At 41.1% G+C, this 144179-nt stretch overlaps 1 protein-coding gene and 1 non-coding gene across 2 annotated transcripts; both read right to left on the bottom strand.

The window, feature by feature from the left end:
• Positions 1–53086: 53086 nt before the first annotated feature.
• Positions 53087–143623, bottom strand: HSD17B4 (hydroxysteroid 17-beta dehydrogenase 4). The gene is made up of 24 exons (XM_044263463.1): positions 143449–143623; positions 139276–139329; positions 129785–129895; positions 127789–127848; positions 127234–127255; positions 127082–127128; positions 124740–124824; positions 123457–123644; positions 109994–110085; positions 106795–106819; positions 104827–104955; positions 102526–102629; positions 100537–100773; positions 97764–97815; positions 95364–95435; positions 92554–92657; positions 89144–89209; positions 81137–81206; positions 80525–80631; positions 79361–79447; positions 76652–76738; positions 74502–74640; positions 65428–65555; positions 53087–54537 (listed from the first exon to the last, which is right to left on the bottom strand). The coding sequence occupies exons 1-24, from the start codon at positions 143504–143506 to the stop codon at positions 54448–54450; spliced, it is 2214 nt and encodes a 737-aa protein (XP_044119398.1). The 5' UTR covers positions 143507–143623; the 3' UTR covers positions 53087–54447.
• On the bottom strand, positions 140167–140239 carry TRNAT-UGU. Its single transcript has one exon. It is a non-coding gene; the product is annotated as a tRNA-Thr (tRNA).
• Positions 143624–144179: the final 556 nt, after the last annotated feature.

Below are 144179 nucleotides of genomic sequence, written 5' to 3'. Positions count from 1 at the left end.
GCTTCTCCCAACCCGCCCATCTTCTGGCCTGGTGCATGCTCTCTCTCACTATCTCTTTCTCTCTCAAATAAATAAATAAAATCCTAAAACAAACAAACAAACAGAAGGAGGAGTATTTGTTTAAAAACAGAGGTGGGTAGCTATGGGATTCAGATAAAGAATTAGCTTGCTTCTCCAAGCAAGTTTTTCTTACCACCTGTGCATGTCTCCCTGGTGGGCACATTATGGAAATCCTCTTGCTAGGCACAGGAGAGCGAGGAAGTTTACACTGGAGAAAACACTTCATAAACCCTACTTGCTGCACAAATGTGAGCCACAACAGTTACCCTTAGGAGCTACAAATCTGAATGCTTTTAAGCGACAATGGACCGTGAAGTTCTCTAATTCAATCTAAGATTCTGGTACCGGTTCTCCCCATAGGAGGCAGTGGTTCCACCAAGCAAATCTCCAACACCAGCTGCGTGTCCTTTAACCCAACTCAGGGCAGACACTATCTACCCAAAGACAGCATCAGATTTCACAGGTTAACGAGTGAGCCCTACAAGACTTCCCTAGCCCACCTACCCCCTCTCCACATGCGCACACACCTCAGACACCAGTTGTCACCTGTCCTTACCAGTTGGCTGTAGATGGGAGGTTCTAATGATCTACCACCTTAGGGTTCGGTCATTTTGCTAGAGTGGCTCACAGAACTCAGAGAAACATTTTGCCTATGAGATTATTGGCTTCTTTGAGAGGACAGAACACAGAAACAGCCAGATGGAAGAGAGGCATGGCACAAGGTATAGGGAAAGGCAGGGAGTTTCCACACCAATCTCCCCAAATCTCCATGTATTTCACCAGCCAGGAAGCTCTCTGGACCCTGTCCTTTTTGGTTTTTATAGAGGCATCATTACATAGGCATGATTCATTAAAACACTGGACCGTGACAACTGATTCAACCTTCAGCCCCTCCCCCATCTCCAGAGGAGGGGGATGGGACAGAAAGTTCCAACCCTCTAATCATGTGCTTGTTCCCCTGGCAACCAGCCCCCACCCATAGGTGCTTCCAAAGTCACCTCATTAACCTAAGACACCCTTATGGCTCTTACTACTTAGGAAATTCCAAGAGCTTTAGGGAGCTCTGTACCAGGAATGAATATCTTTTTCTTACTATATCCTTCAATTTTTTTACCTTCAATTTCTACAGTAATGCCTTCAAGAGGTTGCCTTGTCTATATCTTACTCTTTCCAATGACAGAAAATTTACTTCCCCTCAGAGTAGCTGGACATTTATCTGTGGAAAACTTTGTAAAACTTAATTTAAGGAAAGGAAACATCTCCTACATCCCTGAGTTTTCCCACAAACCATCACAGTTAAATTCTTTGGATACCATATCAATCAAGAAGCCTCATTATTTTTTTGGAACAAATAACCCCCCAAATAAAAGCAGTTTAAAACCACAAAGTTTCATTTCCTACTCCTCGTCGATGCCCACTGTGGGCTGGCTAAAAAAGTTCCCTCCTTGATGTCCTCCTCTCCAGATTCAGGTTGGTAAAGCCACCGGTGTTGGCCATAACTGCCAAGAGAATTCTGGAGTCTCACCCCGGCGTTGAATGTCATGTCCGCAAAGTAACCTATGACTTCTACCCAAAATTGTTGACCACAATCTTATCATATGTCTCTCCATTTTCCAGACTCCTTAGGCAAACATAATTGTGAACAGTTCTAATAAATAGCACAGGGACCCTGTAGAAAGATTCTAATCCCTCCCCACTAGGTAGGACACCTGACAAAACCATCAAGACACATATTTACAAAACCACACCAAGTACTCGGGTCTCTTGGATCACAATTCAGAACATTTTCCTACCAAGCTAAGTTAGGATTTTTATACCAGGACAATGCAGTTGTATTATATGGCATGGGTTTTCATGATATGGCTTGGGTTTTTTCTGTTTCTTTCTTCAAAACCGATTCAGGAGAGAGAGGGCTCAGGAGTTCCTAAAACACTTGCCTTATCGCTTCTCGGCCTTTTGGCTAAGATCAAGTGAAGCTGGAAAAAAATTTCACCGCCTTTTGAAATGTGTGACCTAGTAAAGATTACATGTCTGGGCGGTTCTTATACCCTGAATTTAGGGAATACAAAGGAAGCAATCTTCCAAAGACTCGAACCAACAGGCAGAAAAACTCTTGACTCTCACATCGCTATTTCGATGATTCCGCTGACCCTCTGGGTCTCTGAGTGATCACGGTGGCAAGAGCCAGAGTTTGGCTTGAATGGAAGTATATATAATAGCATGGCAGGCCTTGAAGAACCAAATACTACAGTAAATGCTTTAGCTCCATCCTATTTGCTCATAGGTCCGTGCAAAGTAACAAATGGTTCTAAAATATGTATTCCAAATCGATTTTGTTCTTATTATTCTAAAGTTAACCTGGCTGCCAGATATGTGCTCCGTGATGACAAAGAATGCATAGACAGGAGGAGGATGTATGCACCGAGGTATGCTGCTCATTTCGCTCCTGCAGATAACAGCGCACATCTGATGAATTAGCGACCATCTTCCAGTCTTCCCCAAACTGGGAACACTCGAGGATGTCCTTCCCAGCTTTTAACCCGGCCAGGTCATAGTTATTTTCTTAAGGAATACTAGTTTCCTGCTCAAATGGTCAATGGCTTCTGCATTAAAATCTAAAATGTCCCACCTCGTATTCAAAGCTCTGCAGGGTTAAGAACCCCACTGAGTTTTCCAGGCAACGCACAGCACCCAGCTTCTTGCCTCCACTCACTGGACCTGACTTCCCCGCCTCAGAGCGCAGTCCTTGCTCAAGTCATTTCTTTCAAAGGTACAGATTTTCAGGGGCACCTGGCTGGCTTAGTCGGTTAAGCATCTACCTTTGGCTCCGAGTCCCGCACGGGGCTCCTTGCTAAGCAGGAAACTTGCTCCTCCCTCTCCCACTGCCTGTATCTGCCCCTGCTTGTGCTCGCTCACTCTCTGTCAAAAAAGTAAATAAAATCTTCCAAAAAAACAAAAAGTACAGATAGTCAAAGTACACGATGCATTTTGTTTTTATATACAATGCTAGTACTTACCACTGACTACACTCCCTGTGCTGTCCCTTTTATCCGTATGATATTCATTCCATAATATTATGGTTCTTCACAGAGAAGCCCGTTTCTCCCTCTCCCCTTCATCCATCCTCCCCATCCTTTCCCCTTCTCTCCCCACCCCTCCCCCTCCAGCAACCATCAGGATGTCCTTTGTATCTATGCATCTGCCAATGTACAATGGGGTTTTAAGTAGAACCAAAATCCTACTTCATAAAGAATCCTTTCCAGATATCCTGAGAATGGGGCCCTCTTAGCTAAATGTCTATGATAGCTCTCGTCATAGTGTGCTTTTGGGCCACTCTATGAATGAATGTGTCTAGTTTCCCCCACAACAGGGTATGAATCCTTGGAAAGGAGAGACTGTGATTCCTGATCTCTGGAGTCAGCTCCTTGCACTTAGTGGGAGCTCTCCCACCTGCTTCCCCAGCCCCCCAAAACAAAAACTTAAATAAGTAAAGTGCCCCAGTACAAGCTCTTCTTTTCCCCTAGACCAAACAATGTCCTGACCAGATAGCTCTTTTATTTTTTTTATTTTTCCCCCACACAAGTGTCACCTCTGCTTTATCCCAGGCTTGTCGCCATATCCACGTATCTGAACTAAAATGAGTACCCTATTTATCCTGTGTCATCAACCCAACTCCCTTCTTCTCCATCTAAAACTATTTTTTTTTCCACTGCCTAAAATTCAGCCATAGAGATTCAGTATTTCAAATACTGAGACCTCCCGAGAGGTGCTACCATAATTGAAACATTACCAGCCACTGTTTTAAGAAGTACTAGGGAAAAAGAGGCTGAGAATCGGGCCTTTTTTTTCCTGTGGGAAGGAGATGTGGAGATTGGGAAAAGAAGGAACAGTATCTGGGAAGGAGGCAGATGTTGGATGCGGTGGTGAGAAAGAACCAAAAATAAATATTGGACTTCCTCTTAAATTTGCAACAGACCAGGTCTTCCTGAGACATGTAAAGACATGTATGAAGAACACAAAAGATATATGTCCACTGCAAATTAGTCATGTTAACAAAGTGACATGAGACTTGGGGAGTTCAAAGAGCGACAGAGTAATCAAAGCCTAACTGTAAAAGAACCCAGGAATTGGGGTAGGATCCACAACTAGAAAAGAAACATTGCCATCAGGACTCAGCAGTTCTATATATACCGTGAGCAAGTTAAGAAGCTTGATGAAGCAGAGGAAGATGATTACCGGTGTGCAGGAAACACCCCAGCCCAAAGGATTCCTCTGAGTCGAGCCCTGTCTCCTTCAAAACGCAGTTAGTAGGGCTTGGAAAATCTCCATGAACCTAATACCTTTGACATCACGTCATGGAATTAAATGAGATTCATGGGTCCCTTCTGAAAGATGGGTGGGAGATCCTCAATGAGGAGGAGAGCATGGAGTATCCACAAAGCCCATGCTTAGAACACCTCTTGATCTCTAAGTCATGCTTCTCTGCTGTTTATAGGTCTGTAATGGATGAGGAGAAACCCGCTTCTAGGTGCAAGGAGGGAGGTCACTGATGATGACATGTGGCCATGAGCCCATGGTGTCTGCCTTGAGGAGAGCAATAAAATGTGCAATGCCTACTTTTTTTTTTTCTGCAATATTTACTGGTTCATTCTTTAACAGTCTGGCTGTCAGCTGTGAGCAAAAACCTTCTGCCAATCTCATTCAGTCCTTAAATGGGTAACAAGCCGGTAGAGGCTCGAAACAGTTGAACGTTCTTACCTAACACAGACCTGGCAGCCCTGTACTAGCTTATGAGTAATTTTTAAAGCTCCTTTGATGTGTGTAACGAAACCCTTTGACTGGTTCTCTGTCTCTTGGATGACCCCCAATTTCCATCTCCTTGAAATCTAGGAAAGAATTCAAGTACTGTCTTTCCCAGAGAGAGTAGGCATCCATAAGTTTCAAAAACCTAGAATTTGTACCAGCAGTCAAGTCAGACGGTCTGAGGCCTGGAGCATGACAAAACTGGATCTCTGATTTGATACTTGATAAAAATCATTTCAAATAACATTTAAAGAACCCAGTGGCAGGAGCTGGTGGGCTAAGTTGAGGGTCACGATTTACACAGCTATACCCACAGGTTTCCTGTGTACCTACAGTCGTCTAAAGTGAGCCTGTGCCTATTGCGGAAAGGGAAAGTAAAAATGGTAGACAAATAAGGATGGTCCAAAAAACTGCTCAGCCATTGTGGGTCCTTCCCATTTCCTGCCATCCACCCCCCAAAAAGTATATCCTAACTATGACCAAAGTGGAGGCAAAGCCTAGAAAAACAGTCCAGTGCTGCTGAGATGTTCACGGTTGGCAACAAGTTTGATGCTTTTGAAATCCAATTCCCCTGGTAATTTTGAATTTCCTATGCAGTGTCTCTACCAAGTAATTACTCGGCTCAGATTCCTACACTGTCAAGGCCTAAGAATCCACTACTTCCCAAAAACCAAAAGAACAAAAACAGCAATTCTCTATTTGTGGGTGAGTATAACGAAAAATTCTTCCTTGTAAGGACACATCTTCCCCAGAGGCTGTTGTTTCTAGTTGTTATCTCTTGGGGGCGGAGGGGAGACACAAGTAACAAATCAACATTCCTCTTCTGTAAGATAGTACATTAACTTCTCTTTTTTCTTTTCTTTTTTTTTTTTTTTTTTTTTTAGGTAGGCTCCATGCCCAGTATGGAGCCCAGTGTGGGGCTTGAACACATGACCTGAGACAACACCTGAGCTGAGGTCAAGAGTTGGAAGCTCAACCAATTAAGGCACCAGGGGCCCCATCCTCCCAGTTTTGAAGACTGGCATCTCAGCCCCTCGGATCTTTCTTTCAGCTACAGACCCCTGTTCCTCCAAACATCCACACTTCATTTCCTCTTCGCCATTCGTCCTTCTCCTGAATGTGTCCTAGTTGCTTTTTGCCATAACATGCATTCCCCAAAACTGAACATGGTACTCCAGTGGAGGTCTGACCAAAGCCAAGTGGAATGGGGCTCTTGCCTCCCCCATTACAGATATTTCTCCTAAGACTGGACCCTGGGATCATGACCTGATTATGTGAAATAATCACATCTAACTGTGAAGTCCAGTGGGGCTGACTCAGCCAATCTAAAATAACCATGGCACAATTCAAAACCATTATTTCTTACCAAGTAATATAGCCAAGTGGTATCCAGACCCTTTCTATCCCCACCCAAAGGCCATCCACAAGCCCTCACTCCACAAACACAACAGCACAATAAATGGATGAAGTGTTCTGTTTTGCACATGACTTTTTTAAAAATCTGGCAATTATCTGAGTTGCCCAAGATTCTTCAAAACATCCCCAAGTCAAAAAATGGTCATCTCTAGGGGTGCCTGGGTGGCTCAGTGGGTTGAGCCTCTGACTTTGGCTCAGGTATGATCTCAGGGTCCTAGGATCGAGCCCATATCAGCTGGGAAGTCTGTTTCTCCCTTTCCCTCTGCCCCTCCACCCCCCCACTTCTGGGAGCGCTCTCTCTTTCAAATAAATAAAATCTTAAAAAAAAAATGGTTGTCTCTAAGTGTTACACAGCTAGATAAGCTAACTGCATAAGCCTTTAAATCCCCTGACGGCATACCCAGTAAGGTAAACCATTAAATGACAATTGGCATCCCACCTGATTAATAGCAGATTAATAGCTGAACGGAGAGGAAAGAGCACAGGTCTGTCTTTCCAACTACGGGAGTCTGAATCAAAGCCGCATTAATAAATTGGCTCACGCCACTGAATCTAAACCTTAGTTTCTTCCCACAGAAATGGGGATAACCCTCTTCTTCTGCCAAGTCCTTACTGGAAGTGCTGGATACATTGCTTGGTCTATGTAGATACACAATAAAAGAAATGTTACCCCTCAAAGCACAGATTATTCCTGGGTACATATTATTTCTCCTAGTAGATGACTAGCCCTGAGGGAAAGGGATGGAGACTTGTCTGTCCTCACAGCCTCGACACCTAGCATGAGGAGACACACACTTCCTTCTGGAATACAACTGTGGGTATCTGCCTTCAAATTCACTTGAGTATCACACAGAAATAATCACACTTCTATTCGGACTACTTAGTTCCCCCAGGGATATTTGACAATTCCCAGGAAGTATCTAAAGTTATCCGTTATTTAAATTAAAAAAAAAAACAAAAAAAACACTCCCTTCAAGTCTGAGGCAGTCATGTTCAAAGGTTGCTCTAGGTTAGCAGTGACATTTCTAAAATTTTTTTAAAGATTTTATTTATTTATTTATTTATTTGAGAGAGAGCACATACACATACAAGCAGGGGCAGAGGAGCAGAGGGAGAAGGAGAAGCAGACTCCCCGCTGGGCAAGGAGCTGGATGTGGGACTCGATCCCAGGACCCTGGGATCATGACCTGAGCTGAAGGCAGATGCTTATTTAACCAACTGAGCCACCCAGGCACCCTGACTTTTCTAACATTTTTAATTTTGACCCAGTTTTTAGCTCTATTTGTCTCCTCCAGTAATGGTGTTCCAAGATGCGGCAAAAACAGGAAGGGCAAGCAGAGGCCATTGACAAAAGCTAGCATCTGATACATCCAGTTTCTGACCTATGGCTCCAGAAACCAGAGGAAAGTTTTGCTGGTCTCCGGTGTCTACCCTGAGCAATAAAATTCAGAGTTCACTCCCACACAGTCGCAACAGGATTGAGGTAATTGTTGCTGTTACAGCTTTCGCAGTTTGAGTGGGAGAAGATGAGAATTCTGAAAGAGATTTATTTACCGCAAAGCATCCCAAATATCTCATTAATCTGCTTTTCATTTGGCAAACTTTTCCTTCATTAAAAGTGCCACGGTCTGCAGTTTATGACAAGTCAGAATTGCCTCTGGGAAGGCACAGCAGCAAAATGAAGAGGATCTGGGCTGTGGAGAGAGGGAGATGGGAATTTGACTTGCAGGTGTGTGATGCCCTTGCTCTGTGACCTTGAGCGGTTTTCCTTAGGCTACTAGCACCCCAGCATCCTCGTCTGTAAAGAGAGGATCATTGTCCTGGCCTGATGTACGGCTGAGATTGGCTGTAGGACTTTGGGGACATTTGTTTGTGTGCATTACTTCCTGAAGGCTCAGGCGGTCATCTGTGAAATGATCAGGATAGTACCAACTTCACAGAGATGAGGAGGAGGATTTAAATGAGAGAATCTATGTAAACAGATGAGAACAGGGTCTGGCACAGAGGAGAGCTACGTGTCTCTTCTCATCATCATGATTAAGGATTAATGACTCAGGTCAAGGGTGTCTTGCACAGTGATCTGCACCTTGTACATAGAAGGTGCTCAATAAATGCATGAGAGAACCTCTCCCCGCAACAATGACAGAGTTCGCACTGGGGACTGAAGAAACTCCTTGGATGGGAGAACATTTTCCACAGTTAAATGCTCAGGGCTTTAGAGAAGGAGACATCATGTAGATGAGCCTGTCTACAAATCAGCAGCAGAGAGAGTTGAAGGGGGAGACCTGTGGCAGGGAGAGCTGTGAGGGGAGGTAGAGAAGGTAGGTACACTGATAACATGACAGGGTTAATAGAAAAGAAAAATTCGAGGTCTAGTGACAACCAAACTACTGCATTATTTTCCCCCATGTCATGCTGCCTTTTATTTTTTTTTAATATTTTTTTATTTATTTATTTAACAGAGAGAGATCACAAGTAGGCAGAGAGGCAGGCAGAGAGAGAGAGAGGAGGAAGCAGGCTCCCTGCTGAGCAGAGAGCCCGATGCGGGACTCGATCCCAGGACCCCGAGATCATGACCTGAGCTGAAGGCAGCGGCTTAACCCACTGAGCCACCCAGGCGCCCTCACGCGGCCTTTTAAATGCGACCTAGTTGCAAGATGCCTGGCTGGCTCAGTCAGGAGACCATGTGACTCTTGATCCCGGGGTTATGAGTTCAAACCCCATGTTTGGTGTAGAGAGGACTGAAAAATAAAATCTTTCAAAAAATAATAAATAAGTGGTACCTGGTTGAGGTAACACCTTTCAACAAAAATAATAAATAAATAGGTTTGAAGTGGCGGGGGGGTGGGAGGTTGGGGTACCAGGTGGTGGGTATTATAGAGGGCACAGCTTGCATGGAGCACTGGGTGTGGTGAAATAATAATGAATAATGTTTTTCTGAAAAGAAATAAATTGGAATAAATAAATAAATAAATAAATAAATAAATAATAAATGTTACCTGGTTGAGAAACACCTTTCAACAAACAGAGTCCAAACTGTCAGGTTGCATCTGATCCTATCCGTGGTTTTTCAGGAAGAATAGGAAAAAAGGCACTGTTGTGCACCGCTGGTGGGAATGCAAGCTTGGTGTAGCCACTGTGGGAACCAGTATAGAGGCTTCTAAAAATATATTAAAAACAGAATTACCATATGATCCAGTAATTCCACTGTTGGGTATTTACCCAAAGAATAAGAACACACTGATTTGAAAAGATATAAACACACATATGTTTATCTCAGCATTACTGACAATAGCCAAGATACAGAAGCAACTTAAGTGTCTACCAACTCAAGAATAGACATTCGGTAATGTCTATGGTATGTCCATGACGTGATAGATATATATGATATGGAATGCAATGGAACATTACTCAGTCATTAAAAAATAAAGTAAGAATAAATCCTTGCCATTTGCAACAACATGGAGGAAGCTAGAGGGAATTCAAGAAGTGAAATAAGTCAAACACCACATGATTTCACTCACATGTGGAATTTAAGAAACTGAAAAAATGAACAAAGGAGGAAAGAGACAAGACTCTTAACTACAGAGAACAAGCAGAAAGTTACAAGAGAAGAGGTGAGTGGGGGAATGGGGGAAAGAGAGGAAGGTGATTAAGAGTACACCTACCATCATGAGCACTGAGAAAGGTATAGAATTGCTGAATCATTATGTGGTACGCCTGGAACTAATGTAACACTGTATGTTCATTATTCTTGAATGAGAAAAATATTTTTTGAAGAGACAGATAAGAAAAGACATGGACTCAGGGTGGTTTGGGTAGATGTTGGGAATGTAAAGGGGGAAAATGGCTTCCTGATAATATTCCTGGGAGTCTCAGTTCAGAGCAGGGAATCTTCACCTCACTCTGGATGGAGAAACAGGGGCAGGACAACCATAAACCCAGCCGGCCAGCTCTGCCTCCCTTGGGTCATTCTAAACACGGCTTTTATAGCCCAATTCAGACTTGTTTTGTACATAAAATATCTCTGAGTTCCAGATCCCTTACCGTTCAGCCCATTCCTGCTGTTTCCATGTCACTCACCACCCCCCGGGGGGAGGAGGATGTTCCTCTTCTCAAGGGGAACACATCACTTTGCTTCTGTGGGTTTCCCCCATTTCTTTTCGTTCAGTCAGGGAGATAGATTTGGCCTAAGGACTTTTGTCTTTTAAAGCATCTCTCACTTGATGAGCACAGACTTAAAAAAGAAGAAAAAAATCAATTAACCAAAGAAACAAAAGTCAAGGATGAAAGAGAGAACAGAAAATAGAAGCGGGGATGTGAAGTGGGAATCAACTTGGGTTGTGCACCAAATATTGATATTTTGGGTGCCCAAGCTTGAACCTTGTCTCTGGCCTACCCAACCTCAATGACTCACATCTCCGGTAAATTCTATTCTAAAAAGAAAAGGGACCATGTGCTCACAACTGCACTCTGCCTTGAGATCCACGCTTATCCCCAAAGGGAGAAGACCGCATCATCTGCTTACATTAAGAACGGTGGGTATTATAGAGGGCACGGATTGCATGGAGCACTGGGTGTGGTGAAAAAATAATGAATACTGTTTTTCTGAAAATAAATAAATTGAAAAAAAAAAAAAAAAAGAACGCTGAGAACGAAATCCGAGGCAGAGGCAAGAACGTTAATGGGGGAGGCCGCCAACACAGTAAATTCTGTGTCCCCTCTGAGGACACCCAGCCTGACCTGCATGGGGCTGAGGCAGGGGAGGAAGAAAACCCATCGCAAAGCACACGGGTGGTGGACAGAACAAGAGAGGGCATAGAGGGTGAGCTCCAGGGATTCCCTCAGGGGTGGGCAGGAAAGCCAGGGGTTTATAACCATCAAAGGGATCAAAAGCTAAAAATATGGGTTATAACCATTCATGTGACCCCTTTGAAAACTCCAGGCTAGTGTGGCCTGAGAAAATGGGCTGACACCAATAATATCACTTCCTTCTGTTCTCCTTCTACAATTTAAACTGTACACAGAGTTAAAATGAGGCTCCCCAGTGGGCTGTGTTCATTCAAACTCACTCTTTCTGGTGGCAGGTGTTCCCAGTAAGAGAAATAGGATTCTGGATTCCTAGAATTTAATTAGGTTCTGCTCTTCAAATACCAAAGTAATCCAAACTATTAGACCAGTGGGGTATATGATCTGTCTTACTTTTCTGTGTGGAATGGGCTGGTGACTGAATTCTCCATTTTTCTCATTCAGATTCCCTTGCAACTACGCACACATATTTGAGAAATGGCAGGTCAGGATTAGGGGTACAGACTGTGTCCATGAGAGGATTTCTCTTCAAAGAAGCCGTATAATGTAAAGAGCCATGAAGTCAATTAAACAAGGAAGCTATTAGACTGGGGGGTGTTTCTAATGCCTTAGCAGCCTATAGAAGCAAACCAGAACCTAAGCCTGTGAATGCCTCAAGGTTAAGGAATCAAGATCTTAGGACAACCCATTATAGACAGCCAACAAACCTACTCCAGATAAGGCAAATGCTGACTTACAGCCAATCATATCTTTCCCTCGCTTTGCTTCCGAATCCTATCTATAATATAAAATCCCTCTGGAGCCTCTGTGTGTAGGCCACTCCTAACCACTTCCGGATTTAATCAGTTTTTGCTCAGATTAACTTAAAATCTGTAATACGCCTCAGTCTATTTTAACAGAACTAAGCAACACTAGACCAGAGGGTAACAAAAATATTATTATTAGGCAGAGCCTTCTGCTCATGCTGTCTGGGCTTCCGTTTCTTCGTGGATTAAAAAATAATAATAATAATAAAAATCTTGCAGACAATATCTCCTATGCACCTCCTTGGGATTCTTATGAGGGCCATAAGAGATCTTGTGAAACTTTTTTTAACTATAAAGGATCATAAATAATAAGGGGTGACCTTGTCCATTGGAGTAATAGGACTTTGCTTTCAGCTAAGTTAAAATACCTGCTTCCCTAAATGTGGTATTATAATTTTAAAAATTGTAAAATGTACCTCCCCAGCTCATCATTACCTAAAGTACAGAGCAAAGAAAATGAAGATCAAATGCCTTCCCATCAGTTGTGGGCAGTTTAATTCATATTAGAAATCTGGGAGTGATGTTTCCTTCTAATACCCAGTAATAATTAATATTATTCTTTCCCTCAAAGAACAAAGAAAATCTGTCCCAGTACCAAGTTGCTTTTGTCCCTGGCATCTTAAGGACACATGGGTATTTTCTGAAGGCTCTCTGCCAATCAATATCCCACCAACCTAAAGAAATATGGCCACACACACGGAGAGTATGACTGAAGAGAATCACTCTTCCCACAAAAACTAATGGATTCCAGTGAAGAGAATAAGAAAAAGATTACACTGGAATCCGTGAGTGGTAACAGAAGAAGTAGGTCATTCTTTTAAATGCCATTTCCTCCCCAATTTCATGTTAGTTGCCCAACCTCCAAAAAACAAGCTCCACATTGCCCAGGAGAAACAACATCAAAGTACCTTGAATATTTCTCAAATAACTTTCCTCAACACTCTGTACAACTGAGAAATCCCACAGGCCTGTGAATGTTGTTAACAAAGCCATTGTTCCCAGCTCTCAACTCCATCTTTGGGTTTGGCTTTCTCTCTTCTTTTTATGGATGAATAACATTTTCAATCACGTTGTTTTTCTGGTTACTCTGGGAACCACGTTCCTTTTGAATAAGCGTCATCTTTTGTCCCACATTCACTGGCCTTTACTTCTCTCTCATCTCTGCTAGAACATGAGGTGAACATTTCAGGGATTGTGTGGGGAGCAGGGAGATAGTGTGGGATGGGACAAAAGGCTTCTGAAATCTTAAGAGCAGGATCACCTGGGAGACAATGCTTCACCCCTCTGAGTCAGGTTCCAGCTAGATGATTGTGACCCTACTGAGGATCCCATAAGAGATTGTTCACTGACCCCTCCCCTATGAAAGCTCTCCTGTTCACTACCTCCTCCCTTAGTCAGAACCACCTGTCCTTGCCGTGTGTCCCTATTGTGGGGTTTACAACTTCAATCACAGCATTTGAGCACACTTCTTGCTATTTCCTTCTCCCCTCTATGGATTAAAAACTTGCCTTAATTTATTTTTGGAATCCCCAAATCATGCTGACCAATGTGCGTCATGTAACAGGTTCTAATACAAGACTGACCTGTTAATCGACTAGTTGATTGACCAAATGGATGTCTACAGATGAAATCAACCTTTAAAGCTCCAATCACTAGAAAAAGGTAAGTTGTTATTATGTGGGAGCCCACAAATCTGCTTTGAATTTAAGGTAATGAGGCCACTGCTCAAAGTCAATGGTAATGGATTTTACAAGTGTTATTTCAGAGCATCATTAGTTTTTGTTTGCTTGTTTATTTAATCTGGACAGCCACAAAGAATACACATACTCTACCATAATAACACACTAAAAAAAAAAAAAACAGTCTATGCAACAGAAATACTGAAAAGTACTCTACTGGTTAGGTTAGCATCACCTCTAAAAGACACAGTGATGAAACAACACACTTGAAGACATTCCTTGGGTACAAACTGGTATCCTGGTGAGACCATTACCACAGAAAGCCAGTTATCAAACCATTATGAACACCAACAAACTCAACAGGAGATCGAAAGGAGAAGAGCAGCAGTTCTAGGAAGAGAAGAGCAACCGCTTTCTGGAAGGTAGGGTTTGCAGAGAAGTGAATCTGAAGTGATGGGAAGATACACCGCAGGGGGAGGGGTTGGCACCAAGCAAGCAGTGGAGCAGCGGAGCACAAAATCCGAACTTTTAGAAATCTGCTCCACTGAGGGATGTGGCTCCAGAGGCTAAGTGAGGGTGGAGTCCTCATGGAGACAGTGTGGTCTCAGGTCCCTTGGGGTCACAGAAAGACCGGGGGTGTATGACTGTGTCAGAGCTCCCAGGTATCAGAGCAGGGAAGCCAACTGCAGAAGTGGAGCCAAGGAGTGAGCTCTCAGCTCAGGGTTACCTTAAACCATGATCCGAGGCACAGTAGGGCCACTGCTCTTCGAGCAGGGACCCCACAAGCAGCAGATCCGGAAGACTTGTCTTCCTCTCTGGGAGGAGCGGCGCGAGCACATGGCAGGAATCTGCTGGGTTTGGAGACTCCAAACAGGGCTGTGTGTCAAAGACAATAATGCTCCATCACAGGCCAGGTGAGCTCAGAGCGTGGCCAGAGACAAGGGAGACAGGAGGGATTGACTGCTTTTCTCCAAGGGTGCACTGAGGAGTGGAGCCCTGAGTTCTCAGCTCCTCTGGGCTGAGATTGGGAGACCACCATCTTCATTCCCATCCTCCAGAGCTCTACAGAAGGCTTTCAGGGAACAAAAGCTCCTGAGAGAGAACCTGAGCAGATTACTTAGCCCGGCCCCTGGCAAGGGTGGCTCAATTCCACCTGGGGCAAAAACGTTTGAGAATCATGACAACACACCCCTCCTGCAGAAGATCAGCAATAACATACAGTCAAGACCAAGTTCACCCATTAATGAGAACTGGGAACTTGAGAGCTAAGGGAAAGCAACGCATAGAATTCATGGCTTTTTTCCCATGATCCTTTAGTCTCACAAAGCTAAATTTTTTCAATATTATTTTTTTCTTGTTCTATTTTTTAAATTTTTCCTCTTTCCTATTTTAATATTTTTTAACTATGTTACCTTATCAATACATTTTAAAAAATCGTTTTTAGTGTTCATTGTTACAGTAATATTCTATCCCTTCATTGTATTTAACCTTTATTTTTTGTATACATATAGGTTTTTCTTTCTTGAAAATTTTGGGATACAAGTTTCTTCTAACAGATCAAAATATACTGTAAATCTACCACATGGCTTTGTTCTAGACTCCAGACTGTTCACATTCTTTTCTTTTTTTTTTTTTCAACCAACTTACCAATTCCTTTTTTAGAATATTTTTAAATTTTCATCTTTACAGTCATTCTATCCCTTCATTGTGTTTACCCTTATTTTTGTATATATATTAGTTTTTTCTTTCTTTAAAGTTTTGGGAGGCAGTTTCTTCTAACAGACCAAAATACACCCAAAATCAAGTATGTGGCTCTGTTCTATTCACCAGTCTAATACATATACATATATACATATATATGGAAAAAATACATATATGTGTGTGTGTGTGTGTGTGTGTGTGTGTATTCCCCTCCTCCCCCAGGTTCAGGTCTCTTCTGATTTGCTTAGAGTATATTTTTCTGGGGTTATTGCCACTCTTTTAGTATTTTGCTCTCCTGTTCAGCTATGCTTATCTGGATAAAATGACAAGGCAGAAAACCTCACCTCAAAACAAAAGAACAAGAGGCAGTACCAACAGCTAGGGACCTAATCAACATAGACATTAGTAAGATGTCAGAACTAGAATTCAGAATGACAATTATCAAGATGCCATCTGGGCTTAAAAAAGCATAGAAGATACTAGAAAATCCCTTTCTGGAGAAAGAAAAGAACTAAAATCTAACTAAGTTGAAATTTTAAATAAGCTATTAGTGAGGTACAATCAAAAATGGAGGCTCTTACTGATAGGATAAATGAGGTAGAAGAGAGAATTTAGTGATATAGAAGAATTAATGATATAGAAGACCAAATGACAGAGAATAAAGAAGCTCAGCAAAAGAGAGAAAAAAAACTACTGGACCACAAGGGGAGGATTCAAGATATAAGTGATACCATAAGAAAAAACAATATTAGAATAATTGGGATCCCAGAAGAAGAAATAAGAGAGAGGGGGGAAGAAGGTATATTGGAACAAAAAAAAGCAGAGAATTTCCCTAATTTGGCAAAGGGAACAAGCATCAAAATCCAAGAGGTACAGAGAACCCCCCTCAAAATCCATAAAAATACGTCAATACCCTGTCATCTAATAGTAAAACTTAAAAGTCTCATGACAAAGAGAAAATCCTGAAATCAGCTCAAGACAAGAGGTCTGTAACACACAATCTTAGACTGTAAGCACACCTATCCACAGAGACCTGGCAGGCCAGAAAGATGATATATATTGATATATATCAATATATCATGATATATTCAGAACACTAAATGAGAAAAATATGCAGCCAAGAACACTATATCCAGCTAGGCTGACAATGAAAATAGGAGAGATAAAAATCTTCCAGGACAAACAAAAACTAAAAGAATTTGCAAACACCAAACCAGCTCTACAGGAAATATGTAAAGGGGTCCTCTAAGCAAAGAGAGAGCCTAAAAGTAACAGACCAGAAAGGAACAGAGACAATATACAGTAACAGTCACCTTACAGGCAATACAATGGCACTAAATTAATATCTTTCAATAGTGACCCTTAATGTAAATGGGCTAAATGCCCCAATCAAAAGATACAGGGTATTGGAATGAATAAAAAAAACAAGGCCCATCAATGTGCTGTTTGCAAGAGATTCATTTTATACTGAAAGACACCTCCAGACTTAAAGTGTGGGGGTAGAAAACAATTTACCATGCTAACAGACATCAAAAGAAAGCTAGGATGGCAATCCTTATATCAGATCAATAAGATTTTAATCCAAAAACTATAATAGGAGATGAGGAAGGACACTCTATCAGACATATAGGGTCTGTCCAGCAAGATCTAACAATTTTAAATATCTATGCCCTTAACATAGGAGTAGTCAATTATATAAACCAATTAATAACAAATTAACAAATAACAAATATAAATCAAAGAAACACATCAACAATAATATAATAATAGTAGAGGACTTTAATATCACCCCCACTGAAATGGACAGATCATCTAATCAAAAGATCAACAAGGAAATAAAGACCTTAAATGACACACTGGACCAGATGGACATCACAGATACATTCAGAACATTCCATCCCAAAGCAACAGAATACACATTCTCCTCTAGTGCACATGGAACATTCTCCAGAAAGATCACATCCTCGGTCACAAATCAGGTCTCAACCATTACCAAACAATTGGGATCATTCCCTGCATATTTTCAGACCACAATGCTCTGAAGCTAGAACTCAATCACAAGAAGAAAGAACTCAAATACATGGAGGCTAAAGAGCATCCTACTAAAGAATGAATGGGTCAACCAGGAAATTAAAGAATTGAAAAAAATCATGGAAACAAATGAAAATAAAACACAACTGTTCAAAATCTTTGGAACACAGCAAAGGCAGTCCTGAGAGGAACATATATAGTAATACAAGCCTTTCTCACAACTTAACCCTACACCAAAAAGAGCTGGAGAAAGAATAGCAAAGAAAGCCTAAACCCATCAGGAGAAGAGATATAATAAAGATCAGAGCAGAAATCAATAAAATAGAAACCAAAAGAATAGTAGAACAAATCAACAAAGCTAGGAGCTGGTTCTTAGAAAGAATAAGATTGATAAACCCCTGGCCAGACGTATCAAAAAGAAAAGAGAAAGGACCCAAATTAATATAATCATGAATGAAAGAGAAAAGATCACAACAAACACCCAAAGAAATACAAACAATTGTAAGAACATATTATGAGCAACTAACGCCAGCAAATTTGACAATCTGGAAGAAAAGGATGCATTCCTAGAGACATATAAACTACCAAAACTGAACTAGGAAGACACAGAAAACATGAACAGACCCATAATCAGTAAGAAGATTGAAGCAGTCATCAAAAATCTCCCAACAAACAAGAGCCCAGAAGCAGACAGCTTCCCAGGGAAATTCTACCAAATTTAAAGAGAGAATGAATACCTATTGTCCTGAAACTGTTCCAAAAAATAGAAATGGAAGGAAAACTTCCAAACTCGTTTTATGAGGCCAGTATGCCTTGATCCCAAAACCAGACAAAGACCTCATCAAAAAGGAGAATTACAGACCAATAACCTTGATGAACACGGATGCAAAAATTCTCACCAAAATGCTAACCAATAGGCTCCAACAGGACATTATAAGGATTATTCACCACCACCAAGTGAGATTTATTCCTGGGCTGCAAGATTGGTTCCTCATCCACAAATCAATCAATGCGATGCAGTACATTAATAAAAGAAAGAGCAAGAACCATATGATACTCTCAATAGATGCTGAAAAAGCATTTGACAAAGTACAGCATCCTTTCTTGATCAAAACTCTTCACAGTGTAGGGATAGAAGTTATATACCTCAATAGCATCAAAGCCATCTTTGAAAAACCCACAGAAAATATCATTCTCAATGGGAAAAAAACTGAGAGCTTTTCCCCTAAGGTCAGGAACATGACAGGGCTGTCCAATATCACAACTGCTATTCAACATAGTACTAGAAGTCCTAGCCTCAGCAATCAGACAACAAAAAGAAATAAAAGGCAACCCATTCAGCAAAGAAGAAATCAAACTCTCACTCTTTGCAGATGATATGATACTTTATGTGGAAAACCCAAAAGACTCCGCTCCAAAACTGCTAGAACTCATACAGAAATTCATACAGTGTCAGGATATAAAATCAATGCATAGAAATCGGTTGCATTTCTATACACTAACAGCAAGACAGAGGAAAGAGAAATTAAGGTGTCGATCCCATTCACAATTGCACCCAAAACCATAAGATACCTAGGAATAAAACAGTGGAAAAATAAAATATTTTTTTGAAAACCTAATCAAAGAGGAAAAGAATCTATACTCAGAAAACTATAAAGTAGTTATGAAAGAAATTGAGGAAGACATTTAAAAATGGAAAAACGTTCCATGCTCATGGGTTAGAAGAAGAAATACAGTGAAAATGTCTATGTTATCTAAAGCAATCTACACATTTAATGCAATCCATATCAAAATACCATCCATTTTTTTCAAAGAAATGGAACAAATAATCCTAAAATTTACATGCAACCAGAAAAGACCCCAAATAGCCAGAGGAATGTTGAAAAAGAAAACCAAAGTTGGCAGTATCACAATTCCAGACTTCGAGCTCTATTACAAAGCTGTCATCATCAAGAGAGTATGGTACTGGCACAAAAACAGACACACAGATCAATGGAACAGAATAGAGAATGCGGAAATGAACCCTCGACTCTCTGGTCAACTAATCTTCAATGAAGCAGGAAGGAATGTCCAACGGGGGGAAAAATATAGTCTCTTCAATGAGTGGTGTTGGGAAAATTGGACAGCCACATGCAGAAGAAAGAAACTGAACCATTTCCTTATACCACACACAAAAATGGGCTCAAAACGGATGGAAAACCTCAGTGTGAGACAGGAATCCATCAAATCCTTGAGAACACAGGCAGCAACTTCTTCAACCCCAGCCACAGCAACTTCTTCCTAGAAACATCACCAAAGGCAAGGGAAGTAAGAGCAAAAAGGAACTATTGGGACTTCATCAAGATCAAAAGTTTTTGCACAGCAAAGGAAACAGTCAACAAAACCAAAAGACAACTGACAGAATGGGAGAGGATATTTGCAAATTACATATCAGATAAAGGGTTAGTATCAAAAATCTATGAAGAACTTTTGAAACTCAACACCCAAAGAACAAATAATCCAATCAAAAAATGGGCAGAAGACATGAACAGACCTTTTGTCAAGGAAGACATCCAAGTGGCTAACAGACACATGAAGAAGTGCTCAACATCACTCAGCATCAGGGAAATACAAATCAAAAACCACAGTGAGATACCACCTCACACCTGTCAGGATGGCTAAAAGTAACAAGTCCATATACACTATGGAGTATTATGCCTCCATCAGAAAGGACGAATACCCAACTTTTGTAGCAACATGGACGGGACTGGAAGAGATTATGCTGAGTGAAATCAGTCAAGCAGAGAGAGTCAATTATCATATGGTTTCCCTTATTTGTGGAGCATAACAAATAACATGGAGGACCTAGGGAGATGGAGAGGAGAAGGGAGTTGAGGGAAATTGGAAGGGGAGATGAACCATGAGAGACTATGGACTCTGAAAAACAATCTGAGGGGTTTGAAGGGGTGGGGGGAGGTTGGGGGAGCCAGGTGGTGGGTATTATGGAGGGCACGTATTGAATGGAGCACTTGGTGTGGTGCATAAACAACAAATTCTGTTACACTGAAAAGAAATTTAAAAAAAAATAGAAAAGTAACAAGTCAGGAGAAGACAGATGGTGGAGAGGATGCAGAGAAAGGGGAACACTCCTACACTGCTGGTGGGAATGCAAGCTGGAAAACGGAATGGGGGTTCCTCAAAAAGTTGAAAATAGCTACCCTACAACCCAGCAATCACACCACTGGGTATTTATCCTAATGATACAAATGTAATAATCCAAAGGGGCAAGGGTACCCCAAAGTTTATAGCAGCAATGTCCACAATAACCAAACTATGTCAAGAACCTACATGTCCATCAACAGAGGAATGGATAAAGAAGAGGTGGTATATATATATATATATATATATATATATATATATATATATACAATGGAATACTATGCAACCATCAAAACCCCCCAAATCCTGCCATTTGCAATGACATGGATGGAACTAGAGGGTATTATGCTAAGTGAAATAAGTCAGTCAGCTAAAGATAATTATTATATGATCTCTCTGATAGGAGGAATTTGAGAGATGGGGTAGGGGCCATGGGGGGTAGGGAGGGAAAAAAATGAAAAAAGATGGGATCAGGAGGGAGACAAACCATATGAGACTCTTAATCTCAGGAAACAAACTGAGGGTTGCTGGGGGGTGAAGGGGTAGGGATAGGGTTGCTGGGTTATGGACATTGGGGAGGGTAAGTGCTATGAATTGTGTGAGACCGATGATTCATAGACCTGTACCCATGAAGCAAATAATACATCATATGTTAATTTAAAACACACACACACACACAGAAGGCCAACAATAAATACTAAGGTGACTGTCCTCAGATTCTCACTTTGTTTTTTACCAATTATTCTCAGTACGAGAATACTTAAAAGAAGTAATTGGGATTGGAAGGTTGTTGGGGTTTTTTTGTTTGTTTTTGGTTTTTTGGTCACTTTTCAGTTCATAAGGATTGGACACCAGCTGTGTGTTGGCCAAATCAAGAAATGCAAACACGGGTTTTAAGACAAGGTGTGGGTTGCATGAGAAGGTGTTGAAAAGAACGCAAGGATCATAACCAAGGCACGTAAACTGTGAAACACACATGTAACTCCCCAATGTAATGGATGTAGAGACAGAAATTAACAGGCACTTGAAGATCAGAACAGACTTCATGAAGAAGGTAGTATTTCTCATAGAAGTTAAGCTCTGAACATGTCAAAGCCCGTAGATAGGGAGGATAGTACAGTAGGGTCGGGGGGCAGTGGACATTCTTGGCAGGGGAGGGGGTATGATGTTATACAAAAGCCCAGAATGGAGGATCAACTCCCATGGTTCTTTTTCATCTTCATTCCCAGAAACTTCCATTCCATCTGCTCCCCGTATAATGATCTGACTCTGCTAATCACCAATTCAAGCCTAGCTGTGTGTAATGTAAAATAACACTGATGTTATTACTGTGAAGATCTCTCCCTTTCCGCAACAGCAATGAATATTATTTTGAAGTAATGCATTGGCTATTACATTTATATAATATCCCTAGAGAAATTATTCATAATTGCAATATATTTGGGGTATGCTGTAATTATTTTCTTTAAGCTTTATTAGAATTCAAAACAAAGGCTTCTCAGCCTTTTCTGCAAATGATCTGTGCGTCACATGGAAAAACTTTTTAATTATTAGAGTATATGTTTTCGCCCACTTCTACATCATTTTGTTCTTGCCAAATTCTGAGGTCTAGCGTTAGAACAAGTTGCTTTAGAATATTCTTAAGAGCTGAGATTCCTTAACTCCAAATTTCAGAGCAGTCTCGTTAATCTGTGATAGAAATAAAGAACTGATTTAATAGAATGTCTCCCAGACTGGTGTTCTCCCAGATATGAATAGGCATTTCATACTAACTTCATTAGTGGAATGAAGTTAAAGTTTTTGTTTTCTCTACAAGACTTCTCAGTCATTAGTACGTTCCTTTTTTTAAAAAAAAATTTATTTATGAGAGACAGAGAGAGGGGAAGAGACAGAAGGAGAACCAGACTCCCCACAGAGCAGGAAGCCCAACCTGGGGCTCGATCCCAGGACCCCGAGATCATGACCTGAACCAAAAGCAGATGCTTAACCCACTGAGCCACCCAGGTACTCCCTGAGTATGTTCTTACAAATGGTGAATCTGTATAAAGAAGGGACACATGTCTCCATGCTCACTTTACAATGAAACATTTTTTTTAGCTGCATTCCTAGAATGTTGTTTCAGGAAATGCTAGTCTGAGAAATAACTTATTTAACAAATTACTCTAAAGCTAATTTACAAGTCAGCTTTGGGAGGTCAGTGGATGTCCAGGGAAATGTTCCCCATCATCCAACAAAGACCATGCTTACAAAACAAACAAACAAAACACCACAAAAACAAAAACAAAAACAGAGTATAAATCCAAAAACAGAACAAAAGTTATATAACTACGTGGTAAATGCCACTTAGGTAATGCTTTTCAGATGCCAAAACAAAAACTTCAGTTGTGACTTGCACAGAGATACTGAGGTTTTCCTGTAGTATAAAATGTACTTGGTATGCTAATAAATTGGCAGTCAGTTACCATTTATGGGATAAGTAGATACACAAGGCACTTTCTAGAAGGTTCCTCACTTGCATCAGAGTATCTGCTTTTAACAGCTTTGCAAAATTCACTAACCCAATCAAAAAAATCACTTCAATGTGTCTGCACATGCCTGCCAGAAAAAACATTTTGGTCACCCATAACCCACCCGCCCCAAAGAGTCACCTCTGGGCTTCTCCAGACAGGCTCCCACCCTCTTTGATCCAAAGTACTGTGGGTTATCACCATCCCCTGCCTCGTGTTATGAAGGGAAAGTTCTACCAAAAGAAGAGAAAGCTAGAAAGGCCTGTCAGAAAAGCAGCCATGTTTAAAAGGGATGGAAAAGCCCAAAAAGTAGAAGAGAAAAGACGTACGCGTGGTCACACCCATGTCCCCATCAGCCAAGGCTATGACTTTTATTTTTTTTCTATGTGTGAAAACTTGGGAAGATATTTGAAGTTGTAGTTGGTTCCAGATAACTTCGCTGTGTTGTGTAAATATGTGAGAATGATTTCGTGATTTGGGAGGAAACTGTTCTGTGTTTTTGAGTGGGCTGGAAATGCTTTCCAATTTCTCCCATTTAAAATCATAGGATAAGGCACCTGGGTGGCTCAGAGGGTTGGGGCTCTGCCTTCGGCTCGGGTCATGGTCCCAGGGTCCTGGGATCGAGTCCCACATCGGGCTCTCTGCTCAACAGGAGCCTGCTTCTTTCTCTCCCTCTGCCTGTCATTTCCTCTGTTTGTGCTCTCTCTCTCTCTCTGGCAAATAAATAAATAAATAAATAAATAAATTTTAAAAATAATAAAATAAAATAAAATCATAGGATATAGGTTACCACTATTCAAAATGTTAACATCTAAAATCTTTGCTCAGATTTGGAGAAGGAAAGATTCCTGAACATGGATTTCAACTATTTGCAGAGTAGGGGGTTTGTACCTGCGGAAATAAAGAATTAGTTAGCCTTTTTTCCCAATAGGCACCTTGGGAGTCTAGGAGTTTCATCTGACAATACTGCCATGACTTAAAATATTTTTGAACTCCTCTTGTAAAATTGCCTTTAGTTTGTGCTATAGACTCTTAAATGTCCTCAATGGTGGGAAATTTTCAGCGATTATTTTTTCAGCAGTTGATTTGGAGACTAGACAAAGCCATTCAGAGCCAGATTCTGGAAAATAAGGTAAAAAATGGTTCCTCCAAGAAATGGTATTTTGCTCAACAGGAGTGTCCGTATGCGGTAATGACGTCACATTTCTGGTGTGACTTATGAGGTGGTTTTACAGTCAGGGGGATAAGAGGAATTCCAAAGAGTTTTATGAATGGCAACATCGTTAGAAAAGATACCTTTCCCAAAATGAATGTGAAGAATAAAACTCCTTGTTATAGGGGTGCCTGGGTGGCCCAGTGGGTTAAGCCTCTGCCTTCGGCTCAGGTCAGGGTCCCAGAGTCCTGGGATCGAGCCCCATATTCGGCTCTCTGCTAGGCAGAGAGCCTGCTTACTTCCCCCCTCTCTGCCTGCCTCTCTGCCTACTTGTGATCTCTGTCTGTAAAAAAACAAAAGCAACAACAACAACAAAACCTCCTTGTTATAAACACTTGGATACGGTTCAAAACAGTTCCCATTACTTTTTTTTCCGTCATTTTGCTCAAAACAACTTGTCCACTTAAGGCAAGTCCCTAAAGAACTGCATACTTACCTATTTTCATCCAAATAGGTGATTTCCCTTTCAAGTATTTTCTGGAAGGAGACTTATGCTGTCTTCTCTGAATCCCTCCCATTTATAGGACAGAAAAAATAACCTGACAAGAGATGAAAAAAAAAAAAGCCACAGTTGGCAGATGGTGGATGGAAGTGGAAGGAAGATAGACAACAGGTATTATCAAGCTGTCTTTTTTTTTTTTTAAGATTTTATTTATTTATTTGACAGAGAGAGATCACAAGCAGGCAGAGAGGCAGGCAGAGAGAGAGAGGAGGAAGCAGGCTCCCTGCTGAGCAGAGAGCCTGATGTGGGGCTCGATCCCAGGACCCAGATATCATGACCTGAGCCAAAGGCAGAGGCTTTACAAGACCAATGCTCTAACCCCTGAGCTATGGAGCCAAGGCAGAGGCTTTAAACCACTGAGCCACCCAGGCGCCCCTATCAAACGGTCTTTTGACCTGGAGGTCCATCAGATCTGTACGACAGAGAAGGTTTCAGACTCTGCAAGACCTCTCGAAGCAACCACACAAACCAATGATGGTTTTCCATCACAGCGTTTTGTTTTTCACTTGAATTTCAAGGAACCTTAAAGCTCCAGTCCTTTCAGCCTGGAGCAATAGAGCAATGGTTATGTAAGACACAAGCCTTCTGGTCTCCTTCCAGGGCCTGCAGGAAGGAATGTGGCCCCGAGACGGAAAACTCTGTTCTGTTCACTAATGAGTCCCAAGAGCTTGTAATAGACCCTTGTAGATACTCAATAAATGCTTGCAGTAAACGGGGTTCATCTCTCTAGGCCTCAGTTTCCTCATTTGTTAAAAGAGGATGCTGGCTTAGACCAAGAGTTTCCAGTAGTTACTAATAAGGCCTTACCTTTGTTCTCCCCTTTCCTTTCCAGAGCTAGAAAGCTCTCCCCAGGCTAGACCAAAAGGGCAGAAAATCAGTTGTGTCCTCCTTGTGCCGGATTACCATCTCTATCATCAACGGGCACTTCACTTTCATAAAGGCAACGTTTTCCAGAAATGAAAATAAAGTGGGACAGAAACTACTGGCCGCCCATAGAACATCTGTGTTTTTCTTTTTTTCTCAGGAGCAGAACTCAATTTTGCTGGAACTCTCTTACGTTTGCTAACCCCAAGAGTTGCTGTAGTTAGAGGACATGACTCTGGGCTAAGAAGGAAGCAATAACCTTTCCTAAAAGAGGAACAGAATCTCCCGACAGTGCCACATTCGGCTGGAAGCATGGTGGGTACAAGGCTGAGATGCTGGAGGTGCTGGTTTTGTCACACGGGTCACGCCAACATGGTCAATAACCCCCAGGCCATGGGGCATTGACTCCTGATTCCTAAGGGAGCCCAGAACTGCTAAGGAGAACTTTCTGATCCATCTCTAGCCCTTTTGGGGACCAGACTTCCAAAACAAAACCTTTGGGTATCAACTAGAGCAAGACCAAAACTAACATTCCTCACCCACCCCACCAAGGCGACTGTGTTTGGTTTTCTAGAAGCTTCTGGGTACAACTGGTCACCCAACAGTATGGAGGAGCGCACAGCTGAAGCCTAGCTCATTTTGTTCGCTGTGAGCCTCATTTTTATGTCCCTCCCCCAAATATTATGAATTGAAGACAATACTTATATTTTTTTAAGATTTTATTTTATTTATTTGACAGACAGAGATTACAAGTAGGCAAGAGAGGCAGGCAGGGAGAGAGAGGAGGAAGCAGGCTCTCTGCAGAGCCGAGAGCCCAATGTGGGGCTTGATCCCAGGACCCTGGGATCATGACCTGAGCTGAAGGCAGAGGCTTTAACCCACTGAGCCACCCAGGAGCCCCTGAAGACAATATTTATTAACACAAATATGGTGTGTTGCTCTCTTAGAAAGACAGGGTTTGATTCTGTGAGTAGGTAACAACTGGTTTGCCTCCCTCGGCTTCTCCCCCTCTCATCCAAAGTTCCAGCCACACATGACACAGTCACAAGGGCTCCAGGAGGCCCATGTGGTGGCTGAGAAGAGGCGGGTCACTTTTCGGCTGTACCTCAATAGAGCCAAGCCAGCAAAAACAGGAGAGCTCATCAGTGAGGCCACAGGATTTTCTTCATGCCTTAGAAATTTTACTCCCATGTACCCACGACACTCAACACAAGAATGTAGGAAGAGATAAGGCCAGTTGTCAGGTTCAGGAGAAAGATTCACGGAAGTAGCTGGGAAATTTTACCCGAGAATGCGTTTTTTAAAGGAAAGCATTTATTTAAGGCAATGGAACTGTCTGTCTTGTTTATATTTAACATTTTAATGGTTGGAAGGTTAAGGTCTTAGAGCAAGAATTGTTGCGACTCACCTACAAGCTACAGATTATATTTTAGTGAACTTGACCCTCTCCCGGGTATTTAAGGAAGCCTGTTATAATGTCAAGCCCTGGTCTTTTTCCCCGAAAAGGGGAAGGAGATAGAAGAATTAAGTCTACAAAATGGCACCGAATCACAGCAAAGCCAGCCTACTCAGCTGCCCTCAGGGAAGCTAAAAACAAGGAACAGGCAGCAAGTCTGAAAGGACAGAGGGGAAGGAGCCCCTGAGAAGTGAGGTTTCATGCTAAGTTCACTGCAGATAAAAAGGAGGCAGACTCTCACGAGGGGACTTGCGGAAGTTACTCCCATTATGAGCTGGGGTTCGGCGGCTGATCTCTCTCTCTCTCTCTCTCTCGCTCTCTCGCTCTCGCTCTGCCCCTGCCCCCTTCGGCTCACAAAGGAGGACACAAGTAATTAACAAGCACCTCAAGATGCACGACCTTGTCAGTAGGTCTCAATGTCTTTCCGATGGTCCAAGCTAACATAAATTTGTGATTTTTTTTAAGATTTATTTATTTATTTATTTGACAGACAGAGATCACAGGTAGGCAGAGAGGCAGGCACAGAGAGGGGAGGGGGAAGCAAGCTCCCTGCTGAGCAGAGAGCCTGTTGTGGGGCTCCATCCCAGCACCCTGGGATCATAACCCGACCTGAAGGCAGAGGTTTTAACCCACTGAGCCACCCAGGTACCCCGGGATTTTCTAAACCAGTTACACACATGGACCCCAAAAAAGACAACGTACACTTAAATCTACTATCGATGGCCTTTTCCACATGAAACATGTTTTCTTCCATCTCTTGCTGCTATTTAAATAGCCAGTTGCACAGAAAATTGTTCCTCCAGAGACACTGCCATTATGTCCATTGCCCAGAGTCCAAGCGGACTCAGGAGCAGCAGCCTCCCTCCTGCCACAAAGCTGACTCCAGGAGCACCTGGGTGGCTCAGTGGGTTAAGCCTCTGTCTTCAGCTCAGGTCATGATCCCAGGGTCCTGGGTTCGAGCCCCACATCATCAGAGAGCCTGCTTCCCCCCTCTCTCTCTGCCTGTCTCTCTGCCTACTTGTGATCTCTGTCAAATAAATAAATAAATCTTAAAACAAAACAAAACAAAAAAACCAGCTCCAGGTGGACATGGGACACAAACTTGATGAAGGAAAACAGGTGAGGGAGAGCAGGTCGGCAGCAGCAAGCACCTGATCACCATCTTTAGACCATACAGGAAATGAAAATAAGCATGTCAGAGATGAAAGGAAGAACCTTCTATTGTCAGTCCACAATTCCCTAATAAGAGCTTTCTTTTTTTTTTTCTTTTTCCACCTACAAAAGATGGTCTCAGCTATGGAGCTAAGTTGGAATCATCCAGGGAGCTTTAAGGGAAAAACCTGATGTCTGCTCCCATGCCAAACCAATTAATTAAGACTCTCTGGGTGAAAGAGGAAAGCCCTGATGGGGGTCAGGGGGAGGGGCAAACAACCCCCAGAAGAGACCAGTGTGACAGGCAAGTCCACTGTCCCTCAACTCCAGCATCCCCACCTTGATCAAGCAGCCACATTCAACACCATCTCCAAAGGCGAAGAATTCACAGACCTTTTACAGAATTCCTTTCCACGTTGACACCATTCTGAAGTTTAAAGGTTTTCCTTATGTGGAGGGAGGGTCCACCTACCTTTCTGCAACGGCCCCCAGTTTGTCCTCGCTCTGCCCACAAGGGCCACGGAAATCCACATAACACATCCATTGAATCTGGGAAAGGTGCAAACCCAGAGGAATTCTTTGATAGCACAATTGACAAGCTGAGGGCAAATGTGAGGGCAAATTAAAGAGAATGAATGAAATCCAACAGGTGTCTGCATCCTGTCTTTTATTTTATGTAGGGCTAAGAAACACAGACCAAGAGAGAGGATGGGGGAAAGCGGGCTTTGGCAGCAGGAGTGCCGTGAGGGACCTCCAGCGTGGGGATGAAGGGTTGGGGGACGGTACCTTGAGCTGAGTCACCAGGCGTGATATGGCTGTCCATACTGCCCATGCCCTCCCAGCTGCACTCACAGAGGGCAAAGGGGGGAGGGCCCTCGTGAGATACGCCTGTGGCTGAGGACTACAGGGACCACTCTTCAAAAGAGATCCAGAAAACCGGAGAATGTGAACCCTAGGGTGATAGATTTTTCAATGTCTTCAATAAAGAACTACTGGCAGAAAAGCTACTGAAAAGGACATTAAAACGGCAAGAGGAAACTCACGTTTGAGTTGAGGCTCTGGGCCGGGTGTTCTAAATTTGTCCCTTCTGGGAAGGATCAAGCCAGCCTCTGAGGTCCCCAGTGATCTAAAGGGAAGGTGTTTTGGGTGCCTGGGTGGCTCAGTGGGTTAAAGACTCTGCCTTCGGCTCAGGTCATGATCTCAGGAGAGCCTGCTTCCTCCTCTCTCTCTGCCTGCCTCTCTGCCTGCTTGTGATCTCTCTGTGTCAAATAAATAAATAGTCTTAAAGGGAAGGTGTTTACATGGTTTCAAGGGCTAAAACCAGGCAGGGGGAGTGGACTTGAAGCTTAAAGGAGACAGGTATCTTCTTCAGCGGCTTTTTCTTTTGTTTTTGGGTCTCCTCTGGAGAAGACTCAGGTCATCCTACTTCTCAGTTGGTGAGACTCGGTTCACTGTTCTGGAAAGACCCCTTGCTTACTTATTTGCTCATTAACTCCTTTATTGGTTTATTCGCATGTATATATTTTTAAATCCCGCTAGTATTTCTCTCCCTCTCCAAAGGCAATGATATATATTCTTTTCTTTGCCTGTATTCTGTGTATTTCCTTTCGTCTACTTTGCCATTTTCCACTCTAGTTTTTGCCTTTTGTTTGTTAATTTGCAGGAGTTTTCTGTATGTTCTGGATACCAGTGCCTTGTTGGCCTTTGCCACTTCATTTACAGTTTGTTAACATTCTAATCTTTGTAATAACGTTTACCGGATGTCATGAAAAGCTCCTTTTCTTTTTTTGGTATGGTTTTTACATCCAAAGTTTTACTTAATAAATCCTTCCTTTTTTATAGTCACAACAAATTCTCCTCCATTTTCTTCCTATCACTGTATCATTTCAGCTTTCCTATTTAAATTTTAATTCATCAGGAACCTACCCCGGTGTGTGATGTTATGTTAAGGTCAGTGTTCTTTTTCTCCTTCTAATGAGCCTGTTTTTCCAGGAGCATCTACAAGATGGTCCTTCCTTTCCCCCACTGACTTGTGATGTCACCTCCATATTACATCAGTTTCAGGTCTGTGTAGGAGTCTGTTTTAAGCTCTTTATCCTGTTGCATTAGTCTACTGGTCTGTCCTTGCAGTGGTACCACACTGGTCTTATTACTATGACTTCGTAGTGTGTCTTAACATCATATGTCTTAACATCTTCCCAGGAACGGTATCCCCACCCTTACGCTTCTCTTTCAGGATTGGCTTTCATGACTGGCTTACTATGAAACACTTCTGGAGATCTGAAGGACAACGTTGTGCATGTAGCTCACAATATTCTACAGTACACTTAAAAATTGTTACAAGGGTAGATCTCTTGTGATGTGTTTTCCAGAACTGGTTGGGACACCTGGTTACCTCTGCACCCCAGATCTGAGGTCTCCATCTCTCCCCCGCTGGTTGCTGTTCGCCTTCTCAGTTTAGCACCTCAAGCAGATCAGGTTCTCAGGGAAGCCCTCAGAGAAGCAGATTTCAGCTCAGTCCCTGGAAGGACTTGTGTCCCAGCTGTCCCAGGAGGGAGTGGCTGATAGGCAGTTACCACCTCACCTCAGGGAAGGGGACTTTCCTCCAGCCTGGTCAGAGATGTGCGATGGTGCCTTGTCCTGGAAACCGTGGGCTCTGTGGTCAATGCCAGTTCTGATATTTGGGGGTTCCCAGCGTCCGGGTGCCTCTTTCCATCACCCAGGCTCATCTTCCCAGGTGTGCTTCCCAGTGATCCAGGGGTCCCCACTTGCCCTTCAGGGTCTCCAGTCCGGAGCACACAGAGGTCTGGTCTGCTGGGGACATCGTGGAAAAGAAGGAACAAAGGAAGGACCTAGATCCTCTGTGGGACATCTTCGGGCGCAGTGGGCATCACGCAGGCTCCCAAAGTCCAGCCGGTATATTGAGGAAACCACCCACCCCTGAGAGGGATGCACCCAGGGGGCCTCCTCATTAGCCTAGATCCATAAAATGAGCTGGGCAGTTTTCACTCCCTTCCATCGTCTGCAACGTCTAATGTGAGTGAAGAAGCAACTGTGGTTTTTTTTTTTTGAAAGTTTGGTAGTATGTACCTGTCAAAACAATCTGAGCCTGGGGTTCCAGGGAGCAGAGGCTGTTAAATGTCATGTCGACTGATGTAACCTTCATGGTTTTTATTCACGTTTCCTATAGGTGTGCTGGTTTCGCCGTTTTCCATTTTCAAGGAGCATATCCATTTCATCCGCTTTAACTTTGTTTGCATAGAGGAGAGCAAATCCCGTAATTGGATAAGTGGAGTGCACACAAACAAAAGAAATCAGTTGTGTCAATGAAGAGCTGTTGAATTGCGCGGCGGAAAAAAACATCCAGGGTAAACCTGAGCCGCCAGGGAGGGGCCAAAGGTTCCCAGTCACAAAAGTTCCTATTTATCCAGCTTGCTGCAATGTGATGCCATCTAGTGGCCCTTGCCTGCTCTGGCTAAAGTACGTATCAGAATAAATCTGGGACCCGAGGCTGGCCAAAGCTTCCAGATCACGGGCAGGCGTTCCAGAAGTTTCCCTGGTTGTCCAGTGCTACAGATTTGGGCTAAAGAGTCTCCTGCTCCCTTTGAAGCCCCTTCAGTGGTGGCCTACAGAGGCTCCCTCCCTGGTCTCACTCCCCAACAGTGGCCCTCCCAGGAAAGATAAACACTTGAGGCCACAGGCATTTGAGAAGGGCGGGATATATCATCAAGCCCAGTATTACCAAGTTCACGCTATTGTGAGATGAGAAGGTAATGTTTTAATTATTTTTTTTTTTTATATTCCTGTTGTATCTTATTGGGCCATTCTCATTCTGTAGGATATTTGATTTCATCTTTTTCCTCATCACTTTGGAGAAAAGTTTTTCGATCTTATTTATCTGGTCAAAGAGAGGGCTTTTGACTTTGTTCATCATTCTATTTTTTTATTGAGATGTAAATGGGTTTTTATGGCTAGATAATTCATACGCTGTCAAACGTACCCTTTAAAGTGTGCAATTCACAGGTTTTTTAGTATAGTCACGAGAATGTGTGGCTGTTCCCATTATTTCCGGAACGTTTTCATGGCCCCAAAAAGAGCACCTACACCGATTGGTCACCACTTCCCATCCCTCCTTTCCCTGCCCCTGGAAAACCACCAGTCTGCTTTCTGTCTCTCCCTGAACAGTTCACATAAATCACGCAGGATGTGGCCTTTGAGGTCTTGCTTCTTTCATTTGGCTTTCTGTTTTCAAGTTTCACCCCACGGTAACGTGTATCAGTTGCCTCTTCCTTTTTATGGTGGGATAATAGTCCACTGCATGGATATACCCTATTCTGTTTGTCCATTCATCTGTTGATGAACATCTGAGCTTCTCCTTCGGACTACTATAAATAACGCTGCTAGAAATATTCGTGCACAAGTTTCTGTGTGAACGTAGGTTTTTGGATCTTCTGCGTATATACCTAGGAGTCAAAGGGTGGGGTTCATGTGATAAGCTGCCGTTTAACTCGTTGGGGAACTGACACATTTTTCCACAGGGGCTACACCACCTTATGTTTCCACCAGTGAAATGAGTAAGGGTTTCAGTTTCTCCACATCCTCGTGGGTGTGAAAAGGTATCTCATTGTGCTTTTGATTTGTATTTCCCTCCTGACTAATGGTGCTCACTATCCCTTCACGTTTATTGGCATTTCATATCTTCTCTGGAGAAATGTTCTATTCAAGTTCTTTGCTTATTTTTATTTTTATTTTTTGGATTTTTATATGTTGTATTTGAGTAGAGCTGACATACAACTTAACCCTAGTTTCAGGTGCACAACACAGTGATTCAGCATTTTTTTAAAAGGTTTTAAAGATTTCTTTATTTTTCAGAGAGAGAGAGAACACAAGCAGGGGGAGCTACAGGCCCAGGGAGAAGCAGATTCCCCACGGAGCAGGGAGACCAGTGCTGGACTCCATTCCAGGACCCTGAGATCAGGACCTGAGCTGAAGGCAGACACTTAACCGAATGAGCCACGACGGTGTTCCTCTTTGCCTCCCCCTTCCCCTTTGCCCGTTTTTAAGTTGGGTATTTGTCTGTTGTTGGGTTCTAAGAGCCACATATACGCTTGTAACGAACTGGCTAAGATTTTACCGCTGCTCAAAGAGAAGCAGCACGGAGAGGAGGAGTTTTCCTGAGACTGTAATCCGTGAGCCCCTGGCATATGGAGGGGCAGGTAGCAGCAATAAATTAAGAAGGGCATAGGTCAGCTTGCATGTGTTTTTATCACCTGTTTACCCCTTGGAGCTCTGGCATTGCCTGGATTTTACCATCCCAACACCAAATATTTGAGCCTTTGCTAAGATTTCAGAAATAAATCACAATTTTAGTCCACGATCTTGAATTTATTACTGATCCTTCTGCTCTCCATGTGTAAAGATGAAGAGGACCTCCTTGCAGCACTGCCTTGCAGCTTATATGATGTAATGTATAGGAACACTGGGCTTCTAGCTAAAATATTAGATCCTCCTCCCCTATTTCAATGCTTATTCTCACATTCTGCTTGCCAACATCTTAATCTCTTACCCAGATGCTCATTGTTTAAATATAATGAAGCTGTTCTTCCACTACTGTAAATTATAGAGACCTGGGCTGGCCTGTTATGGGGAAGAGGTACTTTGGTCTAGTTAGATAAACTACATATAGACATGGGTCTCCAGATTTCTGGGATCAGTTTATGTCCTATGAGGTTAAAAACAAGCTCTAAGTTAGAAGAAATTCTGTTTCCTGATCGCATTTCTGATTATGGTTTGTCGCTTATCATTTATTTCCCACAGGTGTTGCTGAACGGACTTTCACCCCAAAGCTTTATTTGTTAAAAAGAACATTATAAACATAAAAGAATCCTCACCAGAGCTCAACAGGGAAGATACATTGCTTTGGTTTTTCTCTAGACATCTAGTAGCAGCAAGCACGTATTTCATTAAAAAGATTTAAAAGTCCTTTTGTTTACAAAAATGACACAGGGAAAGCTAAGTCACTATTTCTAAAAAAATATAATGAGAAGAATAAGTCATACATACAGTAGACATATGAGGAGCTGAGAAACTTTTTTTTTTTTTTTTTAGTCAGTGTCTGAGATTATATCATCCTTCTAAAAAATAATTTCACCGTTTCGGGACAGTCTGAGACGGAAGCCAATCAGCCAAAAAGAATTCTCTAATTTTCTTCAGCATATAATAGCCATTCAAGGGACATGGTAACTTTAGAAAATTAAGAGCTTCATATCCCAAAGGGAAGGCATCCCCCCAAGGTGACAGTTTTAGTTTTGTATATGGTTTCTCCTTCACGCATATAAAAGTTCTCATGTTCAAAAAGCCCTGAGGCACAGTTTGCATCCTGTATCATTTGCATTTTGGTGTAACTCTGTGGTCAAAAGCTTTCTCCCCCTTTGTATGAATGTGGCCAATGCTTCCTCAAGTGATTTCCCTAAAGAGAACATAGTCTTAGGCCTACCCAGGAGCCACCTAATCCATTCTGGTTACATTTACGAAGAATAGTCCTAAAATGCTGTATTTCCACTGCAATTCCTTGCATTACCAAATGAATTAACCTTAACCTGATGAATTTTACAAATACAATGATTTGCAAGAGGGGCTTCACATTTCCTCTCTATACCATGTCCTATTCACCTCGGACCTGTTACATAACGGATCAGAGCACTAAACGAGAAAAACATGCAGCCAAGAATACTATATCCAGCCAGGCTATCATTGAAAATAGAAGGAGATATTAAAAGCTTCCAGGACAAACAAAAACTGAAAAAATTTGCGAACACCAAACCAGCTCTACAGGAAATATTTAAAGGGGTCCTCTAAGCAAAGAGAGAGCCTAAAAGTAGTTGATCAGAAAGGAACAGAGACAATATACAGTAACAGTCACCTTACAGGCAATACAAGGGCACTAGATTCATATCTCTCAATAGTTACCCTGAATGTTAATGGGCTAAATGTCAAAAGACACAGGGTATCAGAATGGATAAAAAAAAACAAAACCCATCTATATGTTGCCTACAAGAAACTCATTTTAAACCCGAAGACACCTCCAGATTTAAAGTGAGGGGGTGGAAAAGAATTTACCATGCTAATGGACATCAGAAGAAAGCAGGAGTGGCAATCCTTATATCAGATCAATTAGACTTTAAGCCAAAGACTATAATAAGAGACGAGGAAGGACACTATACCATACTCAAAGGATCTGTTCAACAAGAAGATCTAACAGTTTTAAATATCTACACCCCCAACATGGGAGCAGCCAACTATATAAACCAATTAATAACAAAATCAAAGAAACACATCAACAATAATACAATAATAGTAGGGGACTTTAACACTCCCCTCACTGAAATGGACAGATCATCCAAGCAAAAGATCAACAAGGAAATAAAGGCCTTAAATGACACACTGGACCAGATGGACATCACAGATATATTCAGAACATTTCATCCCAAAGCTACAGAATACACATCCTTCTCTAGTGCACATGGAACATTCTCCAGAATAGATCACATCCTTGGTCCTAAATCAGGACTCAACCGATATCAAAAGATTGGGATCGGGACGCCTGGGTGGCTCAGTTGGTTGGACAACTGCCTTCAGCTCAGGTCATGATCCTGGATTCCTGGGATCGAGTCCCGCATCGGGCTCCCAGCTCCATGGGAAGTCTGCTTCTCTCTCTGACCTTCTCCTCACTCATGCTCTCTCTCACTGTCTCTCTCTCAAATAAATAAATAAAAAAAAAAAAAGATTGGGATCATTGCCTGCATATTTTCAGACCACAATGCTCTGAAGCTAGAACTCAATCACAAGAGGAAATTTGGAAAGAACCCAAATACATGGAGACTAAACGGCATCCTTTTAAAGAAGGAATGGGTCAACCAGGAAATTAAAGAAGAATTGAAAAAATTCATGGAAACAAATGATAATGCAAACACAACGGTTCAAAATCTGTGGGACACAGCAAAGGCAGTCCTGAGAGGAAAATATATAGCAGTACAAGCCTTTCTCAAGAAAAAGAAAGATCTCAGGTACACAACCTAACCCTACACTTAAAGGAGCTGGAGAAAGAACAAGAAAGAAACCCTGAACCCAGCAGGAGAAGAGAAATCATAATGATCAGAGCAGAAATCAATGAAATAGAAACCAAAAAAACAATAGAACAAATCAACGAAACTAGGAGCTGGTTCTTTGAAAGAATTAATAAGATTGATAAACCCCTCGCCAGATTTATCAAAAAGAAAAGAGAAAGGACCCAAATAAATAAAATCATGAATGAAAGAGGAGAGATAACAACTAACACCAAAGAAACACTAACAATTATAAGAACATACTATGAGCAACTTTACACCAACAAATTTGACAATCTGGAAGAAATGGATGCATTCCTAGAGACATATAAACTACCACAACTGAACCAGGAAGAAATAGCCTGAACAGACCCATAACGAATAAGGAGATTGAAACAGTCATCAAAAATCTCCAAACAGGTTGCTGGGGGGAGGGGGGTTGGGAGAAGGGGGGTAGGGTTATGGACATTGGGGAGGGTATGTGCTTTTGGGTAAATTGGAAGGGGAGATGAACCATGAGAGACTATGGACTCTGAAAAACAATCTGAGGGGTTTGAAGTGGCGGGGGGGTGGGAGGTTGGGGTACCAGGTGGTGGGTATTATAGAGGGCACAGCTTGCATGGAGCACTGGGTGTGGTGAAAAAATAATGAATACTGTTTTTCTGAAAATAAATAAATTGGAAAAAAAAAAAAATCTCCAAACAAACAAAAGCCCAGGACCAGACGGCTTCCCGGGGGAAGGGCGGAAATGTTCTACCAAACATTTAAAGAAGAAATAATTCCTATTCTCCTGAAACTGTTCCAAAACATAGAAATGGAAGGAAAACTTCCAAACACATTTGATGAGGCCAGCATCACCTTGATCCCAAAACCAGACAAGGATCCCATCAAAAAAGAGAACTACAGACCAATATCCTTGATGAACACAGATGCGAAAATTCTCACCAAAATACTAGCCAATAGGATTCAACAGTACATTAAAAGGATTATTCACCAGGACCAAGTGGGATTTATTCCAGGGCTGCAAGGTTGGTTCAACATCCGCAAATCAATCAGTGTGATACAACACATCAATAAAAGAAAGAACAAGAATCATATGATACTCTCAATAGATGCTGAAAAAGCATTTGACAAAGTACAGCATCCCTTCCTGATCAAAACTCTTCAAAGTGTAGGGATAGAGGGCACATACCTCAATATTATCAAAGCCATCTATGAAAAACCCACCGCAAGTATCATTCTCAATGGAGAAAAACTGAAAGCTTTTCCGCTAAGGTCAGGAACACGGCAGGGATGTCCATTATCACCACTGCTGCTCAAACATAGTACTAGAAGTCCTAGTCTCAGCAATCAGACAACAAAAGGAAATTAAAGGCATCCAAATCGGCAAAGAAGTCAAACTATCACTCTTCGCAGATGATATGATACTATATATGGAAAACCCAAAAGACTCCACTCCAAAACTACTAGAACTTGTACAGGAATTCAGTAAAGTATCAGGATATAAAATCAATGCACAGATCAGTTGCATTTCTCTAAACCAACAAGACAGAAGAAAGAGAAATTAAGGAGTCAATCCCATTTACAATTGCACCCAAAACCATAAGATACCTAGGAATAAACCTAGCCAAAGAGGCTAAGAATCTATACTCAGAAAACTATAAAGTACTCATAAAAGAAATTGAGGAAGACACAAAGAAATGGAAAAATGTTCCATTTCATGCTCCTGGATTGGAAGAATAAATATTGTGAAAATGTCTATGCTACCTAAAGCAATCTACACATTTAATGCAATTCCTATCAAAGTACCATTCATCTTTTTCAAAGAAATGGAACAAATAATCCTAAAATTTATATGGAACCAGAAAAGACCTCGAATAGTCAAAGGAATATTGAAAAAGAAAGCCAAAGTTGGTGGCATCACAATTCCGGACTTCAAGCTCTATTACAAAGCTGTCATCATCAAGACAGGAAGGTACTGGCACAAAAACAGACACATAGATCAATGGAACAGAATAGAGAGCCCAAAAATAGACCCTCAACTCTATGGTCAACTAATCTTTGACAAAGCAGGAAAGAATGTCCAATGGAAAAAAGACAGCCTCTTCAATAAATGGTGTTGGGAAAATTGGACGGCCACATGCAGAAAAATGAAATTGGACTATTTCCTTACACCACACACAAAAATAGACTCAAAATGGATGAAGGACCTCAATGTAGAAAGGAATCCATCAAAATCTTTGAGGAGAATACAGGCAGCAACCTCTTCGACCTCAGTCGCAGCAACATCTTCCCAGGAACATCGCCAAAAGCAAGGGAAGCAATGGCAAAAATGAACTAGGGATTTCATCAAGATCAAAAGCTTTTGCACAGCAAAGGAAACAGTTAACAAAACCAAAAGACAACTGACAGAATGGGAGAAGATATTTGCAAACGACATATCAGATAAAGGGCTAGTGTCCAAAATTTATAAGACCTTAGCAAACTCAACACCCAAAGAACAAATAATCCAATCAAGAAATGGGCAGAGGACATGAACAGACATTTCTGCAAAGAAGACATCCAGTTGGCCTACAGACACATGAATAAGTGCTCCATATCACTCGGCATCAGGGAAATACAAATCAAAACCACAATAAGATACCACCTCACACCAGTCAGAATGGCTAAAATTAACAAGTCAGGAAATGACAGATGTTGGCGAGGATGCGGAGAAATGGGAACCCTCCTACACTGTTGGTGGGAATGCAAGCTGATGCAACCACTCTGGAAAACAGCGTGGAGGTTCCTCAAAATGTTGAAAATAGAACCACCCTATGACCCAGCAATTGCACTACTGGGTATTTACCCTCAAGATACAAATGTAGTGATCCTAAGGGGCATGTGCACCCGAATGTTTATAGCAGCAATGTCCACAATAGTCAAACTATGGAAAGAACCTAGATGTCCATCAACAGATGAATGGATAAAGAAGAGGTGGTATATATACACAATGGAATACTATGCAGCCATCAAAGGAAATGAAATCTTGCCATTTGCGACGACATGGATGGAAGAGAGGGTATCATGCTTAGCGAAATAAGTCAAGTGGAGAAAGACAACTATCATATGATCTCCCTGATATGAGGAAGTGGTGGTACAACATGGGGGGTTAAGGGGTTAGGAGAAGAATAAATGAAACAAGATGGGATTGGGAGGGAGACAAACCATAAGTGACTCTTAATCTCACAAAACAAACTGAGGGTTGCTGGGGGGAGGGGGGTTTAGAGAAGGGGGGTGGGGTTATGGACATTGGGGAGGGTATGTGCTATGGTGAGTGCTGTGAAGTGTGTAAACCTGGCAATTCACATACCTGTACCCCAGGGGTTAAAAATACATGTTTATAAAAAATAAAAAATCAAAAAAAATATTAAAATACACAAACTTGTGATACAGCAAAAAAAAAAGAAGAAGAAGAAGAAGAATTTGTGTTTCTGACCAAGTACCTGGATGACGCAGGTGACTGAGTGCAGTGACCATAATTTGGAAACCACTGCATATATCCCAGGGCATCAATCTCCCACCTGGAAAGCCCTAACTTGTCTCAACACATACCAACGTCAGAGACTGAGAAGACGGGAAGAACAGCTAAAACCGTCAAGAACTCATTTCAGCTGACACCAGCTCTAGAGATGGGGGATTTTGTAAATGACTAGCTAAACCTGGCAGATTCCCCGGCAGATTCCCTGGCAGATTCTGGACCGTGCTCCCTTACCTAGGTGTTCAGAATTTTCCAGACTCCCTTCCCTTCACTCCTGGGCTGCTGTTACCCTGCCTCGTCTCAGTATCATAGCCTCATTGTTACATATCTTCTGATTCTGATAAAAGCCTGATGAAGAAAAACTTCAGTCCATTTTTGGAAAGCAGATGAAAACTGCTCATCAGGTCAGGATTCCTCTAAAGGCACAAGCTTCTTTCAAGAGTATAACATTCAGGGGCACCTGGGTGGCTCAGTGGATTAAGCCCCTGCCTTCGGCTCAGGTCATGATCTCAGGGTCCTGGGATCGAGGCCCGCATCGGGCTCTCTGCTTGGCAGGGAGCTGCCTGACTCTCTGCCTACTTGTGATCTCTCTCTCTGTCAAATAAATAAATAAAATCTTAAAAAAAAAAAAAAAAAGAGTGTAACATTTATTAGCAATTCAGTAAGTCCCTGTACATTCTCAACTGTCTCCAAACTCATGGGGAGGGGAAGTACCTGATATGAGCTTCCACTGCGGCCAATACCTTAAGAGCTCGTGAACAATTCCACAAAGCAAAACCATGCCCTCAGTGAGCTCATGGCTGTAATAAAAGGCTGTGTAAGGCCAGGAGGAGGGTATAATGGGGCTGGGATTCACATCCCCCCAACAGCCCTCTTAATTCATTTCTCCTCATTCCGGGTGATTCACAGACACCCGCACAATACAGCTTAGACTCTTGAGTCCCCGGTACAGAAGAGGTTGCCACAGGACCCTGCAATTTTCATCACGGAGCAAAATCAACTACTGATTACCTTATGGCTTACATTGTAAATGAGATAGTTTGGGAAGAACACAAAGACAATCTTTATGAAAAACAAACACCCCTCCCCCAACAAAAACAACACCCCTTCTGAATTATCTTCCCACAACTAAGACAATGATTTAAGACTCTGCCAAATCATTTTAGCAACTACAGCTGACTTCTGGCAAGGAGCACGGATGAGGCCCAAGTCAGAAGGCCTCATGTCGGGACCCAGAGCTGGCCCGGGTCACCTGTGCTGCCGTCGTCTCTGCGTGACAGACTCAGAGAGGAGGAAGACCCAACTGTTAAAATACCCAGCATGAGCCCCCCACCCTGGTTCCTGAGTCCATGCAGGACACCGTGATGGCCGTACGCCCCACCCTCTCCTGGTAGCTGCCTCCTTGACTCTTGTCTTCTCCGAAGCTCTGACAGCTGCCCTGTCACGCTTGGAGAAAGACCACCTAACAGTGTGGAACCATGAAATTCATCTGCGTCGGCCAAATGTAACAGGGAGCCCCTTAGCTGCAAAAGCAACTGTCGGGGTTCCCGTGGGGGGTCTTGGGTGCTGGAGGCGGGAGAGGCCAGAGAGGGGAGCACAGAGGCCCTATCGGTCCAGCACAGACAGGAGGGAGTCGGGATCCGCCCCTTCTGCTTCCCGGGGCCACCTCTGCCATCTTCTTCCCCCTCATGAGAAAACCTCTCCCATCAACACTTAACTTCTGTTGACTCAGCCGGGTATTTACTTTTATACATTTTATCGCCGGGTACAGATTGAAGCAGCAGATACCTGCAGGGCAGTTTGTAGGGAATACTTAAGAACTGTTTCCTGGAAATAGAAAGGAGATGGTAGGTGGGAGGCCTGCGCCAGAGGAAAGTGGTCCCCAATAAACACGGCCAGAGGGGCTGGAGGCTCCCGGTCTCCAGCAGAAATGTCCCAGCTGTCATGCAGTGTCAGCCGGAAGGCAGAGAGCACGGCCTGTCCTTTCCCACCGACCCCCCTGCCTCCCAGCCAGATGCCAGGATCCCGGGCCCGCCTGGACACATGGCAGTGTCTCTGGTTATGACAGAAACCCAGGAGGAGGCCTAGCATTTCCCAGGATTCCTTACTCATCTTTTCAAACCAGACGGAGGGCAGGAGGTCACTCTGTCAACAGCTTTCATCGGGTCACACAAATGTCCAGTGATGCACCTCAACAAGCAGCTTCCGATAAACAGATCCGGAAAACACAGCTTAGGCCCGAGGTCACAATATAGGCTTTTCCCTGAACCTACTGTGTCCAGGAAGTCAGTGTAATGGCCAAGGATATAACCTAAAATTAAGTGCAGCAAGAATGGGGCACCTGAGTGGCTCAGTGGGTTGAGCCTCTGCCTTTGGCTCAGGTCATGATCTCAGGGTCCCGGGATCGAGCCCTGCGTCGGGCTCTCTGCTCAGCAGGCTGCCTGCTTCCTCCCCCCTCTCTCTGCCTGCTGCTCTGCTTACTTGTGATCTGTCTCTGTCAAATAAATAAATAAATATCTTAAAAAAAAAAAAAAAAAGTACAGCAAGAATTCTGAGCAGGCCTGTTTCCTGAGAAGAAAGTATGAGTGAATCAGCAGTGATGGCCACCATTGGTACAAGGACCATGACCGGAATCAGATATTCGGGTGGATGATGACAGAGTGGCTTTGCATTTCATTTACATGTCTGACAGGCTACCTCTTTAGTACGAAAAGTTTCAAACACACACAAGAAGGAGAACAGTGTCAACGCTTGTCACACCAACCCTACAACCAACCCTACAGTGTGTCGTTTCTGTAACATGACAATATTTTCTTACAGAATCAGGACACCGCTGCTGCCCTTAACAAAATTCCTTGATCGTATCTGGCATCCCCAGGCCATATTCAATCACCCAGTCCAATTCAAGCTAATGGAGAGACCTATTTTTATTGTGTATGGAGCATGGGAAAATTGATAATATTGGAAAACTGATACAGTAATGCTGACTACAGATACTGAACAACCCTCAGAGAGGAGCAAAACTTACAAACATTTGGTAATTAACACGATCACAACAATTTATCCAACTGCTCGACGCGGACCCCCAGTAACCACAGATCATAATAACGATTAACGCCGTGTCATTAGATGTTCACCGGATCAGAGTTGGAATCCAATAAAATATGCATGAAGAACTAAGGCATCGGCTTGCAACTTTAAAAGAAAATTGTTCACTTCCAACAAACTCGAACTGACCTCGATGATCTGTATTCAGACCCAGGGAAGTGGAGCTGATATCAGGAGCACCAGAAGACTTGGGGCTTCGTCAAATTCATATTCTCTGTGCTTACCTTTGCAGCGATACATTAGGCCCTTAGCGAGGTGGGGGAAATGCTGATCCCAGACCAACACGATAACAGAAGACATACTTGTTCTGGCGTCTGTGACAAGGAACTCTTTGTATGAACGTGCTGGAGCCAGAAGGCAGGTTTTGCTCTAAACAGTGGCTGTTTAAGGGCTCCTCGTCCTCCTCCTTCCCCTCCCAGCACACACACTGGTTTGCAGGGCTGAACTCGGGCGAAGGGGCGGAAAAGAGACCTTGAGCACGTTCCTTCTGTGACTCAGTGCGTCATCTGGGAGACACTGATGGTTCCATCAAAGGGCTTTCTGCTACGCTACCGCACGACCTATACGACACATTTGCATGGTCCTTTCTAAGTCCCTGTGTCAAAGGACGCACTTAGTCCAAAGGAAAAGGGTCTAACAGAAGTCAAGGGGGAGCTCCGGGCTGTAAAGTCTTCCATCGGCAGCTAGCATTTGCCATGAAGCCTGACCCAGACCTTTGTTCTCATCCTCCCTGAGCCTTGTGGCCACTTGGTTCTTTGGACGCAGACACTAGTGAACTCAAGGATGCTGACCTGCCCCAAGGATCAACAGACTGGCTCCGAATTCTGGCAGGATAACCTCTGGAATGTTGGCCCTAACTTCTTAGTGAGGTTGTAAGTATAACTGGGCGGGTTTTGTTAAGTCACATTAGCCTTCTGCAAAAGGGGAGGGAGGAAGAGAGGAAGGCAGGGAGAGAAGGGAGGGAGGGAGGGAAGAAGGAAGGTGGGAAGGCAGGCAGGCCAGCTGTGCTTGGAAACGACCCTCTGAAACCCAAACACTGGTGAGCCTGTTGAAGACTTTAAGTCTGACAGCCCAGCATTCTCAAACCATGGCCGCTCTGAAGGGAATATAATTATGCTTAACAGAAGCCACCTGCATTTTGAAGTTGCCCTAAATTTAAAGCTTCTGGGAGACTTAATTAAATTTAATGAAAACCATAGCTGCTCAACAAAGATATATTGTAGCACCCACTTAGTTATTCCTGAGGAAATTAAGCAACAGCACGAAGACCTACCTCAGCTTTCCACATTGAAACCTCTCCATAGTAAAGTCCCTGAGTCTATAAAGAAGGTAATGCTCTTTTCTTTTCGTAAGCTAATAACGTCAAACTACTCACGCGTTCCTGTTGCAAGAAAAGAAAACAGCACTAGAAGGAGAAAGATGAGGAGAAAGGCAGGATGTGTGGGGAAACTATCCTGAGTGTGAAACTGCGTGATATCCTAGCTGACTTCCTATCCCTAAAGCCCCTCAGTCCTCCGCTTCCCACCCCCAAGTGGCATCTCTTTGGGTCCTAATAGGCCTGTGTGTTATCTGCCACTTCAAGGCAAGTGCCCACTTCATGCAGATCAGGATGGGTACCTGTAAATCCCGGCACCAGGGTGCATGGCTTGCTGTGCGCTCGCGGGAATCTTACTTAACCAAGACTACTTCTCTGCAGAAACAATGGTGATTCCATTGAAGGATTTTAGCAGTAGGTTGGTAGAGACACAGTAGAAGGTGACACCAGGCAGAAACTTTTCTCCAGGACAAGGACAGCGGGAAGAGGAGGGGAAACTGCCAAACCTGCTTTCACAGAGGTCAACCAGACAGCCGAGGACACGACTGTGCATCAGATTCCCCTGGAGAGCTTGTTAACAGACTGCAGGAGACTGCTCCCAGAGTTTCCTCCTCAGGAGGCTGGGAGTGGGCCCCCAAACTTGCCTAACAAATGGCCAGATGCTGATACTACGGGTCCACAGACCGTATTTTGAGAACCACTGATCAAAGACACAGTGTCTCCAAACCCTAGAAAACTGAGGCATTTAGGAAATGCTTTGGGATTAGGTCAGTCTGATCCAAAAAGCAGACCATAGCGTTGAGAAAACGAAGCCACCAGTGATAGGAAGTAGCTGGCTAATGGCTGAGTCACAGACATCTGCCCCAAACGGCAGGTCCATCCCCAAGAAGGGAGGAATAAAGCCTCACCTTTGAAAGGTGATAGGGGTGGGTGGGGTCCCACAGCCACCATCCAGCTGCTGGAATCAGGAAAAGGCTATGGAAGGTCCAGGGGCTGAGGAATGAAGTTTGGAGAGACTGCTTCAGGGTAAGGAACATCTGCCTATGAGGAAGACCTGACTGGTCTGCGGGTGAGCTGGAAACTGTGTTCCCCATCCTGGCAACAGAACCTAGCCCCCCACCCCAACACACACACCCAGACAGACCCATGCCCACAAGTGCCCCAGGTCTTTACCATTTCTGTATCATTACGCAAAAACCCTGAATCACTGAAGTCTACACTCATCTGCTTCCACTCAGAGCACTGTCTACACCAACTTAATGAACGACAACACACAGAACCCTGAGGCGAAGTTACTGAAACACTTTCATATTTACTGTCACGTAACTCTTACAACATCCTCATGAGATACACCGAGGGAACAAGCAAGAGAAAGGATTTTCATGCGTCACACAACTAGCCCTCAGACCCCCAACTGTGTGAAATTGAGGCCAGCCTCCCGGTTCCAAGACTGGCCTCTTGATGCTACATTCAATATTTTTTCTCATTAGACTACGTTCCCTCCCATTTAAAAGGGGTGCGAACCAACTCTACAGAACCGGAGAAACTTAACCTCCCCTGCTTCATTCAATGAGAACCCAAATCAACAGATTATCCAGATTATCATTACATTGAACTCAAGACACCTGGTACCATCCATCGCCCTAAGGAGCGCCCTCCCCTGCCTTCAGAAAGACAGAGCTCTCCATCATTCAAGGTAACCAAATAAAGGTTCCACAACCACACACACCAGGTACTTTAAAAGGGGGATTCAGGCATCCAGTGGGATGGATATTGACAGATGCTATTGATTCTATTGATTCTAAGCTCTCTTAATTTCTCCGTTAGGTTACTCATGAAGAGCACATTCATTATCCCTATCACTCTCTCTGTCACTTTCACGTGTAAAATGTTTCTGTGGGCACACTAATTTCAACGGACAAGAAATCTTGGTATCATCATAGCCACAGTGAACATAAAGGACAATGGATTTTTTTTTTCATGTTTGCCGGTTCATTTTTGACAAGTGGACATAGACAGGACAATGTTTCTTACCAGAATGCACGGGTTTGGAATTCCAAAATTAGAACAATACGAGTACCTCACAGTCCCAAGTGGGTGTATTTCTTGTCCAATGGCGTCTTTCCTATTTGAAAGTGTTTTCTTTAATCTTCTCTAATGTACTCTTTCCCCTTTTCTTCCCGTTGTTCACACTGTAAAGTTCTAAAATGAAAGTCCATATGCATCGACTCTGTGATGTTTGTTCTAAAAGCCTGCAAATTTTTAATGGAATCATTATAAAAAATTCTGCTTGTTAAACCCAAGTACAAGTAGAGATGCATTAATATTTTAAGTGGAAAGCTCATCAAGGCAACATGCCACAAAGACTTAGGAGTTGAGCGAGCTGAGTTTGACTTCCGGCACCAATACCTCCTAACTCTGGGACTTTGGCGAAGTTTCTTCTTTGGGGGCAAAATAAAATGTAAGTCACAGGAATAAAATGGAATCACATGTGTGGGCACCAGCGTAAGGGATAAGGCAGCACTTTACAGCGATTAGGCACAGAGACTACCTGTGTCCATATCACAGATCCACCATTTGACAGCGACAGGATGGTGAACAACTGATTTAACCCCCCCAAATCTGTCTCCTCATCATGGCAATGAGGGTAATGGTATTATCTGCCTCACAGGCTTTTGATGACTGGCTCAGAGGAGGCTTGGGAAACCCTTGGCATGGAGCACTACAGATGGAACGGAACTTGGACCCGGGTCCCTTTCCTGGCAACCTCTTTGCAAGGGCCCTCGGGTCTTCCTACACCCGTCTCTCCCTACCTTGGCATCCTAGGTGGCCCAGAAGGAGAAAAGACATGTAAGCTAGACACCGAATCTTCACAGGGAGAGAAGTGTCTTTGTTGAGGCGTAGATATCCAGTAAAACCCTGGTCAGCTGTGAAAATAACACTGCAATGGCCTGGCTGAGAAATGAGTGTTTCTGTATGATAAAGTGGAACAGAGTGAAGCTCCGGGGGCTTGGGGGGTAAGCAGGGCCAGTGTGAGAGGAGCCAGCCCATCTGGAACTTTCCAATGGTAGGAGGAGCCAAGGCAGTTCTGAGAACCAGAGTGTCTAGTATAGGCCATGAGGCGCCCACCGGGCTAAGTTGTAAGGAAAGTCCTCTGTGTCAATCCAGGTGCTTCCACGTTGGCCTGCTGCACATAATGACCTTGAGCATGTGTGGTTTGGGGAAAACATTGACAAAAGTGAATACTGCCCCCCATTTAGTTTCAGGGCAGTGACATCAGAAGGGAATGGCTGAGTGAGGGGGAGATGAGAGATGATAAGCCAATGGAATCAGAAAATCCTATCAAAAGGTGATGAGAAAAGCCATCAAACCCCCCCAAGAATACTTGGGCACATTGGTAGGCGCCCCAGATTCTCACTGTAAGCAGGGACTCTGGGTTTAATTATCAAATGAGAGGTGACCAAGAGAGTTGGAAAACTTGGGCCCAGCCACCTTGATTGACCAAGACTGCTAACAGCTTGACTGTGCCATTTGCACCACTGGCTTTTAACTGGGTTTTAACTGAGTCTTACCTGAGAAAGTGAAATACTTGACTTCAGAGCAAGTCTGGAAAGTTAATACTCGGAGTCTTTAAGTCTTGAAGCTAGAAGGCCTTCCCACGACCCCTTAACAGCTCAGAAACCAGCCTGGAGAATGGTGGGCCCAGTTCTCGGAGCAAGCTCTAGCAGCCCGTGGATTGGAGTCCTCAACCAAGGGCAGCCATTCCCTTCCTTATCATTGGGCTGGTGGTTTCATGTCAGAAATGGTATAAAAAGGAGCCCCAGTGTATGTATCTGATAGTTCAAGAAACCAGGGGGTTTGGACGAGCTGCCCACAGATGTTCTAGAGCGGAAATGCTATTAATCCATTTCAGCACCAGAGGATCTTTCTTTCAACTACACCAATCAACTCTATCAATACATTATTATATAAGGCAACTCCGAATGACAAATTAATGCTCTTTTGAGGATAAAACCCATTTTGAGGATGAAACCCATTCTTGGACACAGAAAAGTGGAACTAAGTATGAAAAAAGGCCCATTTGATTATCAGAACTTCTAAAGTTTTCATTTGCTTTCCTGTGTCTTGAACTGATTTTCTGGTGCGTTGAAACAAAGTGAACACAAATTTAGAAAATCCCATGCCTTTACAAAGAATATGAAACTTTTGAGAAATTTTTATCACTGTGGTCTAATTATTGAACATGTGTTTAAATTGCCAATGAATTTATGAAATGAAAATCAACTAAACATTTTAATCAACTTAATTTGGAGATTTTAAACCCGTGATTTTTACAAAATGGCTGTGATATAAAGCCATACTCCCTCAGCAATGCAACATGTTTATAACAGTAATAATTCCACTTTCAAGACATACAAAGACCACCAAGATGAGCTACTGTATAGAACTTGAAATTAATAGACCGTGTCTTATGCCTCTGTTTGTCTTTATAATAGTTAGAGCTATAAACCTAATTAAATTCAAGAGAAAATGCGCCAGTCAGACATAAGATTTTATCAGGAAAAGACAAATGATAGTTGTTTGGATACTGGAGGAGAGGGGTGAAAAGGCACTTAGGGGATAGAACTTTGATACATAAAGGAGCTACAGGATATAAGCTAGGGGCACATTTTCAACTGTGCAAGGAAAGTGAGAAATAAAAAGTCAAAGGGACACCTGGGTGGCTAAGTCCGTTAAGCGTCTGCCTTTGGCTCAGGTCCTGATCCCAGGGTCCTGGGATCCAGCCCCAGGTCAGGCTCCCTGCTCAGCGGGGGTCTGCTTCTCCCTCTCTTCCTCTGCCTCTGCCCCACTGCTGTGTGTGCACTCTCTCTTTCTGACAAATAAATAAAATTTTCATATTAAAAAAAAAGAATTCTCATCACAATAACAAAATATTACATACAAAAAAAAAAAAAGAAGTTAAAAAATGTCAGAGATAAAGGGGCTTCTCCGGTCCAAGTAATTCTGCAGTGCCCAGTCTTTTCCTGTTTCCACTTTAGAAAATTGTCTATACAGCCTAAGTTAAGAGTTCAAGTATTGCCAGCATTATAGAAAGAGCACTCCTCGGGGCCCCAGTACCCTGGTTAAGGAGTCTAAGACAAATCAGATGATCTGCAGAAGGTAGGGATGGAGGGGTATGTTTTGAGGCATTGCTTCAAGTGCATCGTAGAATAAAGATGAAGTAGGAGTAGGTGACCTTGTTTCTTCATCTGGTGCTCAGACTTTCCCAGTAGGACCGGGCACAACTCATTGTCTTGTCAGAGGTTCAAGGCCAACTGCCAGGGCTGGCGTTTGTTTTGTTTTTAGGTAGGCTCCACGCCCAACCTGGGGCTTCTGCTCTCCACCCTGAGACCAAGCGTTGTGTGCTCTACCACTGATCCAGCCAGGTGCCCCCAAATGCGTTTTTTTTATTGTCAACTCCAAAGAGTTAGAAACTGACAGTTTACAAGTGGGGAAATACAGATTTTTTTTTAATATTTTATTTATTTATTTGACAGACAGAAATCACAAGTAGGCAGAGAAGCAGGCAGAGAGACAGAGGAGGAAGCAGCCTCCCTGCTGAGCAGAGAGCCCGATGCGGGGCTCGATCCCAGGACCCTGAGATCATGACCTGAACTGAAGGCAGAGGCTTAACCCACTGAGCCACCCAGGTGCCCTATCTGGTCCTTTAAAGACCATGTTTACTGGGCCCCTATTTCACACATCATTATCCTTGACTGATTGACCTGTAACGTCAAGACAGGAAGGAAAACAGGGGGCTTCAACCTTCCTTCAAACGACACTCAGGTGACATGGTACTTTTTAGTCGGTTTTTCTGCTTCAATTTTACATCCTCATCCCGGTTACCTCCAAAAACTTCTCCCCAGCCAATGCTGCCCCCCACAGCTCTTTCTACTTGTGTATTTTGTTATTCTCGCCAGCTATCAAATGAGTTAAGTAGCCAAGCTCCACAAAGGACAGGTTCTGGACCAGGCTCTACGCAGCTATTCTGTGGGTAAATTTTGAACTTTCGTGCCTGAACATTTTACCCCTTAGGTATCTTTTTTTTTTTCATTTTTTAAGCTCTGTGAACCCTGATACCTCAATGTCACTTACCAGGCAACTTCAAGCCAACATTCTGCCTATATGTGTAATGTAAATCTAATTCCACTTTTACTCTTGTGCCCATTTGTGGGTTATTAAAATGGCTTTTTGTATTTTTTCTTTTTTTCCTCTTCCATCTTAAATAGCTTAGTCCACACTGACCTAAAATGCTCCGCTCTTCAGAAAATCACTCTGTAACTTTCAGGTTTTGACGTCTCTCGACGTCAGAATTTCTCAGTGGAGCTGGGTTACTATTTAATTTTGCTGCATTATGTGGTGCCTGAAAGGGTAGACTTCTTGTTGGGGTGCTATTACTAAATATACTATCCCTTAAATCTATTTCTGTCCAATGTAAAGATCTGCTTTCTCAGGTTGTTTGCTTTAAAATAACTAAGCCAGGGGTGCCTGGGTGGCTCAGTGGTTTAGGCCTCTGCCTTCGGCTCAGGTCATGATCTCAGGGTCCTGGGATCGAGGCCCACATCGGGCTCTCTGCTCAGCGGGGAGCCTGCTTCCCCCTCTCTCTCTGCCTGCCTCTCTGCCTACTTGTGATCTCTATCAAATAAATAAAAATCTTTTAAAAAATAATAATAAAATAAAATAACTAAGCCAGGTTCTATGAGAAGTTGGGAGACTGTTCTTGCTGTGTCCAGGAACAGCTTCACGCAGGCACCCATGTGGGAGGCTTCAGGATAGAGAAGAGTTTACCAGGTGATAAGGTTAAAAAAGCAAGTTGGGGGAGAGGAGAGCTAAGGAGCCTTCACAGTGGACCATTGTAATTTGGGTCCCCTGTATTCTCGATGTCTTTGGATATCACACCTGATTAGCTCTCGGGCCATGTCATCTGGATGCTAACAGGACATCCCTGAGATTCCTATCCTTAGAAAGGTTTGCTTGTAAGGTTGACCCCTGGCTGGCATCTGGGAACTCAGATTTTGGGAGGATTCCCCCCCATTCTGTCCCTGAGGAGAGCGGCTCCGTTCCCAAACAGCACCAGTTAGGGTTTATGCTAAAGACTTGCTTTCCTTCATGAGTCTGGACTTCTGGTGTGTGCTCTGACAAGAAAAGCCTGGCCTATGTAACCAGCATCTCAGTTAAAACCTTGGACGCTGAGTCTTGGTCGGTTTTACATGTGTTTTGTGTGACACTGGGGGAATTAGGCATGTCCTGTGTGACTCTGGAAAAAGTTTTGAGAGCTTGGACTGATTTCCTCCGGAACTTGTTCCATGCGACTGTATCCTTTTTCTGATTTTGCTTGGTATCATTTTGATAGGATAAATCACAGCCACGAATATGACTATATCCTGAGTCTCGTGAGTCCTCCCAGCAAATCGCCAAAACTAGGAGAGTCTGAGGAAGCCCCAACACACTATGCTTAGCTACACTTTTGGGCCATGATACACACAGGCCAATCAGCATATCCAGCGTCTCTAGAGCGACGATGATTCAAGGGTTGGCTTCTGACTCAGGCGCAACTAGACGGACTAGATGAGGCCTTCAATGGGGCTTTTGTGAGAACCCAGTGCTCTTTATCCTGCTGGTAGACTCGGAATGGGGCTTCTGAGGCTGCACCTGTTGGTTGCCTTCATGTGACCAAACAGGAAAGAGCTGGAGTTGTTGGGCAGGGCACCACATGGGAGCTTGCAGATAAAGCAGCCAGAGAGATGGCAAGGAACTGGGCCGGGATCCCAGGGAATTGCTTGACGAAACCCCTTCAAAAACAAACCGACCCTTCTAGAGGTTTCTTCAGTTATTCGAGAAGGTTGTGTTACACCAGTCTGAACTGGTTTTACTATTGGCCACTGCAACAAAAATCCCAGCTGATGGACCACAGAACCATGCCAGAGCCTGGACAGAAAGGTGACAAGTAGGAACTCTCACGGGTTCCTGAGCTGGGAGGTGTGTGTACTAGGAAGACTCCTCTGATGGGTGGCACGGTGGACCAGCTGGGAAGCCACTAAAATGAGCTATCCACCACGAGGGCACACTTGGGTAATGGCGGCCAGAAAACCCTGGAATATTCAGGAAGTGGAAGTGAAGGAGGGGATGCAGGGGGGTGGGGACAGTGAGGACAAGAAAAGTCAAAGGTGACTGGTTTCTTAGTTGGCCTCAAGACACATTCAGGAATGGAGGGGAGGACCAGGCATTTACCTTGGGCATGCGTGCGCAGTGACCAGGGGACAACAGTCCAGTAACAATCTGGAGCTGTGCGTGGGACTGGGGGATTATGGAGGGATCGGGGCTAAAATACAGACTCCAAGCAACCAGCACTAGGGCGATGGCTGAAGACAGGACAGTGGATGAAACCAACCGGGAAGAAAATATCTAGCAAAAAGGGAGGAGGGCTGAAACTTTGACTGATAATCCTGAAAAGTTAGGGAGACAGAGGAAATTATAAAGGGGACAAGTAGAAGACAGGGAGATTAATCCACAGGTTCACTATGAAGTTTACACCTTTCTCACTGGAGGATGAAAGGATAGAAAAGAACGAAAGAGGACGGTACAATCGACAGTATTGAAATTATAGAAAAGATTAAGGAGCACGAGGATTAAGAAGCTGCTAAGTCTGGATACCAGTAGCTCTCTGACCTTTAAGACCGACGGAGATGGGTTAGTAAGACAATTAGAACATCTTTCTAAGAATCTTTTAAGCATCTAGGGTATATAGTCAACACTTCATTAGTGGGGGGCATTTGATTAATTTTAATATGCGATTTCTATTTGGAAGGACACAAAGCTCTTCCAAGCTCAATAGGAATAACTTCTATTTTAAACGACCAGTGTTAAAAGACTGCTACTTTATAAACAAATTCAACTGGTAGAACAATAAATCACTTTACATTACAGTTAATTTTATAACAGCATTCAGAGATCATGAAGCTAGCGCATGACTGCCGAGTATGTAACTTTTCTTCAACACCTTCTACGTACCCAGCTCATCCATTAGGTCGACTGTAACCTATTAAGGAGCTCCTCTGTGCTCCACCGCTGCATAAGTATTCCATTTCCACATTTCTGGGAGCATTTCCTTTGATCCCTGAGCTGTAGATCCCCCCGTCTTGCTCCCTGAAGCGAAATGCCAGACCACCCTCCCAGAAGCCTTCTTCGGACCGAAGACAGTCCACCCAGCAGCTCAGGAAATCATCAACGGCTCAGCCCAGTCACCAGTGACAAGTTCGCTCGGGCCATGCTGAAGGGCCATCCCAAAGGACCAGCTGAGGCCTTGTGGTAAGTGCACCCACCACAGCCAAATGTCTCCCTGGGCTTCCTTTGTTTACCAACCCCCCGCTCCAGGCGTCAGTCTCAAGAACACCTCCAAATACAGCTCCTACCCGCAGATCTCCATCTCGAAGTCTGTCTCCCAGGAAACTGAGCCCGGAACAGCCCCCCACTCCCCACATGTCCCCTTCAGCTGTGCTCTAGGAGCGGCATTCAGGCCTTCCTCGACTTCAGCACCCCACCTGCTGGTCACCTCTGCAGCCAACCCATCGAAAGGGGATTTCCATCAGCACACCTCACCTGCTATGTGTGGGGAGAACATTAGCATGACAGGACCTGTCAGTCACAGCTTTATGATTGCCAATGACCGATTAAGCAAGAAAACCCTGTTTGGTATTTACAGGCATTGTGTGAAAATAAAGGATTTCCAGCAAAACAGAGTGGAATAGAAAGAAAACTATTTGGGAACATAAAGACCCTTCTCCTGCCTTGAAGCAGGACACTTGAAAAACAAGTGAATATGTGTGATAATTCATGTTAAAACTGGGATATCAGTAAGTTAGAGATCAGAAAATAACAAAACAAAGTGTAAAAGACTTCAAAGTGGCCTTTCCTCATCTAATTTTCCTTTCCACTTATAAATGCTATTATGATTCTAAAGACCTGGGTGAAAGTTTTTTTATTATGAAGATAGAGCTCTGAGAACAGAAAGATATTACGTGCTGGCTTACATTTCTTGTAAAAAGAACAATAATGTGAAAAATTAGTAAAAAATTAAAATCTCCAAACTTATCTAAAACCTGAAAATGGTAAGCAGCTTTCCCTGTATCTTAGTTTTGATCACTTGTGCTTAATCAGATTTGCATATCTGGGCGAAGAGAGTATGTAGTTTTTCTAGTCTTGTTCACACTGCGGTGTGTCCTTCAGAGCTTGGCGTAGTCTTTAAGAATCGTTTGAAGCTTCTGGCTCAGCAAGATGTTCCCTCTGGCCTTCAGTCTGCCACTAAAGAATGCCTGGAAAGGAGAGAGGAAAAAAAGAGCGCCAGACTTAACCACTTTACATTTCCTCTTTTTTAAAAAAGATCATTGGTCACACTGAATACAACTGAGATAACAACTCTGGAAAACAAAGGCAACTTTTATCCAGCAACAACACTTGAATGATTATGGGGAGCACCCATATTCTAGATATGTAAGGGGGGGAGCATCTTTTGGAAAATCACAGAATAATCTGAATTGACAAACTTGTGAGTTTCTGCTTCAACTCACCCTTGGAGGCCAGTGTATGTTCTTAAATGTGATTTTGAGACTCTATGAATAAAAGTCTTTGCTGTGTTCCTAATGCTAAAAATATTTATGACACCATGAGACAAAGAGCCGAGTACTGACAGAAGGTCGCGTCACAAAGTCAGGCATCGACCCTGTGCTGGCGTCTCCGAGGGTCTGGGTGAAGAGCCAGGCTCTGCTGCTTCCAAGCGAGGGGAGCAGGGTGCAAACCCCTTCACCTCCCGCAGCTCCAGCCTCCTCATCTCCAAGAGGCCTGAAGAGAGGACTTAAATAAGGCAGGCCTGCCGCTGCGCTGAGGGCATTAGTGCGGCAAGCGCTGAGCTTGGCCTGCCCCAGGCAGCAGGAGCACATTAAACTTGCGCTTGTCACACCAGGCCTTGCATGGCCTGACGCCATGGGCTCTAGGAGCACCTCTGGACCCTACCCGACGCAGACTCAGGCAAAATGCTGAAGATCCCCCTCGGTGTCAACTTCCCTCTCGACAGAGGGAAGACAACCCACACCAACCCAAAAGAAAAAAAAACATCACAGTTTACATAGCTGAAAAAACAGTATATGGAACATGAAGTGAAAAAGTGAAAAAAAAAAACCCACAGATTTTTAGCCACAACTACTACTTACCGCTGCAAAGCAGCCCAACAAACACGATGTCACCCGGGAAGCACAGCCATGAGCCCACAGTGGGCACACTGAATACCTATTTACTGCCAGCGGACAGCAGGGCCATCTTCAGGTCCCAGAGCTTCCCCGACCCAGCAGGAAGGGGGGGCCAGGCTGCATGAACTCGACACTGCCTCCCGATTAGCAACCAGCGGCAACTTAATCTTAGAAGCAAATCCTCATCAATCGGGGGACAAGCAAAAGCCTTTTTAAACTTCTGAGCCCGGCAAAAATCAACGAGAACTCATTCAGTCGGGATCAAGTGTTCCGTGTTCAAATGGGAGACAGCAATTTCAAAACTAAGACCGCTTTCGCCGCGCAATTATGGACACTACGCTCACAACCCTGCAGGGGGCCAGTATGGACACCTGCCTGCACGCTTCCAGCTCCCAGAGGGACATGCAACCTTGGATAAGGTCCTTGAACTAAGTCCACCAAAACCAGCATGCGACGGTTGTCACAGAGTGCCAAGGCAATGTACATAGATCTGTACACCTATTTCTTCAGGGCAGATGCCTAACAAGAAACTGCTGAATCGTGACCTATTTTTTCCCTTTAAGATTTTATTTACTTATTTGACAGAGAGAGAAAGCACAAGCAGGGGGAACGGCAGGCAGAGGGAGAGGAAGAAGCAGGCTGAGCAGGGAGCCTGAAGCAGGGCTCGATTCCAGGACCCTGAGATCATGACCTCAGCTGAAGGCAGAGGCTTACCCCACTGAGCCACCCTGGTGCCTCCAAATCATGACTATTCTTAAGTAAGCTTAAGAAATGCTTCTCTAACACCAGCTTCCAAACCACACTGTAGCTCTGCAGCAAATTCACAGGCACAGGAAGGAATGCCCGAGGCAAGTATGAGGACAGCGGTCACACACAACTTTTGTTTGGACCCAACTACTTAACCAACTGGACCGCTGGGTATTTCTTTTGGCCTAGGAGTACCAGGCGAAAAATATGGAGACCGTAAGTTGCCATGAAGGAAGAAAGTCAGAACCTCTTCCACAGTGCTTTCCAGAAAGACTCTTCCAAATGTACAGTCCCCCAAACTACACGTGAATGCTCTTACACAAACTTTAACATAATCTTTGCAAATGTGAGGCAAGATGACATCCTTTAATTTGCATTTTGTGGATACTGGGAAAAATTAGTAGTTTTTCTAAGGCAAGTGAGTCTTTTCTACTTCTTTACTAATACTGGTTCATATGTTTTGCCCCCTTTTTTGTATTTAGTGCTTTCCAGAATTTTGCAAAGGTTATCAATACCACTAGACCATGATTCATCGTTCCCTTTATTAATTCCTTTTTACACTTGCTTTAATCTACTCCAGTATTACTGAGTGTCCACAGATATATACTAGGTAATATCCTAGGCAGGAAATAGCTATTGCCCTCTGTTCTCATGAAGCTAACATTATAGTAGGGGAGTCAAAAAATAAAATGTAAACAAGTACTTAAGACCGGCTATCAATGCTATGAAAGAGAAAACAAGATACTCTCAGAGACTATAACAAAAAGGAACTACTTGGGATGAACTAAAGCCAGGTATGGAAAAAACTGGGGGACAAATTCCAGAAAAGGCAAAGGCACTGACAACAAAGGAGTAAACGCTGACAAGAAACTGCAAGCAACAAGAATGAAAATAGCATTCTAAGAGGGGAGGCAAGTGGTATTGGCTGGAGCTAGAAACACCGGAAAGAATCTCTATCACGTCCTGCTCAGCCCCCACTGTTCACGTGGCCTCCTCGCTATTCCAGTGGCAGTAAACCCCGATCCTCCTGCCTCCACATGCGGTCTCCTTGGCCTCATGGCTCATCCCTCACAGTGGTCAGCGTAATCTCGGGCCTCTGAGGACAAGCCCATCTGAAACCCTTCCTCTGGTCCCTCAAACTCTGACCCAGGGGCTGGCAAGCTGCTGCCCTCGGGCCAAACTGGTCTGCTGCCTGTTTCTGTGAACACACCTGTACAAAGACACAGCCCCACTCCTCTGCCTCCCTATTATCTGTGGCTGCTTTGACTCTACAATGGCCAGACTGCGAACTTGCAACATAGACCATCGGGCCACACAGCGGAGAATGTTTACTACGCGACCCTTCATGGATCAAGGGTGCCAAGCAGGGTTCTAACCCATTGCTCTGCCCAATTCTTCTTCATGCTTGCAGTCAGATTTCCTTCCCACTCCTCTCTAGAACTAAGCTCAGACAGTACTGGCACCATCTTGCTCTGCCATGCCAAGCACCCGAATCAGATTAAGTGCTGAATGCATTTCTTTTTTGTTTGTTTTTGTTTGTTTGTTTTTTTAATTTCTTTTTTTTCCCTTTCTATCCTCTTAGATTTTTTTTTAATTCTTTATTTTTTATAAACACATATTTTTATCCCCAGGGGTACAGGTCTGTGAATCGCCAGGTTTACATACTTCATAGCGCTCACCATAGCACATACCCTCCCCAGTGTCCATAACCCCACACCCCTCTCCCAACCCCCCTCCACCCAGCAACCCTCACTTTGTTTTGTGAGATTAAGAGTCACTTATGGTTTGTTTCCCTCCCAATCCCATCCTGTTTCATTTATTCTTCTCCTACCCCTTAACCCCCCATGTTGCATCTCCACTTCCTCTTATCAGGGAGATCATATGGTAGTTGTCTTTCTCCGATTGACTTATTTCACTAAGCATGATACCCTCTAGTTCCATCCACGTCGTCGCAAACGGCAATATTTCATTTCTTTTGATGGCTGCATAGTATTCCATCGCGTATATATACTACATCTTCTTTATCCATTCATCTGTTGATGGACATCTAGGTTCTTTCCATAGTTTGCCTATTGTAGACATTGCTGCTATAAACATTCAGGTGCACGTGCCCCTTCGGATCACTACGTTTGTATCTTGAGGGTAAATACCATTAGTGCAATTGCTGGGTCATAGGGTGGTTCCATTTTCAACATTTTGAGGAACCTCCACAGTGTTTTTCAGAGTGGTTGCACCAGCTTGCATTCCCAACAAAAGTGTAGGAGGATCCCCCTTTCTCCACATCCTCGCCAGCATCCATCATTTCCTGACTTTTTAATTTTAGCCATTCTGACTTGTGTGAGGTGCTATCTTATTGTGGTTTTGATTTGTATTTCCCTGATGCCGAGTGACGTGGAACACTTTTTCATGTGTCTGTTGGCCAACCGGATGTCTTCTTTGCAGAAATGTCTGTTCATGTCCTCTGCCCATTTCTTGATTGGATTATTTGTTCTTTGGGGGTTGAGTTTAATGAGTTTTTTATGGATTTTGGACACTCGTCCTTTATCTGATATGTCGTTTGCAAATATCTTCTCCCATTCTGTCAGTTGTCTTTTGGTTAACTGTTTCCTTTGCTGTGCAAAAGCTCTTGATCTTGATGAAATCCCAATAGTTCATTTTTTGCCCTTGCTTCCCTTGCCTTTGGCGATGTTCCTAGGAAGATGCTGCTGAGGCTGAGGTTGAAGAGGTTGCTACCTGTGTTCTCCTCAAGGATTTTGATGGATTCCTTTCTCACATTGAGATCCTTCATCGATTTTGAGTCTATTTTCGTGTGTGGTGTAAGGAAATGGTCCAACTTCATTTTTCTGCATGTGGCTGTCCAATTTTCCCAACACCATTTATTGAAGAGATGTCCTTTTTCCATTGGACATTCTTTCCTGCTTTGTCAAGGATTAGTTGACCATAGAGTTGAGGGTCTATTTCTGGGCTCTCTGTTCTGTTCCACTGATCTATGTGTCTGTTTTTGTGCCAGTACCATGCTGTCTTGATGATGACCGCTTTGTAATAGAGCCTGAAGTCCAGAATTGTGATGCCACCAACTTTGGCTTTCTTTTTCAGTATTCCTTTGGCTATTCGAGGTCTTTTCTGGTTCCATATAAATTTTAGAATTATTTGTTCCATTTCTTTGAAAAAAAATGGATGGCATTTTGATAGGAATTGCATTAAAGATGTAGATTGCTATAGGTAGCATAGACATTTTCACAATGTTTGTTCTTCCAATTCAGGAGCATGGAACATTTTTCCATTTCTTTGTGTCTTCCTCAATTTCTTTCATGAGTACTTTATAGTTTTCTGAGTATAGATTCTGTGCCTCTTTGGTTAGGTTTATTCCTAGATATCTTATAGTTTTGGTTGCGATTGTAAATGGGATTGACTCCTTAATTTCTCTTTCCTCTGTCCTGTTGTTGGTGTAGAGAAATGCAAGTGATTTCTGTGCATTGATTTTATATCCTGAAACTTTACTGAATTCCTGTACAAGTTCTAGCAGTTTTGGAGTGGAATCTTTTGGGTTTTCCACATAGAGTATCATATCATCTGCGAAGATGATAGTTTGACTTCTTTTTTGCTGATTTGGATGCCTTTAATTTCCTTTTGTTGTCTGATTGCTGAGGCTAGGACTTCTAGTACTATGTTGAATAGCAGTGCCGATAATGGACATCCCTGCCGTGTTCCTGACCTTAGCGGAAAAGCTTTCAGTTTTTCTCCATTGAGAATGATATTTGCGGTGGATTTTTCATAGATGGCTTAGATAATATTGAGGTAGGTGCCCTCTATCCCTACACTTTGAAGAGTTTTGATCAGGAAGGGATGCTGTAATTTGTCAAATGCTTTTTCAGCATCTATTGAGAGTATCATATGGTTCTTGTTCTTTCTTTTATTAATGTGTTGTATCACATTGATTTGCGGATGTTGAGCCAACCTTGCAGCCCTGGAATAAATCCCACTTGGTCCTGGTGAATAATCCTTTTAATGTACTGTTGAATTCTATTGGCTAGTATTTTGGTGAGAATTTTCGCATCTGTGTTCATCAAGGATATTGGTCTGTAGTTCTCTTTTTTGATGAGATCCTTGTCTGGTTTGGGGATCAAGGTGATGCTGGCCTCATAAAATGAGTTTGGAAGTTTTCCTTCCATTTCTAGTTTTTGGAACAGTTTCAGGAGAATAGCTATTAGAGTTCTTTAAATGTTTGGTAGAATTCCCCTGGGAAGCCGTCTGCCCCTGGGCTTTTGTTTGTTTGGAGATTTCTGATGACTGTTTCAATCTCCTTACTGGTTATGGGTCTATTCAGGTTTTCTATTTCTTCCTGGTTCAGTTGTGGTAGTTTATATGTCTCCAGGAATGCATCCATTTCTTCCAGATTGTCAATTTTGTTGGCATAGAGTTGCTCATAGTATGTTCTTATAATTGTTAGTGTCTCTTTGGTGTTAGTTGTGATCTCTCCTCTTTCATTCATGATTTTATTTATTTGGGTCCCTTCTCTTTTCTTTTTGATAAGTCTGGTCAGGGGTTTATCAATCTTATTAATTCTTTCAAAGAAACAGCTCCTAGTTTCGTTGATTTGCTCTATTGTTTTTTTTTTTTTTACTTTCTATTTCATTGATTTCTACTCTGATCTCTATGATTTCTCTTCTCCTACTGGATTTAGGCTTTCTTTCTTGCTCTTTCTCCAGCTCCTTTAGGTGTAGGGTTAGGTTGTGTACCTGAGACCTTTCTTGTTTCTTGTTTCTTAGACCTTCTTGTACTGCTATATATTTTCCTCTCAGGACTGCCATTGCTGTGTCCCACAGATTTTGAACCGTTGTGTTTGCATTATCATTTGTTTCCATGATTTTTTTCAATTCTTCTTTAATTTCCTGGTTGACCCATTCATTCTTTAGAAGGATGCTGTTTAGTCTCCATGTATTTGGGTTTTTTCCACATTTCCTCTTGTGACTGAGTTCTAGCTTCATAGCATTGTGGTCTGAAAATATGCAGGGAATGATCCCAATCTTTTGATACTGGTTGAGACCTGATTTAGGACCCAGGATGTGATCTATTCTGGAGAAAGTTCCATGTACACTAGAGAAGAATTTGTATTCTGTTCCTTTGGGATGAAATGTTCTGAATATATCTGTGATGTCCCTCTGGTCCAGTGTTTCATTTAAGGCCTTTAATTCCTTGTTGATCTTTTGCTTGGATGATCTGTCCATTTCAGTGAGGGGGGTGTTAAAGTCCCCTACTATTATTGTATTATTGTTGATGTGTTTCTTTGATTTTGTTATTAATTGGTTTATATAGTTGGCTGCTCCCACGTTAGGGGCATAGATATTTAAAATTGTTAGATCTTCTTGTTGGGACAGATCCTTTGAGTATGGTATAATGTCCTTCCTCAACTCTTATTAGTCTTTGGCTTAAAATCTAATTGATCTGATATAAGGATTGCCACTCCTGCTTTCTTCTGATGTCTATTAGCATGATAAATTGTTTTCCACCCCCTCACTTTAAATCTGGAGGTGTCTTCGCGTCTAAAATGAGTTTCTTATAGGCAACATATAGATGGGTTTTGTTTTATCCATTCTGATACCGTGTCTTTTGATTGGGGCATTATAGCCCATTAACATTCAGGGTAACTATTGAGAGATATGAATTTAGTGCCATTGTATTGCCTGTAAGGTGACTGTTACTGTATATTGTCTCTGTTCCTTTCTGACCTACTACTTTTAGGCTCTCTCTTTGCTTAGAGGACCCCTTTCAATATTTCCTGTAGAGCTGGTTTGGTGTTTGCAAATTCTTTCAGTTTTTGTTTGTCCTGGAAGCTTTTAATCTCTCCTTCTATTTTCAATGATAGCCTGGCTGGATATAGTATTCTTGGCTGCATGTTTTTCTTGTTTAGTGCTCTGAATATATCATGCCAGCTCTTTTTGGTCTGCCAGGTCTCTGTGGATAAGTCTGCTGCCAATCTAATATTTTTACCATTGTATGTTACAGACTTCTTGTCCCGGGCTGCTTTCAGGATTTTCTCTTTGTCACTAAGACTTGTAAATTTTACTATTAGGTGACAGGGTATGGACCTATTCTTGTTGATTTTGAGGGTGGTTCTCTGTACCTCCTGGATTTTAATGTTTGTTCCCTTTGCCATATTGGGGAAATTCTCTCCAATATTCCTTCTGCTCCCCTCTCTTTCTTCTTCTTCTGGAATCCCAATTATTCTTTTTTTTTTTTTTAAAGATTTTATTTATTTATTTGACAGAGAGAAATCACAAGTAGATGGAGAGGCAAGCAGAGAGAGAGAGAGGGAAGCAGGCTCCCTGCTGAGCAGAGAGCCCGATGCGGGACTCGATCCCAGGACCCTGAGATCATGACCTGAGCCGAAGGCAGCGGCTTAACCCACTGAGCCACCCAGGCGCCCTGGAATCCCAATTATTCTAATGTTGTTTCGTCTTATGGTGTCACTTATCTCTCGAATTCTCCCCTCGTGGTCCAGTATCTGTTTGCCCCTCTTTTGCTCAGCTTCTTTAGTCTCTGTCATTTGGTCTTCTATATCACTAATTCTTTCTTCTGCCTCATTTATCCTAGCAGTGAGAGCTTCCATTTTTTATGCACCTCATTAATAGCTTTTTTGATTTCAACTTGGTTAGATTTTGGTTCTTTTATTTCTCCAGAAAGGCCTTTTATATCTCCCGAGAGGGTTTCTCTAAAATCTCCCATGCCTTTTTCGAGCCCGGCTAGAACCTTGAGAATCGTCATTCTGAACTCTAGATCTGACATATTACCAATGTCTGTATTGATTAGGTCTCTAGCCTTCGGCACTGCCTCTTGGTTTGTTTTTTTTTTTTGGTGCTGAATTTTTCTTCCTTGTCATTTTGTCCCGATAAGAGTATATGAAGGGGCAAATAAAATACTAAAAGGGTGGCAAAGACCCCAGGAAAATACGCTTTAACCAAATCAGTAGAGAACCCAAATCGTGGGGGGGAGAAAGGGGATAAAAAGAGGTTCAGAAAAAAAAAAAAGAAAGAAAAAGAAACAAGTAAAAAAAGAAAATGAATAAAGAAAAAATATAAAAAGAAATATATATATTAGATAAACTAGTTTAAAAATGTTAAAAAATAAAAGGGTAAAAGTTAAAAAAAATTTAGCAAAAGGAGAAAAAAAATTGAGAAAAAAAAAAAAACAACAATACCTAAATTAACTGCAAGACTAAAGAATCATGGGGAGAAAGCCGTGAGTTCCGTGCATTGCTTGTTCCTCCTCTGGAATTCCGCTGCTCTCCTTGGTATTGAACCTGTACTCCTTGGTAGGTGAACTTGGTCCTGACGGGATTTCTTGTTGATCTTCTGGGGGAGGGGCCTGTTGTAGTGATTCTCAAGTGTCTTTGCCCCACGCGGAACCGCACCGCCCTTACCAGGGACTGGGCTGAGTAATCCGCTAGGGTTTGCTTTCAGGAGCTTTTGTGTCCTGAGTGCTTTCCGTCGAGTTCCGGAGAACAGGAATGAAAAGGGCGGCCTCCCAGTCTCCGGCCCGGAGGAGCCAGGAGCTCAGGGCCCCACTCCTCAGTGCGCCCTCAGAGAATAGCGCCCAATTACTTCCGTCTCCCTGGCCTCTGGCCGCTCCAAGCTCACGGAGCCTGAGACCAGTTCAAGGTAACCCTGAGCTAAGAGCTCATTCCTCGGCTCTGTCTCTGTAGCCGGCTTCCCCGTTCTAATATCTGCAAGCTCTGCGACACTCAGACACCCCCAATCCTTCTGTGACCCTGCGGGACCTGAGGCCACACTGACCCCACGTGGGCTTCATCCCAGTTTAGCCTCTGGAGCGATGTCCCTCAGTGGAACAGACTTTTAAAAGTCCTGATTTAGTGCCCCGTTGCTCCGCCATTTGCGGGATCCGGCCCCTCCCCACCGCGGTCTATCTTCCCGTCACTTTGGATTCACTTCTCCGCCAGTCCTACCTTTCAGAAAGCGATTGATTTTCTGTTTCTAGAATTGCTGTTCTTCTTCTCTTCAATCTCCCATTGGATTTGTAGGTGTTTGGAATCTTTAGATAAGCTATCTAGCTGATCTCCTGCTAGCTGAAATAGTCTCAGCCTTCTACTTCTCCGCCATCTTGGTGCTGAATGCATTTCTGAGAAGGAATCAACTAAGGCCACGAGTCGCCAAGCACTGTACTGAGCTCTTCATATATATTTTCAGACTAAATTATAACAGGCCTTTGGGATCATTACAATTATTGTATTAACTTTACCAATGAGAAAATCGAGATTGAGAGAGGAAGTGACAGAACTTAGATCCAAACTCAGAACTACCTGATGTCAAAGATGCTACTCTATTACTTGACAGTTCTCTTTAAATTAGTCCTTTTCTCCAGGAAAACTATACTTTCTCATATATTCAGTGGCTCTATTCCCTGTAAACGTTGCACAGCTGTCTTCAAACAAGCTTTCCTTGTTAGGGAAGTCACTGGTATTCCATAGTTTGGGTTGGGATTATAAACAACTTCTTTTTCAGTGATACCTTCTAGTTAGGTTTGCTGCTGTGTGAAAGCGATTTTTTAGTAATTATGGAGCACTGGCTCGAAGTCCTTCATTCTCTCAGTTGATTCTCTCAGGATTTCTAGCTACAAAATGAGAGTTTGAGCAAAGTAACATTCTAATTATTACAACAGTTTCTTTTATTTTGTGTGTTTGTGGACTGGCCAAACACTTCAGAACAATATTCACTAAAAATGGTCAGAGAGGGTGCTCCTGTCCTCATCATTATATTTCACAGAAAAGCCTCTAAGTGTCTGCACTTAAGTAGGACACTGGCTCTTACTGGTCTATCCTTCTATTTTCAGTTTTCAGTGATGATTGTTAGGACAAGTTCTTAATCTTCTACATCAGGAATGAATTTCAAATTTTATGAAATATCTACTAATAGTATGGTTTTTCACCTTTGAACTAATGACAGAATATATTTAAAGGTGTAGGTGTGAGTTTTATATGGTCTTACTACATGCTGAAGAAGAAACTCAGTTTTAAAGGGGGTTATGTGGAACTCTGCTAATACATATATAATCTGTCAACCCCGATATTGAGACTCCCTGAGTCTCCTTCACAGCAACAAGGAACTTGTCTTCTAGGTCAGCATCTGGGAGCGAGTTAAAAAACTGCAATGGTCCAACAGGATGCAATGATGACGACCAGGCATGTTGGGGCATTACCTTCTGGGGATCCAGCTTGCCCAGGACCACTTCCATGAAATCTTCATCTGAAAGGGTGAAGGTTGCGTCAGCTGAGCCTTTGGCCGGGCCTTGGTACACTTTTCCAGATCCGCCTTTGAGGTCAATAGCTGTCAAAAGTAGGAAGAGAGCAACATCTATTTTTTTCTGCACAACATGAGAGTAAAATAAACCAACCAAAATGTGAACATTTTTACAGTTTCCAAGTTCATGTGGTGCTTTCTACATTATACATTATATGTCATTTAGAAAAATTTAGAAAATCCTTTATTTTTCAAGATGGCTTTTTATAAATAAGTTGTTCAAAACAGTCAAATCAAGGGCACCTGGCTGGCTCAGTTGGAAGAGCATTTGACTCTTGATCTCAGGGTCGTGAATTCAAGCCCCATGTTGGGTGCAGAAATTTCTTAAAAGTAAAATCCCTTAAAAATAGACCAATAGTGGGCGCCTGGGTGGCTCAGTGGGTTAAGCCGCTGCCTTCGGCTCAGGTCATGATCTCAGGGTCCTGGGATCGAGTCCCGCATCGGGCTCTCTGCTCAGCAGGGAGCCTGCTTCCTCCTCTCTCTCTCTCTGCCTGCCTCTCTGTCTACTTGTGATCTCTCTCTGTCAAGTAAATAAATAAAATCTTTAAAAAAAAAAATAGACCAATAGTTTCACCTCAGTGAAGAAGTTTATACAACAGACATTTTAAGTGTTAATTAACATAGAATAACATAAGGAAGTTAAGTGACTAAGTCCTTTAGCTTCAAATACAGACACTCTAGTTAACAAAGGAAGAAAGCTCAATTTTGTTTTATTTAATTAACTTATTTTGAGAGAAAGCATGTGAGCAGGGGGAGGGGCTGAAGGAAAGGGGGTGAGGAAGAGAGAAAACTCGACGCTCCACAAGGTTCAATCTCACCACCCTGAGATCATGACTTAGCCGAAATCAAGAATCAGACACTCAACTGACTGAGCTGACCACCCAGGCACCCCAGAAAGCTGAATTTTAAAACAGATGCATATTGGCTGGGTTGAAGGAAGGGAACACACACACTCTAGTCACCTCTCAAATACCTGCCTTCATCAAACGTTCTGTCATGGATAGCAAGACACTCAAAACAGATTCATAAGAATGTTTTAACAGTTTGTTGCACTTACAATTTATAAAATATTTATTGCCCTCATTGTTGCAAACAAGCATTAAAATTAGTTTCTTTTCCCTTAATTGTTTCTGACAGAAGTGTTCAGTGTCCCAGAAACAGGCTGAGTAACTGGGAAAGCAATGGACAATCACCTTCAAGGCTCTCTCTTAGAGAGCTAGATGCCCAAGCTACATGTTAGAAAGTTCTGTCTCCCATGTGACAGACACCGGTCATCCAGTCCTCTGGTGTCAGTCTCCGGAAGGCGCTCTCTCTTGCTATAGCAAAGAAGCTACCATCACATCGCTGCCCCTGAGAGTGTGGAGAGAACTCCCAGGTGAGGGCCACAGAGAAGTGGCACATTTGTGAGGAAACCCCTCACTGCTTAACTACATGCTGCTTAACTGAGACTTGCTCCAGAGAGAAAATTAAATCACGCCAACTCTGAGAGAAGAGGATTTTGCCAACTAAGGTAAAACAGTAGTAATCTGGTGGTAATAGTTACATGGGGAAGGAGAAGGGGAACTTTTTGCTGTGTACGCTTCATTCACTCACTTCACTGTGAGTTTCTACCCGGGGTGTCCGACCGTATGCCAGGTACTGAGTCAGGCGCCCAGAGCAAAGGCTCTGTTCTTATTGGCACTCACCTGGTAGACACATCTTTTCACATAATGCTTGTAGAGTTGAAAAGGAAGAGAGAAAAAGGGAGGGAGGGAGTCAGGAAGGCTGGAGAAGGAAAGGGAAGGAAGAAAAGCCTGTAAACTCTAAAAAGCAAACCTCTGGCGTTCAACAGACAACCTTCAAGATTGTAATTCTTCACAAGTAAGTCTGAAGTCCATAAGACCTGCTCAGGCATGAAGGGGGACCACACACATCTTAACGCTCATGTGTGCGAGTGACTCTCTGAGCGGACGGATGGGGGCTCATCGCCGTCCACCCACCCTCTTGCTCCCCCTGCTTCCACATGCAGCTTCCCAGCCCTGACTCTTGCAGAGGAGTAAAAGTCTTCTGTGGAAAGCTGGTAACCAGGGTTGATGACAGAAACAGGGCTAGGAAAGGGAAGGTTCTTAGCAAGGACACAGGCAATCGGGATAGAGGAGTGAAACTGCCAATTCCACAGTAGCTCGGGTCATGGTCTACAACATGGCACGTGTGGGAGCCTCAACACCCACCACCACCTTGACTTTACAGCCAATGGGAAGGTCATGGCTGATCTTACTGAAATGAAGAAACAGAAAGCATGTATTTTCTCCTACTGGTAGAAATGATTTTAAAAGCTTTATGAATGACAGTAGCTCTGTATTTATATAATCATTCAGGCTCTAAAAGAGTTCATTAAAATTTCAGTCGTACTTTACAACACTTAATGGAGGAGAGGTGTCAGATGAGAACAGGGCATCTGGAAATTTAGGGATCTTGGACACTCTTGGGATGTATGTACACACATCCCAAATCACAAAGGGATACCACAGCAGAAAGCAGTTACTTTTACTGATGCCTCCTTCATTTAAGATGACAAATTCTTTGATGGAACAAGAATGTTTTGTGTTTGTATCCCCTATACTTCCTTGAATAGAGAGTACTTAGAAACTATTTGTTAATGGATGATTAGGAAAGCACAAAGAAGCAGCACTTCTCTTAAGAAAGAAAAAACAGTTAACAACAACAAAAGGAAAACTTAAGTCAAATACAGATATTTCTTTTAAATCACACCATGAAGGACATGACACTTTAAGCTCAATATAATAATCATGAGGAAATATCTAATAAATACAAACTGTGCAGCATTCTATAAAATATTTGAGCTCTACTCTTCATAGGTCCCCCCACTCCCATAAAAAGGCAGACTGAGGAACTCATCCAGATTAACAAGGTAACAAGACCTAATAATGAAATGCATTATCTGATCCCAAACTGGATCCCAGGTAGTTCTTTCTTTTTCTTTCTCCATTTCTATTATTATTTTTATTATTATTACTATTAGTATTCTTTGACTATAAAGGACATTAATGGGACAACTGGTGAAATAGGAAGGTCTGTTGATTAAATAATACTGTATCTTTCCTGATATTGATAATGGTTTTATGCAGTCAAGGGGTAAGCTGTGACAGGGGAAGCAGTCACCACCGCTGCTAAGGGAATGGAGCTGAAGCAGATGTCACTTCAACACACATGTCCCCATTCCTGACTGGACACCGTATTTCTTTCCAAAGGTCACCTTTCAAGTCTTTTCTGCAAACACATGAAACTCTTTTGGATCCCAATGCAAAATGTGGAACCAGCATCCTTAAGATTTGGTTTCTATCACAGTTGAGACACCCTAAAAGGTGAATTGGTTTGATGGCTAGAAGGGCCATAAGCACTAACCCAGGAGCTAAAAATAGGTTCTAATGACCAACAAGTCCTCCAGGATGAATGTATTTTGATCCTAAAAGAACACCAGTTGCTGAATCTCCCACATTCCAGCCAATCTCCAAGATCCAAAACAAATGACCTCTAACATTTAAAGAACATCTTCATCCAATATTGTCACATAATGCATAATGGATGCCTGGGTCTGGTCCGAACATGTAGACTTGGCTCTACACCATTAATTTCAGTATGTATTTTGTAAACCCAAATAACTTCATTACTCAACTAGCTACAGAAAGCAATATTGCATTATATGTCTACACCTTGCTATATAAATGCCAATTCCAATTGTGTTCCTATAATGGAAAAGACTACAAATACATGAAAAGAAACTCAGTTTCCGTGAGGGGGAAAAACCACCAAATCGTTCAATACCAACCAGCTTAAACCTATCATCTTAAGGAAAATGGAACATATTTTTACTCAGCAGCACTGTGTCATTACTACACAAAAATCAATCTGTCTCCATCAAAAGTTACTGTTCTTAAAGCTAGTTTACAGCCCTTGGATACAATCGAACAACAAACAGATTCTTACTTGGACTAAAGTTAAAAGAAATTGCATATTTACGATCCGCAGGCCACATTCTAAGATGCTCACTTTATTTAGAGACAAATGGAAATGCTGGAGCCATAAGCTGAGAGCAGATATTCGTGCAGGATCAATAGGGATTTCCCTCCATTTTCTTCCTGCAGACCACGAGCACAGCAGCAAAGCTAACACTCTGAGTTCCAACCACCATTTCCTTGAGCATGGTTTCCAAGTCTGTACTGGCTGACGTCTCTCCCACATTCCAGGCCCACCGTTCCTACCGCCTAGTCCTGATCTCAGTTGGCTACGGGTCAGCACGAGCACCAGGCTTATCCCCTGCTCCCTGAATGGTCTCCTCACTCATGTTTCACACATCTGGCAATGGAGTCAACAACCCCAGCCCCAAAGGCTCTTCCTTCCATTTCATCTGCAATGCAACAAACCTTGTTTCTTCAACCTCTATATTCAAACTTTCCTGCACACGCTGCCTCTAAGAGTTATTCCCACGGACAAAAAAAAGAAAAAGCCTATCTTTTCATGTCTGTAATCTGCAACCTAACAGAGAACTTAGCACGTAGTAAACATAAACGCTCAATTATTCCTTGAATGATCCAATCCTCCCATTCTGTGAAAGCCGGCAGCACCTTTTCCATGTCTCTTATCTATTCTGTTCAGAATTATTTATACATATGAATAGGTTTGGATTCCTTATTTGGATTCCTTCAGGCCAGATGTGTTTTAGAATTCAGAATTGTTCAGATTTCAGGAAGGAAATATGGTGCATAAAACGTGTTTTACATAGTATGGAAAAGCTCCGATGATGCAACACTCTATAAACAAATACAGGATTTCTGTACTCAACTCCTTCCCTGGGTGAGAGATAAGACAGTTGTTTACACCACTGAAGTTCCAGCCAGGCTTTGCTATCAGTGAGTTGTGGAAAAAAAAAATAAAAACAAAAACCACCTTTCCATGTTTAGACTTTTTGGTTTCTAGAGTTGCTGAAGGAAGCAGATGTATTTAAATTTTAAGGAGCAGGCTACATAAAGCCTTTGATTCTTTACCTTCTTTATGCCTTCTTGTCATCTTTCATTTCCTCTGAATTTTAACTGCTGCTCAGAACAGAATGGGATCCAGAGAGTTTATCAGAACAACTTTTCACTGGCTTTAGAAATTAATAGTAATAAATATTTACAAGCTACACTGTACACTTATGAAAGGTTTTAGTGGTATCACACTGTTCCTGAATGTTTCACTCATATTAAATAGACAATTTCCACACAACACATTATTGTTTTAAGAGAGGGAAAGGCACTAATTTCAGCCCTTTTTCTTAAAAAAAAAAAAAAAAAAAAAAAAAAAAGCTTTCCATCTAAGGCTACACATTCTACATGGCTTTTAGCACTTATACAAAATACATGGAAAGAGGTTACTGTGTTGTAGACTATACCAGAAGATAGCAATAAAAAAATTAATCTGCAGCTCTTTCTCAGGCTGAAACCCAAGGTCAAATGGGAGGAGACATATTATTATAAATGATCATAACACAGTAAGATAACCGTGACAAGCAACAAACTGTTCAAAGGAAATTCGGGGATTCATTTCTCTAGCTGATGTCCATCTGCACCTTTGCAACCTAATCAAAAAATCCCTAGTAAAGTAAAAAGCCAAAGGATAACCTTATCTATTAATTCAACAGAGAGAGAGCACAAGCAGGGGGAGAGGCAGAGGGAGAAGTTGAGCAAGCAGCCCAACACCGGACTGGATCCCAGGACCCTGAGATCATGACCCAGCAGAAAGCAGATGGTTAACCAGCTGAGACACCCAGGCACCCAAGATAACCTTTATTCAAAAGGGTAAAATACCTGAGGACATAGCATCTTTGAAAAAGGTGTTCAAACACAGCAAGGCTTTCAATTACATCTTAGAGTAATAAAAAAAAAGACATAACAAGATCATTTGTCCTTGATATTATTATATTGTTACATGTTATAATAATATTATTTTATATATTATTATGTAGTAATTATATATTACACATCATATAATAATATAATTTTAACAATGAAATAAGGAAAATATGCTTCTATCTTAATTTCTATCTATGTAAAGAAGCACTATGTGTGGACCATAATGTTTTATACTTGGTAAACAAAACATTGTCTCCAGAGGTAGAATAAGAAGGTGCAGTGACCATTCCAAGATATGGCTCCCTCCCCCTAAGTTCCTCACCAAGACCCTGCTTCTGGCTTCTTCTTAGGCACACCCAGGGCCTGCACCTCTCTGCTATGTGCTCATAGCCTGAGAGAAAGGAAAGGACAGGCTCTCCAGCCTGTCTCCAGTCATCTCTGCCCAATGAGGCAGAGGCCACACTGGCCTTCACCCTCCTGCTCCTGCGTAACCAGGCACGACAGGCCTCAGGGGGGCCAAACCTCTAAGGCACAGCTAGGACTCCTCTTCCACAGCCCAAACTAACCCTGACCCAGCACAGACACCACAACTCACCTAATTCTCCCTAGACCAACACTAATTTGGTTGTAAAAGACACTCTTTGGGGCACCTAGATGGTGCAGTCGGTTAAGCACAGAACTCTTGGCTTTGGCTCAGGTCATGATCTCAGGATCACTGGACCTAGCCCCATGTGGGGCTCCATGCTCAGCAGGGAGTCTGCTTGGAACTCTCTGTCACCCTCTGCCCATCCCTGCCACAAAAAGACTCTCCTTACTCTCCCCGCCCTCAAACCACATGCTGCTCCAGAGATTTGGCGGTGGTGGTGTGTGGATGGCATGGTGGAGGACAGAAGGGAAAACGGGCACAGTCCAAGATCTGTGGTTAAAACGCATCTCCTAGACCACTAAGCCAAAAGTCCTTGGTTCTGAGATTTGCACAGTCACCTGTGCAACTTCAGGGACACCCAAGCCCAGCCAAAGTGAGCTGAGGAGCTTCAGCCTAGTCTCTGCAACCAGTTCTGGCCCGGCAAGACATGAACCAGGCTGAGACAACTAAGAGCAATTTAAAATACAAAATATTTAGGGGCTCCTGGGTGGCTCAGTCGGTTGAACACCCGACTCTTGATTTCAGCTCAGGTCATGATCTCAGGGTTCTGGGATCAAGCCCCACTTCTGGCTCCTCACCTGGCAGGAAATCTGCTTGAGGATTTCTCTCTCTTCCCCCTTCCCCGGCTTGCACACATGTGCTCTCTCTCTCTCAAATAAACAAATAAATCCATAAAATGCAAAATATTTGGTACTGAAGTGTTGAACAAAATATTTTTAAAACTGTTCATGAAAAAAAAATGCTATCTATTCCCTAAATCAAAGCACTCAATCATTAATTTCATGTCATTAAGCAACAAGATGAAAAGATGCCAACACGGAGTTGTTCTCTAAGATGCCATAAGCCCAGAAGCCTGGACAGCTGCTACTGCTACCATCAGTGACACAAAGCCTGGGAGAAAACAACAGCCCAAACTGAAAACAGTTATAACACCAGTGAGAACCAAGTAACTGACAGGCAGACGACCAAAGGGAACAGAGAACCCTTTCAGAGAAAGCTTTCAGATCCCACGTGACCATGAGCTCCAATAACCAAGGTGGTACAGAAGAGATGTAAGCCAAACCAAAGCCACCAGACATGTCAGTAATAAGTAGTTATTAACAGGATATTGATGTTCCCATTTCTCCAGTGGAAATGTGAAGAAAAACCCTTCTAAGTTAACTGAAGGTCACTTGTAAAGGGAAACACACTTTCTAACTCTGCCTCCAAGGAAAGTGTCACCGAGATAAGGGGGAAAATCTGAGTTAGCTACCAACACTAAACTGGAGATCACTCTCTTTGCCATGAGGGAATCACACGAACGCTGTGTCAATCCCTACAGGGCTCTGGTCGCCACCTGTGATAGACACATGGTTCCAGCACCTTCTCACTCTTAGAGATGTCATTCCTCTCCTCAACCAATAGCTTCAAAAAGCCTGTGCTTTATATTTGTCCCTCAACTTCTACGTTCATTCCTAGGGAAAAAGTTGACTTCCATCGTGGAAAGATAGAAAGAGAGAAAGAAAAAAAGAAGAAGAAAGAAAGGCACATGATAACACTTGCACACAGCGCTAGTCTATGAAATTCCTGAGAAAAAAAAATTAGATGCTTTGAGATTGGGGGATTAAATACCTATTAATGTTTCTGCCTTACCACCCCCACCATTTTTTGAGTTAACTTCCTAGAAGCATAGTGTCTCCAGAAGAACAAACATCAGGATGTGAGTAGTGGGTAGTGGAATTAGATCATTATTTTCTTCTTCATACTTTTAACTATCCAATTTCAAGTCATCAACACACAGTGCTTAACAGAAACCACAATTGTCAATTAGAAAGAAGGTGGTTAACATTGATCCAGAATCAGTTTAACAAAACCTCAAAATGTTTTTCTAGGAATATATAACAAACTGAAGACTATTTCAAAAAGTTTCAGTCGATTGAAAGATATATTTTAATTTGCTGCTCTAAGTGAGCATTTATAGTGATCATTAATTGTAGTAGGGAGTAAAATACATGGATTTCCAAGGCACTTGAAAAGGCAGTCTTAAATAGCAATCTGGTAATTAAGGTGATAATCAAAATTATTAATATTTTGGGATAAAGAAAACAATTTTGAGAGCGTCAAAGTACAATGACTTAAAACTATGTCGTCTGACCTGATGAATTTGCTTTCTGTGAAAGGGACGTTTAAAAATTAAAGATGCACAGAGCTACCATGAACGTTTCTAAGTACAAATTTCAGGTATTACAATAAAATCTTTAAAAGAGGTATTCTCATTTTAGTGGATTCTTTTACATCCCTGAAATAGACCATCTTCTGAGTGCCCTGAAACCTGGTATTTCACATGAAGGCAGGGTTGACCCACCTTCAAAGAGACAGGCTTTGATAAGAAGGATACCCTCTCTCTGTTTCCTAAGAGCAACCTCAGAACAGTGTAAAGTCAGGGACAGGACTTACTCCACTTGGCTGCCGTGTGTCCACCTTTAGTGATATGCCACTCGAATACGGCATTGACCTTCTTCGCCACCTCATGCCCGATATCCTTAAGGCGGCGACCTATCTCCTCAAAGACCAGAGTACTCTGGAGCTCCTCGCCCTAGCAAAAAGAAAAAATTTAACTTGAAAAGTTTTGTAAAAATGACTCAAGAGGAAAAAATGATTACAAAATGTGTATGTGAAATAAAGTGATTTTTTTAAAAATCTGCATTAAAATAAGGCAAACTCATTTTTTTTCACACCAGGCTCCTTTCACTCTTCCCTTACGTTTATTGATGTCATCCACGACCTCAGTCTTAGGGAGAGGATTTTACTTTCATCAGCATTCAGAAATAATATTTTAAAAGTACCCTAGGAGCTAGACAACCTGTGTCCTAACTAACTTGAGAAGGAAGATACTAAACAAATCAATCAACCTCTGTGATCTCATTTCTTTCTTTGTAAAATGGATTAAGTGCAGCCTGCAACTCCTTGTAGCTCTAACACTTAAGTTTTTGATCTTAGATTCTTCTTAAAAGGGATCTTAATATTCAGGCTTTAAGTGATGATGTAGCTTACAACAGAAAATTAAAGATCATGTGTCTGAGAACCTCAATATTACAAGGTTACTATTCTGAAGATCAAGAATATAAACATTTATATTAAAAGCCTCTGTTAAGAAAGAATAACAGAAATGTTTTAATCAATAATACAAGCTATTGCTTTTATATTTGCATACACAGATTTACACAAATCTTTAAATCAAGCAAAGGTAAGGGATATTTAACTTTTTCCTCTATTTTCCTCCAGAATATTGTTAGTTTAAGATTCCTCATTAAACAACCGGGACGCCTGCGTGGCTCAGTCAGTCAAGCATCTGCCTTCAGCTCAGATCATGATCCCAGGGTCCTGGGATAGAGTCCTACTTTGGGACCCCTGCTCAGTGGGGAGTTTGCTTCTTCCTCTGCCCCTAACCCTGCTTGTGCACACTCTTTCTCTCTCTGACAAATAAATAAAATCTTTAAAAATTAAAAAAAAAAAGATTTCTCATTAAACGACTGTTTCAGTTACTCTAAAACTAGAAAAATCAATAATATTCTCTTGAGAGGCACCTCAGAATCTTCCTTAAAAAAAGTTAAAGAGGGGCACCTGGGTGGCTCAGTGGGTTAAAGCCTCTGCCTTCAGCTCAGGTCATGATCCCAGGGTCCTGGGATCAAGCCCCACATTGGGCTCTCTGCTCAGCAGGGAGCCTGCTTCCTCCTCTCTCTCTGCCTGCCTCTCTGCCTACTTGTGATCTCTGTCAAATAAATAAATAAATAAATAAATTTTTTAAAAAAAAAAGGTAAATTCCTAAACTGTCAAATATTCCTTTTACTTGAAGCAGTTTTAGATCAATGTCCTTCAAGAATTAAAAATCTTTCGGGGCGCCTGGGTGGCTCAGTGGGTTAAGCCGCTGCCTTCGGCTCAGGTCAGGATCTCAGGGTCCTGGGATCGAGTCCCGCATCGGGCTCTCTGCTCGGCGGGGAGCCTGCTTCCTCCTCTCTCTCTCTGCCTGCCTCTCTGCCTACTGTGATCTCTCTCTGTCAAATAAATAAATAAAATCTTAAAAAAAAAAAAAAAAAAGAATTAAAAATCTTTCAAAGCTCTTACTTGTCAAAAGCAGCCTAAACATTCTAAAAGTAACAGTCTGAGGGGTTTGAAGTGGTGGGGGGGTGGGAGGTTGGGGTACCAGGTGGTGGGTATTATAGAGGGCACGGCTTGCATGGAGCACTGGGTGTGGTGAAAAAATAATGAATACTGTTTTTCTGAAAATAAATAAATTGGAAAAATATAAAAAATAAAAAAATAAAAGTAATCTTAGAGACCGGAATGACTCAGTTGTTAAGCATGTGCCTTTGGCTCAGGCCATGCTCCCAGGGTCCTGGGATGGAGCCCTGCAGCCGGCTCCCTGCTCAGCGGGAAGCCTGCTTCTCCCTCTACCACTCCCCCTGCTTACATTCCCTCTCTTGCTGTCTCTCTCTGTCAAATAAATAAAATCCTTAAAAATAAATAAAATAAAATAAAAATAAAAGTAATCTTAACTGAAACTCATCAATCAGGAAATGACTTGGCTACCAGTTTCTACAACCCACCTCAGAGGGTGTCTTCGCTAAAGTATCAGATTTTGGCAAAAGATCCACATACGCATTTGAAATGACGATGTCTCCAGTTTCTTGGACCTTAAAAGAGATGTAAGAGGGAAAAAAACCAATTCACTCTGATGATTCCAACGAGAACACAGTATCGTTGCAAAACAGTATACAGTCATTTAAAAGAAAACAGCAATTTTTCATCATCATCATAAGAAAATAAGAATCCAAATTAAATCATGTTTATAAATTAAATGTCAAGATGAACAAACACGAAGGCTTGCTGTTTTAATACAACTGTTATTAACCCTAATTGTCGAATCCACTGGCACCCTTTTAAAAAATACCTATGACCAGGTCCCATCTCCCAAATTCTAATTTAAATGGCCTGGGGCAAATCTTTGGCATTGGTATTTGGGGAAATTACTTTTTAAACCTAAGTGTGTCTCATGGGGAGCTAGGGCGAGGAGTGTTGAATTCTAATAAGTAGTACAATGCATGGCAGAGTACCCACATGACACAGTGATGCTCGAAGTGCATTTGTTCTATTCAGAGAGAATAAAATCCGCTGGAACGGACCACAGTAATCCTTTTTAAGCAATAACTCTAGCTCTTATTTCAAGTAGGAAGGGAACACAGCATAAACTAAATGCTTAAATAGACTTTCATCAAAACACTCATGAAAGGAACTCAAATTCGAATCCCTAATCCTTCATCTAAAATTATTCCAATGGCTACTCTTTCATGAAATTATGGTGTTGCTATCAATGGGCAGGACTGGGTCTAAAAATTAAGGAAGCATTTATAAAAACGGATTTTTAACAACTGAGATCATTCTCCCTTGACCACTTGCCATCGTACTTCAGAAGAAAGATCTTTCAAACAAATTTGTCCATTTTATCTCTAATTATATACAGTGCAAAGCATGGAAAGAGCCAATTTATGAACAAAATACACTTTAGTAAATTCCTTTCCTGTAACCAAGCCAACCATGTCATTTTGGAACATTAGTTTAAAATGTTTCTTAAAATACAACATGAAGGAAGGAGGGAAGGAAGGAAAGAAGGATTCCTATAGAAAATAGGAAAGAATACCTCTGATCACTGGGAGGGAAAGGTGAATACAGAGAAAAAATAGGAAGATATGCTTAGAATTTATCGAAATGGCAAGAAGGAATTCTATTTAGATATTAAATTCTTTCTCAGCCCTTTAGTCTGTATCCATGGAGATTATTTCTATGCTGTTCATTACTGCAACTGAGGAAAATAAAAACCTGTAATGTGGTCATGGACCTTACCACTTACAGATTTCATTACCTTACTCAAAAAATAAAACTTACTCAAAATAATTAGAAAATAGGAAGGCTCCAGAAGAGGTGGCACAAACATTAACCACAAGAGGATTTCAGAGAAAGGCCATTTGTGAATCTGTGGGGGCAGGAAAAGGGGAGTGAGCCATAAGAGGCTGCCTCTGAGGGCAAGGGAGAGCTTGAAAAGAAGCCGAGAAGACAGGAGGCCCCGGGAAATGAAGGGTATACACAAATTCAGCAGGAATGGGCACTGCAAGCCACAGGAAATCATAAGGAGTAAGGCAGCCACAGAGAGCTGAGCTCTGCAAAGTTATTTCTTGACAAAAGAAACAGCGATACAGTAAGAAGAGCAAGGGTTCTGAGACTGGGGCTTTGAGCCAGGAAGACCTGGGTGTGTCTCCCAGTTTGACCACTTTCTGTGTGATCATGAGCAGGTATTTAGATTTTCTTTTAGTGAATGGAGAGTTCTTGGGCATATTAGAAATAATGGTATAGCCTACTCAGAGTATTTAATAGCTACTATTATTATTCATGGCGGTGCCTATACTGCTCAACACACATCATCTGATTTTTTAACAAGTACAGAATGATGGGCCAAAAAAGTACCAGTCTGGTCAACCATGTTAACAACAATTATCTTTAAAAAGCTTACCAAAAAAGGGGTGATTGCCTGTCCTTTTAGTATTTTACTGGAACACCACTAATAGCCTCACCCAAACACCACCTAGCTCTTTATAGGGAGGCATACTTATTTTTTGTCTTGTCACCTGCCCTTAATTAGGCCCAACCTCTGTGACAAAAGGTGTTAATTTCTGAATTTTGTTGTGATCGAGATGCACGTGATTTCTGTCCAGTAGAAAACCTAACCATTAAGAGTATGGTTTTACTTTTTCTGTAGGACATTAATTAGTTATGCCTCTAACTCAGCAAGATTATTTGAGAGCAGCTCCTATTGGACCAGGCAAATACTGTTGCTCTAATTCTCTTGTGAATCAGCTTTATCATCTTGCCAGTTCCCTCATTAAGCAATTAAACAGAGTTCTGTCGTATTTTCATTCTAACATCCGTGTGAGAGTCATGCCTTTAATATTCTGAAAATTATATTTTGACAACAGTTTGATTGACTGGTTGAGCCAAAAAGACAGCATTGGTTGGGTTTTCCAAATAGCTGTGCCACTCCTACCTACAGGCACCAACGTAGTAAGAAAGTAAAACAAAATAGAAAAGAAGGTACATAGGCATCTTATTTTCAATTAAAAGTTACCACTGATTAAAAAAAAACCTTCTAGGTTTTCCATCATACCCACAGCACTCGGGGAAAGAATGCTAGAGCACAGATCGAGGTTCCAGGGGGTGGGGAAACTAGTAACAAAACAAGAAACCTCTAACGGCATGACACATACCTTGGTTTGGAAATGGATTCTGTTTCCCTCCTTCCACATCTCAGTTTGTAGAGTCTGTCCTGGATACACTGGTTTTGCGAAACGAACCTTAAAAAGAAATGAGTTCGGGGGTTACACGAGTTTCAGAATGAAACCTTCCTGTTTGTGGGGAAAGAAATTCAGATGGACGTTAGAGAACATAGAAGGAAGAAAAGAGAGGTCTAAATACATTTCAGTTCATAAAGGAACACAAATAGAAGTATAATTAAAATTAGACAATGGATACAGTTTGTATTAAGCTAGTTTATCTTCCAAAATAAAGAGTCCATAAATAGTCTTTAATCTTAACAAAGAAACAGAAGCATCATCATGGGGAGAGTGATACAGGTACCCCCAGAACAAGGTAAAGATGGGGTCCACAGTGGTACTCCGTGAGCCTGGGGAGTGAGATCTGGGGGGCGTGCAGGACAAATGAACACTTCTATCTCCTCACTTTCTATACCACTGTATTTGTTCTGTGAACATTGGACTGCATAATCATACAGGTAGTTAAAACAAAGTGAAAAGCATGAAAATAACCAGTGTTCTTACAGGCAGCATATCAGAAAATGCATTTTCACTGCTGCATGGAGCACAAATCGATAAAAGCTTCTGGAGCTCCCTGACACCATCTTAAACTTTGTTTTCAGTGTCTGCCTTTTGATGTACACCTCTGCAAAGGTACTGTGTGCAGAGCTAGGGGGGTTTTGGTAATTTATAAAGGATGAAAATGTGCAAATCAGTAAGCAGCCATCAAGCTGACATAGGTGTACGCTTATGAGAGTTCTAACACAGTCACTTAACATTCTTCATTAAGTTAGGGCAAATTACACAACAGTGAAAAAAAACTTTTTAAGATAAATCTCAAGTTTCTATTAATGCATATAGGCTGACATGTGTATGCTGCTGAGATTACAATTGCATATGGTATCCCTCACAGTGCAAGCGTGAGAGATAGTTGCAGCTACAATAGGAACACGTGCTGACTGCCAAGTCAGTGAAATAAAAGAAACGTATATAGTTTCAGTACACTACCTATATTAAATAAAGTCACTAAAACTCCTTTTCTTTTCTAAAAATAAAGAATGAACTCAAGTTCAAATTACACAATAATAATAAAAAAATTACACAATAATACAGATATACCTTAATTGCCTTGAATCTTGACACATCATTATCTGCAAACTGCTTTAAAACATGCCTGGCAGAAAATCCAAATGTACATAATCCATGTAATATGGGCTTGTCAAAACCTAAATAAAAGAGAATTCGGTTAGACAGAGGCACATTTCCTGTTAAAAAGCCAAGGATAGTTAATTCAGGATTTCAAACAGCACTCACATGAATTATACAAGAAAAGACCGCATGTTGGAGAGGTGGGAACAAAAAGAACTGTTCTGTTTAGCTGGGGCTGTAACCCTGAACTCCAGCACACTGGTTTCAGTACCAGACGATCCTTCCTCACCTCTCAGTCCCTTGCTCTCTCCTCCAACGTCCTTGCCTGTCAGGGTAACTCAGACACGCACCCACATGATCCCACTGAAACCCTGCGCTCACTTCCATCCTCCACTATCCGAATTATGAACTCCAAGCATACCCTCCTCTGAACACTACATCCTGCCCTTCCCGATGTTGGGCATAAATGTGTTAGGAGAGGCCTATTTTTAAAATATTACTCAAACTAGCTCTCCTAAGTAGCAATGTATCTCAGATGATGGAGCTAGTGGTTTTCATGGGTATGTACCATGAGCAACTCACCTGCGAAAGCAGCGAAGTTAGGATCAATGTGTAAGGGATTCCAGTCGCCGCTGAGGCGGTACAAAGCAGCCTGTGGAGAAGAAATTATAAAAGTAACAAGCTATTCTCAGTAACTAGTTTCTAAGAACACATTGAAAGAAAAACAGGATATATGGTCGGTTATTATATAAGAAACATATTCTAATTGAAGCTCTGAATTAAAAAAATAACATTTCTAACACAGAAAGAGGAGCTATAAATCAAATACATTTTGAAACAACTGCCACTGAAACCAGCTGGGGAGGAGGGAACCTGCCAGATAATGGGAAGGGGAGCAATGAACTACATCTGGGTCAGGAGCAAGTCACGGAAACGACTCTGTCAATCTACTCTCATTAAAACACAAAAAAGATAAGGGACGTATTTACAGCCTCTTCTAACCAAGCAAAATTTAGGCCAACTTTCTTAATGGGGTACTTTGAACTGAAGCCTGTAAACCAATACTACACACATAAATATCAAAGACGACTGCTGAGGGACGCCTGGGTGGCTCAGTGGGTTAAAGCCTCTTCCTTAGGCTCAGGTTGTGATCCCAGGGTCCTGGGATCGAGCCCCACATCAGGCTCTCTGCTAGGCAGGGAGCCTGCTTCCTCCTCTGTCGATCTCAATCTCTCTCTCTCTCTCTCTGCCTGCTTCTCTGCCTACTTGTGATCTCTTTCTGTCAAATAAATAGATAAAATCTTCAAAAAAAAAAAAAGATGACCGCCAACTTTCACCGTCCTGGTACCCCAAATCCCAAGCATGAGCTCAGCCTTTAAGAAAACAGATGGAAAGGTTGCCAGGGAGATGAAATTTCTGCTTAGTCCAGATTTTCCTGTCACTTCTTCACTTTGATGAGGCAGGATGAGCAGAAAGATACAGAAAACAATAGGGAAAAAAGGTGCCATAGCTCCCAGCATTTAACTTTATTGTTCAAGCCAGAGAGTACTTTACAGTACTGATGGGGAGAGACTCGCCAAACAGCCAACAGTAAGTATTCCAAGTATCTCTATGGGATCTGCCTCAGTATGCCTGCCCTTTCCCATCGGTTGCTACCTCAGGTTTTTCAAGTCTACTGAAACGCTACACAAAGACTCATCATGCCAGCATATATGACTTTCTTAATTACCAGATTCTTATTATTTTTAATTATTGATTATTCTTTTTTAATACATTTCATTTCTAGAAAACATTTTCCATAATGTACAGGAAAATGCCATTTCTTTTTAAATATGTTTTGTACAGTTTTAATAAGTTCTTTCTCTTCTCCATCACTCCATGTAATAGTTCTATAAATGATTCATTTTCTCAATGACTCAACATTGTTCCCTTTATATGACCTTCTAAAACTAACTAAATACAAATCAACAATTATCGTAGTGTAAGATATCATATAGTATAGTTGCAAGATTCTGTGTAATATGTTAGCAGATTAAGTGATCATTTTTAAAAAGCATTTGGCAAACAACAAAACATTACACAAATACGCAGGACTGTGTTGCATAGAAATGAAAACAAAGATTCATTTCAGAGCCTGAAGAGCAAGCTGTCAAACATGATGGACCACGGGCTTTGACACAGCACAGACCTGGGTTCAGATCCAGCTCTGCCATTAATGGGCACATTTCCTTAAACACCCTGAGCCTCAATTTCCTCATTTAAAAAACTGAGAGGCAATACACCTCTTACAAAGCATTATCATTGATAAATATTTATATCTCAACAAATGTGAGCTATTATTATTTTAAAAGGCATTAACAACAGTATGTGGGCTGAAAGAAAGCCAGAATCAAAGTAGGTGAATAAATGCTTTATTCGTTGTCTTACCGAGGACTCTACCCTTTCTGAAAGAAGTAGTCTTTCAGATTGCTCTGAAGAACTGTCCCAAAGCTTGTCAGCTACAGGGGATCATATATACAAAAGGAGAAGGAATAAGTGCTTGCCAGCATTTCTCTGAACACTTGCATGTCACATGGTATAATTTGTTACAAATGTAAAAATTAAGGTTTTCTGATTTCTAAGCAGATACGAGAAAGATAACTGTATCTTTCTATACATGATGTTTCTATATATCTGACTGTGTAAAAATAGTGCTTGCATGTCTCAGTTTAACTGGTTTTCTGGTTCCTCCTTTTTATTTCTCCTTTATTTCTCCTTGAGATTACCTGAGATGGTCACAGGAGGCTGACATCAGTCACCTACGGCAGTGTTTGTGTACAAGGATATGACAACCAAGTTTTAAGATTAGTACCAGTATTCTTACCCCACAGATATCCTTCCTATAAACAAATAACAAGTAATTCTCCTAAAGAAATCCTATTAAAGGAATATGAAAATTTTCATATTATTTCAGTGACAGTACTACTTTCTATAGATGGCAGAGAAAGCAAAGATAGAACAGAGCCATCATGAGACATGACTAAAGTCAAGGGACTGGATGTTTTACTAAATTCAATCATAAATGCCAAATAACCATTTTCCAAATAATAAGGAACACTGTCAAGGCTTACTTTCTGAATTTTTGGACACTCATATTTCAACTTACAGAAGGAAAGCTGAAATCTTGTTTTATGTTTCATCTCTGTCTAGATACAAAAATCACTAAAACTCACAAACACACACATACACACGCAACTAAGAGAAACAGCTATAAACAGCCTTACTTATATATTATATGTCAGTGGGAGGATCCTCAACATACCAGTAAATTCATTCTTAATTTTATTTTTAAAAATTGTATCATGAAGCTAAACTAAATGCTAAATCAAAAGGCTCAGAAATGTGTACTTGTCAAATCCACACACACTCCAAAAGACCATACAGATCACCACGAAGAACAAATAAAACTGCACAGATCCCAAGACTACAGACAGTGTAACTGAAGACAGAGAACACTGTGAACTTCAAATTGCTGTAAGCAGAAAAATAAGCACCAATTTCCAGCAGAGCTACCCTCTGAGCATCCTCTCAAGGCTACTAGAGAGAGCAGTGGGGGAAACCAGGGGAGCACAGAAGCAGTATGGAAGAGAGGAAGGGAAAATAAAGAAAAATCACTTCTAGAAAGTCCCCCTTGAGGAAAAAAAAAAGGTACTGAGGAGAATCCTGAAAGATGAGAGCACTGACTACAAAGAAAAGAATTAGAAGTGCATCGGCCTCCAAATGGCAGTCCAGAAAGGCAACATTTCTGGGGGAGAAGAGGATAAAACAAAGAAGTCCCCTTTCAAGACTGGATAATGTAGGGGAAAAGCAGCAAGATAGAAAATTTAAGATAAAGAGAACTAGAAAAATTTTATCAGTAAAACAGCTCCTGACACTGTCCCATTCCAAAAAGCCATCTCTCAAAGAAAACACACTCTGCCACATTGACAGAAGCAGGAGATCCTGAATTCCTTAACGAGATCATCTCATAAACTATCACAAACTACCAGTCTTACCATAAATTGCAAAGAGGGAAGCAGCCTCCATCTGTAGGAAGCTACTATATGACTAAAAGAGGAAGTAAGAACCAAAACATTACAATAAATGAAATATCCTCAAACAAAAGAACTACTAAACAGAATAAAACTCTAACACAACATTCAAGCATTTGGGGATATGAAACAAACACCATGAATCTAAAACTCAAAAACCAAGAATATCAAATAGACAAAAAACATGAAGGAATGAAATAAGAGAGAATTAAACTCAGGAAAGAAAGGGAAGGGGGGAATTCTAACAGTAATGAAGACTAAATTATAAGATGTATACAGGCTCCTGGGTGGCTCAGTCAGTTAAAAATCTGACTTTTTGATTTTGGCTCAGGTCATGATGTCAGGGAGCCCGCATGGGCCTCCACCCTCAGTGGGGAGTCTGCTTGAGATTCTCTCTCTCCCCCTCTGACTCTGCCCCTGCCCCTGCCTCAAGTAAATACAATATTTAAAAAAATTATAAGATGCTTTGAGGAAAACATATTCAAATCAAAATTTAATAAGGGGCATAAGAGAAAGGGAGGGAAAGAAACAAGAGAATAGAAATGAGACCAAGAGAGAAGTAAAAAAGGCAGAGACAAGTGGCTAAAAGAAGACAGAATAAGATCCAACACACATAAAATTAAAGTAATTAAAGAAGAAAAACAATATAATGAATGAGAACTACTATTTAAAATTATGATCCTAGAAAACTTGCTGAAAAGAAAAGAAGATGTAAATATACCTATTCAAAAGACCTACCAGTGGCATGGGGAAATTGACCAGGAATAGGCAACAATGAGACACAGCACAGTTAAACTATTAGGCTTTAAAGATAAAGAAAAATAGCAGCACCTGGGTAGTTCCAACAGTTGAGCATCTAATTCTTGATTTTAGGTCATGATCTCGGGATCATGAGATGGAGCGCTACGTCGGAGTATGCACTGAGCATGAAGCCTGCTTGGGATTCCCTCTTCCTCCACCCTCCCTCATTGCCTGCACACTCACTTGCTCTCTCAAAAAAAAAAAAAAGAAAAAGAAAAAGAAAAAGAAAAGAAAAATATCCTAAGGGCTTCAAGGATAAAGACGAAGTAACTTAGAGAAAGATAATTAACCTGGCATCAAAATTGTCAAAAGCCACATATGAGAGCAAAGTAACAATGGAACACCATTTCTGAGAAACTCAAGACTTCATATCCTTAAGACCTCATATCCAACCAAGTTGTTCTTCAAGAATCTAAGGTATAGAAAAACAGTTTTAAATACACAGGAGCCAAAGGAACACAATACACGTGAGCCCTTCTTGGGGAACATTCTATAGCAGGAGCTTTATCCACATGGAGGTGACAGGGCAACACTTAGCAAAAGGAATGATATACTCATTTGCAAATCTAAGACTAAAACAAAGATGGGGACAACAACAGAAGAAGAATATATACATGTTAAATGTTCTGAAAAGGTAAAATTAATGCAGCTCAAAAAATGGGAATAAGGGAGAAGAAAAACAATAAAATAAAAGAGGCTCTTTAACTGTAATACAGGAAACAGGCAGAAAACAAAAAAAGACAACAATAAAAACTGGAAAACCACAGAGTAATAAGCAAGAAAATGAGGCACAAAGGGTATATAAAAAGGTGTGTACCAAAAAGAAAGTTTATGACTTCCACTTGTGGCCATGACAAAATATCCCTTCTACTGTCAAAAACTAGGAAAAAGGGGGATGCCTGGGTGGCTCAGTTGGTTAAGCGACTGCCTTCGGCTCAGGTCATGATCCCAGCGTCCTGGGATTGAGTCCCACATCGGCTCCTTGCTTGGCAGGGAGCCTGCTTCTCCCTCTGCCTGCGCTCGCTCTCACTCTCTCTCTCATTCTGACAAATAAATAAGTAAAATCTTTAAAAAAAAAAAAAAAAAACTAGGAAAAAGACAAATTTTACATGGGGGAGAGACACATTGTTCTTCGACGTTGCAGAGCGATGTCTTGATAGACTGTCTTGTGTCTTGATAGAAGAGACACAAACAAGAGATCACAGCTCTTTGCTGGACAACACTTTCCAGACTTCAGGGCAAAGAAGGAGAGCCAAGCAGAGCAAAACAATCTCAACAAGTTAAAGAGAAAAAGATCAGAGCTCTGGGAGACTGTGCAGCTGGAATGTGACTGCAAGGGAGAGGGGAAAGCTACACAGAAGAGAGTGCCAGAAATCTGAAGAGAGGTTGGTTCCCTTGAGGGCCATAGAGAAAGGCCCTGGAAGATGAGCCATCACATGAAGCAAGAGCCCTTGTGGGGTTTAGAGGCACTCCAGGCAGAAGTCAGCATGAAGACCTAAACTTATGTAAGACCTTCAACCTCCTGGCCCGGCCACCATAGAACAGCTACATGAGTGAAGGAAGAAGGAATACCCAGGCAACACACAGGATCGTTAAAAAAAAAAAAAAAAAAAAAAAGGTGCTACTTATAATACACCTGGTAATTTAATAAAAAATAATTTAATGCACCGTATAACCAATATACCCAAGACTAACTTTATGTAATAATGCTAGTGGGTAATGTTAGAATAGTGATATAAAATATGTATCTGGGGAAAACAGGTATTTGTTTTCATTCTCCCTGGCTGTAAAGCCTGACATCTAATATCTATTTATTCTTCATATTTCTAGATTACTAAGGATGCATTTTCTACTTAATGATTATGAAAAGCTACAAAGGTCACCTGGTAATGTCATACCAGTTTAAAGATGAAGAAATGATCCTAAAGACACAATAGACTGTTCCAGAAGTGATATGGGAAGAGCTAAAGATACGGTTGCCAGTTTCCTTAGTGACCAAAAACTTACTGATTTAATGTACACACCCAGCACAGATTTGAAGCTATAATGACATAATCTCTTCCTTATTTCCACTTCTCCTTCCCGACCTGCCCAACCACAACCACCTCCCACTACGGTCTCATGTGGTCACTCCCATTCTCACCCCTCGTACAGCCTCACACTCTCCTCCTCTCTCATAGTTAGCTCTCGTTACTTATCCTCGGCCCAGCAAACTGCAAGCCCTACACCTCTCTGGTGAGAGAGAAGAGCTACACCACAGTAGCCCAGCTAAGTGCCAGCTTTCCTACCAGAACCTTCTGAACATCATTTCCTAATGAGTATCCCTTCTCGGAATGTCTAATACTTACACACCAATTCAAAGCCCATGTTCAATCATTCATTGCTTGCAACGGGTGCCCTAGTTATTCCGACATTTACATCCTGAGTATCCAAGTGTCCTTTCATCTCCTTGACCACCGATCCCATTTCTTGCACTTGATCTGGCTCCAATGGCACCAATTCAGTTTAAAACAGCCCTAAATCCCTTTAAGTTTATGCAAAGTTTTATGAAAAATGATTTTTCAAGAAACAATGTGGCTTTCATCGTATTCTCAAATGACCACAGGAGACAAAAATGCTGTCAAATAATGAATGGGTGCCCATTATTTATACAAAAAATATTTGTTAACTTAAAGACTGTCCTTCATCACACAGCAAGTCAACTCTGCTGAACGCTAATGAAAAGTTCTACTTCTCTGAAAGAGGCTAAAAAAAAAAAAAAAAACCTCTCAACTTATCGTGTGTAGAAATTCAAGCCCTGGAAACTATTCTGCTTTTCTTATCTAAAGCAGATTCCTTTTATAATTTCAGTAACCAAAGAATAATAAAGAAGCACTGCTGGGTTTTCTGAACCATGAAACCACCAAGCCTTTTCTGTCCTTTTAGTGCCTTAATAAAATTAATTTCACTATGAGGCTTTAATTAAACATAAATATGGGTGCATTCCTAAGCAACTGATAAGAAACAGGGAACGGGAAAAATACTGAAAGGCAAAAACTAATCTCAGGAAAAAAAAAAGTGTCCTTCTTTCTGTCACCTGATTCCACAGTGCAGAAAAAAATACCAATCTTAATTCTTTCTGGCTCATGAAATTAGATTTCTATTTGCCTGCAAACATAAATCCTGCAGAAGTTCTCGTATCAAGCGTATCAAAATTAGCATCAAACACCACATAAACTTATGAATAATTTGCCATCCTTACTGATGCTCCCTCACAGACGACCGTCAGAGTGTGATGTATTCTGTTCTGTACCTGCAAGCTTTGTCTTCTGGCCACTGCCAGGAAGACTCTTTGGGGACTCACACAAACAAAGTGGGCTTTCTCATCTTTACAGTTACCTTTTGTTTCTTAAATCAGTCCTCACATGCTCACAGACTCTGTCTACTGATTTTATCTCCTCCATTGGGAAACAAATTATTTATGCCAAACAAAAGAGATGAAGCCAACCACCCTTCCTAAAATGCTGTATTTTTGCCTATCCACTAAAACTGGCTTAAAATGATGTTTTCAAGCAATGCAGCTCGATTTTCTTTCTGGAAAGAGAAAAATGTGATGAAAATTTGCCTTTCAGTTCTTTTTATCCTGCTTGCCAAGGCCTTAATGAAACTCTTCACTTCTGGGCTAGGCAGTCTCTTTAAGCCCTGGCCAACAAAGCAAACAGGGAAAATACAATCTTACCTGATTAAGAGAGGTGGTGTCTCTGAGCACGGCATCGGGAGGTCTATTAGGCACGGCTACAGCTACCTGAAATCAAAACACATCACATGTTAAATACTAACAAAGTAAGAGTTACTCTTAAATACTAACAAAGTAAGAGTTACTCTCTTTTCTCAAATGGGTATATTTGATGAACAACCCTGCTTCAGAGTAATAAAATTGGCAAGTTAGATAAAAAAGCTTTTAAAAATATTTCCTGCTCAGGAAATAATATTTAAAATTTCCTAACTGCTAGGGGTGCCTGGGTGGCTCAGTGGGTTAAAGCATCTGCTTTCAGCTCAGGCTATGATCCCAGGGTTCTGGGATCGAGACCCACATCGGGCTCTCTGCTCAGCAGGGAGCTTGCTTCCCTTCCTCTCTCTCTGCCTGCCTTTCTGCCTACTTGTGATCTCTGTCTGTCAAATAAATAAAATCTTTAAAAAAAAAAAATTTCCTAACTGCTAGCCTCATCTGTGTAGTGATTTCCCTAAAATGACCCTGTTTAATGAAAGGAATTATACAACCAGATCCATTCTCTAGGTCAGAAGGGAGAAAGAGGTGAAGACTGTTTTCCCAGGGCAAAAAGTGATAATAACTATAAGAATTAGACAAATGACTCACGCCTATATTGATTTCATCTTTAAATGTACTTTACCAAGGGTTCGGGTTTCTCAGTCAGCTGAGATCCTTGGATGTGTGGATTAACGTTCTTTTTTTTTTTTTTTTAAGATTTTATTTATTTATTTGACAGACAGAGATCACAAGTAGGCAGAGAGAGAGTGAGGAAAGCAGGCTCCCTGCCGAGCAGAGAGCCCGATGTGGGACTCGATCCCAGGACCCTGGGATCATGACCTGAGCCGAAGGCAGAGGCTTTAACCCACTGAGCCACTCAGACGCCCTTGGATTAACGTTCTTCATCAAAGTATTCCTTCCATCATTTTGCTGATTTTTTCCTCTCTCTGCTCTCTCACTCTAACTCCCACTACACGCACGTTGCTGTACTGGAGGTATCCTGCATTTCCCTGAAGTTCTTCATTCTTTTTCTTTTCTTCAACTTTCTTCTCTTTTATTCTTGAGACTAATGTAGGTAGGTAGGTAGGTAGGCAGATGGACAAAGAGAGAGAGAGATCTTCAAACTTTCTGCATCCTTCTTCTGAGAGTTCAAATCTACTGTTGAGCACTCTAGAAAATTCTTCCTTTCCTTCACTGTACTTTCAGTTCTGGGACTTGTTTTGTTTCCACTACCTGATTTCCCTTTCTTGATTTTCTCTCTCGGTAGAGTCACTGCATCGCACATGATTTCCTTCAACATGCTCTCCTTTAGTTCTCTGAACACATCTGGAATAGCTGCTTAGAAGTCATCGTCTGTGAAGACCTCTCAAAGGTAGTTTCTATGGACCGTTTAGTTCTGGTTTATTTTCCTGTCTCTGGATCATGTGCTCCTATTTCTTGCATGTCTTATAATTTTCTGTTGATGACTGGACATTTTAGACGACTTGTTAGGGCAACTGCGGACACTGACCTCCTTTCTCATCCGCAGGCTTGCAGTTACTTTTAACTTGTTTATCTGTGTAGTGCCTTGACTAGACTGCTCTGGCTAGGTCTCCGCCCCCCCACCGTGAGCAGCCTCTGTTGGTGCTCCTGAGAGCTGAAGCTTAGGGCAAGAACGCAGTCACCCTGGAGGAGAGCAGTGTTAGTGGGGCTCTCTGTGACTGTCTCCCTCATTGAGGATCATACCCAACTGTTAGCTCCACTAAGTGCCGGATGATTGCTCTAATATTTTCAACAGTGCCACGGGGCATAAACCGCTCTTAAGTCAGGCCTCCTCACAGGGCTAGCCTCTGAAGCCCAGCTGTGAGGTTTGTTATGAGCCCATGAGGGCTCTCTTTAGCTGTCTCTCCATGGTTCTCTCTAGTAAACTTCCCGTTGGGCTAGTTGTTAGCTTCCTGCTCTCATGGAGCTGCCAGACTCCACCTGATACATGTTTACCACAAACATAACCTAGTTTTCTGTGGGCACCCTTACTTTTGAATTTCCAAATACTCTGTTCCATGATGAATCAGTTTCCTTGGGAAGCTTTTCTTCGAACTCTTACCATGACAGCCTGCCATACCTCCGGGCAAAACTGCTCCTCCACTGCAGTCAGGGGAGGGGCAAGGAGATTGGCCTACTTACTGCCAAGTGACAGCCTCACTTTACAAGAAGTGGTGTTGGCAGGGCCAGTGGCTAGTGGTCTCCCAGCCTTCCTTTTCCAGTATCAAACCCTCACCCTATGAGCAAGCTGGGGGCAGGAGGGAGTGGGGCCTGAGTCTTTTCAGCCTACCACAGGTAGAGCAGAGTTTCCACGCTATAGATGGGAGCTGGGGAGAGGATGAGAATCACCTAACTCTGAACTACTTCGACCTGAAAGGAAGCTTCAGCAACATAAGCCAGGGGTGGCGAGAGGGGAAGAAAAACCAGTAATCTCCTCCTGGGAAGAAGGCATCGCCCTATTCTGGGAACTGGACCAGAGGGATCATGTGTTTTGGCTACACACACCTGGAGGGGAGCCTGCATCACGTGGGGAGCCAGGGGACGAGGGAGAAAAGCCAGAGATGTGGCTCCAACACCATAGATTCTCACTGTTCTTATCAAGATAAAGAGTTCCTTGAACAAACATTTCTTCATTTGCTATATATCCTGTGGACAATTCCCAGACATTTCAAATGTTTGTTTGTTTTAATTTTTACCAGTCACAATGGTTTCACTGGGGAGAGGGTCCAGGGAACTCCTCACACCATTGTTCCAAAAGCAGTTTCTCCATATTGCTTTAAGTACACTTCATTTACTCCAGAATATTTATTATAGGATAATCTTATTACCTCAAACACATGAGAGTTGCCCAGGTTAAATTAATGTCAAATCCAAGTTATAAAACATTTTTAGAAAAAAATGTTTTTAGATAGAATCTGAGAACTAAAGAGTACTAGAACTGTCTTACACAAAAGAAGTTCCTAAGTCATTAAATGAATAGATTTTATTTTATACAAAGATCACGTAGATGCATTGGGTTTTCTAAAGGCTTCTGGGTGCTACAAAATTTTTACAAGAAAGTAAAAATATTCCCATAATTACCTCAGGTATATTATACTTATATCAGCCAGACTTTTCTATATATAACACATATTATCATTCAAAATACACACACATAAACAGCATTTCCAATCCAAGGAACACACTCTGATCCAAAGAAGTGTGAATTACTGAGGATACACTCTACGAAATTATACCTATGAAAATATGTGGTTTGTACATAAAGTACAATAAATGTATTCATTTATTGTAAATGAATATGTAAATGTAAAATACAAATAAATGTATTCATTTATTTTGCTTTTAAGGCCAGAGCCTACCTTAGCTTTGTCTGATGTCCGTTTTCCACCAATGCCTCCAGAGCCAACAACAAAAATAGAGAACTGATTATAACACACAAGCTCCTCCTCAAAGTAAGAATAGACTGAAAAGCAAATGAAAAAAAAAATAGTTATTCTCAAAAGACATGACTAGTTAAACAATATATGATCAGCGATCCCTTTAAAATTTCCAAAAACAAAATCCACTTACTTAAAGGCATGTAATTTAAGATGCCCAAGTTTGGCTTACAAAGCATGATTTTAATTCATTCACTACCAGTCTCTGGAAGGCAGAACAAAGACATCTTCACAAATCCTCTCTTCATTATAAAACAGCCATTTCTCTCACCCATTCTTAAACCTCCCCAACTGCCTATCATTTATCAACACTCTCCACCTAGAACACTTCCAAAATTCCCACTATGAAATGCAGGTATCCACACTCTCAAACATTTGCACATTCTGCCAAAGGACTCAACAAGAATCTGGAATATAAAAGAAATTGTGAGAATGAAGTTAAGTCTAAGCTTCAGGAGGACAGAATCATGGGCATTTTCCTCACCATTCTATTCCCAGTAATCAGAATAGTACCTGGGACTGAAAAGGCACCTAGTAAATATGAAATTAACTAGTAAATTAATGAATATATGACATGACTGAGCAAGTCAGTGAATAAGTAATGAATGAATGTAGGACAACTGTCCCTCTTTCCACTGACAATTTCCCAGTGAGAATTTGAATACAGTCTTGTGTCTCCAGCTCTAGGAAACTAGAAATATGACTTTGAATGGCAGACTAAGAAAAAATCTAATTATAACAAAAAAAAAAAAAAAAAAACAAGGAAAATCGTGGCAATTTGTATTTAAAATAAGATTTTTCTCTTCATTACATAGGAAACTGGATATCTCATTTCATATATACTTTGTCTACAACTTCTAATACATTATTATCCATTACCAAGCTGTAGTTAAATCAATGGAGTAGGTCAAGAGAAAAAAGTCAACATGAAAGCTAAGGTCAACAGCAGAACTTCTGTTTTGGGGTGTGTTACATATTGGGTAGCACGGGGAGAAGAGTCAAAGAAAACGAGGGGAATTAAAGCCAAATGATAGCCAGCTTCAGGAATGACAAGAAAACATAAAAACCTACAACAGAAAAAGGAGGAGGAAGAGGACAGTGAGAAAGAGTAAGACAGAGAACATACATACGATGAAACTTGACAAGCTAACACAAACAATGTAGCAAAATATTTAAGAGCATCAGAAACGTTCCTGGCATATGATTCAGTAAAAACAAGATAAGGTCCTCAACAGCATACACAGTAAAACCTATTATCCAGTTAGAACAAAAATGATGAAGCCTATATGCTAACTATCAGACAATACTAAATTTCCACTATAATTCATTTATATTTTATATAAAAAATATTTTTATATTTTTTCACAATAAAGATCTATTTCTTACCTTCTTAAACTTTAGAATAATTTGATTTTAAGTGATGTATATCTTTAGCTGATGTTTAATTACTAGCATTTCAACATTTATTTAAACTACCATAACCTTTTTTCTCCCCACTGCAAAGAAAATGTGGCTCCAGTGTGTAAGTCCCAGTTGAGTTCAATGGCCTGAATGTGCAATGTTAGGAACCTAACTACTGAAAAGGGTTTTCTCCCTCCCTTTCCCCTTCTTTCCCCCTTCTCTTTGCTTAGCCAACACCCCCTTCTCCCACTCCCTTAAACAATCCTCCCATGTTGTAAAAAGTGATAAGATACTACAAGGAATGTTGAAAGGTCTGTCTACATGCTAATAAGGGATTGTAGTCTGGCCAATGCCGATGGTCAGTCTACATGCTAATAAGGGATTGTAGTCTGGCCAATGCCGATGGTCAGTCTACATGCTAATAAAGGATTGTAGTCTGGCCAATGCCGATGGTCAGTCTACATGCTAATGAAGGATTGAAATCTAGCCAATACTGTCTGTTTCCCTTTTGTTAACGACCAATGAAAGTAACTTCCCACTATGTAAATGAAGGATGCTGAGCGAACCAATCAGGGGTATTCCCGCGCGCCAAGTATGCCTTTACATTTGAACTAGCCAATCTACAAACACCAAGTATGCCTTTACATTCAAACCAGCCAATGAAAACTTTGTAACCATGCTTCTGCTTCTGTACGTATGCTTTCGCTTCCCCAAACCCCATAAAAAGGCCCTGAACAAAGGGCTGGCGCGCGAGTCCTCCTAAGACTCGATCGCCCGCAGGTACCTGTGACTACTCAATAAACCTCGTGCTGTTTGCATCTGACCAGTGGACTCGGCTTGGTTTTTGGGTCCGGGGGTCTCCTCCTGAGAAGGGGTCCATTCCGGGGTGCTTGGAGCCCCGGGGGGATCTTTCACTACCATTTATGAAAAAGACTCAGGGGTCAAATGCGTTCCAAGTTCCAAAGAGCTAACAAAGACAAGAATATTTACAGTATAGGCTAATTATCAACTGATGGCTGTCAGTGTGTTCCTTCTGGCCAAGTTCATACACCAGAGAGCTGAATTCCCACCATGCTCTACATATAACCCATAACTCTCAGCTCTGTGCTTTGTTGGAAACTCCCATCTTCCCACCCCTACCCCAACCCACTCTTTCTCCCCACCTTCGCTTCTTTTCTAAGACCTTATAAATTTTTAGAATGCTTATCTTGCTTTCTCACAAACTGGAAAATGAACACAAAACTACCCATCACTTTCTAGGGTGAGGCACTACATTTCATATGAGACCTATCAATCTAACAATATTATGAAAAGAACCAGAAGTGAGTTACCATCCACAAGAACTACTAGCCCGGATCCTTTATCTAGGACATCAGCAATGACTCCTTCACATTTTAAGTTTCCTAAAATGAAAAGCAAAATAAATAAATAGACTCTTGAAGATCATCAACTTATTACATTCAGCTAGGAGAGAACATAACATAATTTACACTGTAAGTTCAGCAAAACTATGAAGTTGAAATAATTTTCAATTTAATGCTGAGTAATTCAATATTAAAAGGAAACAGAATATCTAAGTCACTACGTTTGCAACAACAAGTAGCAACATAATAAAGATCAAACTTTCAATACCCAGAAAATCTACAGACCAGCACATCCTAAACTATGTAGAAAATTAAATTCTATTAGGTTTCTCATACTCAATGTAATGTTTTTTTTTCACCCCTAGGAGGGGGTCACTCAACCTCTGACAGTACCATCATGGCTAACAAATGAGCCACTGAGAGACACAGAGACACTGACATCAGTGTCCTGACGCTTGTGGCCCTATGTCTCATTGCCCGCCAGGTTTGAAGGGAAGACCACGAACAGCAGTCATACCATGGTTTCCTACAGTTTAAAGAGGTTCTAAAACATTCATGTCTCGGATTTTGAATATCCATATTTACTAATTTACTAAGGTAAACTTTAACACTTGCCTAAAGAAAATGTACAGAAGCTACTAAAGAAAAATAATTCATGAGAAACATCACTTGAGACTAGAAAGGTAGGAGAAATTGAGAGAAACGTTTTTCACACTTTCCTATTTGTATCTCTATTCAGTCATAATCATTTCTTCAGAGATTTATTTACTTTTGAGAGCACGCAAATGAGAAAGCAAAGAGCAGAGGGAGAGGAAAGAGAAGCTCAAGGAGACTCCCCGTTGAGCTGGAAGCCTGATGCAGGGCTCGATCCCAGAACCCTGAGATCACACCTGAGACGAAACCAAAAGCTGGACGCTCAACGAACAGAGCCAGGCACCCCCGTTGTAATCATTTTCCAGTATATACCTTCATCTCTCTCTTAAAATCCCTTAGGCAGAAATCCCTAAAGGCAGAAATCTATCTCACACATTTCTGCTTTCCTCATCACCCAAGTTCCCAAGCGAACCCACATTAGGCTGGCTGAACCAGAGAGGGGCCCTTTTGGCCTCTGCCCCTGCCATCAGGGCCACCACCACACTGCACACATGTGACACACGCATGCACACAAAACCTTCCTGGCTGGGATCCAGAATCCGTAGTTTATTTTAAATAACAGGAAGGGGCGCCTAGATGGCTCAGTTGGTTAAGTGTCTGACTCTTGATTTTGGCTCAAGCCATGATCTCAGGGTCGTGAGATTGAGTCCCATATCAGGCTCCATGCTGAGCATGGAACCTGCCTGAGATTCTCTCTTTCCCTCTGCCCTTCTCCCCTCCTAAAAACAATAAAAAATAACAAAATGAAATAAAATAACAGTAAAAGAATACCATGTAGTAACAGACTGTTTCAGGATGTAGCCTGGTTAGAGCATTCATCTAGAACTGAAAACTGTGCCTTGCACATAGCAGGTGACCAGTGGATACCTGATGAAGGCAGCTGTCATACACTGGACACTGCCTCACAGAAAACGTGGGCTGTAATACACTGCAATAAAGCTTTCCAGCTTGAAGCAATAAGAATCTCACAACATTTTTAGTAAAATAAAAAGATCTGGGGAAACATTAAAGGAGTCCCACTACGTGCTGACCTCTACATTATATAATGGGAAATGATAAACATTTTTTTAATTTTGCCATCTTATATGGTCAGTATTTAGACAACATGCTGACATTAGAGCAGTGAAACAAACCAAATCTGTCAAATTACAGTGGGAGAATGAGAAAAGCAGCTTAACTGAACTAGTCAGATACTACTGAGAAAAAGAAAATTCATTACTAAGGCAGATGTGATTTTATTTACTGTAAAAGAAAATAGGAAAAAGTTAATTGCAAGAAATTCAGCTGTATCTTTTAATGTGGTTTGCTTAATGAAAATCACTACCAACATAAACACCTGAGAAAGGAATCAAAAACTATATTCATAGGAATCACAGTGGATTACACACAAGTACTAGGTTTAAAATACACATACTTTTAGAAAAGACTTTTTTCCATTGCTAATAACACATACATCCATGGAGATAAACTGTCAGTACTCTGAAGTAATTTATTAATAAAGACCATAACAGGACAAAGTTTAAGGTCACCAAAACAGCTACTCCTTCGCATCAATCTACTCTAACGGCTGACAGGCACATCAGCACCTTGCCATATGATTTATTTAAGCCATTTATTTAAGTCATTCTGTGCCCGCGTCACACAATGGCTTGGAAGGTTAGTCAGGAAATAAAATGAGGGTATGATTAAGAAATCAGTATATCATGAACTCACCTGCTCTGGGAAGTGGTTTATATAACTCCAAGTATTGCTCCCCGTGGAGAACCTATGGCAGAGTAAACACAAGTTTATTAGCCGACTTTCCTGTCTCACAGGTTCTGCTGTGAATACTGCTAATCACAAGTGATATCTCACCATCCACACATTCACGTCATTACTTCCCCCAAATTACCTGTCTCGGTTTCGCTTCTACTTCTTAAGCATATGATGCAAAATTAATCAGTCTCCCAACCTAAAGACTGTCAGAGCTTCTGAAGCAGAAAAGGTATCTTTGCATTCTTTTTTGGCATTCATGACTCTTTGTTGACTGATAAGTATGGATTGTTTGCCAATACAAACACTAAGCTTATCACTGCGTCTGGAATATACTGGGTATTTAATAACTATCGTTGAATAAAAATGAACAAACTGGCCATGCGAGTAAAGTAATTTCAAATCACACATACCACATACAAACAACTCAGTAAAACACAAAAGTAAACCTTACAACCACGTTCAAAGTAAAAAACTATCAGTATCAACATTTCCTTATATCTTATAAATTATCTATTTCTATAGAGACAGCCATAGATATATGTTGATCTATAAGATACATCTTATAAATTATCTATTAGTAGATACCAAGGACACTGTGTAACTTGATAGCCACATAACCTCAATGGATGGAAACAAGAATACATCAATACGGGTAGGAAAGTAATAGGACAGGAAAAACAAACCCGATCAACATGTTCAAGTGACCACACCCACTGGCACAGGATGGCTTTAATTTCGTATCTTTCTCCAAACCCAGAAGGGAACAAATGGGACAAATGCGGGACAGTCCACTATATCACAAAGTCTGGAGGCTTGAAGCTGGGAAGACAGGGGTTTTGATTCAAGATGGCTATTCTTCCTTGCCAGCGATTCTGAACACCATTTATGACTATTCCAACTCCTTCCAACTCAGGAGTATTCTGCAGAAATTTGAAACATTTGCTTTAATTGTTTGTACTTCAATTATCCAAACAAAACTGGATGCAGCAAAGACCACGGGACAGGGACTAAAACAACAAACTACTTGTATATATATCTCTTGCCTCCCTCCCAACTTCATCAGATGCTCAAATAAAAATCAGTTTTCAGGGGGTGCCTGGGTTGCTTAGTGGGTTAAGCCTCTGCCTTCAGCTCAGGTCATGATCTCAGGGTTCTCGGATTGAGCCCCACATTGGGCTCTCTGCTCAGCAGGAAGCCTGCTTCCCCCTCTCTCTCTGCCTTCCTCTCTGCCTATTTATGATCTGTCAAATAAATAAAATCTTTTTAAAAAAAATCCATTTTTACAGATTCAGAGCAGCAATGGGCTAATCGACCTTCTAGTAAATGGTCCTCTAATTATCAAAGTCAGAGAAATGGGCTCATAGCTCTATGTATGATTCAAGAGTTATCCCTGGGCTCAGTACTGAAACCTTACTCCAAGAAATGAAATCTACCCCACCTCAAAAACTTTCTCACAGTTGTTCAACTCCTTCCTTCCTGAAACAATCTATTCGCTTTGCTTCTCAAATACCACATCCACCTGAGCTCATAATCAGAGCTCATCCCTCACCAGTCATTCCTTTTCAGTCTCTCCGGCTAATTCTTCCACATGTCTTCACCTTCTCAACACTTGAGGGTTCCTGAGCTCAGGCTCTTCTCTACTTACATTCTTACCTTACACTATTTCATCTAGTCTTGTGTCTTTACACATCAGTCGAAGTGTAAGAACCCCAGCAGCACCTCTTCCCCACATTCAAGACTCATATATTCAACTGCTCATTGTAGACCTCCAATTGGATGAGTCAAAGAAACTCAGGTGTGTCCAAAACCAACTCCTGATCATCCCCACCTTAAAGTAATTGTATATATCAATCTTATGATATATAATATGTTATATGTAATTACTACACATACTTAATATATTACATGTAATTATAAATAATGTATAGAGACATATATGCACATATATCATCCAAGTTACAAAAACCTTCATCCTTGACTCTTTTTTCCTCTCCCTCACATCCAGCCTTTTGTATAAATTATAGAAGAGACTCCTAACAGGCTTCTCTGCTTCTGCTGGGCTCCCGTATCATCTACAGAGTAGCAGAAATGACCCTGTGAGTGAACACAGGCAGATCCTATCACTCCTCCATTCAAAACACTATAAACAGTGATAAGCTGAAATCCTAATGACTACAAGGCCCTCTTCTCCTACCACTGTCCTCTGGCTCCTCCCACAGCTATACTGGCCCCCTTCCTGTTCCCAGAATAAGCCAAGAATGCACCTGCCTCAGGGCCTTCCACATTTGTTCTCTCTGCCTCAAATCCTCTTCCCAGATCATGACCTGGGTTGCTCCTTCACCAGTATCATCAGGTAAGAATTATCACCCCCATTTTATAGACATGGAAACTGAATCTTAGCGAAGTTCTTTACCCTTGGTCAAACAGCAAGTAAACGGCAGAGAGAGAATTAAAAACATTATGCCATAGCCAGGGGACCTTAATGCTCTTTTATTCTTTTTGCTTGCCCCTTCAACTAACTCTCTTCTCTTATGCTTAAAGAAAAATCCAAAGATATGCAAAGTCTTTATTCCTGTATCAAGCGCCCCAGTTTTATTAATACACATACGTGTGTACACACATGCCCGTGCACACACACACACACACACACACACACACACAATGTGAGAGAGATCAATCATATTTAAAGAAACCAAAAAAAGCAAAAATATAGATTTCTTATTATGCATACCTTTTCCAAGTTGACTGAAAGCCCAGGAATCTCTGATAATTTTCCACCTACTATAGGTTTCTGAGCTATAATAACTCCAAAGGTAGGCAAACAGGAGAAATCGGTGCTTCCTTCATATATAAATTTCCTATCTTTCGGTTCCTTCATCGATGCCCCCACACCAAGGGCATACATAATAGTTTCCAGTTCCGTATAAGCAGAGGAAAAGGAAGGAAGTTTATGGCTAATGGCTCCAGCCTATGAGAGAGGTAGAGAAAATTATTTTCAGATTGATATTTCTGTCCAATGCTTAACATTTTAATTTTTTTCAAAACTACTATCTGCTTGCATGCCACACCTATCTTGCTTTCAAAGAGATGTGAATAGAATGCCCTGCTGGTGAAATCCATGGGGTTTCTTAACTGTTTCATTAGACTTTATTTTAATAAAAAAAACAATCAGAAAATGTGTAGAAGGGCGCCTGGGTGTCTCAGTGGGTTAAGCCGCTGCCTTCAGCTCAGGTCATGATCTCAGGGTCCTGGGATCAAGTCCCGCATCAGGCTCTCTGCTCAGCAGGGAGCCTGCTTCCCTCTCTCACTCTCTGCCTGCCTCTCCATCTACTTGTGATTTCTCTCTGTCAAATAAATAAAATAAATCTTTAAAAAAAAAAAAAAAAGAAAATGTGTAGAAAAGGACTTCATTTACAGATAAGTACTTTTGCATTGTTTGCTTCTTAGCAACAGTATGTCTCATTTTCAAATTTCCTATATCTGATAGTGAGAAGCCCTACTGATTCAGCAACAGTTAGCCACTCAAAAATACAAAAAACCTAATCATTATTATGAATGTGTCATAAACAGGGATAGTGAACTGCCCTATAAGAGATACTGTATAAAATTCACTGTAAAAAGATGAGCCGAACACTGCATAATGCTGTGTTGTACTATTGTACATGAGACTGCCTCTTAATGGTTTTAGTAAAATTTCAATTTTACCTTCAGTTCCTTGCTAGGAATGTCCCTTATCTCATTGACATTGTATTTTTTTCCTTAGTTATGATATGTCTAGCTAACATGTGAAATATATATTGGGTTAAAAAAGAATGACGTCCAATTGTCAATCATGTTCAATCTGAAACGGGAGTCATCAAATAAGGGTTGGGAGCTAAGAATGCTTTTTACATTTTTAAGGAGTGGTTAAAAAAGGAAAAACAGGAAGAATATGTGACAAAAATAGTATGTGGTCCATAAAGCCCAAAACACTTATTATCTGGGCTTTTCCTGAAAAAGTTTACCAAAACCTATTCTAAAGTAAAATCATATTTATAACCCGATCATATTCTCAGGGTTAAAATGAGATGGTTAACTTTATCACTATGTCTGCCCTGAGTCACAAACTTTTAAAATCAAATTCATCAAATGATTTACTTCTATTTACGCAATACAATTTTTTTGTTTAAAGGCTAAATATGCGAGATAGTAAATCAGCAAACTTCACACAAGCTAGAACCACACTTCTATTAGAATTTCTGACATAATGGGAGGCTACGTGCAGCCATGTTGAAATAGTTCCAATATACAATCTATAGATGCTTTCCCTAAAGAGGGGGGAAAAAAAAGGCCCCAAAGAGACACTGAAACAGACATCTTTTTCTAAAAAGTTAGGAAAATGGTAACTAAAGTAGGCTTATTAACAATGGTACCAATAAGGGGCAGAGGGGGAAGATACTTGTCTAATTATACTAAAGAAGTAAAAGCAAAAAATATAAATAAAAAAATTTTTAAAAAGAAGTAAAAGTTACAAAGGCTACATCTTAGCCTTACGTCTATTCAAATTCTGTAACTATTCAGTACATATTTTATGAAAAGTTTCATTGTCACTTATCTTTCCTATTTAACAATAAATTAGCAGCTTGGGAAATAATATTTTTCATATCACAGAAAAGAAAAGAGAGAAACAAAGAAAAGAGAGAATCTTCAGAAATAGCATAGGCTTCTCCCGCCAACTTACAAAAGCTGATGTAGCTGTTGATGCTGCCTGACTCGTAGGATTTGTCGACACTCCTCCCTCTGAATCTATTTTATTTAGAACTCCAATTATACCGCCAATTGATTCTAAAAAAATAATAGCAACAAAGACGCTTTTGTTAAAGACGTGACTAAGAAAAGCTACCACATGCTCAATAATCACTCCTCTACCTCAGAACTGAATACGAAAGGTTAGGCTCTTATAGAAAAGCACTGTCAAAGACTTTGAAACAGACCAAGGGTAACTGGGGGTTTTCAGTGGAGAACAAGGCACCGTCCAGCATCCTCTTCCTGGATTATGATTCTAAGGAGGTTCTAAGCTTTGCAATGTCTTTGATGGATTTTACAACTCCACAGACTGGGACCCTTGTCCAAAGACATGTAGTCTTTGGTGAAGGAAAAGCTAGTTTCTGTTCTCTCCCCACCACAGTCCCCTCCTCCAGGATGGAATAATGCCAAGATTACCCTTGAGGGCCCCCCCCATCTCAAGCAATAGCTTTAAAGATGGTACTAAAAAATCTTCCAAGGAAAACCATCACCATGACCACAGATTCCAGACAGGGTTCAGAAGCTGCGATTCTGGGGTCAAAAAAGGTTAAGAAAGGAGTTTCACAGGGCATCCCTATAGGCCAGAAGATTCCAAAGACTCTGGGACCTTTCTAACAAACATTAGTGCTCTGGGCCTCCTTCCAAACTTAGACCAAAACTCTAAGCAAACCACAGAATGCAATGTGATCAGGGATACCAGTGGGGAGGCTTTGGGCCACTGAATCCTCCTCTCACCACCCCACTCGGACTGCTACCAGAGGGAGGCCTGTAACTGAAAGTCACCTTGCCACAGGCTTAGGGCACCACATCAGACACAGGCAGCCTGAGTTAACTCGGCTCAGACACCGAGCAAGCTTGGCCAGTCACTGCGGCTGTCTGGGGATTAGTTGTGTCGTCTGGAAGATGAGAACAGTTCTACAGAAAATGTGAGATTTTTCTTCTAACTGTACTTCAAATACTTACAGGTATTTTTTCATTTATAACTACGTGATTCATTTAGTTAGCTTTTTCCTTAGAATACTTTTAAGGCAATAAAGTGGAACTTGGACATCAGAGGAAAGTTTTTAATGTATTTCTTCCTTCTTTCATTCATTTTCATCAATGGGTAACTATCATTCACAGGCTAAATTTATCTCCAACATCAAACTATGGAATACAGCAAATGCTACCATCAACAACATAACAATCATGCTATCATCTGATTGAGAAAGAGCACAACGAACATTTCAGAGAGCATACCGGCAGGCAGGAAAGTGTCAGGAAGGAGGGGGGTAGAAAAACCCAGAATAGTATGTTTTTCAGATATATTCTCCTAACAAACCCTGAATACAAAACAACTAAAAGAAAAAAGAAAAAGATTTCTCTGTAAAGTAACTGAATCATTATCTTTTCCAGAAAAGTCCTTTGAACATCATACACTATATGCATATATGTGAGTTATACTAGAAAAAAATGTGACTTGTACTGGCTGTCTATTCCTGTGGAGACCACAGATCTAATTCATGGTAACAAGCATTTACTGAATCCTCTCTGAGTTCAGCACCAAATACAAAAGCAGTGCTTACAAGACACAGTATCTGCCTCCCAAGGAACACACTGTGCAGTTAAGAAACCACATACTATGAAACAAAAGCAGCTCTGATGAAATGCTAAGTAGTCAGAGTTGAGCTGAGAGAGATCAATGTAGCCTGAAATATCTGGGGGTGGTGTGGTGAACATCCCAGGCTTGAGCTTAGATTTCTAAAGAAGCACTACAATTAGAGAGGTGATAAGGGGAGGAAGGGGCCTTTGAGAAGGGCAGAGAAACAGCAGCAAAGGCAAAGCGCTAAAAAAAGCAAAATCTACTCACAAGACAGAAATGAGCTAAGCCTAAACAAAACTGGCCTAAATGAACTTTTAGGGCAATAGAGAAAAACCCAGTAAGGTAAGGAGGATACGGTTCGGTACCAGAAGACTCTGAAACAAGCAGTCACACAGGGAGCAGACACATGGAGCATGGAAGGGTGAACACCTCGTCCCATCCCCCACCCAGATGCCCTCCAAAAACACAGGATTGTAAGAAGCCAGGAAAACAGAAAAGAGGGTTGGCATACATATATCTTAAATGTGAGGAGGTCTAACAGCTACCAGAGTAGAAAATGTGCTCTAGTTAAAACAGAAGAAAATTCCATAAGAGCAGAGAACGCTCTACTGCCTCCGGTTCCCCAGCCAGGAGTGAAGGGACGTGGGCCCCTACCTTGAATTCTCTGCGGCTTGGTGGCATTATCAAAGTCACAGACCTGCTTCCAGTTGGCCTTCACAGCCTCGGGAGTCATTGGCTGATTCTTCTGTCTCACAATGGCTCCAAGAGCCCGCTCCCAGCGTACTGGTCACAGAAACAAAACAAAGACACCGAGCACAGAGTTTAAGAGGGACACAGAAAGTAAAATTCATCTGAGCCTTTTGAATTTTTTTCTTTTTTAACTTCAAGAAAAAGGAAATTCAGGGGGAAAAATAGATTCTAATATCTGAAGAGTTTTACTACAAGCCCTTTAAATATAATTTTCTTGAAATAACAAACCCATTAGGATAATGTGAATTTAAAACATATATATTTAAAGCTGAAGGAAAAAACCTCTCCTCTGACTCTGCCAGACACTTCTAAAGGTAGAATTAAGGCTGACTCAGAAAAATTGAAATTATATATAATCACACCAAGAGACTGACTTCATGACCCCAGATCACTCGGGTAATATACTTCCAGATAACAGAATAGAGCTTTGTTTAAACAGCAAAGTGAGGACAGGTGGTGGTAACAGGTCAAAGACCCGGATAACCAAATTAATACATCACAGAGCCCCAGATATTTCTCCCTTGCTCCCCTTTGCTCTTATCCCTCACCACAGGAAGTCAACTAGAATAGGGCAGATGCACAAAAATCATTATTGCTGCATAAGTTCTATGAGGAGAATTTTTAATACCATTTTCTTCTCAAAAAGCCCAAGGAATAAAACACCCACTAGTAACCTTATTTAAACATAATGGTCAGACTTTGATGATTATTAAACTAAAGATCTGTTTCAGGGAGTAGCTGAAAAGCCTGCTTCTAAAGCTTTCCCACTAATAAAGTCCCAGAAAGAGCTTTTATTTCAACAACTGATTTTTCTTAAATGGTATCCTGAGACACTTATACTGAGCAATACTCACGTAGTATACATTACTTTAATAACTAAAGAGAATGGCCATTAATGATGAGAATATTGATACTCTATGTTATAACAATACCCTCCAATAATGATCACATTTTAAATAACTCAATTAATTTTAATTCCAGCAGCCAACTGAAAACTTGATTTGAGATACTGGAATTTTCACATTTATTTTTTAAATGTCATGAAGCAATTATCCAATTTGGAGCACACAAGATTGGAGAGCTGGAGAAATAGAAGGTTGAAGCCAAATGAATTTCCTACTGGAGTGAAGTAGAAAAATTTCCTGATATCATTTGCAATTTCTGTCTCCGTAAGTTGTCCATGTGATTCCTCACTGTCACCTCCTGCTGCCTCATGGCCCCAAGGAAGAAAAGACTCCAATGAGAGAACTGGAGAACCTTCCCGTTGTGTGCCACCTAGCACAGGGCTCTTCTCAGCTTTCCCAAACCACCCTCTCTCCCACTCACTTCTCTGCAGAAACAGCGAGAACGATCCTGTGGGACTCCAGACACACAGAAGGACAAACACCAATATAAAAAGAGACGATACTGTCTGAAGGAACAGACAAGATCTGAATAAGGGCTGCCAACAGGAAAAACAACAGCTCAACAGTTTCTTTAAAATGCCAAAGGCGTGCAGAACAGCTTCCACATTTTAGAATACCTGTTGGTAAAACCATATTTGCATGTGACTATGTAAGCACGAGCTCCAAGAGTGAGGCATTTGGCAAGATCTTTATGCAGCTCCAACTGGATGTTTGGGGTTAAAAATACAGAAACAGGGACACCTGGGTGGCTCAGTTGATTAAGCAGCTGCCTTCGGCTCAGGTCAAGATCCCAGGGTTCTGGGATCAAGTCCTATTCAGCAGGGAGCCTGCTTCTCTCTCTGCCTCCATCTGCCACTCTGCCTGCTTGTGCGCTCTCTCTCTCTCTCTGACAAATAAATACATAATATCTTTAAAAAAAAAAATACAGAAACAACATATGGCAAACCAAACACTGAAGGAGACTTACATTTTCCAATCCATCCTCCTCCAACCTACCAAAAAGAAGAAAAAACAGTTACACCATCTAAAGTGAATCATGCCGAGAATTTGTTAAATTAGAAAAACAGGCATCTACCTCTTTAAGAGTATCAGAGGGCTAGATTACAATGGATGAATAGAAGACAGCTCTACAAGAGCCCACCAGCCTCCAGGACTGTGTCTTGTTCATCTTCTCAGGGTAGAAACACAAAGTAACACAAGGTAGTAGAAATGTGTATGGCGGAAAAGCATGACTGAGGTCAGAAACCAAGGTTTCGTACTAATTCTTCTACTTACTAGTTGTGTGACCTTCACCAATTTATGTGAATTCCCTAAATCCAGATTTCCCCTTATGTAAAATAATAAGACAACTCTTCATGAGATAACCATCAAGGTGAAATAATATAAAATAGTAAACCTGTCCAGCACACCACAGGTGGAAAAGAACACATCCCTCTAGAAAGTTCTAGGGAATAAAAAATAAAAAGAAAAGAAAAATAAAAGTAGGACTTGACTGAATGAACTACATACAGTCATTTTAATAAAGTATCTTTTGTAGAGAAAAGGCAAATGACCAAATATGTTAATAGCTGCACAGAAACATCAGTTTTTTTCCTAGAGAATCCCTAGAAGAGAAACTCTCATAAAAAAAAAAAAAAAAAATCTTGTCTTCAATCTTCAAGCACAACTACACTGTGCCAGAATTTATCATGAGAATTCTACATGAACAGGCCAACAGAAACACGACACATCCTTGGGCTCTAAGCCAAGTAAGGCCTTTTTCACCCTTTTCCTCTATATGAATATGCCCACAACTTTTACAGTAGACCCATTAGCCCTGATGCTGTCAGAGCAGACAAATCAACAGTGGTTTTGGTAACAGACAAGAGAGAGACCCTATTTTACCACATTTGGGGAATGAAGCCTCAAGCTGTAAGCTCCTCCCAGGCACTGGAAGCAGGAGCTCCAACTGAACCAAACTGTCTCAATCCTACACTCTAGATACCTCTCAGAATGTTGCAAACAAAGTGGCAAAATTTATTTTCAAGGTTTCAGTTGGAATATCACAGATGTTTCTTACTGTATTTTAGCAATCATGCACACCAAATGTTCCTCACTAAAAATGTTCACAACATAGTAAAAGAACAACATACAAAACTTCATCTACAAAATGACCTTGTTGTCTCGGGAGGTTTGGCTGTGTGTTTAAGATGCAGATATAAGGAAAAAAAGATTGTTCATTTAAGAGGCACACAAAGCCTAGAAGGATACAGAAAAATACTAACAGTAGTTATAGCTGGATAGGGGTAATGCTGACGATCTTTATTTTCTTCTCTAAACTTTCCAGTTTATTTTTTCTACAAAGGCATGTATGATTTTTGTCCACAAAATTAATAACAAATGTAAATGTAAAAAACATAAAAAGTTTATGAAATTCCTTAATGATGTAAAAGACAGGTAGGCCAAATTCTGGGCCCCAGATGGATTAATACTGGTAAATTTGCAAAGGTCTTACATAAAGTTCTTTCTGCCTCTAATTTTCCACAATTACATTCAACGGCTGTGATTAAGGAAGTGGGGGCACACTCTTCTACTTAGACATGTGCAGACTGTTTTTTAAAAAGCTTTTATTCAAATGTATCTGATTAATATAGTATTCACTTCAAACTAAGCCAAGTTATTTTGCTACCAAGATATATTTTCAGATTTCCTAGTATTCTTCATAGAACAGGTTCATTATTACCACAAAGAATCAAATAAGGGTTGGGGGCAAGGATCTAAAATATAACAGTCCCAGGGAAAAAAAAGAGAGATCACACCCAAATGAGGAATCAAAGATGGATTAATTGGCATAAAGAGATCTAAAAGGACTTTGTGGAATAAAAACTAGATCTTAGCAGATGTGTGCTTTTCGATTTTACAATGAACATTTAAAGCTCTACAGCAAGGAAAAATGGTAATGTTTTTTTTTTTTAATAGTTTTTTTTTTTTTTTTAAGATTTTATTTATTTATTTGACAGAGAGAGAGATCACAAGCAGGCGGAGAGTCAGGCAGAGAGAGAGAGAGAGAAGCAGACTCTCGCCAAGCAAAGAGCCCGATGCGGGGCTCGATCCCAGGACACTGAGATCATGACCTGAGCCGAAGGCAGCGGCTTAATCCACTGAGCCACCCAGGCGCCCCGGTAATGTTTATTTTTAAAGTTAAAATAGTAAGTTATGTTTACTCATGTATCACACCCAGCCTAAATTTCTGCTATAGCGATATAATAGTTAAAATTGAAGTGTGACTGGTTTTTCTGTTTTATTATGTTTTGTTGTAAAGATTTTACTTATTTATTGACAGAGCGAAAGAGCAGAAGCAAGGGGGAGCAGCAGAGGGAGAGCAGAGAGTCTGATGCGGGATTCGATCCCAGAACCTTGAGATCATGACCTGAGCCAAAGGCAGACACTTCCCAACTGAGTCAACCAGGCGCCCCTGAAGTCTGACTGTTATGTACTAGATCCAATGCCAAGATTTTAAAAATATGATTTTGGGGCCCTGGTGGCTCAGTTAGCCAAGTATCTGACTCAGTTTCAGCTCAGGTCATGATCTCTGGATCATGGGATCAAACCCTGTGCTAGGCTCCACGCTCAGAGTGGAGTCTGCTTTAGATTCTCTCTCCCGCTCCTCCCACTTGCACTCTCTCTCTCTCAAATAATAAATAAATCTTTTTAAAAATTAAAAGTATGATTTCTAGTTGTCACCACAAAAAAACAAAACTGACACTCAGGGACATTAATCTGCACAATATTCCAGTGAGCCAGCAATTATCAAAGAATTCAAAACCCATCCTCGCTGACACTAAACCCAACTCTTTATCCTTCTACTTCCACATCCAAGTTCCCAAACCAAATAAAACTTTCTCCATTTGAGCAAAGACATCAAACCAGCCATGTTTTCATTTGATAAGATTAGAAATGAAGAAATATGGAAAAACAATGTATGAAGTTGCTGTTACTTCTTCTGAAAAAGAAATTCATCAATATTTATTCCTTAGTCAACCATGATAATAAAAAATACACAAATGATATCAACCCATACAGATGTTTACTAATCTGAGCAACTGGAAAACACTAACGTTTAGATCATTTTTCACATATAATTACACAAGTATTGCTCTGAGAGAAAACAGGAAGGTGCAGAATACCTCAAACAAGCTACCGTTTTCCTCACAGCTCTCATGGCAAAGCCAAAGGACCAGCGGGGCCACGTAATCCGGCTTCAGAGCTTCCACGAGATCTGAAGGACCAAAAAAAGGTTATAAACAAGAATGTCTCCATACATAATCAATGATTGTGCTTTCTGAAAATTCCTTCCTCACACATTACAGGTAACTCAGAGACTTGTTAAATAAGTAAGAACAAAATTAGATCTATATAATCAGTCAGCCTAACATTCAAAGCTTCTGAAAGAACTGTTGCATCCCAATGGAGACATTCCAGAAGCTCCCTCAAGCTTCTAATTTAGAAGGTAATAGACACACCTTGAATACAAGTTAGAGTCACCTAGGCAGTAACTAGTGAGCAAAACTCTATCTAACATGAGGAACTGAAGTACCATTCATTTCCAAAACAATTTCACCCTCTCAGCAATTCAGCCAATAGCTAGGAAACAACAAAACAACATTGACAACGATAATGGCAGTAAAATAATGATATGAAATGCAACTGATTACTGATGAGTAACAAAGTGGAAGAAGTATTTTCCCAATGCATACTCTTCTGTGAGCAACTTGACAGAGTAGAAAGGAACTGGCATACCTTGGAGATATTGTGGGTTTGGTTCAAGACCACCACAATAAGCAAATATCCCCAAAAAAGCTAGGCAAGTGAATTTTTTGGTTCCCCACTGCATACAATAGCTATGTTTATACTATCCTGCAATTAAAGGGTATGATAACATTATGCCTAAAACAACAATGTACACATCTTAATTTTAAAATACTTTATTGCTAAAAAATGCAAACCAGCAGGTGCGCTTTCAGTGAGTTACAATGTTTTAGGTAGAGGATGGTCTTGCCTCCATGTAGATGGCTGCTGACTGATGAGGGTGGTGGTTGCTGAAGGCTGGGGTGGCTGTGGCCATTTCTTTCTTTCCTTTTTTTTTTTTTTTTAAGATTTTATTTATTTATTTGACAGAGAGAGAGACTGTGAGAGACAGAACACGAGCAGGGGGAGTGGGAGAGAGAGAAGCAGGCCTCCAAAGGAGCAGGGAGCCCAATGCAGGACTCGATTCCAAGATCCTGGGATCACGACCAAGCTGGCGGCAGACGCTTAACAGCCAAGCCACCAGGCGGCCCGACAATTTCTTAAAATAAGACAATGCAGTATGCCCCATTGCTTGATTCTTTTTTTTTTTTTTAAGATTTTATTTATTTAATTGACAGAGAGAGAGTGAAAGAGGGAATATAAGCAGGGTGAGTGGGAGAGGGAGAAGCAGGCTTCCCACTGAGCAGGGAGCCCGATGCAGGGCTCGATCCCAGGACCCCTGGGATCATGACCTGAGCTGAAGGTAGACGCCTAATGACTGAGCCACCCAGGCACCCCACTTGACTCTTCTTTTTACAAACAATTTCTCTGTAACATGCAGTGCTATTTGACAGCATTTTATCCACACCAGGACTTCTTTCAAAATTGGAGCCAAGGGGTGCCTGGGTGGCTCAGTGGGTTAAGGCCTCTGCCTTCGGCTCAGGTCATGATCCCAGGGTCCTGGGATCGAGCCCCACATCGGGCTCTCTGCTCGGCAGGGAACCTGCTTCCTTCTCTCTCTCTCTCTCTCTGCCTACCTGTGATCTCTATCTGTCAAACAAATAAATAAAAAAACTTAAAAAAAAAAAAAATTGGAGCCAAGCTCTCCAATCCTGCCGCTGCCTTATCAACTTGGGCTATGTATGTTCTAAATCCTTTGTTGTCATTTCAACAGTCTTCACACAATCTTCCCCAAGAGCAGATTCCATCTCAAGAAACCACTTTCTCCACTCATCCCTAAGAAGCAACATCTCAATCATCCAAGTTTGATCACAAGATGGTAGCAATTCAGTCCCTTCTTCAGGGTATACTTCTAATGTTAGTTCTCTCACTGTTTCCACCACATCTGCACTGTTTCCACCCTTCCAAATCATCTGTGATCATGGGAATCAACTTCCTCCAAACTCTTTTGAATGCTGATATTTTGACCTCCTCCCACAAATAACGAACATTCTTAATGGCATCTAGATGATGAATCCTCTCCAGAAAGTTTTGAATTTATTTTTCCCAGATCCATTAGAGGAATCACCATCTATGGCAGCTTTAGCCTACAAAATGTATTTCTTCATTAATAAGACTTGAAAGCTGAAATGACTCCTTGATCCATGGGCTGCAGAATGAATGATGTTAGCAGGCCTGAAAACAACCCTTATCTCCTCTATCTCCACCAGAGCCCCTGGGTGAGCAGGTGCATTGTTAAAGAGCAGTAATACTCTGAAAGGGATCATTTCTTTTGAGTACTGGGTCTCAAGAGTGGGCTTCAAATATTCAATATTTAAGTTCATGAATATTAAAATATTCAATATTAAATTTCTTGAATATTAAAATTTTCAATAAACCATACTGCGAACAGATGTGTTGTTGTCAAGGCTTTCTTGTTCCATTTATAAAATCCAGGCAGTGCAGATGTTGCTTATTTCTTCAGGGCCCTGGGATCTTCAGAATGGTAAATGAGCACTGGCTTCCGTATAGTCCCCAGTTGCATTAGCCCCTACCAGAGTCTTTGAAGCCAGGCACAGACTTCTCTGCTCTAGCTATGAAGATTCTACAGGGCATCTTCTACCAATGGAAGGCTGTCATGTCTGCATTAAAAATATTTTGTTTTCTCTAACAACCTTCATGAATTATCTTACCAGATCTTCTGAATAATTTGCTCCAATGTCTGTAACAGCACTTAGTGTCACACCTTGCATTTTTACCAGGAAGATGCTAATTAAAGCACTTTCCCTGCCTAGTCCACCAAGCTGTTCCAAGGCTCAAGTGAGATATGATTTGTTAATATACATCATAATCTTTAAAAAATCAAATAAATGCTCAAGTGAGATATGATTTGTTAATATACATCATAATCTTTAAAAAATCAAATAAATCAAATAAATATTCAGATCTTCTGAATAATTTGCTCCAATGTCTCTAACAGCACTTAGTGTCACACCTTGCATTTTTACCAGGAAGATGCTAATTAAAGCACTTTCCCTGCCTAGTCCACCAAGCTGTTCCAAGGCTCAAGTGAGATATGATTTGTTAATATACATCATAATCTTTAAAAAATCAAATAAATGATTTAACTGTGAAATAAAAAACAGAAATTTAGGTTAAAATGTAACAAAGATGATATTTACAGTCTCTATAAATTAAAGAGCAGCTCCAAAAACTTTTCACTATATAGCCTCTAAAATAGCTCTCAAGTATGAAAAAAAATCCAATGGCACACTTTTCTCCGTTCCCTATTATACAAAGGTAGACGCCAAATATCTCAAATTACATGAAAAAGCAAATTCTTAACCGATATACCATTCATCTCAATACACAGCATTCCTCCCATTTCACTTATGTATCAACTGACAAAACCGGAAATCAGAGGATTAGAGATTCACGTGATTTATACTGAATGTAATAACAACAACAACAAAACCGAGCATACATTACCTTTGATGAGAAAAAAGAAGAACAAAAGCCACATAACAAAAATACTTCTGCCTTGCAGCTTATTTCATAAATTTTCACTAAAAATGTTAAGTAAATATTTTGCTTTCCAGTTCTCCAAACATATCCCAAATTTACTAGTTAGCTCACATCTTACTAAACTCAATTTTATAACCAAAAAACAAGTGTTAAGGGTTAAGTGAAATTCCTGAGAACTACCAGAGCTAATACATACAAAGTTATATGAAAACAGAATTAACCCTTAAGATTCATTACTCAGTCGAGTGGTTTTTTTCCACAATACTAGATGACAGGATGCCACACACTCTGAAGAACCCTTCTGCTTCCACAAATTAGATTTTTGAAGCATTGTTGAGATAGAGAAAGTAACTCTCGACTGGAAACAAATAAGGAAAATATTCCTTAGCTCTGCACTGCAGTGAATATAGGATTACTCTGAATGCAGATACCAATGACAGTGCTAATATATACTTAGAGACAGGCCAGCATCAAGATGGTATCCTGGGCCTACACCGAAGGTCAACGCTCAAGGAAGAATGAAGTAGTCCAAGGTTGGCTGTGTCTCCTGTTTTCCAGCAGTACCAAAGACAAATCCTCTCTGAAGAAAACACCATTTCATAATGCAGTATAAACAAAGATTAAGATGAGACAAAGAGCTCATGATTAAAAATCACCAAGAATACATGAAGGAAAACCACCATAAGTGAAAATCAAAAGAAACACAGAGATTTAAACTACAGTGAGATAGAGATGTTGGAATTTAAAATATATAATATATGAAAGCTAATTACTAATTCAAAAAGTAAAGAATACAATCACAACAGTAAGCAACCCTGAAGAAACTATCAGGAGTAAATAGGTAGAATAGATCTGGAAATGGGGGATGGAAGGATTACTGAAAGGAAAAAACTTTTTAAATATGTTAAATAGTAAATTAGACAGATGAGGAGTGAATTATTGAAATGAACGACATATTTTATGAAATATTCAGAATTCAATGTAGGAGATGAGAACATAGAAATATTAAAGTCACAAAAAATTAAAGAGAAGTTAAAAAAAAGAAAAAGGACACAATTAGGTCTAACATACATCTAATTGACATAGAGAAAGAAAGAAGACAGCGGAAGAATAACACTTCAAAAGATGAAGGCTAACATTTTTCTGGAACTTATAAAACTAAACAAAAATATAAGCCACAAATCCACAGATCAAGAACATGCTAGACAGATAAAAAGAAATGCATGCCCAGATACATCAATGAAAGAATACAACACAAAAGAGGAAGACACGATCTTAAAAGTACCAGAGAGAAGAATAAATCATCTATTTAAAAAAATGACAATTCAACAACTATTGAAAACAGGAAAAAATAGAATAGATTCATCAAAAAGGTTGAAAGAAAATAACTATCCAACTAGAATTGTGATCCCCAAAAAATTTTCTTTCAAGAATGAAAATGAAATACATATATTTAAGATAAACAAAACTGAGAGAATATACAAAAAAAAATGGGACTGAAGGAACTTCTAAAGGACATATTCTAAGGAGATAGAAAATGACCCAAAGAGATGGTAAAAGATATAAAAAATGGTAAATATATGTAAATCCAAACGGATGTTTTCCATATAAAATAATAACTGTGATGGAGCACCTGGGTAGCTCAGTCAGTTAAGAATCTGCCTTTAGGGGCGCCTGCGTGGCTCAGTGGGTTAAGCCGCTGCCTTCGGCTCAGGTCATGATCTCAGGGTGCTGGGATCGAGTCCCGTATCGGGCTCTCTGCTCAGCAGAGGGCCTGCTTCCCTTCCCCTCTCTCTGCCTGCCTCTCTGCCTACTGTGATCTCTCTCTGTCAAATAAATAAATAAAATCTTTAAAAAAAAAAAAAAAAAAAAAAGAATCAGCCTTTAGCTCAGGTCATGATCTTAGGATCCTGGGATCAAGCCCCATATAAGGCTCCCTGCTTAGCAGGGAGTCTGTTCTCTCTCTTCCTCTGTCCCTCTCCCTGACTTGGGTACATGCTCTCTCTCTCTCTAATAAATGAATAAAATATTTTAAAAATAATAACCATGATAATATCTAATTTATGAAGAGTTTATAAAAAGAAAACTATAATCATGGAAACTAATAACATAAGTCATAAGGTAGATGACTAGGTTTAAAGTGTTCTTGAATCCTTATACTGTTCAGAACAGGAGTTAAAACATCATCTAAAGTAACCATAAAAAGGAAAGAAATATACATCCAGTAATCTGTTGGACATCAGCCTTAGCAATATTTTTATGGATAGGTCTCCTCAGGCAAGGGAAACAAATACAAAAATAAACTATTAGATCTACACCAACATAAAATGTTTTTGTACAACAAAGGAAACCATGAACAAAACAAAAAGGCAATCCACTGAATGAGAGAAGATATGTACAGATGAAGTTTAATGTCCTAAACATATAAAGAACCTATTGTTTTAAATGTCCAAATGCAGTAAAGGTTAATGTCCAAAATATATAAAGAACTTATATAACTCAGCACCAAAAAAAAACACAAAAACACAAAAAACAAATAATCAAATTAAAAGTGGGCAGAGGACCTGAAAAGACATTTTTCCAAGGAAGACATACGGATGGCCAATAGACACATGAAAAGATGCTCAACATCACTAATCATCAGGGAACTACAAATCAAAACACAATGACGTATCACCTCAGGTCAGTCAGAAATGGCTAGTATCAAAAAGACAAGAAATAACAAGTGATGGTGAAAATGTGGAGAAAAAGGAACCCTCGTGCACTGCTGACAGGAATGTAAACTGGTGCACTACTGTGGAAGACAGTATAGAGGTTCCTCAAAAAACTAAAATAGAAATGCTACATGATCCAGTAATTCCACTACTGGGTATTTACCCAAAGAAAACAAAAACACTAATTCGACTGCACCCCTATGTTTAAGTGTTATTTACCTCAGTCCAGATATGGAAGCCATCTAAGCGTTCATCAAGAAATGAGTGGTTAAAGAATCTGTGGTACATATCTACAATGGAATATTACTCAGCCACAAAAAAGAACGAGATCCTGCCATTAATGACAACATGAAAAGACCTAGAATGTATTATACTAAGTGAAATAAGTCAGACAGAGCAAGATTAATACCATATGATTTTACTCACATGTAGAATAAAAAATGCACCAACCAACCAAAATCAGAAACAGACTCAAAAACAACAGAAAAAAACTGGTCATTGCCAGAGGGGAGGAGTGCAGGAAGATGGGCAAAATAGGAAAAGAGAATAAAGAGGTACAGTTATAAAAATAAATAAGTCACAGAGAAGAAAAGTAGACCATGGGAGTATAGCCAATAATATTATAATTAATATTCTACAGTGACAGATGGAAAATATACTTTTATCATGATGAGCATTGCACAATATATTGAACTATTGAATCACTATGTTGTACACTTGAAACTATTAATAGAACACTATATTCAACTATACTTTAGTAATAAATTTTTTAAAATAGAGAAACAGAGTATACATTTTCAGAGAGAAGAGCATAAATGAAGAGAATAAATGAAGTTTTAAAACAATCTCTAGTAATCAAAAAAATACAAGAAATAACAGATGCATGGAAAAAATATTATAACACAACACAAAATGGTGGAAAAAATTCAAGTTTATTAATGGTACAATAAATGTAAATAAACTACATTCATCAGTTAAAAAAGACACAGCCAGATTTGATTTTTTTATATGCTCAGGTAGGCAATTCACAAAAGAAATGTCTACAACAGAGATATAGAAAGACTGAAAGTAAAAATTAAAAAGAAAAGAAATACCAGGAAAATACCTACCCATAAAAAATACCTACTTTAACATTAGACAGAAAAGACTTAAAAAAAAAAAATTAGGGATAGTAGAGGGCATAAGACAATAAACAACAAGTCAGTTAACAAGAAAGATTTAATATTTCTCAACACAGAAACAACTGATAAAACAGCCTCAAAAATTACAAGTCAAAAATTGTCAGACCTACAGCAAGAAACTACTATGTGTTTATATATTATTTCCAAAGCACAAAAACCAGTATTTCTTTATCAATAATTGAAAAGTTGAGCTTAAAAATATCCAATAAATATAAAGAACATTTCAAAAATACAATTACCAGGCTTGCTATGCTATAAAGAGCTCTGCTACTACAAACTAGAAGATATTCTTTCTTCTCAAGAACACAATGAACATTCACAAAAATTGATCATATATTATAGCCTATTAAGGATAGCGTAAGAAATTTCAAAAACCACTATTACAAAGACCATATTTTCAGGCTACAAAGATATTATGTTTGAAACCAGTAACAAAAATCTTAAATCCCAATTTATTTGAAAATTAAAAGTATGTTCCACATACATGGGAAAATATATTTGCAAAATACTTACCTACAAAATAGCAGAATAAGAATTCCTACATATTAATAAGAAAAAGACAATTCAATAGTAAAATGGCCCAAAAAACTTGTCCTAGCACTTTACACAAGAATATGTCTGGCCAGTGAACAGACATATTAATAAAGCATGAGGCCATTAGCAATCAGGGAAATGGAAATTAGTAACACAAAGAGATACCATTTTATACTCAGTAGATTGGCATATATTGACAATGCCAAGATCTGGACAAGACTAAGGTGCAGGAAAAGGGTTAACTCAACAGGCCTGAGTTGCTCATACTCTGCAGACTCCCAAGAAAGACTGGTCTTCAGGACTGACCCTTGGCCAGTTTCTAGGAGATCAGCTCTGAGGTTTCTGACTAATGAGAGTATGCCTGAATCTTTGGGCCATGTTGAACTAGTTTGATCAGTTCATGCCAATAATGTGACTTATGAGGAAGCCTATTACTGCTCCATGGGGCTGGAGTCTAAGTGGCCAAAGTAAGTCACACAGGAGCTTCATGCTGACATGACTGACCTCCAATAAAAAGCCTGAACACCAACACTCAGGCGAACTTCCCTGGTTGGCAACATTCACACCTTTCTTCAAACATCACTGCTGGGAGAATAAGGTGCATTTGGGACATGTAGAAGCTTGGAGCTGATTTCTCCTGAAAGACACCGCATGTGTCTTTCCCCTTTGCAGATTTTAATCTGTATCCTTTCACTGTAAAAACCATACTTTGAGCTTAACAGCTTTGTCTGAGTTCTATAACTTCCCTAGAGAATCAAGCCTGAGCATAATCTTAGAGACACTAACCCAAGCAGAGATCGGTGAGAATTCTGTAATCTCTCGTGGATGTTAAACTGGTTGAACCCATGTGAAAATAACTTAGCATTAGCTTAAGTTCAGCATTTGCATATTCTGCAACTTAGCAATTTTCCTTTTAGGTACACACCCCAGAAAAATTCTTGCTCATGTGATGGAGCACATACGTACAAGAACAGCAACACTGTTCAAAAAAAGCAAATAAATTATAAACAATTAAGAGGTCCATTAATAAGAATTAGATAAATTCACACCATGGACTATTAAAGAGCAGTAAAAATGAATGACCTACAGCTCTACGTATCATAAATTAGTATCAAAAATTTCACACTGCGTGGGAAAAAAGAGGAATCCACAAAAGAAAAATAGATTATGTTACAATATCATAAGAATCAAAAGTAAGCCAAAAGATATAGTACTTAGCCATGTATTTATTACTCTTTCAATAAAGGATAAGGGAAAGAAAACCACACATTTTCCTTTTTTCTTTTTTAAGATTTTACTTATTTATTTGACAGGCAAAGATCACAAGTACGCAAAGAGGCAGGCAGAGAGAGAGGAGGAAGCAGGCTCCCTACTGAGCGGAGAGCCCAACCTGGGGCTCCATCCTAGGACCCTGGGATCATGACCTGAGCCAAAGGCAGAGGCTTTAACCCACTGAGCCACCAGGCGCCCCAAACCACACATTTTCTTTCAGTGTTACCTCTTGGGGGAGTTAACGGGGTAAGGATGAAGAGATAAAAGACAGATGCAAGTTATCTGTAATGCTCTAGTTTGGGGGTGAGAGCTAGTCTTCAAATGACCACAATGATCCCCATTTTCTCTTATTCACCCCTTTTTTGTAGTTTCCCTCCACAGTGTACCAGAGCTGGTCTGTATGGCCAGTAGGAGAGGAAAGAGGTGATAGTATATCACTTCTAAAATTAAGTTGTGAAAGATACTGCAACTTCTGTCTTGGCAGCTGTTACTCTCTTTTTCAAATTATTATCTCTGAGGGGTGCCTGGGTGGCTCAGTCGTTAAGTATCTGCCTTCAGCTCAGGTCATGATCTCAGGGTCCTGGGATGGAGCCCTGCATCAGGCTCTCTACTCAGCAGGAAGCCTGCTTCTCCCTTTCCCTCTCCCACTCCCCCTGCTTGTGTTCCCTCTCTCACTGTCCCCTCTCCGTCAGATAAATAAATTAAAAATCTTAAAAAAAAAAAAAAAAGTATTAGCTCTTGGGGAAGCCAGCTGCCATATAGCAAGAGCAGTCCTATAGAGAAGCCCACAGCTGAGAAACTGAGGCCTCAAGAGAACAGCTAGTAAAGAACAGAGGCCACTCATGCTTGGAAGCAGATCCTCCAGACCAGCCATGCTTTCCTATTACTGTAGTCCCATCAAACATCTTTATCAAAACCTCGCCAGAGACCCACAACTTCCCAGTTAAGCCACTCCAGATTTCTGACCACAGAAACTCTGGGAGATAATAAATGTCTAATGTCTTAATCTGCTAAGTGTTGGAATATTTCTTACACAACAATAAATAATACGATTGGAAAGGTATTCATGGATATTTACTTATGACTGTTTCATTTCATGCAAAAAACATATAAGTTATATGGATTACTTTGATTTATCAAATATATCTCAAAGGGGGGAAATGAAGTTGCAAATGTCTCCATACATTAATTATAACAGCAGGTTCTTTAACAAATGATTCTTTTGAGAGCCTATAAATGGATATTCAAGAGGAAGAAAAGAAAAACTCTGGGGCAAAGTCAATTTTCAGCTTTCTTAAACTATAAAAGAGTAAATAAAAATCAAAATTAAAAAAACAGCAAAAATTTACAATCTGAAGATCTTTTAAAAACAATCTACAACTCTCTTACTTTACAGAAAACAAAACAGGTTCAGAAACATTGTTAGTTGTCTAAAGTTGATCTCATTTTTCCAAACTTCTTTTACGAGAATATGGTGGGCATAAAGGACACTACATTAAACATTTCCCTGACATCTCGAGAGGTAGAGAACTGTTCAAATAAATGGAAGCTACATTCTCAATTAAAAAAAAAAATTAAATCCCGAAGTTTTCAGTATTTTCTTGAAAACCTACTGTTTCCCAAAGAGTATACAACCCGTGTCAAAAAAATGACAAGGTAGAAGTCTAGCAAAAGAATGAACACAAGGGGCGCCTGCGTGGCTCAGTGGGTTAAAGCCTCTGCCTTCCACTCGGGTCATGATCCCAGGGTCCTGGGATTGAGCCGCACATTGGGCTCTCTGCTCTGTGGGGAGCCTGCTTCCTCCTCTCTCTCTGCCTGCCTCTCTGCCTAATTGTGATCTCTAATATTAAAAAAAAAAAAAAACCAGAATGAACACAAAATTTCAAAGTGTTTATCTCTTGGTATGAAGCAGAGAGGTAGAACAGAGGGTACAAAGATAGAGTGCCAAGTTATCAGTAAGGCTCCAGTGCCAGGGGTAAGTAGCAAGTACATGACAATCGATTATATTTTTATGCTTTTCTTCCTCCCAGCAACATTGTGAAGTATTAAACAGTAACACTGTCTTGCATATATATATATAGTATTCTACTTAAAAGGAGAAGAGATGAATTGTAACTGCCCTTCATATAATTTGTTTTTTTAACAAGAATTACCATGATATGAATATGAAAATATAGAGCTTTTAAAAATAAGGGATTTTTAGAAATGGCCTTGATGACAAGGAAAAAAAAATGAGATCTCTGGTTCAAACAGTTTTTCTGCATTAAAACAAACTGGTCAGGTACAACAGCTCTTAGCAAAGGCTAGGAAATATATACTTGGTATCATAAATCCCAAGTTCTACAATGAACGTTAGCTCAAATGCGAAAAGTAAAAAGTACTACAAACAAGTATTTGTTCCATGAAAAAGCTAATATTAAAATAATTCTAGTCATAAATTTTTTTTTAAGATTTTACTTACTTATTTGAGAGAGAGAGAGAGAGGGCTGAATGGCAGAGGGAGAAGCAGACTCCCTGCTGAGGAGGGAGCCCAACATGAGACTCAATCCAGGACTCCAGGATCATGACCTGTGCCAAAGGCAGATGCTTTACCAAGTGAGCCACCCAGAAGCCCCTCCACTCATAAACTGTACTGCACCATTTCAGAGAAACAACTTTTAAAATATTATGAAGATTTTCCTTTTAGCAATGTTAAAAACCAGAAATATTTAAAAACCATATGTTTGGGGCACCTTGGTGGCTCAAATGGTTAAGCATCCACCTTTGGCTCAGGTCATGATTTCCAGGTCCTGGGATTAAGCCAACTTCAGGCTCCCAGCTCAGCAGGGATTCTGCTTCTCCCTCTCCTTCTGCCTTTCTCCCTGCTTATGCTCTCTGTCTCTATCTCTCAAATGAATAAAATCTTTAAAAAACAACAACAACATATTTTTCCACTACTCAAGTATTCTGTGTATTATGTAACAGTATAAGGCTCTCAGTCATACACTTACATTTTACATGCTGAAAGAACAAAGTTGGAAGACTCACATTACCTGACTTCAAGACTTACTATATAACTAGAGTAGTCAAAACCACTGGTTAAAAGGACAGGCACAGAGATAAGTGGAACAGAACACATTATTCAGAAACAAACCACACCTATGTGGTCAACTGAATTTCTACAAATGGGCAAAGACAACCCAAACCAAGAATGAGTACTAGTTTATAGGACAAATGAACTAGTTCCTTCAACAAATAAATGGCTCATCTTTAAAGAACAAACTAGTGTATTAAATAATATAAGATCTCTAGTAACAAAATGCCTGTGGACTTTATCTGGATCCCTGTGGAATAAGGCAACACAAAAAAGATACCTTTTCGTAAGCTATAACGTTGATTTGGTATTAGGTGAAGTTAATATGTATAGCCAAAAGCTAGAAGCAACTAAGATGTTTCTCATTCAATGAATCAATAAATAAACTGTGGTCCCTCCAGACCAGGGAATATTATTCAATGATAAAGAGAAATGAACCTCAGTCCTACCCGACATCTGGGAAGAGGGGAGGATAAAGAGTTGACGCATGGGGGATTTTCAGGGCAGTGAAACGACTTTATATAAATAAATTCTGTATATGACAGTGGATACAGAACATTGTATGTTTGTGAAAACGCACGCAACTATACAATACACAGAATGAGCCCTAATGGAAACTATGAACTTTGATTAATTTAAAATATTGTTCTTTTATGGATCAATATTGGTTCATCAGTTATAACAAACGTAGGGTACTAATGCAAGATGTTAATAAGAGGGAAAACTATCTTTACCATTCTGCCCAATTTTTCCATAAACCTAAAACACAGATCTAAAAATTAGTCTATTAATTTTAAAAAATAATTATCACTATAAAATGGTCAAAATGCTATTACTTCATTCCATTAAAAAAAAATTTTATATATATATATATATGTATTTATGTGTACCTACACAGAGAAAAAGAATGAAAATATATTTCTGTGTGGCAGAACTGTGGGTCATTTAAAATTTTTTTCCTTTGTGCTTTTCTAAAGTTTCCATGATGAACACAATGATACATAATGCTTTTTGAAAAGGTAAGATAAATAACTTGTTAAACTATTCAGAAAATTAAATACTTCTGCAAAGCTCACTCCACATAGATTTGTGGCTACGAGCACTGAAAAATCTAAGCTACTTACCTTCAGGCATAATGTTTTGGGTCATCCGTGATCCAGCAGCAGGGGCAATAGTGTTACAATGAATGTTGCTTTTCTGGCCTTCAATTGCAAGGGTATTTGAAAGGCCCAGAAGACCCAGCTTTGCAGCACTATAATTGGCCTGGCCAAAGTTGCCATATATTCCTGAAGCTGAGGCAGTCATGATAATCCTAAAAGGAAGATCAATCTCTCAAAATCTCTTTTCCATGTTTTTGATAACACAGCAACTCTAAAGCCTTTTATTTTCTTTTTCTGTACTATTATACCCATCAAAGGAAATTCTGTATACTGTCATTAGGTTCCTACAGTCATGATTCATATATGCAAAATAATATTAGTAATAGAAGTAATCTCTCAAAATTCAACTACAAGATTTAACTGTTTTAAAAAGAATCCCTAAAAAAAAAAAAAAATCCCTGATCAAGACCAAATGAATTCAAGTATAAGAATCTATATTCATTAGCTACTGAAAACAGCAATAAATATCTATAAACATAAAATAAAGTGAAAATGTGTTAAGGTTATGGTAAGAAACATTAGGAAAATCAGTTCTAATGCTTTAGTTATCATTACTTTGCCCCTCTCTTTCTGGATAATATTGAATGTCTCATATCAAAACAATGCCACCTCCAAAATGTGAGCCCATCTCACCCTCTTTAGTAGACCAAGTAAAATAATTTGGATAATTTATTTTCAGAAACTGAGAATCAGGAGAAGCTAGAACTGTCCAACAGGAACAGGTATCACAAACAGTTTCCTCTAGTAAATGTAGCATGAAATCCAGGTTAACAGGAAAGAGCCAGCCAGAGTCCACGGAGCCACCTTGTGGCTCTGCCACGTTCCTGGTCACTCACACGGACACAGACACAGTCCTACAGCTCCCAGTTTCTAAAGACCAACTCATGTCGGACCAGGACCAGCGAGCTAAACACAGCACTCGTCTCTCCTCAGCTGGTCAGTGGACACAGTATCACTATACTTTGGTTAGAGAATGAAGTACAGTTGAATCCTCACCATTTGTATACTGCTAGACTATCAAAATGAAAAGTGGGAGGTGAAAAGAAATATATAAAGTTGGCCGGCTCAGCTCATCCTTGACCAAATGACACCAATTTAATGAGAGGGTACATGCCAAGAGTACATTTTAAGTCTGCTCATGTCTGAAGAGATCTTCTTCAATGCCAAAGCACTTACCTTTCCCTGTTCACAAGGACCCACGCACTACATTCCCGACCCCCACCCCCGAGAGGCACACACAACTCTACCTTCCAAACTTCTGTTTCTTCATATGATCCCAAGCTGCCCGGGTCACTTGGAAAGAGCCTCGCAAATGGACTCTGTGGATTATATCTAAAACAGTAAATTACTTTTATTAGATACTTTGTCAAAAATTAAATAGGCATGTCTCAGAATCAACATAATCAATGATTTATTTATACAAAGATGTTTATTTTATACCAGCATTCAAGATCAACTATGGTCATATTGCTCCCTAAGTAAGCATTTTTGCTTATGTCCCAAGTATTTAACCAATCAACAGTTCATACCCATTCTCCCTACAATTTATGATAAAATTACTATAATCCCTGTACACATCTAAATACAATGCCATCTTTAATTTATGCTCACTTCCTATAAAAATCCACTAATACAAACATCCAAGAATTTTACACATAAAACTGGGACCAATACAAACATTAGTTAAAGTATAATGTGTACAACTGTTGAATCACAATGCTGTGCACATGGAAATAAAAAATAAAAATGTTTTATTTATACTCTACAACTATACTCTAATACTGTATTTATACTCCACAACTATACTCCAATACTCCAATAACAACTATACTCCAATAATGAAAATTTTAACAAAACAAATAAATTTTTTAAAAAGCATAAGCACAACCTACACAGTTCACTGTCCAAAAATGTTTGCCAATTGATATTTCCCTAAACCCATATTTTTATGAGGGTAAATTGCAAATGAGTTGGGGCAGAAGGGATCAGAAAATGGAGGGAGAGAGGTCAGGGGGCAGAGAGAGAGGCCCATCTGTTCTTAGAGATGTCCATCTAATGAACAGACAACTTGGGGAATGATTCAGATAGACAACTCTAGATTTAATTTTACTCTTCTAATTACCAAGTTTTGGGGTGGTTTTTTTTTAAGATTTTATTTATTTGTCAGAGAGAGAACACAAGAAGGGGGAATAGTAGGCACAGGGAGAAGCAGGCTCCCCGCTGAGCAGGGAGCCTGAGGTGGGACTCCGTCCTAGGACCCTGAGATCATGACCCAAGCCGTAGGCTGTTGCTTACCCAACTGAGCCACCCAGGTGTCCCTAATTATCAAGTTTTTAACCACTTTTAAAACTTTGATACTATTTATTTATTTCTGTTTCAGCCTAAAACCTCGACAAATGTTTCCATGGGTATATTAGAAGAATAATGTAAAAGTGACAAAAGGAACTTAAAAAAAGAAAAAGAAAAAAAAAGGGAAAGGTCGCTAATGGGTTAGGTGTTGCGAACTTAGGATGAACCGAGAGGGGCAAAAGGTCCACTGTTGCCCCCGCCCAGAGCAGAAAAGAAATCAACAACATAAGCCCCTTCGGCCAACAAATCCTATCTTTCTCAGCTTCTTCCTTTACCCAGTGGTTAAATCAGAAAGAGGAAATTAAAAGCCCTTCTTTGCTTAATTCTCAATCACAGAGATGCTTTGCTTCTTCCCAAAGAACTGTGGCGTGCACCCCAGAAGCACGCTTCAACGACAGTGATATAATTCACCTTAGTTTGTGTGCTTCCTGCACTTCCAGCCCCCAGTTTGTTTTAGTTCTGATGGCCAATGAAAAGCAAAGCACAAAGGGCACCTGGATGGATCAGTCAGATAAGCGTCTGCCTTCGGCTCAGATCATGATGCCAGGGTCCTGGGACCAAGCCCAGCATCCGGCTCCCCATTCAGCAGAGAGTATGCTTCTCCCTCTCCTTTTGCCCCTCCCCCGCAGTTGTGTGCTCTCTCTCTCTCTCTCTCAAATAAATAAAATCTTAAAAAAAGAAGAAAAGAAAGGTATGAAGAGCAAACAGAAAAAAAAAAAGTGATTTGTTATTTAAACCCAATCTTTCCAACGTGCCATTCCTAATGGGATTTTCCCCTACTCACTAGAAGCTTCAAAATTACATCTAGGACCCCACCCCCCACCTCCAGTTCTCAGATCTTGAACATTTTCAGGGCCCCAGACTCCCTTCCATATCCTGCTCTTGTTCTTGAAATAAGATTCACACCAGTAGCCAAGCATGTGGAAGACAAGTTAATACAGCTGGAAAAAGCTAACAACTTCTCAAGAAGAAAAAAAGGAAAACGAATGAAAGACAAAATCTTTCTGCCAAATGACTTTAAAAAAGTTTTCATTTATCAAATGTTCAAAAGAAAATAGATTACTTCCAACCATTGTGGTCATTTTCAGTTGTAAAGCTTATTCATCACGTTCATCATATACATTAGCAAAGGCAAAAGTAGGTAGGAGCAGGTTTTTCCTTAAATATATAAATGTCTCAAATATTAAAACACTAAATGGATAGGTATCCTCCGCAGAGACAAATGTTACAAACAACTTACCCCAGTCTTCATCACTTATTCTACCAAAAGAATTGTCCCTCAGAATTCTAAAAACAATGATATAGGTTAGGAGGAGGAAAAGTACCCACTTTTTAATAAAATCAAAAACTTCACAAGCACATTATTCTTGAAATGAAAAAAGAAATACTCACCCAGCATTGTTGACCACAATATCTACAAGATAAAAAAAATCCAAGTCACAAACATAAAAACAAGTGTATTAATCTGCAATGGCTTACAGCTCGTATTTCTTTCAAAATTGGGCTTTTTCTCCCCACATGGAAAAGTAAATAATAATAGTGGCAGAAGAGTGCTATCAAAACAGAATTTTATACCTATAGAAAAACAAAAAAAAACAAATGTGTTTATAAAAGAATTCAGTAGAATTCAGTTTTCACAAATAAGAAACTGAGAAAATGCTCATAATTTTTTAAGAGTTTTTAAATCCAAAAAACTATGAAACAAACTCAACACATTTTTGCATTAAAAAATGCCACCTGGAGCCTATTGGGAAATAAGGTAGGGTGTGTAAAATAATTAATTTGTAAAAGCAATTGAAAAACTTAGCTATATAAATAACTACAGATAAATAAATAAAACATTGGTTATAAAGAGAAGGAATTTTTTATAAACAAAAGAAAAATTGAAAAATTTGATTAAGAAGGTAGAAGCTGCTCTGTTAGTACATTAACACAAAGAAACATCACCTATTCTTCCAAAAGCTTCTAGTGCTGCCCTCACAATCTTCTCTCCCGCTTCCACTGAATCTGGAGGAAAGGAAAATTAGCACAAAACATCAGTACTATCCCTCTCAAATAACTCCTAAATTCTGGATCAGAGCACATGACAGACACTATTCACTCAACAGAATTCATTTCCCCCAAAACAAATATATATTGCAGGCACATAACAAATTGAAATCTAGATGATCTAATGTTACAAAGGAAATGCAGCCCCTAAAACAACTATTTAACCTGCCAAAAAGAAAAAAAAAAAAAAAAATGGAGAGGGGAATAAAAAAATTTTTGGCCAATACTATCTAAAACAACACTGTCTCATACAAATTTCTGTGAGGATGGAAATGTCTTATTTCTGTAGTAATACTGTAGCCACTATCCACATGTGGCTACTGAGCCCTTGAAATGTGGCCAGTACGACAAACAAAGTGACTATTTAATTGTTTAATTTGTATTTAATTTTCAATAGTCACAGAGGCACTCCCTCTACAAGATGCAAATCAGAATTGAGAAGGGAGGCCGGGGGTACATGTTTAATTTGAAAAAGCAGGCTCAAAGCTCAATAACTACATATGGAAACAAACCTACTATTTGTACATCACTAAATACAAAAAGCAAAGCTCAACAAAATAGAGTGGCTTTCTTCTTTTCTGCTCATCAGCCTAGGGGGAGAGCTCACGTCCCCAGAGTTGTGTGTCAAATGACCAGGTATCAACATCCCACTGTCTCTCTCTATATTCTCTGCAATCTCTGTGGAGGAGCCAGGAAATAGATTCCCTTCCCTGAGATCCACAGAGATCTGCCAAAAGAGGAACCCCGCTCAAGAAGGGAGAAGTAGGAGAAGCCTGCATATGCAGGCAAATCTTGGGAGCAGAGTACGGATAAGAGACCTTTGAGCGGTGAGAACCGGACAAGGCCATCCACAGTTTTCTTCACATGCAGGTGCCCAGTCCTTGCCATGGATATGCAAGCCTCTAATTCTTTGTGTGAAAACCCTTCACACTTGGAAATCTGCAGGGCCTTGTTTTCCTACCTGCATCTTGACTGATTGATATTGTTTGTATACCAACACTACGGGAAGAGGCAAGGGAAAGAGTCTGGAATTTTTCTCATTATAAAATAGATTTTTTTAAACTCCAGAATTTAAAAAAAAAAAGTTGAAAACATTTTTGTAGATCCTCAGTGAGAAAAGAAGACACTAAAATATCTGTCTCATTACTCCATAGAACACTTAAAACAAATCATATCCTATTTCCCTTCCTTTAAAATTTCAAAATCAAGAGACTGACAATCTAATTTTACCTCTGGCTAATAAAAACAATCTAATTTACAGAAAAGTCAATAAGCACTCGTTTTTTAAAGTAAATCTGTTCAAGAAGGGTCCTTACAGATACTATTAGACTCAATACATCAAATGCTGTTTTCCTGGTGGCTTTAATGCCTAACTTTGACTCTTACGTTTTTATAAAGGAAAGAAAGTCACATATAGTAATGATTACTTGTGCAAAATGGAACTTAGTGTTTGGATACCAGAAAGGAGGCATTTTTCTTCTGATGCTACATTACCACAAGAATTTTCCTAAAACAATTCTTAAAAGAAGAATCTAATGTCATTCTGTAGAAATAACCTAAAACCTTTTAGCTAAAACGGGTCTTTCAAAACAAAAGCATATTCCTATCCACATCATTAATAATTTACTGATTTTATCATGTGCTTATTAATAAAAATGTTAAATGAACAATATGCTGAAAGTTAAGACTCATGAAATAATCTACATCAAAGCTTTTTAAAAGCCTCATATATTATATAAAATAGATAGCCAAACAGATGTGGCTGGCTCAGAGAAAATCTAATCTCATAATCACACTGGAATGATGAGACATTTGCCCAATGATTATTAATGTGAGCAACAGCGTGAATTGAAGGAAAAGGCAAAAAACAGCATGGCGCTTTCAAATACCATACCATAGTTGGCCACGGCTTTTCCACCTTTACTTCTTATTTCTTCAACAACCTTATCAGCAGCGGCTAAGGAGCCTTTACTCAATCCCTTCATGTCCCCTCCTAAGTCATTCACTGCAATGCAAAAACAAACAAGAACTCATTTTTAAACCTCAAAATACGAACTGGAAATAAAATGCCACTTTGAGTGTATCTCTTCTGTCACCTCCTCCATTCCTTCCCACTCTACCCCTGTCTTCTGTAACATGCCAAGAGATAACATACTTTCAACCATGCTTCTTTGTTTCTAGAGAGAGAGATAAAGCAGCAAAAATATTTAAACGCAGGTTCAGCTCATGAGATTTTAAACTTTGCAATGCTTTTCCTTTTTTGAAAAGAAAAAGAAAATGATTCAACCCACTTTGAGCAAAAAAGAATACTCATAAAACATACTGTATCAGAGTCTACCATGAAAGAAGTAAACATTTGTTAAAAGAGATCAGAAACATATACAGAAGTCGTAAGTGTTCAGCCTCTAATTGGTATCATGACTCCACTGTTTGGTGTTTAACAACTGACCATACTTACCGCATTAAGATCTCGCTGTATCCAACTGTACAAACACTGATCAAGCATTTACTATTTGTAAGGAAACTGCACTACTGGGGCGCCTGGGTGGCTCAGTGGGTTAAAGCCTCTGCCTACACCTCAGGTCATGATCCCAGCATCCTGGGATTGAGCCCGGAATCGGACTCTCTGCTCAGCGGGGAGCCTGCTTCCCCCCACCCCTCTCTCTCTGCCTGCTCTCTGCCTACTTGTGATCTCTGTCAATAAATAAAATCTTAAAAAAAAAAAGAAAACTGTACTACAGAGGGACACTAAAATGTAGGAGGATGGCACTGGTCCTTAAAGGCTTTCTCATCTACTGAACATTGAGTATGGGTTGGCTAGAGTAATACAAAATTTGCAACAAGTACATAAAGACCAACAGAACTAAATAATGGGGACAAATAAAGTTAGTGTACGTCCCAATTTAAGGTAAAATTTACAAAATAACATGCTAAAACTACTAAGAAGATCCAAAGATCAATTCCAAATCACTTGAAAAATAAATAAATAAAAACGCTTCAGACAAATAATTTACATTGCAAAATGAACATTTTTTTTAAGATTTTATTTATTTACTTGACAGAGATCACAAGTAGGCAGAGAGGCAGGCAGAGACAGAGAGAGGAGGAAGCAGGCTCCCCACTGAGCAGAGAGCCTGATGAGGGGCTCAATCCCAGGACTCTGAGATCATGGTCTGAGCCAAAGGCAGAGGCTTAACCCACTGAGCCACCCAGGCACCTGCAAAATGAACATTTTGTAATAACATAATTACATAAGTTTAGAGGAACAACAATAAAAAATTAATCAAGAAATGGCAGGGTAATATACTAAAATTTAAAGCCGTTTAATATTACCAAACTGATGTTTGCCACATCTGGGGTAAAAAACAAGATTTTTTTTTTCTTTTAAAGAATCTCTCTCTCTCTCTCTCTCTCTCTCTTTTTATTCAGGTGTTGGCTGGATGGGGTTGGGTGGTTGAAGATAAGGGAATGAGGCAGGGAAAAAGCCAATGCCAAACCATACTGAACATCTGCTACGTCAAATGTGTTTTCACATAACTTTCTTAAGGAAAAGGGTTTTTCAGAAGGTGGACTGAAATATATTTTTCTACCAGTGTAGAAAAATTATTTTCTTACTGCAAATAAAAACTGGTATAAAGACACAAAGTAATGGAAAGAGGCTTACATTATTGCTCAAGAGATGAAAAAAGATTCTCAACACTAAACTCCTCTTAATTGTTCATTTCTATGCAATACTCAAATGACAGGAAACAACTAGTAAAAAGAAATAGCAGGAGTTTAAGACTCACAGCTAACAGTCTTGTAAGAGCCTTTTTAAGTAAGGCAAAGTTCAAAAGCAATTGGCAAACAGGATATTTGGAAAGAATTACTCCATTGTGCAATCGAACACTACCCTCAAGTGGAAATTGTTCAAAGTGCAACCAAACAGGTAAGCACTGAAACTTGTGTAAGTAACTGCCTGAGATCAGAGCCATGCAGCTAAACAGCATCAGAACAGACTTATTCAAGACAAGGCTCCACATCAGAGTGTACTCAGTGAACACTGATCCCATTCATTCTGCCACTGTCACCAGACCTAAATCTCAGGGTGAAAGCCTGGGAGAGCAACAATGGGAAAAGATCGTTTTGCAATTACACGCAAAGAGAAACCTACCCGTACTATGTGACACTGTTACCATTAAACGGATGGCTAAAATTCTAAGGAAAAATAATAATCAAAAAGAGTTTTAAAATACCATTTGTACCTCATACTGGTATATGTATACTTGACATTTTCAAAGTACCACTGGGTACACTGCAGCCTTTGATCTCCACAGAGCTTTTGAAATGTTGGCAGAACAGCTGTTTCCAGTTTCACAGATGAGAAAGTCGGGAAGGGGTAGGGAACGTGCCAGAGGAGCCAAGGCTGTAGGAAATGGCAAATCCAGACTAGAACCTACACCTACCACAAAGCCACTCTGTTCCTCTAACACTGGAAGCAAGTTTCTTTTATCCAAAACAGAACACAATTTTTTCCACTAAACCAAAAGGGAACAACAGAGTTGCCATACTCTTTGCACTGTTAGGCTAGAAGATACACTCACTCTCCATCAGAAAGCTTCTCCAGAGCGGCCATCAGTGTTTCTAAATATGTGAAGGGCCACAAAGTGCAGTGGTAGTTTAGAAAGCAGGGTCTTAAATTAGGCTCCTGTACCTGATTTTCTTTGAACAACAAGATGGCATCAAAGGTGTCCTTACTGAGAGAAGAAATGGAAAATGAGAAACTGATCATCCCGAGTTCAGTCGTTGGACCTCTTCTCCTGCTCATCTGTACTCACTACCCAGGTGATGTAATTCAGTCTCCTGGCTTTGGATACCATCTATAAACCGAGAATATTCAGATTGATGTTGTTGCAACCTGTCCCCCAACGACAGAGTCTTGTAGGCCACTGTCTACTGAGTATCTCCTTCTGAAAGTCTAGCAGGAACATCTCCTCCCTCCCCATCTGACCCTCCTGTGGTCTTTCCCTATCTCAGTAAACGGCCTCTCAATATTCCTCCTTTCCTCCCAACCCACATTGCAAACTCCGCCCTATCTACCTTCAAAATATACCTAGAATTTAACCTCTTTGCCCCACCTCCACCCCTACGACCTATTTAAATCACCACTATCTCTTCTGTGGATTATTGCAGTAACTTGATAGGACTCTCTGCTTTCTCTGCTTTAATGGAAAAATCATTAAGATGCCCAAGGAGAGTTAATGGTACGAAAGCCCCAGCGACCTCACCATCCTTCCCCACCTGCATTCTTGCTCCCCCACAGTTATTCTCTACACAGCAATCAGAACCATCCACTTAGAGCTTAAATCAGGTCAGGCTGTTGCTCTATTTACACTCACCAATGGCTCCCCATCTCCAACAGGGTAAAAGCTGGTCCGGGCTCAGAGCTAAAGGATCTTCTGCAATCTGGCTCTCCGCAACCTCTCTGTTCTCATCTCCCGGTCTTGTCCCCTTTGATGACCTTGCTCCAGCTGCACTGGCCCTCTGACTGACCCTGAACACAAGTGAGCCTACTCCTGACCCAAGACTGATGCACTCACTAGCTGGGCCCCCGTCACAGGCTCCTGGGCCCCACATCTCAGTGGCACAATCCCTCCCTGCCCACAGGTCCCTCCTCAGAGTTCTCTTCCAGGCCATTCACTCAGATTCTTTCTCCACAAAATTCTTAGTTAGCTGACAGAGTTTTACATAAGTATTTACTGTGCTTCCCCAAAGCTCCCCCCTCCAAACTAGAATGTAAGCTCTGTGAAAACAGGGACCCCATCTAGTCTATCCCCCACTCTATTCCTTCGGCTCCTAGAACAGGCTTGCTACATGACAAGCACCCAGTAAATAACTGTTGGATGAATAAAGGAGTCTATGTGATGGTATCTACTAACTGTATAAAGAATTTTTAATTTTTCTATCATTTAAAAATTATAAACAACCCGGGGCTATAGTAAAGCTATCTTTAAAAGGTTGCCTCCCATCACCTGGGTTTGTGAAAGTCCTAAGAAGCATCTGGGGAAGGTGTGGGCATTGTATGTATAGCTCATTTATCATAAGCTGGAATCCACACGTGCCTTCTTGCGATTCTTCTCCATGTGACATATAACCCATTCACTTAATCAGCATGTATGTCCTTTTTTCCCATTTATTTATTTATTTATTTATTCATCCATTTAATTTAAATTCCAGTTAGTTGGCATACAGCACAATATTGGTTTCAGGAGAAGAGTTCATCACTTACACACAACACCCAGTGCCCATCACCACAAGTGCCCTCCTTAATACCTATCCCCCATCTAGCCCATCCCCCACCCACCTTCTTCCATCGCCTCTCACTTTCTTCTCCATAGTTGAGTCTCTCATGATTTATTTCCCTCTCTTTCTCCCTCTCCTACATTCGTCCATTTTCTTTCTTAAATTCCACATGAATGGAATCACCTGTTACTTGTCCTTCTCTGATTGACTCATTTCACTGAGCACAGCATGCTCCCGCTCCATCCACATCACTGCAAATGGCAAGATGCCATTCTTTTTGATGGCTGGGTAGTATTCCTCTGTGTGTGTGTGTGTGTGTGTGTGTGTGTGTATCTGTGTGTGTCTGTGTATGTCTTTGTTATCCACTCATCACTCGATGGGCATGTGGGCTGTTCCCATAGTTTGGCTATTGTTGATAATGCTGCTCTAAACATCAGGGTGCATGTACTCCTTCGAATATGTATTTCTGTATTCTTTGGGTAAATACCTACGGGTGCAATTGCCGGATGGTATGGTAGCCCTATTTTCAGCTTGGTGAGGAACTCCCGTATCATTCCCCAGAGTGGCTGCACCAGCTTCAGCGTGTATGTCTTAAGTGATTGCTAAGCAAAGCACTGAGTTTACACTGGAGAGAATACATCAGTGCCTAAGGGAGACCCTTTTCTTTAAGGATCTAAAATAGAAACACGTTATATATAAGGAGGCTAGGATGCCCTTGCGTGAGCAAGACCTCAGGCTCACGTGGACATTCCAGGTCCTAAGCAAAGGGTCTCACACACGGCAGGCAGTCCCTACCATTGGTGCCATTCTTTTCCCTTTACAAAGGCCTTTAGTATTCTTTGTTTTTGTTTTTTTAAGATTTTACTTATTTATCTGACAGAGAGAGAGAAAACAAGAGAGGGAACACAAGCAAGGGAAGTAGGAAAGGGAGAAGCAGGACCCCTGCCAAGCAGGGGCTCAAGCCCAGGACCCCGGCACCACGACCAGAACTATAGGCACAGCCCAACAGCTGAGCCACCCAGGTGCCCCAGGCCTTTAGTTGTTTGTTTGGTTTTTTTTAATTTTATAAACATATAATGTGTCATTAGCCCCAGGGGTACAGGTCTGTGAGTCACCAGGTTTACACAATTCACAGCACTCACCATAGCACATACCCTCCCCAATGTCCACAATCCCACCACCCTCTCCCAACCCTCCTCCCCCAAGCAATCCTCAGTTTGTTTTGTGAGATTAAGAGTCTCTGATGGTTTGTCACCCTCCCAATCCCATCTTGTTTCATTTATTCTTTTCCTACCCCCCAAACCCCCCACGTTGCATCTCCACTTCCTCATATCAGGGAGATCATATGATAGTTGTCTTACTCCGACTGACTTATTTCACTAAGCAAAATACCCTCTAGTTCCATCGACATCGTCGAAAATGGCAAGATTTCATTTCTTTTGATGGCTGCATAGTATTCCGGTGGGTATATATGCCACTTCTTCTTTATCCATTCATCTGTTGATGGACATCTAGGTTCTTTCCATAGTTTGGCTATTGTGGACATTGCTGCTATAAACATTCGGGTGCACGTGCCCCTTTGGATCACTACGTTTGTATCTTTAGGGTAAATACCGAGTAGTGCAATTGCTGGGTTATAGGGTAGTTCTATTTTCAACATTTTGAGGAACCTCCATGCTATTTTCCAGGGTGGCTGCACCAGCTTGCATTCCCACCAACAGTGTAGGAGGGTTCCCCTTTCTCCGCATCCTCGCCAGCGGGGATTTTCTGACTTGTTAATTTTAGCCATTCTGACTGGTGTGAGGTGGTATCTCATTGTGGGTTTGTTTTGTATTGCCCTGATGCCGAGTGATGTGGAGCATTTTTCATGTGTCTGTTAGGCCTTTAGTTTTTGATGTCACTTAATCCCCACCATAATTCTCAAAGTTTGATAAGGTGGCTACTAAGGTGTAAGAGATCACATGGTTGGGCAGCATAGCCAGGACTGGAAGCCCAACCTGACTTGGAAGGCAGTGTTTTTCCCACCACCGTTCCCTTCAGCTGTGAGGATCACACAGGGCTTGGAAACACAGACTCTGTCATCAGGCCCTGGGAACCTAAGAGTCTTCTTTACCAGCCACTGTGTAACTGCAGCACAGGCAAGCAATCACGCCCATCTTAAAGGATTGTGATTTCAATGACCGAAGGTGCTCCTTCTCCAGTTCAAGAACTGAAAAAGGTTCTGCCTTTCTAATGAACCTCAAGAGAGGTTCTTCCTGCTGAGTCATCTTTCTGCTCATGCCCTCAAGAGAAAACTTAAGACTCGGAGTCCTGCCTATGGCTCCTGAGAAAAGTCCAAAAAATTCCAGTGCCAACATTCACAGGCATGTAAAACCATCTCCTGTAAGATGTAATTTAGACAACACTGAACATCCCTTGTTGTAACCAGTTCTTATACACAGACTGCAATCTCCCACAATTCTTTCTATTATGGGATATAAAACACAGCAATCATATTAACATGAAGTCAGAGAGTAATCTTTGTGATGCTTGGCCAAGGGACTTCCTCTGGCCAATGAAACGGGAGTGGCAGTGGCAAGCTAAGAAGAGACTTAGGAGCCATCATGGATCCACTGGTTTCCTCCCTCCGTCCCAAGAGCAACAATGTCCCAGACAGAAGCTGCTCCTTTAGCTGGGATCCTGCAATTAGGAAGACACTGAGAGCAGAGACACAGCTGACTGGACGCTAAAAGGCCACAAAAGCATGAAATAATTCTTTACTATTATCAGACATTGAGATTTGTTTGTTAACCCAGCATAACCCAGCATAAGGAGACTTACATGAGAAACAAACTACTCTACCCTTTTGGTCTTACTTCTTAAGGAACTCGGAGCTAGTCATAAAATTAGGAGGAATCACTTTTTCATAGACAAGATACTCTGATGTCATACCCTCCCAGGTTTATTTATTCCTCTACTTTTTCTTACTCATGTAAAAAATACACTGGGCAGAACAAAAATTAACAAAGAAGAAACAGTAGTGTGTATAATGCAAGCTAGAAACAGGTATCTGAAAAGCTAAAACTAGGGGGTAGCAGTGGCCAGGGAGGAACACAACTTGCAGCTGGTCTACAAAGTTCACAGGTAGGTCACAGAAAAAAAGCAGTAGAAAAAAATCCACCAAAAGCTAAGCCATTTCAACAGACTGACTTTCCCCTTAGCCAAATGAAATCTGGCTCTTCAGCCAAGTATGACAAATGATTGTGCAAGCCCTTAACCAAACGAAATCTGGCTCTTCAGCCTAGTACAACAAATGATTTTGCAAGACACAGTACCTGTCCTGCCGGACTTCACCAGCACTTGCTGCAATGACAAAATAAAAAGACATGCAAGACCTCTTTCTCTTTTTGTTAGAATTTTAAAGCTCTTGTTCCGAATTTAATAAACTCAACAGTAAGAGATCAATACAGGAAAAATGACCCACATGAACAGACGATGTTGTGAAGTTTTTACAAAATAAGTTTATAAACTAAGATTATATCTTAATCCCACACAAAAAAAGGAATTTATTTGACCAATCTCAAAAGACACACCTGTCCCCACCCCAACCCCCTCCAAGAAGAGTCTATGTCAAACAACAAAAAAAGTCCAGTGAACAAAGTACCTTCTCTGCACAAGGAAATAGTCTAGGTCCTTTAGGAGATACAGAAGATAAAACAGAGTCCTTACCCAAACAGAACTGAGCAGAAAAAAAAGGTAACTAAATCAAAAGTTATAGGGTAAAAAAATTAAGCAGCAGCAACAGAAATAAGAGAAAAAACATTTATTTAAGAAATAAATGGGACTATGGACCTTGACAATGAAGTATCTTGCGAAAATCTGGCAACGGAGCCCACGCCCTCTGGCTAAATACCAAAATAACAAAACTGGTGCTTGCCACAAGGAGCAGAGATATGCCTTTAAACAAGGAACATCCAAAGATTCTATGTCCCTTACATAAAGATAAGCTACATATCCACCTGAGGGAGAAGAGTATAATTAAATGTCCTGCTTGCATGTTCTTTCTCTAGAAAACCAGGGTGCCTGCTTATCCTTTTGTTATACATGTCTCCAAACACAAATTGGGGGAAATTTATCTCTCTCTGTGCCTTAGTAAGAGGTAGAAAAACAGTCATTATTAAGCCCTTGTGGGCCAACAATTTTACCTCAACAAAGAGACTAGTAAATACTAGGCCCTATTGTCTGCTCTACCTATGTATCCTGCACTGAGCACTCGTTCAATTACTGTCCACCAAGGCTGGGCGGCAGACAAATCCACTCCCGCGTGCATACCACATCATGCCAGACCAAAACATTTAAATTATTAAAACCTCGCACCTTGTGATCCTTCAATGCAGCGTCTTCCAACTGATGACCATAATAAAATTCATTCAACTGTCCCTTCAACGAAAACTTTAAAAATTTGTTGGTAAAAACTTCCCGAGGAAATATTTTGATGAAAGAGATTTAAAAAGAAACGAAAAAAGAAAAAAGAAACATACTTTGGATTTCCTGACTCCAAACTTCTTATTTTTATCAATATATTTATACTTAAAGGGATTCATTCTGCATCAGCCTTCTTCTGTCTCAAAAAATTACAGCTCACAGTTTACCAAATTCAAGACTTTCCTTCTGTACAATGAATGGGTGACCACCTTATCAATTCTGTTCAGCTTCAGACTCTGCAGAACTAGTCTACTTTAAAAAAGTAAATTAGATGGCGCGCCTGGGTGGCTCAGTGGGTTAAAGCCTCTGCCTTCGGATCAGGTTGTGATCTCAGGGTCCTGGGATCAAGCCCCGCATCAGGCTCGCTGCTCAGCGGGGAGCCTGCTTCCTCCTCTCTCTCTGCTTGCCTCTCCGCCTACTTGTGATCTCTGTCAAATAAATAAATAAAATCTTTAAAAACAAAAAAAAAGTAAATTAGAAAGTCAGCCTCAAGGAGGAATACTTTTACCAGCAGAAGAAATAATGAGGATGAAATCTGACATTGACAAATGATTTCACGTAAAGACAAAGGTGACTGACTTGTGAGGACGGTACTCTCAATCCCAGCTACTCGTTAAAAAGAAAATTTTATCAACTTACCAACAACGGATGCTCCTCTTTTTGCAAAAGCCAGGGCATAAGATCGGCCCAGTCCTAAAAAAAAAAAAAAAAAGGCATCAAGAGAGTTAAACAAATGTTAGCAATTTTGGGGTCCATTCAAATCAACCCCTATTTTAAAGTAACCGGCAAGGGGCGCCTGGGTGGCTCAGTGGGTTAAGCCTCTGCCCTTTGGCTCAGATCATGATCTCAGTGTCCTGGGATCCAGCCCCGCATTGGGCTCTCTGCTCAGAGGAGAGCCTGCTTTCTCCACCCGCCCCCCCACCCCCGTCTCTGCCTGCCTCTCTGCCTACTTGTGATCTGTCAAATAAATAAATAAATAATCTTTAAAGTAAGTGGCCAGCAATTAACTACATTATAATGATAGGATCTCTCCCCATCTAGCTCACCCTCTTCTACTTACAGAGGTCAGAAAGCTTAAAACTGTATTTTCCACCTATTCTGCCCACCATTTCCCAACCTCCTACCCCGATGCTAGGAGGCTCCAAGGTTCCACCATTAAAGGCATTTCCACTTCTGGAAGGTGGAAATGAGCCAAGTTAGCTTACGGTGACTTCTGGCTGTCACCACTGGTTAAGGAGCTGCTTTCTTGAAATCTTCCCAGGTATTAAGAAACAGTGTGTGTAGTTCTTGATTGAGCTCCCTCTTGATCAAGCTCCAGCTGGCAGCTTCCACTCTTTAGACCCTTGGTACTGTGTGGCTATTTGGACTGTAGCAGTTCCAACAGCAGCCCCCGAGTTAGGAATTCCCTCCTGAACCAGTTACGATGGTTCCACAAGTCATTGCAAGACAAAATGTCGAACACCCAACTGCCTGTAGTAGTTTTGTTTTGTTTTTTTAATTTTTTAATTTTATTTTTTCAAGTAGACTCCATGCCCAACATGGGGCTTGAACTCATGACCCTGAGATTACAAGTCACATGCTCCACCCACTGAGCCAGCCAGGCATCCCCTAAATACCTGTATTAAATCCTTACCTGCTTCAAATATCTAGTGATTTCTATACCCTGTACCAAACCTTGGCTACACAATTACCAAACACAAAAAATAAGAGTCGCTGGTAGAGAGAGTGACCTAATTTAATAAGAGAATTGTCTCAACTTAAAATCAAGTTATAGAGTTCTCTCAAAAGATAATGTAAATGATGTTCCTTTATCATCAAGGCCTGTATAAACTATACACAAATCTGCATATAAAGTGAAAAGTGAGAGTCTCTTTTCCCTCCAACCCCACTAACTCATTAACAGATTAGGAAGGACCCTTGCATAGTGTTTATATAAACATTATTTAATACTTTATGTCCATTAGTCTGCCTCTCCAATTAAACTAGAACGCCCTTGATGGCTGAGACTGAATATGTCACGCTTTTGTATTTCCCACACAACCCAGCACAGCTTCAGAGTCAAAGGCACAAAAAGTTAAATCCAAGAGTCTCCATTTCGTCATAATCTCTTAATTCCCTCATGTCTTCTTAATTCTTAATTCTCTTCTCACCCACACCTAAATTCACTGCCACACTTCTTCATTTCTCCCTTTTTTTATTTGACCTTAATTTCTTTAACACTGTCAAATCTCAGTTGACTCTTAACTCAAACTGCTCATTTAGGGTTAGGTAGTTTACACTCCCTAAATTAACAACAAAGCCCGTGAAAATAGCTCCCTAGACTATTTCCCTTTCCAGCTTTACTCAGAATCTCCAGCTACTCACACACTTTTCACTAGTTCCAGATGCAACATCTGTGCTCTCAAAACCCTCTGAAATTCAAAATGACTGGACTTCCTTCCTTCTTCCATGGCCCAAATCCTCAACTTTCAACAGTTACATTCCCAACAACCACTTCAGTCAATCAATAAATGGCTATTATACCCTGTTATTCCCCTGTTATACCACCAACCATGGCAAAATACTCCAGCTGAAGTACTGTGCTTGGCTTGATAAGCACAGAGAATTGTGTGGACAATTCTGTAACTCTCCTTCCAGGTCTCCCAATAAACTAATCTGTATTTCAAGCAAAACAACAGCACCTAAATAGTGCAGATATATATATATATTTTTTTCTTTTTAAGATTTTATTTATTGACTTGAGAGACAGAGCACAAGCAAGGTAAGCAGCAGAGGGAGAGGGAGAAGTAGGCTCCCTGCTAAGCAGGGAGTCCGACTCAGTCCCAGGACCCTGGTATCATAACCAAAGCCAAAGGCTGACACCCAGGTACCCTGATAAATTTCTCTTATCTGTAGAATAGGAGTGGGTTGGAGTCAGACTAATTCTCAAATCAGGCCCTGCAGGCATTCATGGATACCCTCCTGGGATGTTCAGCACTGACTCAGTTATATGGGTATGAATGTCTAAATGAGAAACCCAAGACCTCAAGGACAAGTCTCCGTGATAGGAATGCAACTTGATCTCTGTCTCCGTTTTTCAATGATGACCTAGGACAGTCTCAACTTCACTACGAAATTATTTATCTCCCTCAGATCAACAAGAGTTGGTGACCATACCATAATCCAGGCAAGGGAAAGTCTGCAGGGCTCTATAAACAGGAGGTACTAAGTCCATTATTACCTACTCACAACTCATTAATGATTCACAAGGATCAGTTTAGGAGGTTGCAATGTGCATTTACTTAGTGAAATAGAAAATTTTAGAGGGTACTTCATTTACCATGTATCATGTCATGAATGGTGTATTGGGTGTCCTGGGTCATGGTGCAAAACGTATTTCAAACTGCAAATCACTCTATTTAAACAGGCTTACAACACTCAATGCATCACTTAATTATTTCCATCAAAGGCTAAGTGTAAACAAAATGCTCTCCAGGAGCACCTGGGTGGCTGATCTCCCCTCAGGTCTCAATCTCAGGGTTCATCAGCTCAAGTCCAGCACTGGGCTCCAAGCTCGGGACGGAGCCTACTTTAAAAAAAAAAAAAAAGAAAGAAAGAAAGAAAGAAAGGTTTCTCAAAAACATATGATCATTTTAGGATGAATATAGCTATGGGTATAAAATTCTTGGCCACCAATTAAGACTAAAAGCATCTTGGGAATGGGGGCATTAGAATCTATCAACAAAGACGTGAAGATACAAATGGATTAACTGACAATTCCACTGTTGTGACTTTTAATACACAATTTAAATTAATTACATATTAGGTCTATTGTAGATAGAAGGTACCAGCCGTGGGAATCAAAGGCAAAGAAGGTCAAGATCCCAACACCTGGGGGTTAGAGCGGTCACCCGCTGGTGGGAAATAGCATAAAATCACAGGACAGACCACCACCATGGGTATGAGCGGTTTTCCTCTTTTTTTTTTTTTTTTCCCTCCTTCAAGAATAGGGTTTTTCCGCCTAACAAATCTCCATTCTGATCTGGCCCACTCCAGAAATATGCCCCCGCCCCCGCCAAGTTTCTGTTGTTCCTATCCCACGCCCACCCTAACACCTGCCTGACTCCCGCAGGCATTCTGAGTTTACAACTCGCACCAAGAGCCCAGTCTGTCCACTACAGTGTTTGGCTAGATAAGCACACAAACTCCAACGAGAGGACACTCCCCAGACACCCCTCTCTAAAGAAGAACCTCTCATGGGCTTAGAACCATGTCAAAGAGGAAGAGAAAAACTGCACAGCTGACTTTTCCCAAAGGCAAGGGGCTGCCATCCCTTCTCCTCTCGGGGTGACTCCTGTCGCGCCCGGCTTTTCCACAGCCTTCCGAGGACTCGACAAGAGGCCTCACACAGGCGAGAAGAGAGGCGACCCAGCATCAGTGAGAACTTTTATCGAGTCCTGACCACCGCAGCGCAGCCCGGCCTCTCTCTCTCTTGCAGGACCCCCGGGGGCCTTGGGAAGCTGCACGGGACTCTGTGACTTGGGGGGTGGGGGTGGGGGGTTCTGGACTCAACGCCGGCCAGGCCCACCTCTCCCTCCTCGGCAGAGTCGGCACCTCGAGAACGGCCGTTACCCGCCCTCCCACCCGGCCCACCGGTCCCCTGGCTGGTTCTTCATGCCGCCTTCACCCGCCCCCCCCACCGCCGCCGCATCACCGCCCGCAGCCCCGGCGCCGGGACTGCAGCTGCGGCTGCGCGTGGAGCCCGGGACGAGAAGGGGGACTACGGGCGCCACAGCTAGGCGGGCGTCCGCTCTCCGGCTTTCGCGTGCTCACCTCCCCCCGCGCCGGTGACCAGTACCACCCGCCCGTCGAAACGCAGCTGCGAGGCCATGAGTCCAGCCTGCTGCGACACAGACACACAAGCCGAATCGCTGCAGCTCCCCCTGCGACACGCCGAGGAAAAATGGAATGGAAGGGGAGGGATGGGAGTGACCTGAGGGCTTCAGGGAAGGAAAAGGACGCACTTCCAAGTGCGCCTGCGCGGGAATCCCTTGGAACTCTGGGAAATGTAGTCCAGTGGGAAATGTAGTCCTGGGCCTCGGAGAGCCTTTTTAAGAGGTTTGACTTCAAAGGGCCACTTTCGCTGTTAGAAGTAATGGGATCCTCGAGGACCTGTGTGGTAAATGGCTGACAGGGCACCAAAAGTACATCCATTCTCCTATCATTTTGTCATTCATTCAACAAGTGTTTTCGGGACTTAGGCGCTACCCTAGAGAAATAAGACGCAGCCCCTATTTTTAAATAACTTTCAGGCATAGACCCGAAGGAAAAAAAGGCACCCCTTACCAATGAGTAAAGATTTGTTAGAATGTAACCCCTGAATCTCGTGCGAAAATCATCCAAGAACTGTTAAAAACAGAGTCGTGAACCCTCACACTGACCTCCCAATAGAATCTCTGGGGACCAAAAAAAAAAAAGAGGCTTCTAACAAGTGCTTCTAAATGATCTTTGCTTTTGAATATTGAGAAAAGTCATATGTTGTATTTCATTCATTTAACAATTAT

Source organism: Neovison vison, chromosome 1, assembly GCF_020171115.1.
Source record: "Neovison vison isolate M4711 chromosome 1, ASM_NN_V1, whole genome shotgun sequence".
Lineage (NCBI taxonomy): Eukaryota > Metazoa > Chordata > Mammalia > Carnivora > Mustelidae > Neogale > Neogale vison.
This window is presented reverse-complemented; position numbering and strand designations above follow the sequence as displayed.

Coding starts and splice junctions, on each gene's coding strand:
- HSD17B4 (XM_044263463.1), bottom strand. CDS start 143,506: ATGGCCTCGCAGCTGCGTTTCGACGGGCGGGTGGTACTGGTCACCGGC. Junction 127,849..129,784: donor AAAAGCCGTGGCCAACTATG/GTATGGTATTTG, acceptor CCTTTCCTCCAG/ATTCAGTGGAAGCGGGAGAG. Junction 124,825..127,081: donor AATAAGTGATGAAGACTGGG/GTAAGTTGTTTG, acceptor TTACTGTTTTAG/ATATAATCCACAGAGTCCAT.